Below are 138,522 nucleotides of genomic sequence, written 5' to 3' on the forward strand. Positions count from 1 at the left end.
ACCCGTCTGACTTGCTAAACTAAAACACCTTCCCTGGCTGCTTCTCTTTTATATGTGTGGTCTCCCCAGACTACAATATAAGCTTCTTAAGGGCAGGAGCTGTCATGTTTTCATTATTTATATGCAAAGGGCTTAAATATGGTTTCTTGCTGATTGTATGAGTTTATTATGTGCTTTTCATTTATTCATTTAGCATTCCTGGCATTTACAGGATCATGTGAAATAGATGCTATTAGGATTATTGTGTCCATTTTACCAGAAGGGAAACTGTCCATCTTATAGGGGGAAATAAGGCTCTGTTTGGAGTGAGATGACCTGAATTTGAGTCCTGTCAGTTACTTCTTTTTTGACCACGGGCAAGTAATAATAACAATGATAATGGTGATGCTAATAATAATAATTAGTATTATCATACTTTAGTAGAAAGAAGACAAGATTTGTAGACAAGGCAACCTGGGTTTGAATCCTGGATTTGCCACTTATTTCCTGTGTGACCATGGATAAGTTATCATAATAATAACAATAGCTAGTGTGCATTAGTACTTTAAGATTTGTTAGGAGGTGCTGTAGTTATCCCTATTTAACAGATCAGGAGTTGAGTCTTAACAGAGGCTAAGAGATTTGCCTAAGATCACATAGCTAGTGTCTGAGACTGGATTTGAACTCAGTACTTCCTAACTCCTGAGCCAATTCTCAATCTATTCTACAACCAAGCTGCCCCTCTAGATCTTCATTTCTTCATCTATAAAATGAAGGATTTAAAGTCATAGGCTTATTTTTTTAATAGCTTTCAAACATTTATTTTTGTAGGACTTTGTGTTTCAAATTTTTCTCCCTCCCTTCCTTACCTCCCCTCTTCCCAAGACAGCAAGCAATCTGATATAGGTTAAATATGTACAATTCTTTTAAACATATTTCTACATTTGTCATGCTATGCAAGAAAGATCAGACCAAAAGGGAAAAAACCATGAGAAAGAAAAAAACAAACAAAAAGTGAAAATACTATGTTTCTATTCTCATTCAATCTCCATAGTTCTGTCTCTGTATGTGGGTGGCATTTTCCATTCCAAATCTATTGCAATTGCCTTGAATCACCTCATTGTTGAAAAGAGCCAAGTCTATCACAATTGACCATCACATAATTTTGTTATTATTGTATATAATGTTTTCCTGATTCTGCTCACTTCAATCAGCATCAGCTCCTGGAAGTCTTTCCAGGCTTTTCTAAAATCAGGCTGCTCATGTTATAGAACAACAATATTTCATTACCTTCATATACCATAACATATTCAGCCATTCCCCAACTGAGGGGCATCTACTCAATTTCCAGTTCTTTGCTACCACAAAAAGGGTTGCTACAAACATTTTTGCAATATGGGCCCTTTTCCCTCTTTTATGATCTCTTTGGATAGAGACCCAGTGGTGACATTGTTGGATCAGAGGGTATGCACAGTTTGATAGCCCTTTAGGCATAGCTCCAAATTGCTCTCCAGAATGCTTGGATCATTTCACAACTCCATCAACAATGAAGTAATGGACTTCTAAAGGTTCTTCAAAGTCATTTACTCAAGGTTATAACTATTTGACACTTGAGGCAGGGTTGAAACTTGAAGTGTGCCTGATTCCAAATCTAGTTCTCAGCTATTCAAGTATCACTAATACTCTCTAAATTGTGGCATCCTGGTGCATAATTCTGATCACCCAACCCTGGTTATGCTTCTGCTTTCATGGACAATGATGAAAATATTATCTGCACCCTTAAGGTCTTTAACTTCTTATTCAAGATTTTGTAATCTTTAGTAATGCTTTCTAGGTTTCTTTTAGAAGTATCATGTGTGCCCACATGAATCACCATAAGTTAGTAGTAATCATTTGGTTCTACAAATCTTAGGAGTATTTCTGTCACATCCTAGATACATATTCCAGTAAGAGAGCCAATCTCTCTAAGATTGTTACCAGATTGACACTTGCCTCAGTACCACTATCACCAGACATTGACTCACAAGATAACAGAAATTCAAAATTAGAGAGTGGCAATCTAGTCCAACCCATTCACAGAAGGAATGGACACAACAATAAACTTGACAAATAGCCCTCTAACCTGTGCTTGAAGACCTCCAAAGAGTGGGAACTCCCTAGCTATGTAGCCAACTTCACTTTTGGACAACTGTAATTCTTTTGTGTGTGTGTGTGTGTGTGTGTGTGTGTGTGTATTCCACTTAATTTTGCTTCTTTATAGCCTCTATCCATTGTTCTGGTTCTGTCATCTGAGGTCAAACAGAACATGTCTGATTTCCTTCTCCACACGGCACTCTTCAAATATCTGAAAAAAGTTGTAGACTAGATATCTCCTAGTCTTCTTTTCTCCGATTTAAATATCCCCAGTTCCTCAGACTGATTATATTATGACACAAACTCAAACCTTTTCAACTACCCAATTTTCCCTGATCTGGATACTTGTCAGTTTATATGTGTTCTTCTTAAACTATGAAACTATGAAACTGAAAATAATAACTCCAGATGAGGTCTGAGGGGGGCAGGGAAAAGTGAGATCATCACCTCATCTTTTCCTAGAAGCTATGCCTCTTTTGGTACAGCCCAAAATTGAATCAGTTTTGGTTTTTTTGCGGTTTTTTTGGCTGCTACATCTTGTTGCTGACTCTTAAACTATGATGCATGTTTAACTGAATGTAATACTCCAGATGAAGTCAGAGGGGGCCAGGGAAAAGTGAGATCATTACCTCCTTTTTCCTTAGAAGCTATGCCTCTTTTAATGCAGCTGAAAACTGAATCAGTTTTTTTTTTTGGGGGGGGGGGCTGCTATATTATGTTGCTGATTCATTTTGAGCTTGGAGTCCACTAAGCCCTACAGATCTTTTTTAGAACAATTAATGTCCTAGCACACTCTCCAGTTTTATACTTCTGAAGGGTCTATCTATGTGTGTGTGCCCAAGTATAATACTTTACATTTATCCCAGCTGAATTTAATCTTGTTAGATTCAGGCGAATACTCTGGCCTGTCAATATTCTTGGGGATCCTGACTCCAATAATATACTCCAGTATGTTAGCTACTCACTAGATTGGGAGTTTCTGGAGGGCAAGGGCTGTTGTCCTTTTTGTATCCTCAGCATTTATCACTGTTTCTGGCACATAGCAGACACTTGATAAGTAATTATTGACTATCTGACTAACTAGTCCTTTCAACTTTGTGTCATCTGCAGATCTGAGAAGGAAGCCAGATATACCTTTATTCAAATCATTAAGAAGAGGATTTTTCTCCTTTCCTTAGTCCTTATTGGAAGACCCCTCACTTAATAATACCTAGGGAGCAGAGGAAGCGCTCTTATTTTGTTTTCTTTTTTTTAAGCTGCTGGCTATGAACTTTTAAATTTTCATTTATTTACTTAATTTATGGAATAAAACAAGCATGTTCATAATATAGTCTAATAAAAAAGATGATTGCACACGAAACTGGAAATCTGTTATATATAACTTTCTATTTTTTTTAGGAAAAGCCATAGATAGCCTTTCCATGCCTCTGTGATCATTGGAAAATTTAACCCCTGAAATTTAAATTCACATCCTTCCTGCTACAGTTAGGAACTGAGAAGGAAATTTGCAAGGTCGGTGATTAAAATTCAATAAAGGTTTATTAAGTGTCTGCTATGAACAGGGAATTGTGGTACAAACTGGGCATGCAATGACAAAAAATGAAAACAGTCCTTGTCCTTGACCTTATAGCCTCTCCCTTTTTTTAGAGAATTCAATTGTTTTTATTCTGCACTTAACAAATAATAAATAAAACAAGATTTTCCATATACCTAATAGAGCAGAAAGAGAGGACAATACATGAAACTGCAAGCCTTTATTATGTAGTTTGATTTCTTTTAAAATATATAATATATTCAACATGTGTCTTTCTTTTTTTTTATCTTTTTAATAGCTTTTTATTTACAAGTTATATGCATGGTTAATTTTACAGCATTGATAATTGCCAAACCTTTTGTTCCAATTTTTCTCCTCCTTCCCCTCACCCCCTCCCCTAGATGGCAGGATGACCAATACATGTTAAATACATTAAAGTATAAATGAAATACAAAATAAGTATACATGACCAAACCGTTATTTTGCTGTACAAAAAGAATCGGACTCTGAAATATTGTACAATTAGCTTGCGAAGGAAATCCAAAATGCAGGCAGGCAAAAACATAGGGATTGGGAATTCAATGTAATGTGAACCAAACAATCTTTACAATTTTCCAGAAGTTCCCAAGCAATTCTTTGATTTATAATTTTTTTGATTATAATCTTCAAATTCTCAGAGTAGTCATATATAAATGAGCTGATGGACAACAATGTCCCATAGCTCTGCCTTCAAATAGGTTTGCACAGTTGATATATCTGACTGTTTCTGGTCCTCAGAACAGTTGATGTCTCTCCCCAATCTTAATCTGAGGGATGTATTTCTGCTCAAGGTGATTTTTTAAAGTCAGTATTTTTTATACAAATAATTTTTTCTGCATATTTTGTAAAGCAAATATCAACATAAGAGGGAGTACCTTCCACATATAATTTGGAAATACAAGGTAGTAACTAAATTGGCCTATTTGTTTTCTTTTTTTTTTTTATTATAGTAACTTTTTATTGACAGAATCCATGCCAGGGTAATTTTTTTTTTTTTTACAACATTATCCCTTGCACTCACTTCTGTTCCGATTTTTCCCTCCCACCCTCCACCCCCTCCCCTAGATGGCAAGCAGTCCTATATATGTTGAATATGTCCTAGTATATCCTAGATACAATGTATGTGTGCAGATCCAAACAGTTTTCTTGTTGCACAGGGAGAATTGGATTCAGAAGGTAGAAATAACCCGGGAAGAAAAACAAAAATGCAAACAGTTTACATTCATTTCCCAGTGTTTTTTTCTTTGGGTGTAGCTGCTTCTGTCCATCATTGATCAATTGAAACTGAAATAGATCTCTTTGTCAAAGAAATCCCCTTTCATCAGAATGCATCTTTATACAGTATCGTTGTTGACGTATATAATGATCTCTTGGTTCTGCTCATTTCACTTAGCATGAGTTCATGTAATTCTCTCCAAGCTTCTCTGTATTCATTTTGCTGGTCATTTCTTACAGAACAATAATATTCCATAACATTCATATACCACAATTTACCCAACCATTCTCCAATTGATGGGCATCCACTCAGTTTCCAGTTTCTAGCCACTACAAATAGGGCTGCCACAAACATTCTGGCACATACTGGTTCCTTTCCCTTCTTTAGTATCTCCTTGGGGTATAAGCCCAGTAGAAACACTGCTGGATCAAAGGGTATGCAAAGTTTCATAACTTTTTGGGCATAATTCCAGATTGCTCTCCAGAATGGTTGGATTCGTTCACAGCTCCACCAACAATGCATCAGTGTCCCAGTTTTCCCGCATCCCCTCCAACATTCATCATTATTTTTTCCTGTCATCTTAGCCAATCTGACAGTATGTAGTGGTATCTTAGAGTTGTCTTAATTTGCATTTCTCTGATTAATAATGATTTGGAACACTCTTTCATATGAGTGGTAATGATTTCAATTTCATCATCTGAAAATTGTCTGTTCATATCCTTTGACCATTTATCAATTGGAGAATGGCTTGGTTTCTTATAAATTAGAGTCAGCTCTCTATATATTTTGGAAATGAGGCCTTTATCAGAACCTTTAACTGTGAAGATGTTTTCCCAGTTTGTTGCTTCCCTTCTAATCTTGTTTACATTAGTTTTGTTTGTACAGAAGCTTTTTAATTTGATGTAATCAAAATTTTCTATTTTTCAACATGTGTCTTTCAAAGCTATCCAGCTTTTCTGCTTTTCTTTTGATCCTTTCTTCTACTCTCTTCTGTGCATTAAAATGAATCAATAATCCTTTCTTTCTTTCTTTTTTTTTGGCCACTTATCTCTAGCACCCTCTTCTCATTCTCTGCCTAAATTGAAAGAACAAAACTCAGTCCTTGTAACAATACATATAAACAACAAAGGCAAATTCCTACATTGGCTGTTTTGGAAAATGTAGAACTTATTTTGCATCTTGAATCTATCACTTCTCTGTCTAGTGGTGGGGTAGCATGATTCATTATGAGTCTTTTGGAAGCATAGTTGGTCATTGCATTGACCAGTCTTAAGAAGGATCTTAGATTCTATTTCAAAGGATAATATTTAGGACTACTTAGTCCTAAATATATTAGGACTATTTAGACCAAGTGGTCCATTCAATTCCCTTATTCTATAGATGAGAAAAATGAAGTCTAAAAGGGTTAACTTGTGACTTCCTCAAGCTCATACAGGTAGCAGATAGCAGAACTAGTTTGTGAAGGTAGCTCTACATGCCTAGACTCATTGTTTTTGTTTTATTTTTTCCTACCCCATATTGCCTATTCCCAGAAGTCCTTTCTCTCAAAATTCAGAACTGGATATATACATACTTTTTAGATAATACTGGAAAAAAAATTTTTCCCCTATACACTTGCTCTATTCCTACTTTGTTTCTTTGTTCTTCTCAGGAACAGGGTCTTGAGTGTGGATCAGGAGAGACTGGCTATGATCCTCCAGGCCTTGTTCCTCCCAAGGAAGGCATCTTGGAAACACCAGCAGACCTGCAGGAAGTTTTATCCTTTGCTATGCTGAATATGGAAGAAGCCTTTGTAGAATCATAGGAACTGAATGTCTTGGCTCAGCCCCTTCATCCAGATTCCAAATATTCCGTCTAATGAGTTCCAGCTGTGTGTACAGCCCTGGCAGGCACTTCCCATACTGCTTCTAGGAAACTCGTGACTAATTAAATGGGGAGGGGGTATTTGCCTCTCAAAAAAATAGAGGTTTCTAGGGCAACAGAGATGGCTAGCAGCCATACTCAGAAAAGGAAAGCCCCTTCCAAGCTCTATTCGGTCAAAGTTCTGAGAATATTAAAGAAAAGAATTATTTCTCTCACACACATCCAGAGATACCCCCTAAGCTGGCTCTGACTTAATGAAAGCCTGGTGTCTCATTTCCTGTGTCCTGTATTAGGTCTTGTCCTTTCTGTAGTCAGAGATGTACAGTTTTTTGGGGGGTTGAGCCACTTTTTCCTCTGCCTCCATTGATGACCAAGACTTTCTCAACCTACTGCTAATTTTTTTTTAGGCAAGGAGGGTGTGTCAAAGATAAAGAAAGGGGGATAAGCCAGAGAAAAGGTTTTAGTTTCTTCTTAGCTGAGAAATCTCTGAGGAAGACACGGACTTCACTTTGTTCCCAATGTTCTTTAGAGTTTACAAAGTTCTTTCTATCCATTATATTTTACTCTCTATATGGTCCTGTGAGGTTGGCGCAACTAGCATTTTGTTTCCATTTTACAGATGTGGAAATTAAAATTCGAGATCTTACTCATGGTCACTTAACTAGCAAATGTGGGAGGAATGTTTTGAACTTGCATTTCTATTGATGTAGAGAACTTTTCATGTCACCATCCTGCTTCTCATGTCTTTCTAATTATTGAAAAGTACTCTGGGAGAGTCTGAATCTTTTTGTACAGCAAAATAACGTTTTGGTCATGTATACTTATTGTGTATCTAATTTATATTTTAATGTACTTAACATCTACTGGTCATCCTGCCATCTGGGGGAGGGGGTGGGGGGTAAGAGGTGAAAAATTGGAACAAGAAGTTTGGCAATTGTTAATGCTGTAAAGTTACCCATGCATATATCCTGTAAATAAAAGGCTATTAAAAAAAAAAAAAAGAAAGAAAAGTACTCTGGGAAATATAACCTTTTCCTTCTTCCCCTCCTCTTGCTATCTGGGGGCAGAGAAGGAAAGTGGCATCACTGAGGGAATCAGGCCTTATGGAATTGTGTTGGTGGGATTTCCCAACACCCTATGATCACATCCTCCATTCTTTGTCCTGACCCTAACCTCAATTCCTAGTCCAGATGTCAATTTTTTGAAGGAATAAACCTGTGTCTTGTTGGCCATGGGAGACTGAGAACCAGTATAGTATGTGGTCATAGAGAAGTGAGTCACTATGTATCCTTTAAAGGCATTTATTATTCAGTCTTTGCTGATTTCCAAACTTGAGGCAACAAGGGATCCAAATAATCAAAAAGCACATCATGTTTGACTATTGGTAGGGGTCCTTTAATCATATGTCTCTGGTCCTTCATTGTGGTTCTCCCCTGCAGAGCCATCTGAGGGAGTCAGTACCCCATCTTGCCCTCCTGTAAGTCCCAGTCATCCTAGTCATACCCTTTATATAATCAGTGCTTCGATGGACAGATCATTTTCAACTCATTTATATTTCCTTAGTATGGTTTGTCTATCTAGTCCCTATCTTCTTTCACTGTTCCCATCTAGTTCTCCTTGAGGGTTAAGGTTAGGGCTCAAAGACTGCCGGGTAATACTTCTAGATCAGATTACAGGGAAGGATATTTAGGAAGTCAGAATGCAACTGGTTCCTTCTCTTCCACCTTGTTCCCTCCTCATATTGGACAGGTTATCTTTGGGGAATGGGATAGTATGATTTGGGATTATGAGTCTCTCTTAAGGATCTGTCATTTGTTCTCTGTACTTTATTTTGACCACCGCTGGGATGTGTATATTTGTGACTCAGAACATTTGTTTCTCAATTGGGTGCTGGATGCTGGGTGAGTCAAGAATACAACGATATATGCAGAGGCAAATGAATCAGGAGCTTCCCTTCTTCCCATTACAGGGTTCCTATTTTATGTATTTATATATCAGAACTGAGAAGAAAGGTCAGAACTAGTTACTGGTGAAAACTTTAACAAAATAACCCAATCCCTATTCCTAAGGTTTAAGATGTCTCTAGGAGGTCCCCTATTGAAACAGAGAAGTTTCGGGTAGAAAGATCAGGATCAGAAGGAGGGCTTTATCTGGCTCTACGTATGCTTTGGACAAATCACTTAATTACTCTGAGTCTCAGTTCCCTTTATAGAATTGAGTTATATAAATGTTTTATCTACCTCATTAAGCTATTTAGGAGGATCAGATGAGATTATGTGAAAATAAATGTTTTAAAGTAGTCACAATGCATCAAATTTATATAGCATCTTACTGTTGTTAATAAAAATAACAAATTTAATCAAGGTATGCTATCATAATCATCATCATCATCATTATTTGATAAATTTATTAGCCTAACATTTAATGTCTTTCTTTAGTCTTCTCTTCACCTTCCTTACCAGACAGATCTCCACTCTTTCCTTACAAAAGCTGCCTCTTTGCTTCACTTACACTGATGTACTCACTCCTCCTTCTCCCTCCCAAATGTTTTGTACTTTATTAATTTCAAGCTGTTGTTGAGATAATGTTTTTCACATCAGAAATTTCTTACTCTTTCCTCTCCTGCTCCACATCTCCAGGCCAATTCAATGAACATCTTCTTTCCATGAAACCTTCCCTAAACACCTCCACCCGAAGGGCTCTCCTTTCTCTTCTCTGAACTCACCATAGTTTTTGTTTATTCCAACCACTTGACACTTAGAACATATTTCTTTATAAGCTTCCCAAATGTCTTCCCTTATTTCCAGTTTATCTTACATCTTTCTTGTCAGTAGTTGTTTGTATGCTATCTCCCCCATTAGGCTGTGAATTTCTTGAGGTCAAAGACCACCTTTTGATTCTGTTTATATCTTCAGCATTTAACAATTTAGCACAATGTCTGGCACATATTAGACACTTAAATGTTTATCTGATTAACTATTCATGTATGTATATCATATTCTTCCTAGTATCTTTTATTTATCCTTCATCTCTCACTTCCACCATTTGTAGTGATTTTAAGGTTTATAAAGCACTCAGTGTATGTGGTCTCATGTAATGCTTAAACTGTTCAAAAGAGGTATTGTCACTTCTCTTTTAAAGATTCACACTCTAAAGCATAGGGAGTATAAGTAATTTGCCCATAGTCTTATAGCAGATAGGCATCAATCTCTAGATCCAAACCCATTTTTTCCCTGGCTCCAAGTTCAGGGACATTTTTGCTACACTAACCTTTATTTGGTCCAGTGAATTAGCAGGAGTTATAACACTGAGGAATGAGGAAGTGACTCTTCCAGACATTACAAATTACCCCAAATCAAGCACTTCAGTTACACTGTGCCTCTTAGTTATATTTCTCCTTTTACTGAACAGTTAACAGGGAGAACTAGACAGTTCCATTAATGCTAAAAGATTAAATAATCTTCATGAAGATGTCCACAAGACAGGTTGGGGTTTGGGTTAGATGGGGGTCTAAGAATGACTCAACTCCAGGCAAGCCTAACCTTTTCCCTAGAGTTACCTAACCCTGATGACCAATTCAGATACTTCCCAGATTACCACCATCAGAGCAATCTTCTTTGATCAGCTTAGATTCAGACATTTGGCTTCCTCTTTCTGAATATAGATGCAAGAGATCCTCAGAAAAGGGCTTTTCCTTCCCAGTAGGGCAAGAGTTAAAAGGAATAGTTGCAACATATCTCTTTTCTAGACTGAGTCACCTCCCTGTTCTGCCCCCTTCCCCCTCCATAGTCCCAGCTAAAATATTATAAAGAGGGACTACAAGCAAAGGCGGGGGACTGAAAGTCCTGGGAGATCTCTCAGTCCCAAATTTAGCCTGTTTTTCAGGGATTTCAGCTGCAGTAGACAAGACACTCTCCCTGGATTTGGTGTTCCCTGTCTGTGATAGGATCATGAAGTGGGAGCTGCTGTGGCTGGAATGTCTCCTTCCCATAATGGTGGCAGGAAAGTCTGTGAACCTAGTGGATGAGGAGGAGGCTCTGGTGAGTGTCAATTAATGGTAAGGGGAAGACCCTGGGTTTTGCAGAGAAGATAGTTAGCAGGATGGGGTAGCTCTTGCCCCAAACTTTCCATTTATTCCCTACTTCTCACCTCCTTTCTAATCTTCCCTCTCTCCACTGTTCCGTCTTCTTGTTAATCTTGATTTGCTCTTCTCTTCTTTCTTTCCTCTCCCCCTCTGCAATATAGTTTTCTCCATCCTTTCTTCTTGTTTCCCTATGGATTTTGTTTAATCAGTCAGACGCCTGAGTTCTGACTCCATAAACTGAAGGAGATAGAAAGATTTTCCTTAACTAGGAGTTCCCTTTACCAATAAAATTGCAGATCCATTCCTTATTGCTGTCCTTCCTAGGATTACCTAGTAAAGTATGGATACCTTCAGAAGCCTCTGGAAAGAATGACAGATGGTTTTGAGCCAGAAGAGGTGACAGAAGCGGTAAGGTAAGAGATCAAGAATGGAAATGTTGGCAAAGTAGCACACTATGATCCTCAGCTATAAAGCACTGAGGAAGAATATTGGTGTTAAATATATGGGCAAATTATCTATTTATCTATATGTAGTGTATGTATATATGTATACCCTACATACATATGTATAGATAAATAAATGATAGATAAATACATAGTGAAGAAGGAGATGGGAATAAGTATTTATTAAGAATAAATGTGCCAGGCATTGTTCTAAGCACTTTATAGATGCTGCCTTATTTGATTTTCACAACAACTTTGTGATGTAGATGTGATTATTATCCCCATTTTACAGTTGAGGTAACTGAGGCAGACAAAAATTAAGCGACTCATATTAATAAAAATTAAGATAGTAAGTGTCTGAGGCCAGATTTGCGCTCTGATCTTCCTGACTCTAGGCCCAGTGCCCTATCCATGGCATGCCCCCTAACTGCCAAAAGAGAGAGAGATACAAAGAGAGAAACACACACACACACACACAGAGAGAAATGGAGAAAGATGGAAAGACAGAGAGAGACACAGAGAGAGAGTCAGAGACAGAGACAGGGTGGGGGGAGAGAGACAGAGAGACAGAGAGAGAGGGGAAGAGGGGGAAGAGGAGGGTGAAGAGAGGGGAAGAGAGAGAGAGAGAGAGATGGGAAGGATGGAGGGAAGGAGGGAGAAAGTGGAAAGGAGGGAGGGAGAGGAGAGAGAGATACAGGTTCCTTAATGCAGCATAGCCCCATTTTTTCCTTTGATTACATTCTGGGTTTAACAGTGCCTGAGTTCATCCACTTTCACCCAGTCCAGGCCAAGACCATTGACTAATCCATAGAATTAAAGATTAGTGGGGGGAAAAAAACAACTTTAGAGGGGATGGAGTTCAATTCAGAACTTTAACAAGTATTCCAGAGTATCAAAATCACAGCCTTTCAGAGTTCAAAAGGATCTTAAGGATTATCCAGTTCAACCTCCTTCTTCATTTTTAAAAATGAAGATATCCAGAATTGAAGGGTAGAGAACATGCTCTAAGGTTATCTCTGAAAGCAGCATGGTCAAGATTGGAATCCATTTTCTCTGCCTCACATCTTTTTAAAAAAAAATCTCTCTGTGCTGATTCTTCAATGACCTTCAGCTATCCAGTTTCTCATCTTCTCCCCAGTTCCAGTTAGACTTTGGTATGAATTCAGTTCTGGAAGTAAGGTAGGAAGAGGAGGAAAAGGAATACAGCTCTGAAGAGGAAGAGCATGATCCAGAAGAGAATGTTGTATGGCTGGCAATTCTCATAAGAGAATCTTTAGAGTAGAGTTAATCTAGATGAAGGGACAAAGTAAAGAGTCTATGGCTTTAAATAAAATTGCTTAGACATAAAAGGGAATTTTATTAAAGTCAGAGCTGGAAATGGAGTCTATGATAGGAGACTGAACATTTCCTTTTTTTAAAGGACATAGAAAAGAATCTCTTCCTCAACCCTCAACTATATGGACTAGAGGCAAAAAACAAAACAAAACAAAAATGCAATGATCCTCAGACTTTCTGTATTGGAAAACAATGTCTCAAGCAGCAAGTAGCATAATACTGTCAACCATATCATCCTTCTTACCCAAATGGGTTTCCTCTCTCTCTCTCTTTTTTTTTTTTCCAGGTCCTTCCAGGAAGCTTCAGGGCTTCCAGTCTCTGGGGAGTTGGATTGGGTAACAACGACACGAATGAGGCAGCCTCGCTGTGGCCTGGAGGATCCTTTCAACCAGAAGACCCAAAAATATTTGCTTTTAGGTGAGAGTTGAAGTTCAGAAGGGAATGTGGAAGGTAGAGTGAGGAACATTGTAAGTTATGGGAGAGATGAACTGACCACTAAGCTTAAAATGGTTCTGAGTTGACTCTGAGAGGACACAGGGGCTTGAGTTTCTTTCTCTCCATCCCTGTCTGGATTGGTAAGAACATTTGATTTCTGATTCATATCCAACTTCCCCAGGTCGTTGGAGGAAGAGGCATCTAACATTCCGTATTTTGAATTGGCCATCTACCCTCCCAGTCCACATTGCCAAGACAGCCCTGCATACTGCCTTCAGATACTGGAGCAGGGTGGCCTCCCTGAGCTTTCGAGAGGTTCAGGCAGGCTGGGCAGATATCCGTCTCTCCTTCCATGGCCAACACAGCCCCCATTGCTCAAAAGGTTTTGATGGACCTGGTAAGTCCCTGTGCCTTTGATCTTGTCCCCTCTCATCAGCAGATTGTGAACTTGATCATCATTCTCCCTCTTCTTTGTATTCTTCAACTTTTTCCTATTAGTTCTTTCCGTCTTCCACCATGCCCAAACTATCCTAGCCTTAAAAAAAAAAAAAAAAAAAAAAACCTTCACAAGGCCCTACCATACCATCTAAACTATTATCCTATATCTCTCCTCTTCTTTCAGTCAAACTCATAAAGAAAGCTTTCTATATTTATTGCCTCTACTTTCTTTCCTCTCACTCCCCAAGCTTTTGCATTCATCAGAAACTATTTCTCTATAGTTACCAATATTATTTACCAAACCTGATGGTTTTCTTTTCTTTTCTTTTTTAAAGTCCTCATTCTTCTCATTTTGTCTGCTCCATTAGACACTGTGGACCATCCTCTTTTCTCTGGGTTTTCTGTCTGTCTGTCTGCCTCTTCCTGTCTCTGTCTCTCTCTGTGTCTCTGACTCTCTTATTCTTGCTCTCTTGCTCTGTTTCTCTTTGCCTCCTTCTGTGTGTGTCCCTCTCCCTTCCAATCTTTCTATCTCTTTGTCTCTGTCTCCCTCTCTTTTTTAAAAGCTTTTTATTTTCAAACACATACATAATTTTCAATTCACCCTTCATAATTCATAATTCATAATTCATAATTCACCCTTGAAAAATCTTGTGTTCCAAATTTTTTCTCCCTCTCTTCCTCCAAGTAATTCAATATATGTTAACCGTGTATAATTCTTTTATTCATATTTCCATAATTATCATGCTAAGCAGGAAAAATCATATCAAAAAAAAAAAAGAGAAAAAACAAAAAGCAAACAAACAACAAAAAGAGTGAAAATGCTATATATTGTGATCCACACTCAGTCCCCAGAGTCCTCTATCTGGTGCAGATGGCTCTCTCTCCCTCTCTTTCCTCCAGTCTCTCTTTCCATCTCTCTGTCTCTTTGTGTCTTTCTCCGTGTCTTTCTCTCCCTTCCATTTCTCTCTTTGTCTCTCTCTCCCTTCTTCCCTGCTCTCCTTCCCTCCCTTTCTCTCTCTCTCTCTCTCTCTCTCTCTCTCTCTCTCTCTCTTCTGTCTTTGTCTCTGTCTCTCTGTTCCCCTCTAGTCTCGTCCTTATCTGGCTCTCCTCCTATGTCTGTTTTTTTCTCAGTCTCCTTGGCAGGACCTAAGTCACACAACCCCTAACTGGGAGTATTCTAGGTTCTGTCCTAGGCTCCCTTCTTTTCTCTCTCTATTCTTAGTTGGTTATCTTATCAATTTCCATGAGTTTAAGATTTCTAGATCAATATATTCAGTTTTAATCTTTTTGATTAAAATCATAAAAAAATCATCTTTTTGAACTTCAGTCCCATATTACCAATTATCTATAAGACATTTCAAATTAAACATGCCCCCCAAAAACCTCATCTTTCCTTTCAAACATACCCCTCTTCCAAATTTCCAGTTTTTGCCAAATGTGCTATAATAATAACAGCTAGAATTTATTCATGTAACAAATATTACCTAATTTTATCCTCATAACAACTCTGGGAGATAGCTGTTAATATTATATCCAGTTTATAGGAGATGAAAGAGGAACACAAAGGTTAAAAGGCTTGCCTGGGGTCAGGTCCTTCTCCTACTCAGTAAACTATTTTAAATGCCTTGTTATTGCCTCTAATATAAAATATAAACTCCTTCCTTCAGGGCCTTTTAAGGGCAATTACAATCTGGCCCTATCTTTCCATATTCATTGGATACTTCTTCCTGTCACAGTCTCTGTGATACAGCCAAATGGTCTTTATTCTGTTTCTCATACGTCATGACCTTCCCTTTTCCATTCCTTTGGATTAGCTAATCCTCCCATGTCTGGAATGCCCTCTTTTTTCACTTCTGTCTTCTAGAGATGTAAATATAGATGTAGAGACTTTTTCATGAAGTCCTTCTTGATTCTCAACTACTTGTGTCCTCCTTGTCACTTTGTATTTATTCCTCTTTATTCTGTACATACGTATATACATTATGTCTATATTTCTATTTCTTCCCTTGTTGTGTGCTGTTTTAGAATATAAGCTGTTTGCTAGTAGGGATTGTGGTATTTATTTTATTTATAGCTCAAATAACTGATTTTATTAAGTACCAATTTAGTCTATGAACTCCTTACTACATTTGTGTGCATTGCTCCCCTCCCCGATGATCTCTCCCCCATTTTGACAGCTTCCTAAAGCTCCCTTATTAGAACTTGGGCTCCTTTTCTACATTCCCATTGAGTTTTCTTGTCTGCAAGCTCCTTGAAGGACTGTATCTTGCCTCTGTTTTGTATTCTTGCCACTTAGCACAGTGCCCGACACATAGTAGGAACTTAATGGAGATTGAATGATTGATTCATCCTTTCTTTTCTAGACACAGGATAGCATTATGGAAAGATTCCTAGATTTGGAGTTAGAAGGGTTGGGTTGGACTCTTGGCTCCCCCATGTACCACCTGTTGAGGCCTCTGGGTGGTCTTTGCCTTGAGTCAGGAAGCCGGGAGGACAAATCAGGCCTCAGATAATGGTGGTGAGAGTGAACTTCTCTTTGCCTCACTTCCATCATCTGTAAAATGAGGGTAGTAATAACACTTACCTTCTAGGGTTGTTGTGACGATCTAATGAGATAATTTGAGCGCACTTAATACAGTATCTGGCAAATAGTAGTTATATAAATACCCTGCTACCTGAGTCCACTTGGACCTTTGGTTTCTTTTTCTCTAAAATGAAGAGACTGATTTGAGCTCTAGACTCCAGCTCCACATCCTTTGATTCATGTCTTCCCCCCAGAAGACACTTTTGAGGTTTAGGATGGGGATGGAGAGCATAAACAAGATTTGGGGGACTAACTAGAAGATCTTGAAGGGAAAGAGAAATGAGAATAAAGTGACTGGAGGGCAATTATATATTTAAACGCAACAGTTACTAAATTCCCCTTTCTCAATGCTCTATGCCCAGGAAAAGTCTTAGCCCATGCTGACATCCCTGAGTCGGGCAGTGTGCACTTTGATGAATCAGAGAAATGGACAGAAGGGACCAAAATGGGGGTGAATCTTCGCATCATTGCAGCCCATGAGCTTGGCCATGCACTAGGACTGGGCCATTCCCGATACCCACAGGCTCTCATGGCACCTGTTTATTCTGGCTTCCGACCTCACTTTCAGCTTCATCCCGATGATGTGGCAGGGATTCAGGCCCTCTATGGTAAGTCTCTCCTCTTCATCTCCAAGTGTTTGCTTCTCCAAGTGTCCTACTTCAGTGAATATTCTCTTTCCTCAACCCCCCAAAATATCACTTTCTTTTATAATGAGATGTTTCTAGGAATGACATACCTTGGCTCCCTCTTATCCAACATTGGGATCCCCTTTCCTTTGGCTTTAACTTTGTGTCTGCAGTCTTAAGCCCAGTGCCCTCAGTTTCCTTATTGGGAATAGAGAGTATTTTATTACTTTAGTTATTTTACTTTTTCCCACTTCCTGGCACCCAAAAGCCATCAGACTTTCCTTGTTTTTTTTTTTTTTTCTATTGGAAGTCAAAATGGACTTTTTATCCTTTCTCAAGATCTCTAAGCAAATGATAAGCAAATGAGAGGATCCTGGGAACCTTTTTCTCACATGTGGTATCTTAAATGCCTTTCCTCCAGCCCTGATGTGTATTTAATTTGCAGGCAAGAGGATCCCTCCCAGTGGAGAGGAGGAGGAGGAAGAGGAAGGGAATGAAGTTTCCATTGTAACCCCAGGGCCCACAGTGCCCGGAACTATGCCTGACCCCTGCAGTGGAGAGCTGGATGCCATGATGCTGGGTAAGCCCCTCCCCCCTTGAGGGTAGAGTTCAGTAAAATGGCTCAGACATTTATCCCTAAGAACTGGAAAAATGGGAATGATTCAGGGCTGCCTTGGAAGGTAGAACTCCATGCCTCTAGAATGAACACATGTGGAAGGGGTGGGGGAGGGAGTGTTCTGACTTGTGATTTCATCTGTGTATGGGATTTCTAGTGTGAAAATTCCCTTTACTGCTACGGATCTGTTCAAATGTAACTTATTGTCCCAGAGAGACCTGGACATTGATAAGTGAAATGATTTGCAGAGTATGTGTCCAAGCATTGCTGAATGTGGTCTTGCCAGGCTCCAGGGTTTCCTGGCTCTGAGGCTGGCAGCCTTTTCATTATCTACAGACTGTCTCTCACTTGTTTTTAAATAAACTTTGAACTTCAGATAGGGTGTGAGGGTGTGTGTGTGTGTGTGTGTGTGTGTGTGTGTATGTGTGGCCTGGACCTGGCTTTGCTTTTTCACTTTCCCTCATCATCCCTTCTTCAGGCCCTTATGGAAAAACATATGCCTTCAAAGGAGACTATGTATGGACGGTGACTGGTTCCAGACTGGGGCCCCTTTTCCATGTGGCGACTTTATGGAAGGGACTCCCAGGGAACCTGGATGCTGCTGTCTACTCTCCCCGTACAAAATGGATCCACTTCTTTAAGGGTGAGGAAGGAATAAGGTGTTTTTAAAAAAGGGAACAAAGTCTGTTTTAAGAGGATAAAGATTTGGCATTTGGGCTTTTCTGGGGGGAAAGGGGGAAGTCCAGATCTATGGTTTTCTTGGTATAGGGAACTCCCAGTATGGAAAACTCCTTTCATTGTTGTAGACTAGTATCTTTTCTGTAACTTTTAGCTAGTCTTAAAGAGTTACCAGGAGGCCCTGAGAGGTTTAGTGCCTTAAGATCATAATGCTAGTTTTTTTTTCAGGGGTAGTACTTGAACCCAGGTCTTTCTGATCTATTAGATCCTTTCTCTGAGTCCCTGGAAAATAAAGAAAAATTGTGAAAGGAAGGGATAAAGATATACTGAAGGCCTTTTCCTTTCTCCCCCTAATCTCTTTAGGCAATATGATCTGGCGCTATATGGGTTTCAAACTGGTTCCTGGCTTCCCTAAGCGGCTAAGAGATGTGGGACCCAACTTGGATGCAGCTCTGTACTGGCCCCTCAACCAGAAAATTTTCCTCTTCAAGGTACAAAATCTTTAACTTTGTAAAAGTGTAAGTGCCTTAACGGGAGGGACTGTTTTTCCTTTAGGGCTTTGCTTTGCCAATAAAGGGAATTGGCATTCTCTTTAGGAATGGTGATGGTGGTTGAGAAAGTCCTTTCCCAGTGGAAATATAGCATTCTTAAAAATATTTTAAGGGGGAGGGGCTGCTGCCCTGGAAAGAAAAACTACAAAGGTGCTGCAGGAAATTCTTGACACTTTTTGTTCTTTTATTCTCAGGGCTCTGGATATTGGCAATGGGATGAATTGGCAGTGAATGATTTCAGCCGTTACCCCAAGCCGATAGGAAAGCTGTTCACTGGGGTGCCGGACAAGCCCTCCGCAGCCTTGAGCTGGCAGGATGGCAAAGTCTACTTCTTTAAGGGTAAAAAGTACTGGCGCCTAAACCAGCAGCTCCGAGTGGAGAAAGGCTTTCCCAAGGACACTTCTCAGAACTGGATGCACTGTTTCCCCCCAACCACAGATATCTCAACCTCAACCACCACCATCTCCATCCCAACAACTGCGCACTGAGCCACAAATAGGACTACATCTCTCTCAGCCCCAGATAATGCCTCTTCATTTCTTACTACCACCTTTGCTCAGGAGTAGGAATTGACCCTACTTTTGTACCCTGTGAAGGACAGGACCATCAGTGATGGACAACCTACCTCTTGTCCAGGCAGTAGCACTTTGCCTCTGGGTTAAAGACTTGCCTTGACCTAGTGCATCTACCCCTCCTGGATGGCCACTACACTTTCCCCACCTTGGCAGGGGTTACTTTTTCTTTTCTATCTAACATTAACCACTCCCTGGCCAGGCACAACTTCTCCCTTATCTAGGATACCATCAGTTAACTCCTTGTCTAAGGGCAGCTCTGGATGTCAGGGGCCATCTCTCATTTCAACTGTTCACTATACATAAGAGATGTCTTTAGGATTAGGAGTAGAGGGAAAGGGAGGTTTGCCAACTGGGACAAAAAATGTTTCTAGAGCTTGGTGTGGTTAAGTTTTCTTTGTAATTCTTGCTGTAATTAATGCATAGCCTTGAAGAGCTCAAATGAGATATTCCTGAAAAATATCTCAAAGATATTGAGACAAAATATGTCACTTTTTAAAGTGAAGTTAATATGAGTTAGTGATCAAATGATAAAACAACTCTCCCTGGAAGTTGTGATCTCTCTTTCACCACAGATGTGTTTCTTTTATGCACTGATCATACACTAATTTATAAAAATTATTGTTGTAAATGTCTTATTATTCTTGTTAGATTGTAAACCCCTGGAGGGCAAGGACTAAGTTTTATTTAAGTTTTTATCCACCTAAGCACCTAGCAGTGTGCTTTTCAAAATAGATGCTTAGTATGTTTGTTGAACTAATGAAAGAAAGAAATCAGATCATGCATTTATTAAACTCTAAGCACTGGAGTAAGGAAGAAAAGAATGTAAGAATAGGCTATTAATATAAGTGATGAGACTTTTAAAACTAGATGCCAATTTTAAGTGTAAGGAAGCTAGGATCTACTCCCTTGGGTACCAGAAGACTCAAAATAAGTTGGGTAACAGAGTGGTCTGCAGGAGGATCAAATTTGTCAGTATGCCTCTGATTCTAATGATTGGTTCCAGACATTTAGAAGGAAATATGGAGAAGTAGAGATAGAAGAGAGCAATTTATCAGGCTAGCTTACCTTGATGAAAGTGTCCTTTAAAAGCATTAATTCTTTGCAATGTTTCTATGTTCATCGTGCAAACTTTTGATCTCTATAATTCGGTTTTCAGATGAGAATGCCTGTGGTTGGTATTGGTTATTTAGTTGGATATATTTATTTTTGCCATTGAATGAACTGGCATCCATAATTGGGATTACTTGTGATTTCTGCTCAAAATTCCTCAGATATTTTTTAACCAACAATATTATTACTAAATATTTTAAAGATATTGAGCATGTTTTCAAATTTTGTTTTAAGGAGGTTTTTTCCTTAAGAATTTTATAGAGGTTAAGTGGGGAAGGGAATTTTAAAAAAAGGTGGATACATCCTGTAAGCAAAAATCTGAAAGTTCTCTCAGAAAAAATTATGAAAAAATGAAAAAATTCTAAAACAGAATTCATGAGTTTGTAGAGCTGAGAATCTGAACATAATATCTAAACTTTCCTACAAGGTTTCAGAGGCATATTGGTGTAGTAGAAGCCTAGCATTGGCCCAGAATCCTGCCTGGTCTTACCTTAGACACATACAAGCAGTGGTAACTAGGGGATTTCATTTGATCCATGAATCGCCCAGGGGATTCTTGACTTTCAATAGGTGGGCTGCTTATCTGCATTAGTAGAAGGAATTCCTTACACAAATAAAACCTCATATTTCTAAGTAGCAATTGTTTTTCCTTTAGAGCAGTGCCTTGTACCTAACTGACATTTAGTAAATCTTTGTTGAATTAGATTGAAATAATTCCATCTAAGAAAAAAAAGAGGAAATAGGGAAAGTCTGGAGCACCTGGTTCAATCTTCAATGTCATTTTATTTACATACCATCAATATCTCTCCCCTCCCTCTGCCCTGGTATCCATTTGTGTTCCTTTACATCATGGGGGGAAGTTTATGGACACTAGAACAGACTGAAAATGTTAGGACAGGGTTAGTGGCTGGAGTGGAGGTGCAGTTAGCATGTTAGTGTCCTACAGGGCTGAGAGGCTGCTGGCATCTGTCAGTCTCCCATTTTGCCACTCTTATACTTCCTGCAGCTCTCCCCAGAGTTGCCTCCTTCTCTTCACTGAAAGGAGCCAGCAAGGGGCAGAGTCTAAAGTGGACTCTGACCCAGCATATACAAGCAGGAGAGGAGGCAAAGGAGGAAGCACCAGGGAGGACAGAGCCCCCAAATGAGGTAGGAATGGGGCTCAGGCACTGGAAGTGTGGGGGAGAAAAGAATATTGAGTGTTATAACCCACTTCCTTCATTAGCCTGAGATTTGAGGAGTCAAGGAGAGCCAAAAGGGATCCTTCCCTTCCCTTTCTTCTCAGAAAGGAGTTATATTTGTCTTTAGAGATTCCCTGATTTTTCATAGGATCTTCAAAAACTTTTACCCCATATTCCCATTTTGAGGCACAGAATTTGGGTGGTACAAAAGGAAGTTATGTTGTAGAAGGGAGAAAGGTCCTTCCAGGGTTGGGGTCATGGTTGGCTGGGCAGTAATATTGAGTTTTAGGGGGGACAGAGAATTCCAGGAATTCCAGGACCATCTCTATAGTTTGAGCAGAGGTGAAAATTTGGTTCTTCCACCCCCTTTCTCCTTCAATCTCCCTTCAGCTGTCCCCAGCTCCACCCTGGCACATTCTCCTTCAGGGTTGGGCCAGACTACATTTCATGTCCTCTCCCTCCACCCCCAGAGGAAATATGCATTTCCATATATGTTTATCATTGGAAAACTCTACCTCTTTTGCCCAAGCATTGACCACCTGGTGCTCTGAACCTTCTCTCTAAGGCACAAGTGTAGGGTGAATGTGTGTGTGTGTGCGTGTGTATATATACAGGCTCAGGTTTGGTTGGAGCGAGTGGGTATGGTGAGGGGCACGGTGGAACCACAGTCAGAGTCTATGTCCAGGATGGCATGATGGGGAGTACCCACAGTGCTTGGCCCCAGCTGTCGATCCCGGAGACTCTGAAGATAGCTCTGTAGGGTAAGTAACACCAGGAAGAAGTGGGGAAGGGAGAGAAGGGCCAAGGTCAGAGGACCTGGCTCTTCCTATTTTCTCCTCCCACCTTCTCTGCCACTTACGGGTGCCAGGCTGTCAGCTGGGCTCCGGGCTCGGTGTGGGACCTGTCGACGGTAGCTGCCCTCACTGGCTGTTGCCCCAGAATTCTGCTGCCACTTGGCCTCCTGCTGGCGGATCCTAAGAAGCTGGAGGCCCTTTAGTCGATGACTCAATACTGCTTTGGAAGAAATAGGGACTAAGTTGGGACCTTTTCAAAATCCATTCCAAAGCCAATCTCCAGCACTTCAGGGAGATTCTCATTTTACTTAGGTTAAATATCCATTTAACCTACATACTTCAGTTAGTCCCAGGATGAACTACCCGTCAACTTTCCTCAGAGATTTCTTTCCTTTTAGATTTCTCCTTCTGTTCTTTCTTTAATCTTCCTTTACTTCCTATAAAATCTTTTCATATAGGATAATCCCCTAATAATGATAACTTTCCCTATTCCTCTTTTCTAAAGTCCTAACTAACCCTTAGGACTTCTATCCTAGCAAATTCTACACTCTTACTCTCACTGCTATGCGGCAGTAATACTCTTCATTTTGTCCCCTGATGACCTTTGGAAGCTACCTTCATCAGGTCAGATAGTCCCATGCATCCTTCCCAAATGTATGTATTTATTTCCTCCCTCTCCCCAAACTAGGCATTTGAGGTCAGGAATAGGGAAGCAGAAAAGAATGGGGAAAGAGATAGTGTCAGTATCAAGAGTCTAACTTACCATCATCATGGCCTCTGTGTTCCTCGGCTGTGAGTCTCCACTGAGCAAGGGCCCCAAGTGCCCCCAGGGCAGGCCAGGCACCCAGCAGGGCCCAACTGTACCAGCAGAGGGGGGGCAGGGCAGGCAACGCCTGAAGCCGCTGACCCAGACGCCCACCTAGTGCCAGCCCTTCCAGGAAGTAGTCAGCACAGCCCACCAGTACAGCCGCTCCCAGGAGGGCTGTGCCTAACACGGTGAAAGGTCGGGGCCAGCGGAGGGTAAGCAGGGCACCTAGAAGTGCCAGTCCCACCAGGCCCCCTGTTGGCACCCAAGCTGAGGGTGGTTGGTAGATGGGCTCAGTGCCCAGGAGGGCACCTGCCCCTAGGGTCAGGCCCAGCAGGAGGCCTGTCAGGAAAAGCCCCACGCTTCGGACCAGCATGGTGACCAGCCCACAGAGGAGGCCAATGCCCAGCGCGATGCCCGCGCTCACCTCCAGGCTCAATTGTGTCTCCAGCACTCGCTCCTTGTGGCACAACAAGAAGATTACCAAGGCTCCAGAGAGCAGCCCGGACAGGAACATCACTGCCTTGAAGCATCGGTAGCCTGGGGGGACACCAGATATAAGGGCGGGAGCCAAGGGGTTGGGCACTAGGAGCTTGAGCCAAGGCAGGGAGAAGCCAGAGAAGGATAACATCAGGAAGGAATGGGAAGTACGGCAGGGACAGGTGCTGCAAGCAGGAGGCAATGTGCAAAACTTGGAGGCATGGGGTGGGAGGCAGAAGAGAGTATTGACAGACTCAGGAACTAGGTAGAAAAGGCAAATAATGGGATGGAAGCCTTGCTGAGGGGAGTGGGCATAAAGGGTGAATAAAGAGGGCACTCTTCCTTAGAAGACAGAGAATTCAGTTTAGTGGGGAACAGTGATAAGCAAAGAGAGGATGCTGTGCAGATGGACAACAGCCAGAAGGACGGGAAATATTGGGAAAGGCAGAAGAAAGCTGTTAGTGAAGCAGAAAAGTGGAGAAGAGAAGATGTTATGAGTTGTGATTACTATATTAGTGTCATACATTAGTGTGGTACTGAAAGAGAAAGATATCAATGTTGAGAGGCCAGCAGATTGTGGCAGCTCCCGCCCAGGATGTAGCTTTGTCTTTGTCTCTATTTTCCTCACCAAAGCAGCAGTAGATGACTCCAAAGAAACAGCAGAGAGCACAGGCCAGCGCAGGACCCAGCTCGGGGTTGTCTTGAGGCTCTAAGACACATTGTGGTTCTGGAGGCTCTGGGAGTTGCTGATTAAAGAGTCTGGGGTCTGAAGTCACAGTCAAGGAGGGTGGAGCTTGATCCATGGCCAAGGTGATCAGCTCTTCTCTTTATTCACAAAAGTTTGAGGGGGTTGGGCAACCTGTAAGGAGAAGCAGGATCTGCTCAGAGAAACCCTTGAGTGGCCTTCTTGGCAACTCAGAGGGCCCTGAGGGATGTCTCGATAGTTTAACTCTTCAACCCAGTTATCTGGAATGGGGATGCCCATCTTTGCTGGGATGGAGACGCCTAAATCTGCTGGGAATATTCTAATGAATAGAGTGAAAAATATCATGAGTAGGCAGTGTGGTATAAATTAGCATTAGATTTGGAATCGGAGATTCTGGATTTGAATTGTTTTGCAACAGTGAAACAAAATCCTGTGGTAACCTTGATCACAACTTCTGTGAGATTTAGTAAACTCATATGTAAATTGATGGGAATGAACTGGATCTTATGGTCCTATTAAGCAAGCTCTGGATAATTTGGGAGGGATTGATGGATGTTGGGATAAAATTGGACTTCAGGTCTTTCTTGGGGATGGGGTGGGATGGAAACAGGAATTCAAGGGTCAGGAATGCTGGTTGTAGAGGAGTTTTTTTTTTTTTTTTGTTTTTTGTTTTTTTTTAATTAGCTTTGATTAGGGCTTCCAGAAGCAAGTTCTGGAAGAAAGATCCAATCTGTGCTAAACCCCTAACTCTGCACAGTATAAAAAGGTTGGAGGTTAATGGAGGAAGAGTAAAGAAAAATGATTCATGGTGGTGATGGGGGGAGGTCCTAAGCATCTCCACAGCAGCTGAATAAAGAGAAAAAAGTTAATAAAGGAAAAAAAGTGATGACAGAGAGGGGGAGAGAGAGGGGGGTGGGGAGGAGGGAGGGAGGAAGGGAGAGAGGGAGGAGAGGGAGAGGGAGAGAGAGGAGGGACACACACACACACACACACACACACACACACACACTCTGGAGACCCAGAGAAAGAAACAAGGACATAGAAAGTCTGACTGCAGGAGAACTACAGACCTTACAGCTTTTTGGAGCCTTGTCTAGGATCAGATCCTGGGAGAGAGTTGTTGGAGAGAACAGTGCCGTTGCTCTAAGATCCCTCTTCCTTCTTGTTCCTGTCTGAATGGGCACTCTGCCCACTGGCACTCCATGTCTTAGCATAAATCCCCTTTGACCAACTCAGGATGGCATTCTTCCCGTTCTCCCCCCTTTGCCAGTACATTGTACAAGTTGATAGAACTAACGAGTGCCTTGAATAGGGAGAGTTTAGAACGGGTTTGCATCTGGGGGCGCTGGGTCTGGGAAGAATGTATTCCTTCCTTGCATTTGGTTGTCCAAGTTCTCAGCCAGCTGCAGAAATCGGAGCCTCCATCTCCTGACTTCCCACCCCATCCCCCTTCTGATGTCTGGGGCTTCCATCCTAGGACAGGATGGGAAGTGGGGCAGCAATTACTCACCACCCTGCTTGGACCTGGGGACACTTTCCTAGACTCCCAGTGGCATCTCGGCTCGGGGGACGACCATGGGTGGTGGACGGTGGGGGAAGGAGTTCCTTTGGTAGCATTCAAAACTCTTGCTAACAGTGCAGTCCAAGCCCAGGGAACTCAATGCAACCAGCTGGGGGGAGGGGGGAGGGAGGAAGGAAACTGGGAACTGCGGTGGGGGAGGGGGATGGAGTGCGTGTAAGGGGGGGTGACATCACGGGGCGGGCCCAGCCAACCCCACCTCCGGGGGGGGGGGCGTAAAACAGGGAGCTCGCTCCGCTAGCTGGCGTCTGGAGACCCGAAAACTTGTGCGGGAAGTATTTGGAGAGGAGGGCAAGTCGACGCTCTTGGGCAAGGGACTCCACACACTCTGAGGGCTACTCCTTTGCTTCCGCACCCCCCGAACTCTCCACCGGGGTCCCAGCGCCCCCCAACTCCGGTTTGGTTCCTTCCACTTCCCAGAGAATTGGAGTATTGTCTCCTGGAGAAAAGGGGTCGGCCTCCTGGACCCCGGGCAGTAGTCAAGGGTTCGGGGCGCCGACAGGGAGTGAGGCGGAGACTGGGGTATCTGGAAGCTCTTGGGAGAAAGACTCAGACTGGGGAAGGAAATTTCGTTAGGGGGAGAAGGGCGGGAGGTCTTCCTTTCCGCGGGGTCCAGAGGGTCTCAGCCTCCGGGTCAGACTCGCACTTATGCAAACCAGATGCAAAGCCGGGCTTCCCAGCCTCCGGGGTCCCCAGCCTCCGGGGTCCCCAGCCTCCGGGGTCCCCAGCCTCCGGGGTCCCCAGCCTCCGGGGTCCCCAGCCTCCAGGCTTCCCAGCCTCCGGGGTCCCCAGCCTCCGGGGTCCCCAGCCTCCGGGCTCGCGCGCTGACCTCCCGCAGCCGCTCCGCGCGTCCTCTGGCCTTCCGACCCCTGCCTTCTCGTCGGGAGGGAACCGGGGCGGACGGTGGCGGCCAGAGCCGGAGCGGGAGCCGGGGCCACGCTGGGCAGCCCAGCTCGACTCGCAGCTCTCCCCCGCCCCATCACACCGGCCCGGCCTGGGCAGGCGCTGGGGAGAGCTGCGGGGGAGGGAGGCCGGCAGAGGGTGGGCCGGGGGTAGCCTCCTCTCCGCCCGGTCTCCGTGGGACACAAAGAAGCCAGCTTCTCCCAGGCTGCGGCCTGGGGGCGGGGAATGGGAGAAAATGAGCAGGGCGGGATTCCCCTCCTCCTGATCCCGAGGGGAAACTGAGGCAGGGGGGCGGGGCTCTGGCTGAGCCTTTCAGTCTCTTCGGAGATTCGGAAATCGCAGCTCTCCCGTTCCACAGTTGCCTGTAGCGCCCGCCCCCTTCCCCCCCTACCTTCCAGGGCCGTACTGCGCTCTAAATTCCAGATTGCAGCTCGGGCGGACACGGGCCCTTTAAGGGGTGGGGCTTCTTGCCGGCACGAACTGCCTCTCGCTGGATCGGACTCGCGCGTGCCCCAGACCAACCGCTGTTGCTCCTCCCTTCCCTGCCGACCCCGGAAGTGAAAGTCTGCGGAGGTCGGCAGCAGCGGGGACGGAAGGCGGAAGCGGAGCGTGAGCGGGAGGCCGAGCCGGGGGAGCGGCTCTCGTAGCTCCCCCGGGCTCCGGACCTCGCAGGAAGGAGGGCGTTACCGCCGCTGCCTGGTTTGTCTCTCTTCGCTTTAACCCCCGCGTCAGACCCAGCCTCGGGTCCGGGGGCGCCTTCCTCCAACCCCTCGGGCCCCGCCCCACCCCTCCCTTCTCTTCCCGCGGCTCCCCTGTCTCCTCTCCCTCTCCCGTTAGGAGCGCTTCCCCTTGGCGGATTTCTCTCCTTCCGCGCGGTGTGAGGCTCTGCTCCCCCGGTTTGCCGGAGGGCTTCGTGATGGGGGACGGAGGAGACGCTCGCGGCTCCTGCTCTTTGAGCCGGGAGCAGGGAGAAGCTTCCCAATTTGACGCCTCCCTTTTGTTGCAGGCACCTGAAGTCATCATGATGGCTGTGACCTAAATTCCTTCAGGAAGCCCCGGGGTCATGGCCCAGCAGCACCCCGGGGAAAGGAAGTTATACAGGGCACCCCACAGTGGCTCTTCAGTTTGGACTTCAGGGCCCACTGTGGGCCCCGACAAACTTTCATTCTCAGGATTTGGGGGCTCGGTGGAGGCTGCACCCAATGGTACCTATTGCCTTACAAGACATCCTCGTGACACAAATTCGCCCCCCGAGAGCCCCACCCGCCAATCGGATCCAAGCCAAGGCACTCCAGGGGACCCAGGACCCCCTGGGGAGGGAGAAGACCTTGATCAGACTGAAGCGTCTTCAGAAGAGGAAACGGGAGTGGACAAGGAGCTTTCAAGGGACAATGGGGCTGGGGATCTGGAGGACAGGGACTCTTCCATCCCACCTGTACCATCGGTCTGTAATTGTCAGGGAGCTCCCAGTGTCCCTGAGGGGCCTTTCTCTGAGGGAGGAGATGGTTCATTTAGTAACTTTTGCACCTGCTGTACCCCCCCAGCCCTGGGAGAAGATGAAGATGAGGAGGAAGGGTCCTCCCGAGTTCCCAGTGACCCTTCTCCTGCGTCCAGTGGGAAAAAGCCTCCACCCAGGAGAAAGCGGCATCGTATGCCAACCAAAGAGGAGCCTAGGGAGAGTGGTCGAAGAGACCCCCGGGCCTCTGGTCGACACCGGCCTGGCCGGAAACGGAGCCAGGCAGACCGGCGTCGGTATTTGGTGGTGTGGGGGTCAGAGGAACTGTACCGACTGGGGCAGAGAGGGTTCTGGTGGCTAATTGAATTGTTGGTGTTGGTGGGGGAGTATGTGGAAACTGGTGGGCACCTTATCTATTCTTGTGGACAGTTGAGAGGCAGTGATCTAGATCTGCTTCGAGTATGGGTGGGAAGCTGGGTGGGGCAGTTGGGGAGCTGGGCTCAGTTGGGGTTCCTGTGTCTGTGCCGGGGACTTTGCTGTGGGGCAGGGCTTTTTTCCCACCTGCTCCGTCTCCTGTGTGCTGTGCTACTATTGGTTCTGGCCTTGCTGTTGGGCTGTCTTCAGCTGAGCTGGCGAGTCTTAGTGTGTATGGGAGATCGATTGGGTTGGCGGGCTCAGGCCACCTGGCTTATCTCCAGGCTGGATTCACCTGCTGTGCACCGATGTTGGACTTACCTCAAAGAAAGCAGGACATGGCAACAGTTGGTGGGGCTGGTGCAGAGGGGTTGGCTGGAGATTCCTTGGGTCAAGCAGAGGATCAACAGGCAAGGGGATGGGCCAGCATCTAGTGGGCGATACTGCCAACCTGGAGAGGAGGTGTCTCGGCTCTTGGCTATGGCTGGGATCCCAGAAGATGAACTAAACCCCTTCCAGGTTCTAGGGGTAGAAGCCACAGCATCAGATATGGAACTGAAGAAGGCATATAGGCAGCTGGCAGTGATGGTAAGTAATTCTCTTGTTCCCTGCCCCATTTTAGTCGTTTTCTCCTGGGTAGAGAAAATGGGATGAGTATATGTAATTTCAAGGCAGAAAGTTGAGGGGGGAGCGCAGTTTAATTCTTGGTAACTCGTCATTATTGCTCCAGTGGGTGGTTTGGTTTCTTGTCTTGTTTTACTAGTTTTTATGGAGTCATTCAGCCACATTGCCAGTGACCTGGGTGATCAAGCAAGGGAGACTTCAGTACTTGGAAATTTAGTCTATTGGTATTTCATTTTCATTGAGATGTGAAATTAATTTGGAATAACAATCAATGGGAAAACTTTGAGAAAAGGGGAAGTGCAAAAAGGATTGAGCTTAAAGAAGAGGAAGTTGAAGAATAGGTAAATAGGAATTTTGTAAAGGAGGTGTGAAACGGAGGAAGATGGTCAATATTTTGCTTGTTCTATAGGGAGGGAATGAAAAATTAGTCAAAGAGAGTTTAGGAAGCAGATCTAGGCATGAGTATTCTCCATTCATCTTGAGTTATGAGAGAGGATTAGATAGACGAACTAGAGTTGTCACATCTTTGGGAAGTGTTTTAGTATATGTGGTTTTCCCAACTTTAGTCATGGAATCATTTTGGCTTTGAAACAGGAATTTGATTTTTCACCCTTTTACTTTGTAGGTTCATCCTGACAAGAACCACCACCCCAGGGCTGAGGAGGCCTTCAAAGTGTTGAGGGCTGCCTGGGATATTGTCAGTAATCCTGAGAGACGGAAAGAATATGAGATGTGAGAAATGGGAAAAAAAAAAAAAAAAAAATTTGCTATATGAGGGTGGAATGTGTCAGAGGCAGAGAGGGCCCTGTGACTGAGGAGAGTAGGCTGTTCCTTGACTTCTGTTGCTGGTTAAAGAGAAGTATGGTACATCTAGTCCTGGAAGGGATCCCAGAGGCCATCTAGTTTAATCTCTTTATTTTAAAGTTGGATTACTGAGATCAAAAGATGATTTAGGGATTTTCTTGTTTTTTTCTGGGAGTGCCCTAAGGCTGTACCATACCTCTTTTTTTACCCCAGGAAGCGAATGGCAGAGAGTGAGCTGAGCAGGTCAGTGAATGAATTTCTGTCCAAGCTACAGGATGAACTCAAAGAGGCCATGAATACTATGATGTGCAGCCAGTGTCAAGGAAAGCACAGGTGAGAAACGTGAATGGGGGAAATGTCAGAGATAGAAGGGCAGTATAGCTTAGAGATAGGACAGTGTTGAGGCTTTCCCTTTAAAGCTTTTTATGGCTTTTTGTAAGGATTTGGAGTTTGGTTGTGAACCAAAGAATAAAAAAGACCTTGGGGTTGAGGGATGTGATTTGACTTAAGTAAAGGAAGAAGAGTAAATTATTAATTAGAAAGGAATGTGGCTCCTGGATATGTCTAATGATTGGTATCATTGTAACAAGTAAATTGTTAAAGTCAAAATATGCCTTGGCTACACTCAGGGTTAACGTGGGGGTTTTTGTGTTGGATGACAGGAGGTTTGAAATGGATCGAGAGTCTCAGAATGCTCGATACTGTGCTGAGTGCAATAAAATGCATTCTGCTGAGGAAGGTGACTTCTGGGCAGAGTCAAGCATGTTGGGTCTCAAAATCACTTATTTTGCCATGATGGATGGAAAAGTATATGACATCACAGGTATACTTCAACTTTACTTCAGGGGATAGAATATGAGTAACAGAAAGATCAGAATGTTTAGTTGTCTACATTAACATAGTATACAGTACTATCGTAGATAACATGGAAACTAGTCTTGGGAGGGCAGTTGGAGAGGGGTGCAGTAGGTATAGAGTGTCACCTGGGGCAAGTTACTTAATCCTACTTGCCTTAGTTTCTTCATCTGTAAAATGAGCTGAAAAAGGAAATGGCAGACTATTATAGTACTCTGCCAAGAAAACTTACAATGGAATCATGAAGAGTTGGACATGCCTGATCATTTGACTAGACAACTGTCTTGGGAAGGGCTTGGACATATGCTTACATAGGATGGAGCTAGGATTTTGATTTGGGTTGTTTTAAGTCCTCCCATTTGATCTGATTCCCTCCCATGTTTGCAGAATGGGCTGGGTGCCAGCGAGTGGGGATCTCTCCAGATACCCACAGAGTCCCCTATCACATCTCATTTGGGTCCCGGATTCCTGGTCCTGGTGGGCGACAGAGGTGAGTAGTGTTTTTTCCCCTGTCTGTTGTTTCAGAGAACTGACTTTACAGAATTGTTTAATATCGTAGTGCATCAAGATACACTGATTTAATACCTTTTCTTAATAAGTAAAATATCCATGTATTTTTAAGAGTGTTCATCTCACCACAATATTTAATTTTCCTGTAGAGCCACTCCAGATGCCCCTCCTGCTTCAGTTGCTGACCTTCAGGATTTCTTCAGTCGAATCTTTCAGGTTCCCCCAGGCCAAATGCCCAATGGAAATTTCTTTGCAGCTTCCCAACGTGGCCCTGGGGCTACTCCATCATCAAGGCCAGACAACTCCACAGCACCCAAAAGTTCAGAAGCCAAACCGAAGCGTCGGAAAAAAGTCAGGAGGCCCTTCCAGCGCTGATGCCCTGTCTCTTCCTTTTCTCCACCTTACCCAGCCTTAGTGTCAGGGAGTCATAAGGGCTGTGTACAGCATAGGATGGAATTTGTTTTGTTTTGTTTTTTAAAATTTTGAATATTTAAAAAGTTCCAAGCATTAACTGTTCACTCAGTGACTTGTGGGAAGCCACTGAATCACCACTCTGGGAACTAAGAACTGAATCTTGTTTGATGACAATACCAAAGAAATAGTGGGGTGGTTGGCAGGAAGGGCCCTTGCCTAGACTATGGCTAAGATTGAGGTTGATGAATAATTTGTGGGGGACAGAGCTCTCTAGGATTTGGAGGGCTTTTACATTGTCCCTCTTTCTAAAGGCCGGGGTGATAATTCATTTCGTATCGGTTTGGACCCTCTCCTCTACCATCCACATTGGGAGATAAAGCAGAGGAGGCAATTAGCCCTCACTTTCAGGGGTGGGTAAAAAGCTCAGGACCATTCAGGGAATGGGAATGCTGCCTCTTTCTATTCTGTGGTTCCTACCTAACCTCAGGGTTGTTTCTGCAAGTATGGCTGATTTGACAATTAAAAAAGAAAAGAAAAAAGCAGACTCAAGTCCCCATGCCCTTGGGTGGATCTAGGAGGCAGAACAAGCAAGTTTGGCGGTGGTGGTAGTGGGGTTTTCCCCAGCTATCCTTATGTAATCAAAGATTTTTTTTTTAAAGTTCATATTTATATGTACATATCTATTTAAAGCCAGGGGATTTACCTTTCTATAAATACAACTGGCAAGCTATGCCTACCTCTTTTGTGTGCCCACTTCCCTGATCCTGTTCTCGTTGTGATGAGGCTTACTAATCTGATACTATCTCTTTGTTGAGTGGGGACAAAAAAATTTTCAAAGAGCCATGGGATATGATAACACAATAAGAAAAGATTTTATTTTAAATTTGAGATTAAGAAGAATGCAGTTTTTTTCTCCCTCCCTTGCCTCCCACAAAGTATTGCTGACTACCCTAAATTTAACATCTGAAAAATAGCTTGTTATAAAGAAATATATAGCAATGATATAAAGATCTGGAAAAGAAAAACTGTAGTACCAGGCAGGAGTGTGGGCCCAGCCCCTATCCATCTTACTTGATTTTAAGGAACCTGCCCTTATAGGGGAGTTGTCCTTCCACTGCCCCCAAATGTATCTTCCTGGGGTTGACAAAAAAGGTCAGTTGATCCTCAGGTATTGATGGTCTTTTGTCCTTCCTTAGCCTGCATCTAAGTGGTCATTGTCAAATCTTAGTACTTATTGATTCCAAAGAGACGGACACCATGAAACTGGGGTAACTTAGGTAGTAGTACGCTGAGTAGTGAAGCAGTATTGATGATAAAGTGAGCAGCATCATATTTGGTGTAGAAGCTTGCCAGGAGATAGCTAGGGAGAGAGAAAACATGATACTTAAAAAAAAAGACTGGCCTCAGCTGCCCTGACCTCTTGTTATGCCTAAAGTTGCCCCCCAAGTCGGTGACTTTTTGTTCTTTCATTAAAATGACCACTCTACCTCAGCTAATCCTAACTCCTAAACTGTTGTCACACGAACATTTCTCTTGATTAGAGAAGCTTACAGACTGAACAAAATGTATGATCAATGGAAAAATGAAGGGTCAAAGCTATAATACTGCAAATGTCCCTTTGTCTCTGATTGTTAACCCCCCTTCCTTTTACATCAGTTACACCTTCATTTGTTGTACACTTTAAAGAGTCTTGCATCACTGAATTAAGGGTTTGGACTTTGCTCAAATCTTCCTATCCCTATTGCCACCACAGGGAGGCAGCAAGCCTATTTATAGCTTTCAGTATTGAACTGAATACCACCTACCCTCCCAGCATGGTTAGATCATGAGTTTATAGAAATTTTATCCCATGTAGTTAGTGGTGCCTTCCATTTAACCTGTCCCCTTGGGGGCTTGTTTGATGACAACACCAAAGTATATAGGCCACCCCCTACCCTACTTAGCTTCTCCCTCACCCTTTTGGAACTCACAGCACAATGGGAGAAATACTGAGGAACTTTCTGGAGGAGGTGAACTGGAGCCCATAGTCCATCTGCTCCCAATGTGTAAGGAGCCGGGCCTTGCCTTGGTCGGGGGTCTCAAAAGGTGTCCCCTTCACAGTGTGCAGAAAGACATACATAACCTGGGAGGGATGAGAAGGTAGAGGACAAACTTTTCAACTATGAATTTGAGGCAGGTGGGTAAATCCCCAAGAAGTAAAAGTCTTGAGAGAAAATGGATTTAGGTTGGAGGCTCACCAGGTTATGGATGACATTGGTCAAGGTCCAGACTACGGGGATGCTGAAGAAGGGGATGCTGAGTAGAACTACATGCAGGAGGCCTACAAGGATGATGTAGGCTAGCCAGATGCCTCGGCTGTTCATCACCCTTGTGTTGGGGTTCACCTCGCTGTGGGCCACCCCCACATTCATCCTGTCACAATAGTGAGTGAGGAACTCAACTAAACTTGTTTCTCTTTGGTCGGCCTCCTTCAGTTACCGGTTTGGTGACTGCAATGAACCTTGAACTTAAGGGAAGGAGGCGGAAAAGCCGCCTCTCTGGGACACCGAAACCTGAAAGATATAAACATTTCCTGGGATGAGAGGAATTAGTTAACTTCTTTAGCCCTAAGGGAACGACTTTGCCCAAGGAAAGCAGCCCCACAGGGTCCGGCAGGGGAGGGGGCGGCATGAAGACGAAGCGAAAGGGGTTGAGGTGCACGCCTGTTCTAGGGCATTCTCCAGTCCTCCGGGTTGGACCAGAGAATCGGAAGAGGCTCGTCCGAGGGGAGGTGCGAGCAGGAGTGCTCGAGAACGAGCCTTCTATCCTCCTATTCTTCGTCCGGGGCTGCCACGGACGACAACCTCAGCGTGGCTGCCTTCCGTTCGCTTCAGCATTTCCGCAAATCTCTGTAAGTTAGGAATGTTTTGGGCCGTCCGTCAGCGAGGGCAGCCAGCGCTCCGGAGGCGCTCCCCGGAAGGGGCATTCAGACTCCTTCCCGCAGGCCAGCCGGCAGCCCACGCCCGATCCCAGTCGAGTCCCGAGTTCCAGAAATTCTCCGGCGGTAGCCCGGGGCCCCATCCTTGCCCCTCAGAATTCTCCCTCACGATCGTCCTCCTCCCCCTCGGATCTGTTCCCTCTCTCGCAACTCCCCTCACCTGGCAGCTCCAAGGGCCACTCCCGCCAGCTTCAAGTTTGGCTACTTTTCCTTCACCTGTTTTCTGGAAGCAGCAGGGCCCTCGAACTGTTCCCTCATTGGTCCTCTAGACCTGGCGCTGCCGTGGTCCATTGGCCGCTTGTTTTGGTGTTCAGCGTTACGATTAGCCAGCGGTCCCGTCACTCTGACTGAAGTGAACCAATTCTTCTCCAATCCCCTTAGCAGGCAAACCCTCGCGCAGGGGGAGGAGCCATGCTGGCGATCGACGAATGAATAAAGCTGATGGTGCAGAGTGGGAGTATAAACAACGACTATTGGGCGGTGGTGATCCTCTGAGTCTCGGCGGGAGCTCCGGAAGGCGGAGGCAGGAGGAGGGGGCCAAACTGGGGGCGGAGGGGGTGACAAGATGGCGGCGGAGACGGTGGAGCTTCACAAGCTGAAGGTACCGTGAGGGGCAGAGGCCCGGGCATGGCTGGGGGCCGAGCTCTACGAGGTGACCGGTGCCTCCCTCTCCTCATTTCTTCTTCCAGGGCTTCCCTCGCTGTTGTCCTGCTCCTTTTCCTTGTTAGACTGCTCTTCTCCGGGGCCTTCCTCCTCCCCCCTCATGCTGGTCTCCCTCTCGTTCGTTCCCCCTGCCATCTTTCCTCTCCGTTCGGGGTGCCCCTCACCTTACGGTTCCTCCCTTTCTGTTTTCTGCCGCCCCGGCTTTCTCCTGCTCCTTGTCAAGAGTGTACGAGTCCCTCTCCTTGCGGGGACGTGGGAGAAGATAGCACGTCAGCACCCTCCTTGCTTCTTGTTTCCTACCTCTCTGCCCCGACCTCCCTTGCATTTTCCCCCCCCCCCCCCCCTTTCCCCGAGTCTTTCTCTTTGCCGAGTCCTGGAATCCTCAGCAAACTTGGGTTAGTGGCATCTACGTATGTTTGGGTGTCTGGGCGGTTTGCAAGGACGACTCAAGGATGCCTCCAACGACTTGGGCGATGTTATGGTACCTGAGTCCATCCTAGAACGTGGAAGAGCCTTGGCATAAGGGACCCCCAGCATCCCCTCGTCTCACCTTAGGGACTTGATGGCCTTGGGTGAAGCTGCACACCTTCAGTGCCTTAAGAAAGCACTGGCACCTCTCCAGAGTACAGAGAGGTTTTCCTTCCTAAAGAAATTTTTCTTGTTTTGTTTTGTTTTGCAAGTGTTATCCTCTGGGTAGTGTGGACTGCTTGACTCAGATTTAATATTTTTCTTGGAAGAAAGAAGTAAACCTCTTTTAGGTAAAAGAGATATTGGTTGCTTTTAGGTATTCATTTAGAATTTGGTACACAATTCCCCTGTCAGATAGTGGTCAATCACTTTACTTTGGGAAACTTGAAATTGCTAACCAGGCTGCTTAACTTAAGCTAAAATACTGAGTTTATTTTATAATATTCTAAGTTCTCTACAAGATTTGCAAAAGCTACATCACCTGGCTCCTTATCGAATGATGCTGATAGTCTAAACATACCTTATTGGGGGAAAAAATGTCTGTTTTCCTCGATATACTCTGAAATAGCTTTACATTTCCATACCATATCATTTTTACTTCCCCTTCACCTTTGGACTGATTTCAGGCATTGATGTCTACTTTAAAAGCACAGGGATAAGGAGCAGGAGAGGAGCTTGCTTCTGTGCCATAGGAATTCTTAACTTTGACTGTCATCAACACCATTAGCAGTTTGGCCGAAGCCTGTAATTCAGTTTTTAAAGTAATGTATTCAAATGCATAAGATGTAACCAATTATATTGAAAAACAGCTATCTGAAAAACTTTTAAAAACAAGTTCACAGACCAGATTAACAGCTAGAAACAGCTATCTTTTTAATTTTTGAAATATTCTCTCACCTCTCAAAACATCTGAAGGAGTTTGGCTTCATTACTTATCTTGAGATAGTCCTGCCTTTATTTGCTATTTAGGGGGGCTTCTTAATCAAGGGGTGGGGTATGTAGGTAGATTTTAGAGGGCTCATACATTTGGTTGAGGGGGAAAATTTCCTCTTTTCACCAATCTTTCATTGAAAGTTAGCATTTCCTTCGCTTATATAAAACATTTTGAGGAGTCCATAAGCTTCACTAGACTGCTGAAGTGTCTGTGACAGGGGAAAAAAAAAAAAGGTTAAGAAGTCCTGGTTTGGAGCTCAACATTTTAATTTTTCTATCTTTATAGTAAAGATTTATTCTTTATTATATAAAGTTTATAATATTATATAATATATAATATTATATTGTGTTATATTATTTATATATAATATATCTTGTATATAATATATATAATATACCATTATATAATATATAATATAATACAAAATATATAATATAATATAATATATAATATACAAAGTTTATAATAAACTTTGGAATTTATGTGTGTCAATATAGTTTTCTTTAGGGATAAGATGTTGAGATTGGGTGGGAAAAGTGACTAGCCTACTTGAATTGATTTTAGGAGATAATTGAAAAAGAATGATCTAAAGACCCTTTTATTTCGTTTTCATTTTTAAAAAAGATACTGTTTCAATGGGCATGCAGATTTCATATTAATATTCAGATTTCCCCTTTGGCCTGTGATTGGGAAGTCCTGAAATGAAGACCTTTGGGGATTTAGAGGCCTTCTGTATCTGTAAAGATTTAGTAGCCCTGGGCCTTCTGGGTAAGATACACACTCTCCCTGGGCCTCAGTTTCTTCCTCTGTAAAATGAGGGAGCTAGACTTGATGGGCTTCTGAGGGGGCTTCTGGTTCTAGAGCTGTGGTCTCTTGATTATTTACTATTCTTTCTTGCAATGATTGTTTATTTTGACAACATCCCTATTGACTCTAAACTTATGAAAAAATATAGAGAAATGCAACCTCCACAGATAAACTGACAAAAGAGAAAGCTGAGTAGTAGAGAGAAATGATTATTGAAATACAGGGATGGGGACTGGATCTGTGATTTCATTGTCATAGTGGTTTTCCATTAATTCTAGCAGCTTCTTGGCTTGTCTTTCATAACGTCTTGACTACATTCCCAGCTCCTGGATGAGGAAACTCCCTCTTCTAATGCAGGTTGGCATCTCCTCTGCAACTTAGAATTGCTTAGAGCACTAGGAAGTTAAGTGACTTGCCTAGGGTCACACAGCCGCTATGTTTCAGAAACAGGACTTGACCTTAGGTTTTTCTGGGATGAGCTTGTGTCAGAGGCCACACAGATTACTATAGGAATAAAGCCAAATTATATCGTGGGAATTCGTTTAAACCACCCGATGTTTAGAGTAGCATTGACTGTGGAGTCAGACTTGGGTTCTTAACCTACCTTTGATGCTTTTAACCTGTGTCACTTTAGGCATGAATCACTTAATCTCTCTGGGTTTCAGTTTCCTCACCTGTAAAATGAGAGGGTTATACTTAGATCGCTCTGAAGACTATGTCTTTGGCATTTAAATTCCTTACTTGGTTTCTGCCCTTTTTCAGAGATTTATATTTTAAGAGCTACTTTTGACAATTATTTAAGCAATTATGAATTGCTCCTTATGTAGGAACACTGTAGATGTTATGGAAGAAAAAAAGAATTTATAAATCAAGGTAAAGTACATGTCTTTGAAATGTAATATAGTTGATGGAAACAAATGTTCACATGTGAACTTATTTGAAAAAAATTTTTTTCTTTTCAGGATGCTGCATTTTAAAAGGATATGGACAATTGTTAGCTTATGTCTATATAATACTTCCTGGTTTATGTCCTCAACATTATATTGAGATAGCTAGTGTTAACTATTATTATTTCCATTTTATTGATGAAGAAATTGAAGTGTGTGTTATTGGATTTGGTTGTGGTTGTACAACTAGTAAATATCCGATCCAGTATATGAATTCTGTTCTGACTTCATGTCAAATGTTTTCTCCTTATTCCATATCACCTCTCAAATTAGAACATGTCTGTAGTTAGATTAGCTAAATTGATGAAAGGTCTGGAATCCTTGTCATGTAATGATTGCTTGAAGGAACTAGGTATGTTTAATCCAGAGAAGGGAAAAAACTTGCATATGCGATAACTATTGTCAGTTTTTTTTTTTTTTAATTTTGAAAGCTTTTTTCCCCTTTTTTTGTATTTTATATCATAATCATTACCTCAGGTCTCTTTATTATCTCTCCATTCCACTCGCCAGTCAATCCCTGTAACAAAAAACAGAAGCAAGTAATAACAGTTTCAGTGTATATTGTATTCCACATCAATAGTTCCCATCATTGTTTATTAGTTTTCTAAGACAGTTCATTATAATTCATAATTAAGCTACTTTTTTACTCTTATTTTCCTTTACATTAATATTCATTCTTTATATAATCTTGTAGTTATGTTTTCTTCACTTTGAATCAGGTCTTTTTTTTTTTTAAATTATTATAACAACTTTTTATTGACAGATGAATCAGGTCTTACAAGTTGTTTTGATTTCTTGAAATTTTCCTATCATTTCTTACTGCAATTTTCCCATTATGTTCATATACCACAATGTGTGATGGTTTCCATTTTCTTGTTAGTAATAATAGCTGGGCATCTATGTAATGTTTTAAGATTTGCCAAGTATTTGATATATATATATATATATATATATATGATATTTGAGGCTTACAGCAGCTCTGTGGGGTAGGTGCTATTACAGTCCCATGTCATGTAGCCAATAAATACCCAAGTCAGTATTCCAGCTCCAGTCTTCATGTAAGTCTGTCTACAAGACCACTTAGCTGCTTCCCTATACTGCCACTTATACTTAAATTCTTTTTCTCACTGATTCCCTTGGTGGTATTTGTCTGATAGCAGCGTAGTATATGAACACATTGGTATATATTTTGATATTTAGGATGGTTAGACTACTTCACAGTACCACCAACAGTGTGCTAGTCTTTCCAAAGCTGTTTACTGTTTCTGTAGATGTAAGGTGAAACTTTAGAGTTTTAATTTGTATTTTTCTCATATACTGATTGACTTAGAGCAGTTTTTCATCTTGGTTGATCATTTGCTTTTCTTCTGAAACATGTTTGTAGCCTTTGTGTGGGTATACTCATAGTCATTTATCTTTTGAGTAGTGGCCCTTTAAATATTAAAGGGGTTCTTAAGGTGTTTGTTTTTTTAATCGCTCTTAAACAATATATTTTTTTTTAATTGTTTTGGTTTTATGTCAAGGACCCTATGTGGATTCCTCAGAATAATATTTTTAAATGCATAAATTGAAATATGTAAAATAAAGGAAAATCAATTAACTTAAGTTCAGACTATTTCCTTCCCACTCAATTCTCTTGCTCCGGTGGCTAGATCTAGGATCAGGGAGAAGTTTCATGACAGCAGGTTTCTGTTTAGCATAAATAAAAACTTAATTAAAGCTGTTTAAAAATATTTTGTAACCTACTAAACTCCTTATCCACTTAAGGTTTTTAAACAGAGATTGAAATGGATCGTTTTTCAGACTTGCACAGAACATTCCTATATTGGGTGTAAGGTTGAACTAGTTAATCTCCAAGATTTATCTCAACTATGAACTAATGATTTAATTAATTTTGAACACCAACCTAAATGTTAACAAGTGCAAGATTATTCTGTAAATTAGCATACCCAGTCATAACATTAGTAAATATTTTTGAGTACCTACTATATATTATAATGTAGCACATAGAAGACTTCAACATCTAGTTGGAGAGAGAATAATGAAAACACACGAAAAGCTTAATAACAATTCACTATTATAATAAGATGTTCCTGATTAACATCCTTTCCTGTAGTTATGCAGAAATTTGGTGAAAGAGGTCAATTAAGGCACAAATCACTTAGGATGAAGGAGGGGTGGGGTGGGGATTTGAACTTCATCTAGACTGCTAGGTAGGATATATGGAAAGGGTATTGTAATCAGATCTTAGCAGAAATAGAGGTAGAAAATTGTATTAAGGATTGGGAAGTGATGAAGGAAATGATCATTGTAGAAGAACTAAGTTTTTTGATTCTGGCAGATTTTTTTGGTTGTTGTTTGCTTGGTTTACTTTTTGAAGGGGCTGAATTGACCTACCTTCTCTCATGGTTCTGGTCCTAATTTCTTCCCATATTTATCAGAATTTCTATATGCTTACTTTACTTTCTATGCATCTATCTTGACTGACTTCTTATTCCTGTCAGCCACAGCACTAGAAACTTTTGGAGAGTAATATTACCTGTATGGGATTACTGCAGGGCATAATTTTTATCCTAGGATAAAATCACTATTTACTTTGTTAATTTAATGCTTATTGGTGCCCTGACAGCCAGTGTCTTAAAATCAATAAACTGAAATGAAGGATGTACCTGTTTTCGAGTGCGCCCACACTCGCACACTTATTCATAGAAGTCTATTATGTGTGCTTAGATAAGGAATGAAATTTCTGTTTATTAATTCCAAGAGACCAAAAGAATTAAGCAAGAGATTTCAATTAATGGACTCTTAAACATAATTGAAGAGTGAGGTTCATGTCTTCTAGGGCCTGAGGTTACATATATCTTTCCCCAGGGAAACTATATAGTTAGTACACTGTAATTTGCTCAGTTATTTATTTTTTTAAATCAAGGATGAGGAGAATGGCTCCAAATAATCCAGAACAATAGAGATAATGCAGAAACAGATTTTTTTGTTTGCTTTACATTTTTAAAATGTATGAAGTTTTTAAATTAAGAAATTTATTTTTGCTTTATGATTATTTTCATACACTTGCCAGCACAAGTACTACTTCTAGAAAAACTTGACTTTTTTTTTGGGGGGGGGGGCAAAAATTTAAGGGAAGAAACTAGAGATTTATGATACCACACAGGGATATGTGTATGTAACTTTATATATATGTATGTAACTTTATTGAGGTCATTTTAATGTTTTGAATCTATCCCTTTAAATAATCCTACCACAGGGCATAATAACCCAAGGAGATCAAAGACTGAAATAGTTCCAATATAATAGGAAGTTATCATAGCGGCATTTTTTGTGGTAGCAAAGAACTGGAAACAAGATGTCCATTATTTGGGGAATGACTGAACAGATTCTGGTAATAATATAATATTATATGACAAGAGTTGAGGAATATGAAGATGTAAGATAAAACTTAGGAAGAATTGTTTAAAATAGGCAGAATCAGAAGAATAAGAGACACAATGATGATGATAATTTAAATGAAAACCTCACTAAAGAGCTTAGGAATGGTTCTAGAGAATAGATAATGAAACATATGCCATTGTCTGGCTAGAGATATACCAGAGCAGAGTGTTTTACATATTGTCAGATGTGATTATATATTTTTTTTTGTGAGGATAGTTCATTTCTGGAAATGGATGAGATGGTATTTCTAGAAGTAACTATAAGAATAAAACATATTAATAGAATTTAGTTTTATTTTAAAAAGTGTTTTTGAAGATATTAGGAAGATGGATTAGCTTTGAAAGACAACAGTTAGAAGTTGGACTATCTTTCATTTTTTTGTACACTTTATCCTGGGGTGGCCACCTCATCCCCTAGATAAAGAAATGATTTTGTGTGTGTGTGTGTGTGTGTGTGTGTGTGTATGTATAAATGTAAAACTATATAAATGATACAATTAGTTTTTTATACCTACATTTCTCACAGTATCCCTCTCAGAGAGTTATCCCTTACAATCAGCTTTTTTTTTTTTTTTATAATAATAGCTTTTTGTTTTCAAAATATATGCCAAGATATGCAAAACCTTGTGTTCCAAAATTTTCTCCCTCTCTCCCTTCCCCTCACCCTTCCCCTAGATAGCAAGTAATCTAGTACATGTTAAGCATGTATAATTCTACTACACATATTTCCATACTTATACTACACAAGAAAAATCAGATCAAAAAGGAAAAAAATGAGAGAGGGGGAAAAAAGCAAGCAAACAACAACAAAAATAGTGAAAATACTATGTTGTGTTCCACATTCAGTCCCCACAGTCTTCTTTCTGGATGCAGATGGTTCTGTATCGCAAGTCATCTCAAGTAATGAATCTTAAAAAGGAAAAAAATAAATGTTCAGTGAAACTAACTGATATAAGAAAAGTCTGACATTTTATGCAGCGTTCCAAAAAAGCATAAGATACATTTTCCTTACTATTTCTTTGTGACTAAGTTTTTTTCACAGCATTTCATTTCTATATTTTTACTGCTTTTTTTCTTTATATTTCTGTTGTCATTGTATACATTATTTTCCTGGTTCTGCTTGCTTCTCTTTATATCACTTCACATAAGTCTAACTGTGCTTCTCTATTTTCATCATTTCTAATTGTACAATCATATTTTATTACATACATGTGCTGTGGTTTGTTTAACTATTCCTCAATTGATTCGTATCTACTTTATCTCCATTTATTTGCTATTACAGAAATGCTGTAGATGGGGGACGGGGAAACTTGCTTTTTATCATTAATCTCCGTTTGGTTATATGGCCAGTAATAGAATCTTGGATAATTCCAAATTGCTTTCCAGAATCATTGAACTAACTTAATTTCTTCAACTCTGCATTAATGGATTAGCTCTCTTTTTATCGACTTGGTGCATCTCTGGGACTAAGAAATTTCTTATATTTTCCTAGCTTGCTGAGCTGAAGCAGGAATGTCTTGCAAGGGGCCTGGAGACCAAAGGAATTAAACAAGATCTCATCAATAGACTCCAGGCTTATCTTGAAGAGCATGGTAAGTGTTTTCTGGGACTTAAAAGTAACTTAAATATGCTTTCCCCCAAGAAAACTATAGGTATTTGCTATATTTTTATCAGTTATTTTTGCCAAGGAAGAGGAGATAATCCAAAACTAGAGATAATTGCAAAAATGATTTTTTAAAAAATTTGTTTTACAATGCATTGATTTCTGTTTCAGGAGATCTTTATCATTCATACTGATTTTTGCTTAGGCTAATACTCAAATTTTATTTTTCTCTCTAAATATATAAAGATTAAGCTTGCATTACTCTCTATTAATATATGCATTTTCATTTTCTGTAGCTGAAGAGGAAGCCAATGAAGAAGATGTTCTGGGAGATGAAACAGAGGTAAATTGGAAAAGTTTGATATTCTTTAGTGACCAGTTAGTGCCATGTCATAGTTCCATGATTTTCCTATTAGTCTGTTTTGGAATAATCTTTACTTGTTGGAAGGGCTGTTGCTTTTCCTGAAAATACTCTCAGAGCTGGAAGGCACATAAGAGATGACTTGGTGTCCAATTATGAGAGAGAATATGGTAAGGGGAAAAAGTTCCAGGGGTACTCACTGTGGCATTCTGAAAATTTTTTTGTTGATGAATGTTTCAAATTTACTTTGTGCTGATTTCAGGAAGAAGAACCAAAGCCAGTAGAAATACCTGTCAAAGAGGAAGAGCCTCCAGAGAAAACTGCTGATGTGTAACTATCTATCGCTTGCTCAACTCTCTTTAAAAATTAGACTATGGAATTAAGGCAATTTTGATTAGATTGAGTTTGATGGCTCTTTGGATTTCTCCAGAAAAGCATGTTTAGAATATATGAAGAATGGCCACTAAATTATTTCTTTCTGGTAATGCTTTGCACTCCTGAATGGACTCCATGTTTTCATTCCAAATTCATGGTTATAGAAAAGTAAAACAATTTGTTCTTAGGTCACAGAGTAGATATTCATTATTCAGGTGACTAATATCTAGGCCTGTAATGATGCCTTTAAGCTCTGCTTTTCTGTTAGAGGAACAACAGTAGGTGAACACAAATATTTTCTGTTAGGATATGTAGAGTAAGGGAAGATGGTTTTGAGGAGAAAAGGGGATCTATATCTTTTTTTTTTTTTTTTTTTTTAATTTGTCGGGGAGGTCAGGGCACTAGAGTAAAAATTGGATCTCAGTTTACCTAAATTTTATTAGCAAACTTATTACTTTTTTTAAGGGGTAGGGTGTCTTATTTTCCAAATACCCTTTGGAGACTTCATCATATTTAGAGCATCTTTAATATCTTTTAATTTCAATTGAATCTCCTTCTTATAGCTGTATTATCTCTGTTATTCCTGTTAGTCTAAGTTAATTGAAGACTTTAGTAGCTAGAAATGATGTTTGAGAACTGCAGTGTCTATCCTTTATCCTCTGGAACAAACAGAATGGTTTTTGTCATTTTTTGATTAGATGATTTTAATTTCTAGAATTTATGAGGTTAGGGCAAGGGAAATTTGGAGACCTATTTTCAGATTATATGTGTTTGCTTGAAGCTCTTTTGGACTTAGCTACCTGGACTAATCTGGTGCAAAGAGTATTATACCTGTATATTGTATATAGCTTTATTTATGAATATGGAAAGAAGAGATTTTCTTATCGGAACAGTTTAATGGACAACATTATGATGTCTTTTTACTGCTTGAATTTAATTGAGTAGAGGCGAGTTGGAGCAGAGAGGAAGGAAGTTCCCTCTCTAGGGTTCCCTTTCTACCATGAAGTACTGAAGTGATTTGTACATCAAGATTGGAATGTTGAGGAAGTTGTTAGCTGGGGGAGGAGGGAGTTGGAGGTAGTGGTGGTGATGGTGGTATGTGTGTGGAGGGGGATGGAAATGAGGGAGGGGATGCTGTTTTTTTAATGACGTTGGACTTCAAGTAAGACATTAAACTCCTGAGCTCTATGTGCCTAAACTGGAGGAAGTGGGGGGAGGGAGGGAGAGACAGAGATACAGAGTGAGAGTGAGAGAGAGAGTGTGTGTGTGTGTGTGTGAAGATCTCCAAATTTATAAGAGGATGATTGATACCATGTAAGAACGGTTTAAAGGAGCTCCCTTTATCTTAACTTTGGTCTAGGATTCTCCCCAGATGCCCTTCAGTTTCTAGTTTGATTAACTGGGCACAATTAAATAGGGCAGAGCTAAGTTATAGTCAGCAGGGGGCACCTCTTGCCTAACTCAAGAGTATAGGGTGTTCTGACAAAAGGGTGGAGGGGGGGAACGAGTTCCTGTTCCAGAATTGCTTCCTCTGAAAATGTCATTAAACCATTACTACCTTTCAGGGCATCAAATGGGAAAACTGTCCAGGAGACTGGAACAAAAGCCGCCCATGCCTCTAAATAAGGGACCTTAATGAGGCTGGTTATGACCCACAGTTTTATGGGAGTTGTTTGGTGGAGCGTTAATGCCCTTCCATTTATCCTGGGTACTTCCGAACTTTGTCTCCCGCCCCCCTGGTCCCCCCGCTTTTGTTTTCTCTCTTAAACCTTTTGACCAGAGACTCAGCCATGTTTTCCTAAGACAAACTGACCTCCGCCTCCTTCCTCCTAACTCCCTTTGGCATTGTCATTTGTCCCACTTCCAGGGTTCCAGCTGTAGTTTTAAGCCTCTGAGAAGTGGGGGAAACAGACCCTATGGAGTGTACATATGAGCAGTGATGTCAAAAACAATTATTAGTATTGAGAGAATAGTTATTAGATCAAAAAGGAATGGAAAGGTTCTTAGAACAAGGGTAATGATCTCTGGTGTGTTGCTATATATGTTTCTTTTCAGATTCCTGAAAAAAGGATCTTTTCTGATTTTAAATGATTATATTTTAGTTATAGTCGGCCATGTCATTTTGTCTTTTCAGTGGGTGGCAGCCCCCCAAATCCATATTGGAAGTGTCAATTATGGTGTCTAGTTATAGATTATCAGGATTTTAAAGTTTGTTCTTTCTTCTTTTCCTTCCCCTCCAGGGCAGCAGAGAAGAAGGTAGTGAAAATCACATCTGAAATACCACAGACTGAGGTAGACATTTTTCTCTGTTGCTCCTTGTTTCTCTTTTTGGGAAGCAGTCTTTGTGTCTGTTGCTCTTTTATTTTATATTCCCTCATTCCATTTGTGTTTTCTTTCATTCTTTATTTTTAGGTTGAGAAATGGTATAGTTTCTTTATATCTTCCTAGCCTCTCAATTTCTCTTGTACATTTCTTGTTTAATAGCTTATGGGAAAATATTTGGATTTTTCTGTAGGACTGCTAGTCTTCTGTTTTTTAACATTATGGTTTCAATGGCAACCACATAAGATCTAAGCAATCCACAGGAGTGATCTGTGTGTGTGCACATTTAGCGAGTTCCTGCTATCGTGTGCTTGCTAGCATGTGTGTATTTGTGTATGCTTGTACGCATGCACAAGGTAATTGGGGTTAAACGACTTTTCCAGGATCATACAGCTATTAAGTGTCATGTATCTGAGGCCAGATTTGAACTCAGGTTCTCCTGCCTCCAGAGCTGGTCCCCTATTAACTGTGTCACCCAGCTGTCTCATTATATGATCTTTTGGGCAGATGTAGCCCATCTTACTTTGGGATGTAATTTGCCTGAGATTTTCTGTAAAAAATATTGGTCTGATAAAATTAGCACATGTGAACTAGTAGGCCAATAGAAACTCTGATACTGCTGTTGTATAACTGTTGGTTTGCCTAGTGTCAAAGTAGCAAGTTTGAATCAGTAATTGTATTTGTAAAAAATGCACAAAACCTGTACATACATTTTTGATCTTTTGTCTGACTAAAAAAAAACAAAAAAAAACCCGTGTCCCCTAACCCAGGGTACTAGAGGCCAAGAGCTAGGGGACTGAATTCATGAGAAGTGGTTGGTAACAAATTAGTCAGTTGACTCCAAGGGGATTTCTTTAAAAATAAATTTTTACATTATTTATATTTTCTGTTGTATTCCTCCCCCTCCCAGAAAGCCAAGCCTTATAACAGGTTTCTAAGTAAGTAAAAAATTCAGCAAAACTTTTATATTGAAAAAAATCTGTCATTATATACAATATTCTACATCCATGATTCTTCCATGTCTGAAAAGAAGCAGAGGGAAGTGCTTTTCCATATTTCTTTAAACTTGCTTTTCATATATATTGTTGTATTTAAGTATGTTGTTTTCCTGGTTTTCCTCGATTCATTTTGTATCATTTCATATAAGTCTTCCCATATTTCTCTATAGCCATCATTTTTTACAGCACACTAATATATTCCATTACTTTCATGGACTACAGTTTATTTAACTATTACTTCAAACAATGAGCATCTTTTTGTTTGCAGTTTAAGAGATTCTTTAAAAGTTCATTACTAGTATCTGTGAAGTCTTATTGTATATTCATCTCAAGTTTTGAGGCCAGATATCACTAGGAACTTTTTTCTTTGTACTCATAGAATACTGAGTTAATAAACCCTTTTGGGATAACACAGAGTGTACTGTTCATTCTTAAAGTTAAAGGTACCCAGCTTGAAAGGAAATTTTCCATTCTTGGTTTTGGACCCAAGTCATATTTTTGGTTCCTTTAGAGAGTCACCCAGAAGTAGCTTTTATCTTTGGCTTTATTCTTTTTTCTGCACTGAATCAAATTAGTCAGGAAGCATTTATTAAGTTATAGGTAGTGAACAAAAATGAAACTGTTCTTCCTCTCAAAGAGTTTACATTCCGTTGGAGAGAGATTAAATTCAGCATGCTTTTCTCCCCCGCCCCCAGCTCCTCAATTTTGTTTTCAAGGTTGTGGTGAATTCATTGTGATTTCCATATATATTTTTTTTTTTTTTCTGAAAAAAAATTCTGGAATCCAATCTTTGCTCTTGAATACAGCCTGAGTAATTTTCCTGGAGTTGGCATTGTTATTAATCTTGTTATAAGGAGTTCTCAATATTCTAAAGAGCTAATAATCTGGACGTCTTTTTCAAAAGAAGCCATGTTGAAAGCTCAGTGGATTTTCTTCTCTTACTCATCTTTCAGAGAATGCAGAAACGAGCTGAGCGATTCAATGTACCTGTGAGTTTGGAGAGCAAGAAAGCTGCCCGTGCAGCTCGGTGAGTGTTTTTTAATTATGAAAATTTAAAGAGCATCTATAAGGATGGCTACAGGAATGGCCATATCTTTGGGGTATGACTGTATTCCACAAAATGCGGAGCATTTTCTAAGCATTTCTGCGGATTCAAACCTATCATCAACAGGTATGACCTCATTGCTCAATAAATAATATTGTTGAATGGTAGTTCTAATTCTTATAAAGGATTTCTGTTAGCTTATCTTTGTGGGCAACTTTTTTTTCTTCAGCATGAGAGGGAAGAAGCTAAATCTCTTTCATGGGGTTGTTAGAATTAGCTAATGATTGCAGAGCTGGAGATCACAAGCAAAAAGGGCCATATGTAAGCTTGACAAGAAACAAGAGAGAGCCTCGAGTGTGAACAGCTTCTTAATTCAGCTTTGTTTCTCTTTCTATAGATTTGGCATTTCTTCAGTTTCAGCAAAAGGTAAGAAAACAGAGGGGATACTGTCAGAGTTTTCTCTTATTTTTCTCAAGAGTTTTTTTGGTTTTTGATTTGTTTGGAGTCTCAGGCTGGGTTTCCCCAAATTAAAAGAATAGCTTTTGGACAGAAGACCTTGAGAAATCATCTCATTTATCTTCTTAGATTATGCTTATAATTACCATCCTTGGGAGTAGCCAAAATGATATTATGGGGGGAATAAACCCTACAAAATAATGAGAGTACTCTGGAGAGTATTTGGAAAAAAACAAACAAAAAAAATCTATATAAAAACCATGGAATGTCTACTCTAGGAATGATGTATGCAGTTTTGTTTATTTGTCTCAGAGATGAAACTAAAAAATACCAAAGAAAGGAAACTAAAATGAGGGTAATGAAATTCTGCTTGGATGGACTAAAAATTAGGATACTTTTCAAAGAAAAACCTAATATAGGAGATGAATAAAATTAAAGTAAACACAGACTTTTTAAGCTTTGGGGTTCTAGAATGAGAGACAGTCTTTTGAAACAAATTAATTAAAAATTTTTTAAAGGTAATTTTTTTCATATATGTGATAAACTTTTTTTTTTTTTTAAATCAGGCCTGTTTCATAGTATGGAGAGTTCTCAGTGAGTGAGTTCTCTTTGCCAATGCATATTGGCACTTTTTCTGTAGCTTATGGTCTTAAAATTACCTGGGATATTGAGAAGCTTTCTAAATCCAATGCCAAGTCTCATTTACTATTTCTGTATATGATACATGTCCCTTTTACTAAGCTCTAAGGGAAATTTATGGTAACTCAAGACCTCAATATATAGCAAAAACTTTAAAAGCAGCAAAAAGTGTTAAAATTGATTTGGATAAATTCATGGGTGGTAGCTACATAATTAGGTATTAAGGGAAGTTAGCCTTTGAGGTCGATATCAAGAATTGATAAATATACTATCCTCCTTTTCAGCATTTTAAGAGAGAATAATTCTAGTTAAATTGACAATGAGTCTGCTCTATGAAAGTGATACTGACTTTTTTTGGTCTAAATTGATTTCATTTTGCACTTTGATCACTAGTTCCTCCTTGTCTTAGTGAGAGTAAAGAATAAATGTCTTTTTATGTTATATGTTGGCTATTTCCTCTTGAGGACTATGTAAAACTCTTTTCAAATAGTAAATTGGATTTGTTTTTGCTTTCTCAGGTTTATCATCAGATACGAAACCTATGGTAAGAAATCTTCTCCCCTTTCCCCCCAGTAGAATCAGATTTTTTTCCCCTTTAGAAAATAAGATTTTAAAAGTTAGGAGCAATTGATAGACTATAGCAACATTAAGGCTTATATTCTGGAGGTTTATTCTGTTTCTTAAAAAGGAACAGAACCTATATATATATATATATATATTTTTTTTTTTTTATTTAATAGCCTTTTATTTACAGGATATATGCATGGGTAACTTTACAGCATTAACAATTGCCAAACCTCTTGTTCCAATTTTTCACCTCTTACCCCCCCACCCCCTCCCCTAGATGGCAGGATGACCAGTAGATGTCAAATATATTAAAATATAAATTAGATACACAATAAGTATACATGACCAAAACGTTATTTTGCTGTACAAAAAGAATCAGACTCTGAAATATTGTACAATTAGCTTGTGAAGGAAATCAAAAATGCAGGTGTGCATAAATATAGGGATTGGGAATTCAATGTAATGGTTTTTAGTCATCTCCCAGAGTTCTTTTTCTGGGCATAGCTGGTTCAGTTCATTACTGCTCCATTAGAAATGATTTGGTTGATCTCGTTGCTGAGGATGGCCTGGTCCATCAGAACTGGTCATCATATAGTATTGTTGTTGAAGTATATAATGATCTCCTGGTCCTGCTCATTTCACTCAGCATCAGTTCGTGTATGTCTCTCCAGGCCTTTCTGAAATTATCCTGTTGGTCATTTCTTACAGAACAGTAATATTCCATAATATTCATATACCACAATTTACAGAACCTATATTTTAACTCTACATATTTATTTTTTAGATCTAGGGACTTTTAAACTTTTTCTTCATATTCTTTTTGAGCTCAGAAAATCCTGATGTCAGAAGAAGTGGGTAGTCAGTTGGAGAAACTTAGTCTCTCTCTGTACTGCTTGTCTCCATTTCATCAGGAGCAGAGAATTAGCACATTTTTTCTGAGTCACATTTATATTTTATTCATTTTCTTCTGCGTGCAAAGATTAATTACCTGAAGAGCCAGTGAAGAACATACTTATCTCTTAACTCTGGTGCTATAGCTTTAGACCTTGTTGATATCTAACTTAATTCCTACCTCCAAAAATCTCTTTATTAACTCTGCTTATGGCTATAGCTTTTCATTATGAAGAAAAATTAAAAACAATAAAATTAGGGTTGGAAAGTAATGAAAATTGGAATAAGATGTCCTGTAGCACAATGTGGCCAGTCAGATGCTTTTGGGCTAACATAAGCAATGGGAAGCAATTATGGAGGGGAGCTCCCTTACACCTGACCTTAAGAACTCTTCCTTTTGGAGATGCTGTTCAATGATGTGATTAGAATGGGTTGAGTCCTTAACTAACCAGAGACTTTTGTAATGCTGGATTCTTACTACCAGAACTTCAAGGAAAGAGGAGATAAAATAAATTAATATCAATAATCTGTGGATTTACCTTTTGAAAAAAAGAATGAGAGCAGCATTGTTTCTACTTTGGCCAAGAGGAGATGGAAACTGAATTTTCTATATCTACATGCAGATATTGTATTTTGAGTCAGACATTTTGAATTAGAAATGATGAATATTGTAAGTGGCCAGGGGGATGGGGAGGTAGAATGGGGTGGGTTGGGGGATAAATTTTTTAAGCTGCCATTTTCAGTATATCTTTGGGAAAGCCTGATAGTGAGTCCCACTTAAAGTTATTACCTTAGACCATTTTGCAAAAGATAAACCCAAAACTTCAACATGTTTTCAGACACATTTCAGTGATCAGTGGAGTAAATTGGTGCCATTGTTTCCTTGATAAAATTCATCACAGGGTTCTTGAGACATAGAAATATCAAATTGATGGACTAATAATATCTTCAATGTTTTGTGTAGGTTTTTTCACGGCACTCTGCTTTCTTTTAGTATTTTCTTCTTTGAATTTTGAAAAATCTACTTATCTGTTTCCCTTGTTTTTGTAGGTAAACATGGATAAATTAAAGGAAAGGGCTCAAAGATTTGGTTTGAATGTCTCCTCGGTCTCCAAGAAGGTAAGATGTTTTGGCCCTAAGAACTATTTCTGTACTTTTAGAGCAGCTTTATGGATAAGAATTGATGCCTTTCTAAAAAAATAATTTAACTACTCTTTACTTCTGGTGAATGCTTTTGAATTCCTCCTCTGTCATTTTGTTACGTTGTCAAAAAGAGTTATCAGGTTTTAGTTTTCATAACTCCCATCTTTGTTTTGTTGATTGTCAGAACTTGTTATTTCTGCCAGGTATAGCTGGCCTTTCCCCATTAGGTTGCTGTTTTTCTTTTAGATTTTTAAATAGAATTAAGTAATTGTATCATTCTACTTTCCATGAAAATTACATTAAAGAGAGACAGCCTTACTTTAGGTAGAAGGTACCTCCAAATGTGGGGTTCCTTATAATAAAAGCAAGATGGTTATTATGTGTTCTCCCATTCTTTTGATATTTCTAGTGTCACTTAATTTGCCAAACAAGAAACTTTAGAATAATTGTAATGTTTTAAAAAAACTTTCTTGCTTGGTGAATAAAAGAAAATTTGATTATTGGAATAATTTGTAAGGTGATGAGTTTCTCGGTTCATAACTGATACTGGACACTTGGATAAGAAATGTAAGGAGATCTATAGCAGATGGTCTTTTAATCTCTGATTAGTTTTCCTCTAGGAGGAAGAGGACTAAATACTTCCTGGGCTTGATGATATTTGGGGAAGAAGTTCACATGGTGCAATATTTCAGACAAGTCAAACACTATCTTTGGCTCCACTGTCTAAGTGTCAGATGTGTTGTTAATAGGTTTGACTCGAGAAGGATTGCAACCAGTAATGGATATGATTTTGCTTGATGAAAAATGCCTGTACTGGTAGAAAGATTGAATACCTAACCTGTACTTATTTGACTTATGTGCATATTCCCTAAAACTAAATTTGTGGTGTTTAATATAGATGGGCTACCATTATAATGTATCTGCAGCACATTACTAGACAAAGGTACTCATTAAACTTTTATTTTTTGATTGAAGAATAGGGAAGGGTATAAAGTATTAGATTTTTCTTGAGTGGTATAAAAGGTCATAGACATGTAAATTGAATGAAGTTTACTTGGGACTGGGAAAATTATTAACCAAGAGAGCAAGGTGTTTCTAGGGCCATTAATATTTTGTTGGACAGACAAGATTAAAGGGATTAATGGGTATAAAACCTAGACTCTCTTCTGTTTCCTTTCTATCATCAAACATCAGGTTGGTGGGGAATTTGGAGGACCAGAGGCTCATCATTGTTAGATAGTTCCTCAATAAATACTTAAATAACTGAATTCTGGTGGAAATATAGTTTTTGTGTTCTTTCACAAAATCCAAAGCTCACATATTTGAGTTTTTTTCTCATCATAATTCATTGTCAGAGAATGAAGCTTTTAAAAGTGACCACAAAGGGCAGCTAGGTGGCGCAGTGGATAGAGCACCAGCCCTGAATTCAGGAGGACCTGAGTTCAAATCTAGCCTCAGACACATAACACTTCCTAGCTGTGTGACCCTGGGTAAGTCACTTAACCCCAAGTGCCCCAGCCAAAACAAATAAATAAATAAATAAAATAGAAATAAAAGTAACCACAAAGTTGGCAAAGTTCCTGCTCTATATCTAACTATCCAAGTTGTTTAATAAGGAATTGATAACACTTAACACAATGTCTGACACACAGAAGACACTTGATAAATTCATAGTAGCTTGGAACTTGGTATTGCTGTAATACATTATCAGGCCACATATTTCCTTCCATTTATGTGGTATGTAAGGAGGCTAAAGTTAGTGGTTTGGTGAAGTTTGTGTGTTATCTAACAAGCAGATGAATATTAGGAAACAATCAGTTAATCAACACTTGAACCCAGAATCCTAGATTTCTGCCCATTGGAATCTTGAGTTCAAGCATATAAAATTGGGTCATGTTTTGCCCTTTAACATCTGCATGGGCATCATTCTCCTATAGGACTACAGTAATGGGGCAGTCTAAGATCTTTTTGCTTCTTAATATAATTTGTTGATGAATTTGAGTAGAGACTTATTCCATGCCTCCACCCATTGCATGGTTTTTGACATAGTTTTTTCATAGTCTTTGAGTTAATTGATCCCACTTGAGGCCTTAGTTCCCTGGATAAAACACAGTTCTCAGTGGGTTCTGTTGGACCATGGTTGGACTGAGGGGAGCTAGCATTTATGAGTAAACTTTTAATTGTTGAAATGTGTTTTCAGTGTCCTTGGAGTAGATAATGAATAAACAGCAAATTTGAACTAACCCAATTATTGTTTTATTGTGGACCAGCTCTTCCATGGTGGACCTGCTTATTTCTCCTTCAGTTCCTTGAGCATACTATATATGTCATGTATTTCATAGGCATGGAGAAATCTGATATTTCTTCTCTCCTCATTTTCTCCCCTCTTTTACCCCTAAAGAAAGACCCATTAGTCCATGTTTCTAGCCTAAGTCTTTATGAATGTAATCCTTGTTGGTTTAGGATAATAGAAAGTAACAAGGCAAATAATGACATTGGCTTTTATAGGGTGGTTGTTGTTTTTTTGCTGAGGCATTTAGGGCTAAGTGACTTGCCCAGGATCACACAGCCAAGAAGTGTTAAGTGTTTGAGGTTAGATTTGAACTCAGGTCCTTCTGACTTCAAGGCTGGTGCTCTATCCACTGTGCCACCTAGCTGCCCCTTTTATAGGCATTTTTACATGAGGGGATTATAATATATTTCCTTCTAACTCGTTGGATTATTTGTGAATGAAATTAACTGCTTTTCTTAAATCACATGATAATTAAAGGGCCAAGAACTGGAGATAAAGATTCTGGAATTGGCCTTTCTAATATGATTCTTCCCACTGGGCTTCTCCACCTGCCTCTGCCTTTCCCTCTCCCCCACAAATCCTGAGAAACAGTGAAATGCTATCTTTGATATAATAGCTATGTGAACATTAACAAATCATTGACTCAAGAGGTTTTCTGGAATTTCAAGGGAAGTGTGTGTGTTTTTTCATGCTCAGGAAATGACCCTTCACAGCACTGATTCCATCATTTTAATACCTAGTGTAGCATATTGGAGACTGTCATTTCTGAGAGCAGTGAGAGGTGGGTAAAGGGAATAAGAATATGGGATGTGGCTTAGGAGATGTGATGGTCATAGTGTGAAAACTGAATCTGGGCTTAGAGTTACAGAGTTACTGAGACAGCGAAAATGAACTGATTGTGTTGGTTTATTCTTTCAAACTCAGGCACACCTTGAAAGGTGAAACTTGATGCTTGAGCTGCTTATAAGAAATCCAGTTCAGGCATTGAAAAACCAAGTTCAGGCAGCTTGGGGGAAAGGGTCTGTTTGTTATTATTCTCCTTAGGGGTTCCCATCATCATTATCCTCATTTCTTAACTGAGAAATCTGAGGAATGTAATCAGGTACACCAACCACAGGAGTATCTCATCCCTAGCAGGAGATTTTCCTTGGTTCCTTAATAATCTTGACCAAGTATTTCATACTTTCAACCTCACCAAATGAGTTTTTGGATAGGATCCTCTGAAGCCAAAAGTTGTTTTTCCTAAGTTCAAAATTCTTCTATCCTTTTGTGTCTGAATAGAGATAGATAAGAAACTGTCTATAGACTTTTTCCCTATTTAAAATAATACTAGCCCTCCCAAAAATAGTAGTTTCACATTTATCAAGTACTAGACTGTTTCAAAGTGCATTTACTTGTGTATTTTATCTCATGTGAGCCTCACAAAATCCTATGATATGATTGACATCTTATCCCTTATAAGATCAAATATAAAATCTTTCTTTGGTGTTAAAAGTCCTTTATAGGCTAGCCTTTTCCTTTTTGTTCTTTTGTAATTCAGTAACACTGGTCTTCTTCCTTTTCCTCCAGTAAGACACTCTCCTATGTCTACCAACTTTAAAAGGCAATTACACTGGTTCTTCCTCCATACCTGGAATTCTTTCCCCCCTCATCTCTACCTCTTGGCTTTCCTAAGTCCCAGCTAAAATTCTATCTTCTACCAAAGGCCTGCTTGATTTTTTTTTTTTTTTTGGTGCAGAGGCAATTGAGATTAAGTGACTTGCCCAGGTTCACACAGCTAGGAAGTGTTAGGTATCTGAGGCTAGATTTTGAACTCCGGTCCTCCTGACTTCAGGGCTGCTGCTCTATCCACTGTGCCACCTAGCTGCCCCTTGATTTTTCTTAATGCTAGTACCTTCCTTCTTTGACTATTCCCAATTTATCATGTGTATCCTCTTTATAGTTGTTTGCTTCATGTCTTTTCCCATTAGACTGTTAGACTGTGAGCTCTTAAGAACAGGAGCTGGTAGATTGTCTTTTTCTTTGTTGTTCGGTTTTGTTTTGGTTTTTTTCCCTTTGTGTCCCTAGCACTTATTAGATGCTTATTGACCGACTAGGCTCAGAGTTGGAAGAGAAAGGAAATCAACTTTCCCACTCTCCATTTTACAGTTGAGGAATTGAGGCTAAGAGAGCTTAAGTAACTTATCTAAAATTAGGTAGTAAATGTCGGAACTAAGAATTGGATTTTATTTTTTTTTTTAAACATATCTATTATAGTTTCCACTGCTCTAGGCTATTTCCCTTTGGCATGGTTAGTATTTCTGTTTTCTAGTTGAGAGATTGGGCTAATAAGGTGAAGTGTAATTGCAAAATCATTTGACTCAAATATAGTGCTTATTTCCAATGCAGGACCTACATTTTTAAGTGATATCATTGTTGTGAGGTTAGTCAGAAGGTCTTTTGGTGGATGAGGAATAGCTACTGGAGGCCATGGTGGTTTCATGTACCTTTAAGGAAACTTTAAGTCTTAAGTTATTGCTAGTTTGTAAAAGATACTTTTAGATCAATAAAGATGTTGTACCCTATCCTGCTGTTTTGGAGTTTGAAAGAACTAGAGAGGAATCTGGCTTTCCCGTAGGGTCACTTCTGAGCACAAGAGGGCACCAGTGTAACCATGCATACATGTCCATTGTGGCCTGTTGTTGGTATGTTGGTATGTTGGTTTCCATTCAGCCTTAAAGGGCTGGTCATCTCTTCTACTCTTTTTTAGAGTGGGCTTTGTTAGGTGTGGGGTCATTGAGATATAAGAAGAAATGGGGAATTGGACAATTAAATTTAAAATTTGTAATGTTCTGCACATGAAAGATTCAATAAGTATTTGATCCCTAATATTATTTTTAATTCAACAATTCAGTCCAGTACCTCAAAGATTCCTCTTGGGACTTTCTATTGAATCAGAGTTGTGAAGGAACTCACAAATCATTATGTTTAATGTTCTCAGTTTATAGTTGACAAAACTGAGGCCCAAAAAGGCTAAATGACATATCTAAGCACCCACAGGTAGTAAATTATGGTCTTTTTGTGGTGCCACACTGTAATACACCTTGGTCAAGACCATTTGTCCCCATCTTCAAAATAAGCTTCGTAAATTAGTACTTAGCTAATACTTAGGATATAATTAACAAGAGCCTTGTAAGAATTTGAAGACTTTTACTTTAATTTAATTTTTAATTTAATTTGAAGTTATAACCTTAATTTTTTAAGTAAATAAAATAGGGATTAAATAAATTAGAGGTCAATCTCCTTGACTACATGCAAAAAGATCATCTACAGAAGCAGAGCTAAATTGGAAAATTAGCTATTTATTGGGTCTGAGGTTTTTTTTAAAATAAAAACATTGTTTGAATGTCTTTCTGTATTCTCTGTGAGATATTTGTGGGATGAGCAACAACAGAAAAAAAGAACTAGAGTATCTTGAATAATGTCTAGTTCTTGAGATTCTATGGGAGGTATATAGCCTCCCAAATAATCTCCTCCTAATATATTCTGTCCCCTCAAATACTTTAGTTTTCTCCTCAAAAAACTCTTGAAACTTAAGGGAGTTTAGAGGGCAAGGGATTTCTGGAAGTGTATAAATTGGGGTCAGGGAAATGATGTTTTGGGGAGTGGTAATGCTTTCAGGACAAAGCTAAGATGTCACCCTAGATTTGTCGGGTCTTTCTCAGTGGAGGTTTGGCATCTTGGAAAAAGAAATCAATCAATATGTGAATCATTTCTAATCTTTTCCTAATACTTGATATTCTGAAAATGAATGATGATAATTGCTGGGATGGGGACAGGTAGGGAGAAGACTTGGTGATGTTTATCTCTTTCTGAACAAATGTTTAAGTAGTGATGAAGCTTCTTAAAGAGGAAACAATAGGGGAAACTCTCTGACCTCAGTTTATCCCGTCATCTGGTTCTTCATTTGTCCCTGCTGAGGAACAGAACTTGTCTTTTGTCTGTAACACAAATACATCTTCACCTCCCTCTCTCCCTCCCTACTCTCCCCCTTTACCCACCCCACCCGCTCCACTCACTCTTTTCTATTATGGTTCCAATCAATGATGTCATTATGTGTGCCATTCAACTGCTGTTGAACCACTTGGCTGTAGGAATTTGGAAGAGCAAAGGGCAGAATGGAATTTTTCTCTCCTGCTTAGGGCTCTTGAAAATGTATTCTAATTTTAACCAAAAAATGGGAGTCAGTTTTTTTTTTCCCCCTCTGCTCACCCACCTAGGACACTGGGGGGTGCTTATAAACTTTATTCTGTCTAAGCCTCTGTTAGGGGGGAGAAATTACAACAAGAAGAGCTTAGGAACATATAATGTAGTCGGGGCAGTGTAAGAGGAGACAAAAGAAAGAATTGGAGAAAGAAGGTGAAATTTTTTTTTCTTTCTTACCACATAATTGGAGCTCTGTCTATCCAGCTGACCACAAACTGGATACTTGGCAAGTTTCTGATGAGAAATCATGCTCCTTGTTTCCCCTCGGTGCCGTGGTAATAATTGCTAAGACTTTCCTAAACTGTTGGACAGGATCATTAAGATCGTGTGGCTTTGTCCTTAATTTTCTTTTTTCTCTAACTTGAAGAAATGGAGATTGGAAAATTGGTAGGAAGGAGACTTCCCCCTCCCCCATACACATAGCTCTGCATTCCTTCTTGGAGTGTGTCAGAGCTGATGACTTTGATAAAAAACAAGTTTTACTCCTCTCTGTGGTCCCCCTGTGGTCCCTGCCCCAGAGTAAACACAGCCTGGGAAGGGAGTCGGGTGGCTGGAATCTGTTGAGTCTATTTTGCTTTTTAAACACCTTCAACCATATTGCCAGGCAAGTTTCTGGGTTGGGGTACTTACCTAAGTGGCGTCAGAAGAAATTGGTGGCAGTCTGAGTACTTAGAAGAAAAATTTTAAACCTGCCTGTTGAAGAGATTGGATCTGGGAAGATTGCTAGGAGTCTTATATGTGGGTGGCCTGGGACTGTGCTAACTTTTTTTGTCTTTATTTAAAAAAAAATATTTACCTTGTCTAATGCTCAAGTAATGTTTGGTATTTTTATTAACAGTCACCAAAAAAAACCTTAACTAATTTTATGCCAAAATGGTTTTTGTTAAAACCAATATTCCCATTTTTTAAAGATAGGGAAAATCAAAAGCTGAAATTATACTTGGAGGACTTGTTGGGAAGTCAGATTTTGGCCTGGTGATATACACCTCCCAAAATTTCAAATGAAATCATTCCCTTTGGGAATCTCATTGTTAGGATCTAGAAGCTGTTAATGCCTCTTGATTTCCTTTTCCTCTACCTCTAAGCCCCATATTCCTTTCATGGTGGTTAACTGGGTTTCATTTTCCTATTCCCAGATTGGAGACCAAGTAATAGCAGTGAGGATGTTTTTGTAATGGACACCAAGTTGGAATTAACAAGGTTTATTGAATCATGAAGGCAGTGAAGTTTGAACTATGAAAGGTCAATACAGGGGTTGTTTTAAAAGATGGATGATGCCTGGGTTTTAGAATCGTTCATAGAAATTCTTTCTTTTTTGTTTCCTTCATAACACATTAGCTGGAATATTTGTATATGTTCTGGAAACACTGTTATTTTAAAAATAGCCATTACCTTTGACATGCTGTACTTTATGTTTTAGTATAATGCAAAAAAAAAAAAAAAAAAAAAAGAGCAAGCTTAAATGAAAAACCTAAGGAGAAAGGATGACAGATTTACAGGTTATACTTCTTATCACTCCCTTTTCCCTCTGCCCAGTGTTGTACGCTTAACTAAAAAATATGGAAAATTGCTTTTAATCCCCACTCTCTTGTCCTCCCACATTTTTTCTACCAAAATTTCAGAAAAATATTCATTATGTGCAATTTGAATCTAGGTAGTTGATCATGCCTTTCTCTCTATATGCCCTGATTTTTTCTTAGTCTCTGGTCTCTATTCTTTGATGATTTCCTCACCTAACTACTCTGGTGAAGTGTTCTCCAGCTCTGTTTAAGCTCCAGCACAGGTGTGCTCTTCATAGCCAGCTGTGATCCTTTTCCTGTCTGTTCATCCACATCCCTGCAGGGGAGATCCTGTTTGTAGGAAGTGTAAAGTTTAATGGGAGGCCTGGGTATAACTTACATAGCTCCCACCAGGGCTTTTGTAGGAAAATCTGTGGTGTCTGTGTGAGTTTCCCAGGACATGGCCTGTTGAGCCAGAAAGTAACCATGCAAAAGATTGGTAAGCCAGAGAGTAGCCCTCTTTGTTCTATGCTGGAATTTAGTGTTGATCTGCAACTTGTTTAAGCCTTTTAGAGAACATTTGATCCCAGGAACTAATGAATAAATACTCAAGTATCCTTAATCTCATAATTTAAGCTGAACTTTTTGTTATCTCTTCTTTAATTTTAGTATATTTTAGGTGAAGCATTATATTCCTTGTAGTTAGTTCTGTTGGCTTCTTTGACAGTTTTGTTCTCTGACTTAACTTACATTTAAAGATAACAACTCCCTAGCTGGAGTTAAGAAGGGATGTGGATATCTTTAGTAAGAAGTGCCTCAAGTTTGAAGCCTTCTTTTTTTTACCTACTTTGTATTGTCCCTTCAGTCGTGGAAATTACTTTTTTGGACAGAATAGAGATGGAAGGTGATGGAGACAATATTGGGTTCTGGGTTGCCTGTATTCTTGAGCTTCATATCCCGGTAAGATGAGTCATTCATTCCCTGGTGGTCCTGAATTCTGGTTGATATTCACTCTCACCTTCTTAATTCCAAAAAGTTGATTCTGATCTCTCAGATGAAGAAGATGGCTGTGTTTGAGTGAGAATGTTAGAAGAGAGTGTCTAATAATGAAGTTGGGAAAAAATCCATTGCTTTTCTGGATTTCACCCTTTTTTTTATTGGCTCTGGTGTGGTGGTTTATGGTCTGCCCCCCATATACTTTGTTCTGACTAGGGAAGAGACTAAGGGATAAGCACATGTAGATGAATTTCAGAGACTGGGGGATGGGGATGACAGCCTTGTGTTTAAGCATTGGAGTGTTTCAGAGAGCAAAACCGTCAGTTGATGTCATTTATTCTGAGAGTATGAAATTGGAAGCCCAGTTACCCTGGAGTGTTTCTTAACCTTTACCTCTGGGAAGTCAAGGCCATGTCATCATTAATCTCCTGTCACCTAACAGCCCCTGGGCTCTGCTTTTCATCTCATCATCCTTCATGAGGTAGTGATGTACAGGAAAGTGAATACAAAACTTGCTCTTTCCCCTTTTCCCTACATTCTCCTGGAAAAATCCAGTATGCCCTGGAATCTGCAGATATGTAAATATTCCTTGACACAGTGGAGTCAGTGTGTATTCAGGGTAGGTCATCTCTGATTACAATTTTTATCATTCCTTTTAGACCAGTTGCAGCCTCAGAGGACAGACTGATGGTGAAGCATCCCTTCCATTTCCCATCAGCAGAGAGTATACTGTAGATGTAGAGAGCCATATATTTTCAGACATTGCTCATGTGTTGATTTGTTTTTGCTTAAATGTACTTAGTTATAAAAGAGGCTTCTTGGTAGAGTGGGAGTGGTAAGGTAAACCCTTGTGAAATGAGTTATAAAAAACCATCAATAAACATAAGTTTTGAAGGTCCTAGAAAAAAATATAGTGACATTGCTCAAGATTCCAGTGAGTTTTCTGATAGACCAAGAATAGTTTCACTAGAGATGGATCCTTATATTAGGATCTCTAGTTATGTATCTTCCTTACATAAAAAGTGAGGGTGTATTGACTTAACTGGGCTTCTTGTACTAATTTGGGAGCAGTGGGTGGTTTACTTCAAATTGAAAGTGTTAAAATGAGTGTTCTTCTAATTTGAAACACAACAAGTAGTCTCTCCTTTATATTCTTAGGAAATTCTGAGTCCATATTCTCATCTCTTGGGTTTTGTCTAGTTTACTATGTGTTTTTCATACAATGACCTGGATCTTCCTAGATTTTTATTCCACTTATAAGTTGTATTTGGCTTTTAGGAGCAAGGTGGGAGAAGAATCCAGCATGATCTTGGAAAAGTCATTTTATTTTTCTGGGCTTGAGTTTCTTTATCCTTAAAATTGAGGATGGTATGACTATGTAATCCCATAAGATCCCTGCCATTCTAAAATGTAATTCTATGACTACCAGTGAGAACCACCGCTGACTTCTTTTGACAGGGTAAATGTAATTGAATCTAAAATGATATTTCTTGTTGTCATTAGGTTAGAGGACAAAAGGCTAGAAAAATATCTTCCTTGAGATTGAAATTCAGAAACAATTGAGATTCAGTTAGGGATAGGTTCCAGAAGGAATGGCCAAGACTGGAACCCAGGCCCCAGCTAGAGACAGTTTTTTAATACTTCTGTCCAGAAAAGGAACAGCTACAGTTATGTTGGACTAGAGGAGCAATGGTACCCAGCTGCCATTGTTGCAGCCAACTATTGTTCAGCTTTTAAAAAGAAGCAGCCAGCTGCGGCCCTTAAGTTAGAATCTAATTCTGATTTCCCAGATGAGACTAATGCCAGACCACTCTGTGCACCATGGAAACCATTGCCAGAGCCCTCAATTTAACTTTTGTAGCCATGAAATGAGTTCCCCTGGTCCCTAGGACTGGGTAATGAGGAATTTTTAAATGATTCCCTTTCTGTTTGGAAAATGTTAGAGGAAAGCCAGAAGCAACTACATAACTTTTCAAGGGGATTTTGCATCCCATCTACTAGCTTTTCCCCTCAGAATTTGGATGCCATTTTTCACTATATATTTGCTTTATCATCTCTTACCTGTTATTAATCGGAATCTTAATAATAAATAACATCTCATGTTCAGTAATACTTTGCTATTTACAAAATGCTTCCCCTCTTCCCCCCAACCCTTTGAGGTAGTACAAAAATTATTGTCCCAATTTTGAGAACACTGAAGCTTAGTGAGATTTCAACTTGGGAAAAGTCATATAAGTAGTAAGTGTTAGAGATGGAACTGTTACCTGGGTCTTCTAACTCCCAATTCAATGTTCTTTTCATCCACTCTTTAAATTTATTCCTTTTGTTTGTACATCACTCACTTCCCTGTTAAGGACTATTTTAAACAATGTTAGTACTCTATTATCAAAGTTAAATGACAGTTTTCCCTTCTATAATAGTTGTTTTTTAAAAAGTGGTCAGTGACATTAACTCAGCTACAATCATATTATTAAATGGTTTTACTTAATTAAGTTCTGGAGAGTATACTTTGTCTGGAAGTATTTCATGTTAAAAAAGTGTTAATACATTATTAAGACAAATAAAATGGGGACTTTAGGATTATATCCATAGATATAAATTGATGAAGTCTTTTTGAATTTCCCTCTTTATAGCTGTCATTCTAGATTATCTAGTTCAGTAGTTCCAGTTCATAACCATTTAGTAAGTATTTACTGGGTATTATCAATAAGGCATTTGCTAGTGTTAAAAATCCAGCATAAGTAGCTTTTGCCTTCAAAAAAAAACTAAGGCATACAACATATAACATAAACCATTAACCAATAGAGAGATCAGGAAGGGGTTTTGTGAGAGGTGGTCCATGAAAGAGGTGGTCCACAGATTCTAAGAAATTTTTGATAAAGAAGCAGTACATTCTAAACATGGGCTTCATCCTATGTAAAGGAATGGAAGCAGGAAATGCTAATGCTGAATTTGGGAAATAGGAAGTAGGTCACTCTGGATATAACATAAGAATCCATGAAGGGGAATGGACTGGAAAGATATGCAAAAATCGAATTCTAAAGGGAAAAGAACCACACATGTGCAAAATATTTGTAGCAACTCTTTTATAGTGGCAAGGAACTGGAAACTGAGTGAATGCCCATCAGTTGGGGAATAGCTAAATAAGTTATGATATATGAATGTAATGGAATATTATTGTTCTATAAGAAACAATCAGAAGGATGATTTCAGAAAGGCCTGCAGAGACTTACATGAACTGATGCTAAATGATGTGAGTAGAACCAAGAGAACATTGTACAAAGCAACAACAAGATTATGTGATGATCAGTAGTTATGTACTTGGCTCTTTTAAACAATTAGATGATTCAGGCCAGTTCCATTAGATTTGTGATGAAGAGAGCCATCTGCATCCAAAAAGAGGGTTATGGGGATAGAATGTTGATCACAACAAAGTATTTTCACTTTGTGTTGTTGTTGTTGGCTTTTTTTTTTTTCTTTCTTTCTCACTTTTCTCCTTTTTGATCTGATTTTTCTTGTTTTAGCATGATAAATCTAGAAATATGTTTAGAAGAATTGCACATGTTTAAGATCTTGGATTACTTGCAGTCTAAGGGAAGGGGATGAGGCAGTGGAAGAGAGAAAAATTTGGAACACAATTTTGCAAGGATGAATGTTGAAAGCTATCTTTGCATGTATTTTGAACATAAAAGGCACATTTTAAAGATTCTTAATTGCCTACTTGAGAATCTTTTATTTCGTACTAGAAACAGTAGGGAGGCCACTAAAAGTTTTTGGGAATGATATGATTAGGTTTATGTTTTAGTAATATTATTTTGGCAGGATGGGAAAGATGAATTGTAGTTTGAAAGAAACTGGAAAAGAAGAGCATTAAGCTGGGAGATGATTAGGGCCTGAATTAGCTATGATTCCCAGTATAAGTATTCATTGAGAAAATGCATGATGACCAAAAACTATTCTGAATTCAGTCATGCTTTTCAGTGAATTTGAATGGGTTATTAGTCAAAGAAGTATCTGTATTTTAAGAATAGTAACATGTTTATTTGGAAAAAGTCTTTAGAAGATATGTTTGCCTGAATTGTATTTTATATTTTTTTGGAGTGAAATAAAGTTTAAAATGACAGTACTTACTGTCTACTTGATGACCCTTGCAATAACTCTGAAATTTGAGACCCATGGGTTGGGAAGTTGTAATCTAGTTTAGTCCCCTAATTTTTCAGATGAAGTTAGCCCAGATAGTTCGAGTTGCCCAGGGTCATACAATTTAGCAGTGAACAGAAAAACCACATGTCAAAATCAAGTGTTTTGACTTTTTCCATTGTGTTACAGCATTTATTAATTTATTGGCGACTTTCATATGCAGAAGGAAAGCAGCCCAGATTTTTAAGGACCTGGAAAGAGAAAGTGGATGGTATATATTTTTGTTGGTTGGTAGAAAGAACTCAATTTTTGCTGCATTCCTAAATTCTTGTTTTCTTTTTTGACCACTCCTTCAATTTTGTCCTTTGAGACAGATCATTCTTCTTATATTTATTTCGCTATTTGCTATAGAAAATGGTTATGGTTGAATTCTTATGTAACATAGAAATAGTTTATGCTAATTGTAGTCTGATTTTTGACTTTGTGATTTTTATAGAGTTATTGTATTGAATTTTTTACGTCATATCAGTAACCAGAGTCTGAGATTTGAATCATGAAGGGAAGGTTATAGATCTTTCATTTGGTTTTCTACTCAGCCTCTGCCATATGCTTTATCCTAGATGAATATTAAAGTCATAGAGGAGACCAAGGTTGAGGTGAATGCTGAAGAGTGGAATGCCCTTCTTAACTGAAATCAAAAAGATTTTGATCTTGAATATCTCTTTGCTAAAGATGGATTATGATTTCACTTTTTGCTCCTTGCCAAGTCAGCTCTACTAACTATACCAGCTTGTTTTATACTTGGATGAGTGAAAGAAAAGACCACAGAAAAAGCCAGAAGACTCCTACTTTCTTTGGCTTCCAAAATTGTTTATTCATATTATTAATATCTGTGGTCTTGTTCTTGAAACTCATAAAGTGGCCCGAGGAAGACAAGTAGTAGATAGAAGATGACTTGGGTGCTCTCTCTCTATTGCTTGTAGAAGAGAATTATCCTTCCTGATAACCTCAGAGGCAGTGTGTGTTTATTGGAGGGGAATGAGTTTTTGATTGGAAATAAAGTTGATTGTAACCTAGACTCAGCTACTTCTCCACACACATCTCTCCTCTTACTCCCCATAGGAACGCTCATAGAAAGAAGAGATCTGTTGTCAGTACTAGAACGGCTTTTGATGGTGGGGGTGGGGTATTGGGAATGCAGAATGGGTAAGGGAAAGATTTGTAAATGGGTATGACACTAAGCCAGAGGGGTCAGTGCTGCCCACAGATGCACAACCCCATTTGTGCACTTGAGCATGGCCTGAGGGAGCAGTGGGCCTGATGAATGTAGAGAGAGCTGCGTTTTGATCGAGGTAATTTCCCTCAGATGGGTCCTGCCATCCCATGAATCAAAACCTGTCAGCAAGGAGCTAAAGATGGAGTGAAGTTTATTGTATGTCTGTCTCCATGCGACACCATCACGCTAGAAGGGTCAAGTGAGAAAGATCATTAGAACTGCGTTGATTTAGTGGGCTTGTTGTGCACTTTCCCTTTGGGGCAAGATGGAAAGAGGTTTTAGCCCGGGAACAGGGGATGCTGGAGGGGTAGGAATGGGAGGGCAGGAAAGCACAAAATAAATAAAACCCTCAGCATCCCTGGGGGTGAGAAACTGGGCAGGAAACCATTTTCAAGGCAAAGTAGGCTCTGTGGTAGTAGTGGGGATGTGTATGGAAGATTGAGGGATCGGGGGAGGGGTGGGTCTTATATTGTTCTCTCTGGAACCCCTGGTGAATTTGGAGCAGATGCTTTGCCTGGGTCCCTAGTAGAGGCACCAAAGATCCAATTAAAAGGGAAGCTCATTGGAGGAGAGGGATTCCCTGAGAATTTATCTCCCTAGAGGGTAGACATAATAATAGTAATAACAAAATAATTAGTAGTAATAGTAGAAGAGGATGAGTAATGGTTGAAGGAGTAACCTTCTGTGTGCTCTGCTTGCTTTACTTTTTCAACTTTGATTGAAAAGGGCAATATCAGTAAACATCATCCATCATTAAAATGGTTATTTCAGAAGACAATAAAGTGAACATTTTGTTGAGGTGGGTGGCAGAGCCTAAGGAATGGGAGTTTGCCCACACAGTATTGGCTTTGCCCACAGAAGTAGAAATCAAGATATATATGAAATGAGTGAGCTCTTGAGTTTCAGTTAGGGGTTAGAGGAGAGTATTTGCTTCTTTTCATTTTAAATGTCTGCTATTTTAATTCATAGGTTTGAAAGTAGTGGCTCTGTACACATGACAGAGACTGAGCTATTATAATCAGTAATAGTGAATTGATTTCTTCAGTGGTATTTCAGTAAGGTGTTGATATTGTCCCATGCCTCCTGCCATTCACTAAAAAGGTATGGTATTTACCTATTTTGATTTCTTGTCCTTTTTGGAGGATTGTGACTTAAACATTCAGCCTGCTTTCTTCTAGACTGAGAGACTTGAAGGTTTGGCAAAGCTACATTTAAGAAGAAGATTAAATTTTCAGTCATGAGATTTTTTTTTTTTTCCTTCATTCCCATTCTTAGATGTTATGGGGCAGGCAGGGTGAGTAATATAGTTTAAACTTTCCCCAGTAACTTGGATGATAAGGAATTTAATGGAATAAGGAATAATTCCTAAGTAAGAATTTTAATTGATAGAATAAGTGGAAATGAATCGCAAGAAGGTAGATATAGGGAATTCTTTGGTTTAAGCCAAAAGAGAAGGGAAGAAACCATTGCTAACTACTTGTTGTAGGAGGATACTAGAGGAAAATATGCTTAATATAGTGTTTTACACAGAATGTATAATGGTAATAGTTTATGTTGATAGGATCATAGATATAGAGTGGAAGAGGATCCCAGAGGTCATCTTGGCCAACCCATCAATTTATAAAGTGTCCAGAGGTGAAAATTGTTGGCCAAGGTTACACAATAAATAGTAGAGCTGGGATTAAGTGATCTCTAATTCCAAATCAAAGGTACTTTTTCACTGACACATATATGAAATTACTTTCTAAGATATAGATGGATTAAGTCTTCATGCTGAATATTCCCCCTTTCATCATTGACTTCCTGCTTTAAATTAGCCTGACCTTTCTACTCCTACCCCATACAATCAAATTCCTATCTTCTAATTTACTGATGACATTTGGTTGCCTTAGATCAGTCAGTCAGTAAACTTTTATTAAGTGCCTATGATGTAACAGGCACCATGGAAAGCATGGTGGATACAAAAAAAAGCCTCAAGGGAACTCACAATCTAGTGGGGAAAATAACAAACAAATGTGTACAAACAAGCTATCTACAGGAAAAATAGGAAATAGTTAAAAGAAGGCACTAGAATTAAAAGGGGTTGAGAGACTTCCTGTAGAAGATGGGGTTTTAGTTGGAATTTGAGGCAAGGGAAGTCAGTATGGAGAGATGAGGAAGAATATTCCAGAAATGGAGTAGAGTCAGAGAAAATGCTTGGACTTGAGAGATATGGAGTATTTTGTTCAAGAACATGTTATGGGACATAACAAGAACAGTATGAGGCCAATATCAGTGGGTTGAAGAGTACATTGGCAAGGAGTAAGGTATATAAGAAGGCTGAAAAGATTGGGGGTTGGAGGAGTAGGTCATATAGAATTTTGAAGGCCAAATAGATGAATTTGTATTTGTTCCTGAAGTTGAATAGGAAGGATGACCTGTGCTTTAGGAATATCACTTTAGTAGTTGAAGGGGGGATGGAATGGAGTGGGGAAAGAATTAAGGCAAATGGACTCACCAGTAGGCTGTTGTAGTAATCGTCAAGAAGTGATGAGGGCTGAACCAAGGTGGTAGCAGTATCAGAGGAGAAAAGATGGTCTATTCAAGAGATAGTACAAAGGTGAAATTTACAGGCCTTGGCAACTAATTGGTCATGGGGAGAAGGATAAGAAATAATGAGTAATTGAAGATGAAACCCAGATTTCAAGCCTGAAGGGCTGAGAGGATGGTGTTGTCCTTGACAACATGCTATTCAAGGATCCGTGACTATCTGTGTCCTTCTATAAGTGTACGCTGAAGTCCCCAGTATGGTTTAGATGGTATTTAAAATTTGCTGTGGCCAAAAATTTCAACATCTTGTCTACCTGCTGATCCAAAAGCTTAGGCTTTTTTCCAGAAATAAATTCTGTTGCTTGGCTTCTAACCAAAATCTTTTCAGTATGATAGGACGTGGCATAGCCTGTGATTTCATATAGTGCTTTATAGTTCACAAAGCACACTACAAAAAAAAAAATACCTAATTTAATCTATAAACAGACCTTTTGAAATAGGTATCCTCATTTTACAGATGAGGAAATTGAGGCTCAGAGAGGTTAAGTGAATGCTTGATGATGATGATGATGATGATGATGATGATGATTATGAAAATAAAGCAAGAAAACTATGCATGAAATGGAGTCTGCCCAATTAAAATGTTCTGATTATGAGTCGAGAGGTACGTATGAGTAGGAATTTCTTCAGACTTTTATAACTTTGGAAAGCAAGTTGTAGTAGAGTAGAAATTGACAAACTGTTCAGACCCTAGGAATTCAGGAGACTTGATGCCTAAAATCATATTCAGGAAGCTTGATTCCGTTTTAAATAGTTGAGTAGTTGAGCATGTCAGCTGCCCTCTTTAAATCAGAGGAGGTTCCTAGAAATGTGGGAGCAAAAAGTGGTTCCTTAAAACCTTAAAAAAAACTTCCCATATCTCTCTGAATCACTCACATGACTCTGCTCTAATTTTTAGACATCTCGAGCTAGTGCAGGCCGACTGTGGGAGATACCTTCCTAGAGCTATAGCCTACCTGTGGCCAGGCTTCATGAGGAGAATTAGCAATGCTTTCAAGAAATATAAACTCCTGGGGGCTGTAAAAAGATCCAGCTCAGAAGCACTAAGCAGGAGCTCATTAAATAGTTTGCTTGAGTTCTTTCAGCCTGGCCTGGTGTTGGTTATCTTTATTACTGGTTGTAAATAAAGCCAAAGAAGTTGTCCTGTCCCATAGGGGCCTCCAAGTTGGTGTGAAGCAAAGGCAGTGGGGGCAGACCTCTGTCTTGATGTGCCAAGGACCAGAACATCTTTTCTTGGAAAAATTAAAATTGTGTTCAGATATCTCTAATTTTAGATATTTATTGTTCTGAGACTGATCTTTATAGGCTTTGACAGCTTCCATTCTTCCTTACATTAAACATATAAATACACTGAATTTTGAAGTCATAGAGGGAAAATTCATAAGACTTTTCTAGCTCCAATCTTGAAAGTTGTTGGAAGTGAACAACTTCAATCATTAAATTAATAACAGTAGAAGTGTGCTCGGCTCCAGCCAATGGCATCCAAAACATCCTTAGTTTGCAAGGCATACAACTAAAAATGGGTTCTTTGGCTGCTTAGATAGCCTAAGAGACTCTAGTTGTAGCCTCAACTTTTTTTTTTTTTTTCTTTCTCCATAGGCCTTTAGATATCCTCTTCACATTGGCTTGTTAGTTGGGCCCGTTGACCATCTTGGCCTCCCCATTTAGATAATCTTTTATCCTTTGCAGGTGTGACTGTTCTCTGCCCTGAACTGCCTGAGAAATTTGAGTCAAATATTTTGAGTTAAAAGATTTGACTTTTGATTATTATTATCATTGTTGCTGCTTGACTCCATCTCTTTCATGAGTGAAAAGTTCCAACTCCAATTTAATTTTTGCTGGTTCTGAGGACCATCCATGCAGATGGCTCCACATGCTATAGCCTGCAGTTTTGTCACATGGCCCCCTACTTGGTGCCTGCTTTGCTAATTCTATGTGATAATACCATTCTAACCCTTAACTAACACTAACCTCGAAAGAGGTAGGGGCATAAATAGTAACTAACCAATTATCATTTTACTCCCCATTTTTCCCCGTTCACCCAGGGTTCTTGTTGTCAAGAACCATATTGTTTCACCCCTTCACTTGTTGTCCCCAAACAGAGTGAGGATGATGAAAAGCTGAAAAAGAGGAAGGAGCGATTTGGGATTGTCACAAGTTCAGCTGGAACTGGAACCACAGAGGACACAGAGGTAAGAATATGACACGGATAAGTCTTTAGAAGGAAGAAGGGTAACTTCCTCAGAAACCTTGTGGTGTTTTTTTGAATAAAAATTTTCTGTTGCTTCACATTTCATTTTGGGGTGATTATATATATTAATCTTGATAAGTAACCTTCCAGATAACTTTGAGTCATTACAAAGTGCCCCACCCAGCAGAGAGATGGACCCAAATAAATGAAGTCTTCACCCTTATCACTTTCTTTACATAATCTTGATATGGAAAAATGGCTGTATGGATGAAATATCATTCCTGCTGTTTCCCTAATGCTGATATCTTAGACCTAATTCTTGCTTCTGGGAACTGATATTTTGACTGGTAATATTCATAAGAAGACTAATTCAGTGTATAAACTTAAAAATTTAGAAAAGTACAGAATAATCTTTAATATAGTGCACCCTTAGGATAATTGATACCACTTTAGGAATCAGTAGATTGAGTGTTAAAGAAATGAATATTCTACACCTCAATTATATTTAGTCTTCTTTCCATCTGGCTTAAGAAATGACTTCCTTTTCAGTATTTAAAAAAAAAAAAAGTCCCTGTGAGGCAACTTAATAAAGTCATCTTTGGTAAAACTGAAGTTTTTAGTTGTTTATAATCTACTTCAGTCAGAAGATTTTAGGATTCTAGAAGTAACTTCATAAAAAAGGATTGAGTCCTTCACTCACATCTTTCCTATATCCTACCTTTTCTAAATGTGTGCATATTTGGGGATGGGGTGGGGGAAATGGGGTCTTCATTATTAGCTGTTTGTAAGTACTGAAGTGTTATATGTTGTTGGTAAGTGGCTACTGCAAGAATTTTTGGAAGTAGATTTTTTATTTTCTTTATTTTGGCTTAAAGTTTTGTTTAAGGCTTAATTAGTTCATCTAGTTTGTCCAGGAAAAAATATTAAGTTAGGCTTGATCATTTGGAACTTGGTGTCAAAATTCCCAAACTGATTAGACTGTGAAGATGAAAAATTGTTATTTAGAAGTCAAGGAAGGAAGAGTTGCCTTTGAAAAAGAGAGGGGAAGATTGTGTATGGGAAATAATTCTTGAGGCAGATTTGAGTTCACATGAATAAGAGGATGTTTTTGTTTGGTGCCTAAGACTTGGGTCAGTGGTCCAGGTGGTAAAAGGGCAAGGCCTGTATGCACTCAGTTTTTTGGATGGAGTCTAAATTTTACCTCTATGTGAATAGCATGGCATCCTCCCCCAATCCCTTACTCCCTTCATTGAAGGTGGGGGAAGAACCTCCCTATTTGCTGGGGAAGGGAGATGGCAGGGTGAGGATGAAGAATTCTGCTATTTTGTGAGGTCATTCCCAGAACAAAAAGATCTTTTTGCAGGTTTTGTGCTCTTTCCAGTCTCCCTCCCTTGAGAGATCCATGATTGGGGCTTCTGTTTCCCCTCCCTCTAGCTATTTATTCTGTTAGAAATGAAGATTTATATGCCTCTCTTTTGGATAGGCTTGGAGGCCTATCAAGGAGCTGCTGCTAGGGCTTGAATGCCTGGGAGGGCATCCCCCCTCACCTTCCCCTTGAATAGCACAGGGTTAACCCTTTGCCCTTTGAAATCCCCCACCTCCCCATGCCTCGAAGGCTTTTCCAGGCATTTCAAGAGGCCATTGTTTCCAGACCTACAGTAAGATACTACCAAAGCTACTATGACCCTCCTTCCCACAGGAATCTTACTATTTTCCACCCCCTTGATTATTCCCCTCTGTTTTGACCTGGGACTTGGGGAATCAAAGACTTGACTTGGCTGCCAAGTCCAAGCCTGGGCTATCACTTGGGCTTGGACCTTGTGACAATTCATGTGAGTTTAAAGTTAAGGAAGCCAGGAGCTTAAGCTACTCTTCTCCATCCCCTAAACCCTCTGATTTTTCTCTTCTAATTTTTTTTTTCCCCACAGGCAAAGAAGAGGAAAAGAGCAGAGCGATTTGGTATTGCCTGATGAGAAGTTTTTGCTTCCTTCTGCTGTTGATGATTCCGATCTCTGATTCTTCTTGGTCATTTACATACCCACTTGTACACAGACAGGCACCTTCCTGGGCCTTGTCCCTTGATGATGAGGGACATGCATCCCAGACAGATACATAAGCCCTCAGCAGCAGTTTTAGCTTTTTTGCAATTACAACTTCAAGGTGTTTTATTTTTCCCTGTTGTTTTTGTTTTGTTTTGTTTTTTAAATTCTGGTTGTTAATTAAAAAAAAATTTAGAAAAGAAATTGTGTTTGATTGAATGGTTAGCATTTAGAGATGATCTGATGAGGAAGGAGCGGAGCTAATGTCCATGAGATATGATCTGAAAACCACTTTCACCCCGAGTCACTCTCTTATGTACTATATGAAGGCTTAGATGGCTACTTGGTTCTTGACCTGAAGTTTGGGGGGTTAGTAAGAGAGGTGAACAGTTGGAGGCATTGGATTCCAAGGAGATGATGCATAGTGGTATTTTTTAGTCTCTTTACTGAAGCCCTGGAGGAAGAAGAAGGACTACCTACAGGGAACTGGGCACAGATTACAGTTGGGGTGGGCACAGAGTCTTCAATAGTAATAGAATTCAAGGGTGAAAAGATGGGGTAGGTGCTTTAGGAATCTTGAGGCAAGTGAAGGGGCATAAGGAATCAGAAAACAAACTAGAAACTTAAGCTCTGTGCGAAGATTTCTAAAATAATGGGACTGTAACTCAACCCCAACTTACCTGACCCTTAAGTCTAGTACTGCCTCTCTAGGTTGAGTTCATTTATGACAGAATGATATCATTGGAATTTTTCAGGGAAGATGTTCTTCTTACTGGAAACATTCCAATCTGTTGTGGGAGAAGTATAGTTTTTGTCCTCTCCCCTACTTACCACCCTCAAAGAACTTTCAGCTAGGAGTTTGAGCCTGTGGCTTCACAGATGTCTGACACATCTGTTATATTCCTGTATGCTTTCCTTATGGATACTTGAACCTCCCATCCTAGATTTTCCTTCCCTAATTCTTAGGAGGTTTTAGAAGCTTCCTAAGAGTAACCTATTCCTCTGTCTTTTAGATATCATACTTAGAAATTATCATTGGGACAAGATGACAACTTTGAAGAAAGGAAGAACATAGGCTTGATTATTTTTAGAATGGAGATGGAATAAGTCTTGGGCTTATGCTTGAGCTCCTCTGTAACCTACACTTTTAAATTCCTCTAAAATTCAGGAGCAAAATTGTTTTAGCTTTTCCAGTCCTTAGGCCTTAAGGGTGGAGGAACTGGAGGTCTTGCCAAATGTGAGACTATCTCAGTATGTATAATTCTCTTTTTCAGTCATGGTAAAAAGTAAGGGATAGTGAGCTGCTAATGTCTAGTTGTGGATAGAATTGTTTTTGGCCTGGATTTGTGCCTAAATAATGAGGCTTAGATGAATTGCCTTTGGTGACTTTTTAATTCATGTCTAGATACCAAATCTTAAATTTCCTAATAAAGTTGCTATGTAAAGTTGATGCCTATATCTAGTTAAGATTGGCTATTGGGTTGGTTTTGACACAGTGGATTTCGGTAGTGAGAGCTAATCTGAGACTAAAAATGTGATGGACTTACTGCCTTCTGATGGCCAGGGCTCCCCTCTTGGAGTAGGGTTGTTATGGCCAAGGGAGCAGAGAGAAGGCGTGTCCCTGTTCTGTGAATGGCACCTAATTGATTTTTCCTCTCTGAGCCAGGGGCTGGTCGTGACTAATTTGAACTGAATAGCTGCAAGAGAGAAAACTGCAGGGAGCACAGTTGAGTGTGGGAAAAGCAGAGAAGGAGAAGAGGGTCAGGGTGAATGGAGGAGATTTGGGCCCATTTAGTCCTCCTTAGCCAAGTCCTCCCTTGAAGGAGAAAGAACTAAACAGGTATTGGCCTGGGTGAGTAAGTGAGGCTTTGGTATTACCAGAAGAATAATGGACAAAAAAGAGAAGAAGGAATTTAAGGATTTAAAAAGGGAAAAGTATCTTTTTGGTGGTGCTACACAGAACAAAGTACTAACAAGCAAATTATCTCCTGACCCTTTTTATACTTCTGTCAAAGGCCTTTTGCCCCACAAAACAGCTAATATCTCAGGCTTAAGATGAGAAATAGGTAGAAAGAGAAATCACTAAATTGGGTTTCTTATTTAAATTTTCCTTGCTTCATCCACTTTTGGCTTTAAAAACAATTTCCTTTTTAGATTTCCCTTCTTCCCTGTCTTGAGGCCTTCAAAGGACTCTTCTGAAGAAGAGCTTAAGTCATTCTAGTTCCCTCCCTCCATATAGATTGGACCCTTTATCAGCATTCATGTCAGGACTTCAAGGAAGCTGATACTCCAATTTTCATGACTTATTCTTCTGTAAGTCTACCTTGAAGCTTAACCCATTCCTTTTTGCTGTTATCTTTTTTGTTTCTGTATCTAAATTTAGAATAGACAAGCAGGATCCTGCCCCTCCAAGGACCGTTTGAAGACAAAGTAATTCTACCTGTGAAGTTCAATAAGCCATTGAAATTGTAGGAAAAAAGTATTTCTTTTAAGTTTTATGTTCAGTAATAGAAGTGGAATCCTATGAAAATTCTTCTTACCTTCCCCTCACTACCATTTGGTCTTTTACTCCCCCACTCCTCTCTCAAACTGGGGAAGGGTTCTTGGGGTCAGAAGGACTGGACAGGACTTGACTGTCCTGTCCAGTGAGATGTATAGACTCTTAGGGGATGGGAATCAGTGTGATCTCCTTTGATCCTATTTCCCCTAACCCAGTTCAGTAGAAAGGTGGAGGACCATTCTTCTATCTCCATGAAGAAAACTATCCTGACACCGAAAATATTTCTTTTCCTAAATCTCTAGTTTTTGCACATGGACAGGAAGTTAGGTTTGGGCTCTGAAAGAAAGCAGAACCTGGACTGTGGTTTTGTGGTGGTCTGACAACTCTGGGTTTTGTCCATTTGTTAAGGATTGTACCTCTAACCTAAAACCCTGGATTAGATAATTGAGGGGTAGTGGGTATGTGGAGCTTGGGGGCCCCAGGGCTGTGAAGGGAATAAAGGGAAGAAAGTCAGTTAAACTTTTGACACTTCTCCAACTAAACAAACAAAACTTTACAATTGGAATGACCTTCCCCCTCTTTGTCCTCCCTCCCTCTTCCTCTCTACCTCCTTTCTTCCTAAGTACTGATAGTGAATATCAACTTTCCCTAGCTCTTCACTTCTTGGAAATAGTCCACAAAATCAAAAATTTTGGGTTTTTTTTTTGAATTGCTTTCTGAAATGCGGAAGGATAAGTTGGAGTTGAGTAAAGGTTGACTAAAACTTAGAAATGGTTTTAAGAGGAGTTTCAAAGCCTGAGAATAATTATACAAGAAGGTAGGGCAGGAAGCTTTGGAAAAGAAGAGGTTGACATTGGGGAAAATCTTAGTCTGGTAGAGTTTGTAAGGACTATCCCATCCCTTCCCTAGTTACTGAGTCCCAACCACAATGACCTATTCGATCTTTTTCACACTTTATCTTGAGGCCCAATTATACTTTCCCCCTGCCAACTCTCATTTTCCAGCAATTTTCAGATTCATTTTGTTGGTTTTCATCTTAGTTCAGCAGTTACTTTTATCGTTGGTCAAGGACTTTGTGATTCCATGGACATCTTTTTTTCTTAACTCACTTATTCTATCTATTCTCTAAGTTACTAGGCCTCATTTGCTAAAAGCCTTGGAAGGCACTAGATTCCCCAATCCCTCACACTGCTCAATGAACTCAAGATTTGAGTCCAATTCAACTCCATTCTTCCTGATGAACCAGGATTCAGATGGAAGCAGCTGGCCCAAACCCTCTTGACCTGTCTCCGAACCTGATAGGTTATTTAGTAGTTATTAATGAAGGAGCCTTTAAAAACTGAAGGGAATTGGTTTCCTAGCTGTAAAGCTATAATTTTTGTGATTCAGATAACATGGTGAAGGACAGAAGTTTTTTGGGGTATGTTGAGTTCAAGGACTACCTGGGAAAAGGAATCAACAAGGGCAGAACTTCTTTGATTTTGAACAAAGCTTATTTGCCCTTGTTTGGAGCTCTAACTTGAGACATGGAAGAGCTGAAAGGAAAAGACTTTGACTACTATAGAAAAAAGTAATTTTCCTCTTTCTAAGTTTCCAGTTAAAGAGAACTTGTGATGGTCAAAGTCATCTGCTCCATTTGTCACAGAGTCAATCCCTTTGAAGATCTAGCCTCTATTCCTCCTTTAGTTCAGTTGTTTCATCTGTACTCCTTGGGAATGCTTCTATCCCAGTCCTATGGAGATTCTTGGTAGAGAGCCCTTGAATCTAAGGCTCAGTCCCTTGGTTATGATTTTTGTCTTCAAATCCCCTGAATTGTGCTCATAGTAGACATTTGTTGATATTGATTGATTTCCTTGCCTCACAGAAGTTGCAGAACTCACTTAGGAGCAGTGGTGGAGATTATTAACATGGAAATTAGGCCAGTAATGCATAGTTTGCTTCCTAAACTGAGCAGATCCCAGCGAGGTTTGTAAGGCCAAAATACTGGGGTGAAGCAAAAGAGAAGTAGCTAATTCCTCATCACTTTCTTCAGTGTCATGGCTTGGGCACTGACTGCCCCTATGGGAAGCTATAAATGCTTTAACCAACTGGCCTGCTTAGCTTCCCTACTCCTTCACAAGGCTTTAGGAAATTAGCTTTTTTGTCCCCATACAAGGATTAGACATTAGGAATGGAGAAGCATAAACTGGATGGAAAGTATTTAGTGGAAATAGGGCCTGGATATTATATCCCACTTTAGAAATTGCTGGTTTGTGTTATGAGGGTTCTTTTCCCCCAATTCCATATAGAATAAACTACGTGAGAAGTGATAGAATATTTTTAGCTCAGGCTGAGTTTTTGGAGTCATTTATGTTTATGTGGGAGTGAGGGGGTGTGGGGAGTGGTATAACTTGTTCTTTCTGCCCTTGTACCCCATATCTCTACCCTCAGATATTCTTGGGTTTCAATTATGATGGCAGTTAGATCCAGGACAAAGCTAGACAACTCTGTCCTAACTGGCATAATGGGTATTGACTGGCTTTGCAGTATCTTCTAAAAATAGGGTTATAAATGTCTTTAATGACAGTATCAATATTTTTCCATAACCATGAGGACTTAAAAGGCTTGGCATGTGCATTTAACTTCTGGTGTGAAGTTCTTTCAAAGTTAAAATCCTTTTAAAGTTTATATCTATGATCCTTTGATCTTTCTGGGTGCTTCTCTTGTATCATCTTGAGATAGAGAAGGCATAGCAAATCAAATTTTTGCACTTGGAGTCAAGATGACCTGAGTTTGAATGTGATCTCGGGTACCTAACTAGCTATGTGAACATGGACAGATTACTTATTGTCAGCCTATTGTTTTATTGTCTGTAAAATGGGGATAATAGCACCTACCTGACAGGGTTCTTGTGGGATTCAATTGAGATAATATGTATTTTACAAGTCTTAAAACACTATAAATGATGGCTATTTTTTGTAAAATGATGGGTTGGACTTAATGATCTCCAGGATCCCTTAGAACTTTAAATGTTCTGTGTGTAAGAAGAGGCTCTTGAGTCATACATATTTCCATCCCCTATCCCATCCTGACAAACCCTAGAATCCAGCTTGAAGATTTTATAGTCCTAAAATGGGTAAATTTCTGTTTTTGAACTCACAGACCACCTTAGGGCAAATGGTTTGGTTGCCTAGCAACCAACAAATTGACCAAATGGCCACATTGGTTTCATTTATGACTTTGGCAAGGCAAAAGTAAAAAAGCTTTAGGGAAAAGGGAGGCAGAGAAAGTCTATGGCTGAAATCATAGAATTTTAGAGCTGGAAAAGGACCTTTGAGATGATCTAAATTCCACTTCTTAAGAGAATTCTGATCCTCCTAGGGTTATCTTTTCCCCCAGGCACATAGAAGATTGTTTTCATCTAAGTTGTCCCCATTACTTTGTATCCTCTTTAACGTCCCTTTCTTTCCTGGAGAATTAATTTATTTGCCTTGTATGTGCTTTAAAAATTTTTTTTTTTTTGAGGCAGTGAGAGATTGTGTCTTCCATAGGACTCTCTTGTAAACCTTAACTCAGAGCTCCTTCCTGATGCTTTTCCTGGTTTCCACAGTATTAAGCCAGTTGAGAGGGCTCCCTTGTAACAACTGTGAATATTGAACACTAAAGGCATCTGATATCTGAATGTTACTGCTACTGCTGCTTACTAATGTGTGACCACAATATGTATACAAGTCACATTTAATTTCCAGGAGCCTTTTCCTTTCTATAAAATCAAGCAACTAGATCATCTTTAAGGTCCCTTCTAGTTCGAAATCCTGTGAGTTTGGCTATAGGAGGAGAGCTTAGTGCTAAACTCTTTGACTTTATTATTTTTCTTTCAGGTTCAAGTGCTAGATTCTGGGTCATGTGACCATCCCCAAACTCCCCCCCCCCAAAAAAAAAAAAAAAACAAACATTTAAAAAAACCCAAAAAGGGCCAATGGCTATCTCTGTCCTATGTCACTTAATTCAGAAACTGCCCCATGTCTTCATTTCCGTGCATCTTTTGGGAGACTGTCTTGTAAAGAACTCCTCTGTAATTCTCTTAAGGCCTCCTTGTACCCCCTGATATCCCTTCTCCCTCATTATTCCCAACCTTCTCAGATGACCAATACAGAAACAAAGTTGTTCACATACACAGTGTGACATATACACAAAAGTAAATTATAATATGTTCAAAGGGGGCACTAGTTTGATCCACATACTTGAAGCAGGGGAACATTCCCTAGCTCCTGTGTCTGAGCCCTGTCTTTAATAACCTCTTTGGGGGACAGGAAATTGAGACTCAAATAAGTTCATGTCCAAAAGAAAAAGAGCCTTAGATTCCCCCCATGGTCTTTATTTGGTAGGAATGGGGGTGTCTTCTAAGTATCCCCCCCCAAGTTCAAGGCTCTAGTTTCCCTTAGAACCTGTATTGGGAGGTCAAATGATGCCCCTGCTCCTTGCCTGGCCCCTTGGCCTGAGATCAAGTGTTTAATTTTGGAGGAGTCATCTTCTGATCTTGAGCCTCTCTGGTTCTCCCCTCCCTTCCCACCATGATGGTGATGCGTAGTTTTTCTTGGATTGGGAACAGGACCGGAGAGGAAAGACTGGAGAACTTGCAAGATTTGGAGTAGGGTGAAAAGGAAACATCACCTCTTCCCCCAAAAGTCCTTTTTCTCCTCCAGGGAATGGGGAAAAGGTTACCAAGGCTCCCATAGTCCCTTCCCCAAGGAAAGATAATCAAGTTCCTTTGGCTAGCCAGGCTCCTGCACCCTTCCCAGGGCAGGCTAGAACTTGGGCCTTCAGAATAAGCTTCCCAACAAAAGTAAATCTGGTGCCTTTGACTTTGGCCCAGGTCTTGTCCCCAGCAAGGCCCTTGGTCATCTACAGGACTAAAGAGGGCCCTAAGAATCCTAAGTGAGAAATGAACCAGTGGAGGCAGTCATATATATAGAATTTCCTCATCTTGTCATTGTCAAGGGACCTGTTTTGTGACCTACTACAATCCATCAGACCTTAAAAACTCCCTGCAGCCCTCAATATCGCTCCATCATCTGGCCTGGCCCCTCCCTTGCTCCCCCAAATATTGAGAGGTATTTCATGTCCGTAAAGTGCCCATGGTAAGTGCTCAGGATTCATCTCTTTGCTTTAGCTGCTTGCTGCTTGCTGCTTCTGTTCCACCAAGAAGGGTGAACTGAGGCATGGCGGGAGGGGGGGAGGGGGGGAAGGGAAGGGAAAAAAAGGATAGGTGGGATGGGAATGCAGAGTTAGGAATTGGGAATTGGGAGAGGGGTCAGAATGACTTGTTCTTGGAACCCATCTCCCCCTACTCTGCTTTAAAACTAGCCAGTCATGCTCCATCCCCACCACATAACTTTCTGATGTGTCCACTCCTTTGCTACCAGGTATTACTTATTATTGGCTTCCAAAAAAAAAGAAAAATTCCTAATTAGAGTTAACAGACACGTCTTTCATGTCTTCCCCTTCCCTGCTTGCCCTGAGCTTCTCTCTCCATAATTTCTCCTTCCCTTGGTCTTTTAACCCTTCCAATTCCTAGCCCAGGGCAGTCATTTTTATTTAAATTCTTTAGAACCTTCAATGAGAACCACCACTGTCTCCTCCTTGCTTCCCAGTTCCCAGTTCCTCAACTAGTATAGATCCTGTTTTCTCTCCCTCAAGAACCCTGGGAACTCAAGGGGCTCTAGTTTCAAGCTATGGCCCTTTTACAAACCTGAAAATGGCAAGGGAAAGAGGGATACCATAGGCTCTTTGGTGTTTCTTAGCTAGGGGGGGCATTTGTGAACTTTGGCCAGTCACTGCCTTCCAGTTATATCAATAAACGGGAAAAGTGTAAATCTTGGAGTCATTTTTTGTCATAACTGAACTTGTATATTTTGGGGCTTTGCTTGTTCCCCCCTCCTTTCATTACCTACTATGTTCCCTTTCTGGGCCTTCCTTGCCTAGCACCACTGGCTCTATAATTAAACTTGAAGGTGAGCTGTGTGGGGAATTCAGACTCCCTCTGCCCTAATTTCCCAACCCTGGATGTTTTTTATACAAGTGCTTGGGTGGGTGGGTATTGGGGTATATAGCAGGGTTCCATGGTTCAAGGAGTAAAATAGGGCACAATGGAAGAAGGGGAGGGAGAATTTCAGAATCTCTATGTAAAGCCAAACACCAGAAATGAAAAGAAAAATCACAATAAATAAATAAATAAAATGTCAAAATCCTTCCCACTCTTTGCCATCCCCAACTCCTACCTCCTTTTCCCCTGTCCACTAAGGGAGGAACGGAGAATCTGGGCCTGGGTTTAATACCCCTTTTCTCCTCTATAGGCCATGGTGCATGCATAGGCATGTTTCACATTACATCAAACCAAACCAAACTAGGCCCAAAGAAAAAAAAGAGTTGGTATGAGGCTCACTCTCTATCCCCATTATCTCTCCCTGGGTTTCATCTTTGCCTAGTCTCTCTTCTGCCTCTTTTATCCCTTTGTCCTGCTTACACTCTTCTATCCTTGTCCTTCTGCCTGTCTCTATCTCTGTCTCTACTTCGCTCTCTCCCTCTATTTCTTCTTTCCACACACCCTCACCTGCAAATCCCAAACACTCCCCAACTTGCCCATTGCCTTTCCCCCCCACAGATCCCTCACCCCTCTTGTCTCTATTCCCCTACCTTCCTCTGCTGTATTGCACACTGCTTGGGGTGGGATGGGGAATAGGACATTTTGTTTAAGAGGGGTTGGGGAGGAGCTCTAGGGCCTGGGTTGGGGGGAGGGCCAGGGCTAGGGATCCAGGGAGGGGTTTGTGGGGGAGAGGGTCCTCTCATCCTCCACCTTAAGAGCAGCCACAGCGATCCACCACCATGCCGGGGATCTTGCCGTAGATAATCTGCTGCTTATCATTAAAATAGAGCATGTTGATGGGGGACATCTTGGTGGGAGTACAACAAGGCCCAGCTGAACCTCGGGGATTAGCCTGCTGTACCAGGTGGGTATGTGGATACTTCTGCATGAACATATACTCGCATTGGCCAGAACAGTAGTTGGCCTTGTAGCGTTTGGGTGCGATGATCCAGTCCCAGCCGAAGGCCTCAAAGTCCACGGTGAGTGGGTATCGGCAGCACCGGGACTCACTCGAATGCTCATCACAGTCGAGGCCCAGATTCCTCCTGGACCGTTTTGTGTTTTCCAGCACATGAAGCTCCATAAATGGGTGCTGAGAAAGCCAAGAAAAATAATGTCACAATGGGGGACTTCCTAGGGCAGTTCCTGCCTTCTAACCTCTTCAATTTCTATTTTGCCATCAATTCTCAGTGAAATATTGCACCCCTATCCTGGACACCTGAAGGATGAATATGTGCTTACAGGTACCACACCCTCCAGTCTTTTCTCTTAGTCCCTAAATAACCATCCTTAACCCCTACTAATAGGGATTAGCAACCCCCCATTAACTAAACCGGTTTTGTTCCTGGCTATCCCTGGCTCCTTCCCTAATTTACCAGTCAAGTCTTGGACCTAAACTACTCCAACAGAAATATCAAATCACAGAATATAAAGTAGAACAAGGGAGATCTGAGAGATTGTCTTAGTTCAATCACTCTCATTTTACAGATGATGGAACTGAAGCCAAAAATAAGGTAAATTTGCCTAAAGATTGGAGTGTAAAACTGGATCTTAATGACCCCAAACTAGGTAACTTTATCCACAAATTTCTTCTTTAATTTGTGCTCAAACCTAAATTCTCTCTATAGCAGCCACTGTGATCCTAAATTTGAAACCCTTCTCCACTAATCATATATGGTTCCTCCCAAAAATTTCTTCTCTAAGTGTTAATATTTTATTTTCTCTTCCCTCATTAACTTTAGCCCCAAAATACATCTTTCCTAGTGGTTCTCTTTTGTGAATTGCTTTTTTTCACTTTTTTTCCCCCAGCAACTCCCCCCCCCCTCCCCCCATTCTACTCTATTACCCCCTCAAAGCAGGATTTTCCTATACAGCCAAACCTTCATTCCCTCCCCCTTCCCCCCACTTGCAGTGCTCACCAGCCCTTCAGCCCCTGGCCCCAGGGAGGTAACAGCCAGGTCAGTGCCACTGGGATCGAAAGCGTTGATCTCAATGCCCCAGTTACTTTGTGGCTGGCGAAACCAACTGTGTAGCACCTGCTTGAAGTCGATGCTCTGCCAGTGGCCTGATCTTGAGTGCAACTCGATCTTGAGGGATCGGATCCGGATGTGGCGCCGCCCCCCACCCCCACTTCCTGCAGTTCCTTCCCCACTAAGGGGCTTGAGGCGAAGGATTTGCAGGTATACAGTGGCAGGGCGGGGTACTGGCCTCAAGTACACCCACAGCTGGGCCTTCAGCACCTTTGTGAACATCACTTTGGGGCTGAAGTGGAAGTGGCAACAATGGGGGCTGCCATCTGTCTGCACGGCAGGGTCCGCTGAAGGGGGAGGAGAGTACAGAAGCAGTCAGGGATGAGGGGGAGGGAGAGCTTTGGAGCAAGACAAGGGGGTCAGGGGCCTGAAGCAGAGCTCCTGGCCATCACCCTCCCCCCTCCCTCTTCCCTCCCTCCTCCTCTTAGAGATCATGGGCATTTTGATTCTGGCTGAACTCTTATAGCCTTCCTAATTCTTCTTAATCACCGGATCCCTGGAGTGGTCTCTACCTATTCCCTTAACCTTCAAGCAGAATAGCTTCTTTTCTCAGCTGGGGCTCTCACCTCACTTCCATTCTGGAAGCTTTATTTCTTTTTCACTCTTTGACCACTGCTCTCTAACGTGCCCTATATCCTAAAGATCTCTCTTGCTCTTGTAACAACTTGAGGTCATCCCTTTCATTCTGTTCTCATGGGAAATGGAAAACAGGGGCAGTCAAACATTTGTCAAAGCAACTGAGGCTGTGTTTGAGCATTGTGCTAGAGACATACAAAGGTAAGTTCTTTACACAGTAGGATGGGGAGGAATTTTTTTTTTTTTTTTTTTGGTGGAGTAGGGGGAGAAGACCTCAGCTTCTCATCCTGTTTAGTGTGTGTGTGTGTGTTTCTAATATCCCTTCAGGTTCATTGTAAGGCTTGAAGTCCTTTCTAAAGGGAAGGAGGACTGAGCCCCGTGTGAATAAGCCATTATTAGTAGCACATTAAGATTTTACAAAGCACTTTACAAGACACACCCATATATCTATAGATTTCGTTTGATCTATAAAACATCTTGGAATTCAAACTTTTTGCCATTTGCCAAAAATCTCCTGTCCTTATATGCCAAGACTAGTTTCTTGTCTCTATCCCTTGTTTCATTGTTTGGAAATGGGGCAGAGCAGATCATCTTCATCTTTCCTTCCTTGCCCACTTAGCAACACCAACATTCATTTTAGGGATTAGGTTCTTAAATAGTTTTCACATCTTTTGCTTACAGAAAAGGCAACCCTTAAAACCAGTTCAGTGCCAGATACTATAATTCCAGACCATTTCCCTCTGGTATCCAATGGAGATAGGGAACAATTAATCCTATCAGAAGATTAGATCATAATGGATCTATCATTTCATTGGGTTTTGAAAAGAGTTCCAAGAATAAGAGTGAAGCATCTCTCCTTTGCCGTTTTCTAATCCCTAGATTGCCTCCAGATCATATAGAATCACCAATCCAGAGAGACAGATAAGGAAATAAGACATAAAAAAAGATCCAGGAGGGTGAAGAATGTTTTTATGTGCATATATATATATGTATGTATATATACACACCTATATACATATATACCATATATATATATACACACCATATATACATATATGGAGAGAGAGAGAGAGAGAGAGAGAGAGAGAGAGACAGGAACAATTAAACCTCTTCCATCACTTTTGTTGAGTGACTTACTCTTCCTGGTGGAAGTGAGGGGTGTCACGAGAATGGAAAAGAGGTGCATAACTGTTATGCCTTTTGTTACAAATCTCAAGAGTTTTCTGCCTCAGCAACTAAAATTTGCCTATGTGTCTTCCTTAGTAACCAAGACAACATGCTTAACATGATATAAATTCCCCAGAGTGGGGAAATTGGAAATTGGAGGGGGTTACTAGACTAGAACAAACTTCCTTATGCCTCCATAACTTTTCAAGTTAAGCAACTCAAATCTTAAATCAGAAAAGTCTTTGTCAGTGGAAGGAGGGAAAAAAGAGAGGGCACCTGAGCTTAATGGGGGAAAAGGGAAAAGTGACCTTTGATGTACCACCTTGTTAGTCCCCTCCTTAAAGCTGCCAGCAAAGGACACCCAGGTATCTTTCCATAAAAGCACTCTCTTCAAATGTAGCAGCTCTGCTTGGGTCCCCTTGTCCCATGTAACTACTGAGCTGTCCAACAGCCAGTGAGAGCTGGGAGCCAGGACCAGGTTTCATTTCTCCATGCTTCTGATTCCTTTCATTAAGCAGTCTAGGATAGAACTCCTGACTGCTTGTAGCATTTCCCCTCACCCCTTAATATGTAAGCCTCCCTTCTTCAAGGTGTGCAATTATGGGACTGCAGAACACAGCTCTGGGGAAATAGGGAGGGGAAGAGGGGAGAGAAGAAATGTATAAGGAGAGCTATGAGTGTGAGACAGTGATGATATTGGGGAGACAGCGAAAGGGAGAGGTAGGAGAGAGAGCAAGAGAGCTCTAGACTCAGAAATTTTGGCAAAAAGAGCCGAGGTTAAGGTAGAATAAGAAAATCGGAGGAGAAAGAGGCAGTGGTGATAGAAAATGGGAAACAAGAAGGGAAAAGTGGGGAAAGGGGAGAGAGGGGCAACCTGAGCTTAATTGGGGAAAGAAAAAAGGGGGAGATAAGGGACAAAGCACAACACATGGGGGGCCGATTGGGGAGCAGCCGGGAATCCCCGACACACTTACAGCCCCAGGCAGTGGGGAGGGGGCAACATCTGTGTTGCATTGAGCTGTTTGGTAACAGGCGGCAGCGGGTCAGGTTTAGTAGGCGGCGCTGGGGTTGGAAGGGGGGCGCGGTCGGCAGCGAGGTCACCGCACTATTTTCAGCTAGAGCCCATCCCCCTTCCTCGCCCCCCCACCCAATGCACACTGGACAGGGGCCCAGAGGGCCTGGGGGCAGAGGGGGCAGGTTAGAGGTTTGAGGTGGGGGAGGTGAGATCTCACTCTGTTCCTTACTTGAGAGAATTGACTGGAGGGGCTGAAGCTGGGGGTTGAGGTTATAGTGGGGCTCTAAGGTCGGGCACAGGAGGTTGGGAGAGGTGGGGGCTGGGGTCCAGGGTTGAGTGCCCGGCTGGGGTTGGGGGAGGGGAAGGAAGGGGGGGGGAGGGGAGGTTCTCTGCTGACAAACACCTCCCCTGATTAGCGGAGCACAAGTCTCTTATTAAAGCCGGTCCCTGGGGATTAGACTATAAAAGTCTCTTTTTCCTTTTCCCCTCTCTCTTCCCTCCCTTCTCCACACTCCCCCTCCCTTCTCAAGATCCCTGGCTCGCTCTTAAAGGGGACGTACTATACCCCCCGGTCCACCTCTGTGCCCCTAAGTTCTGTTTTAGGGTGGGATGGGGTTTGCAGGGGCTGAGGGTTGGGGGGAAATGCTTGTTTCATCCTCCCTCTCCCCTTCAAAACTGCCGCCTTCCTTTCTCCGGGATCCAGTAATTTCTGATCCCCAGTGCCAGGTACCTTAAAACTCCTTTAGTAGGGGATGCCTAAAGAAGTTTTAAACTTCTCCAAAACCAATAACTATACATTCTGAGACCCCTAATTCAGCTGCGAAGGTCGAATTCCTCTGCCAATGCCACAAGGAACAAGGTTTCTAAATTCCTCTGGCTAAATTGCTCTCCTCCTACCCCCCACCCCCTTTCCTGCCTGGGTCCTCTAACTATCCCTACGGTTTTTTATTCTGGACCCCATTATTCTTATTCCCACTTGAAGCCCCCCTAAAGTCTTGACTCAAGAGGATACTGGGTCATTCTGGGAAGTATAGAAAAACTACTATGCCATAGAGGGAAAGGTAAAACTTAGTAAGGTGAGGCCCTTGGATCATTTAACACTCAGTGCCACCGATTTAATAGGGGGCATTTTTCTATATGCCAGACCCTCCCTCACCCCCAACCCTTTTACAACCATCTGCCTATAAACCAGTCCCCCCTTCTGTTCAGAGGTCATAAAACCAAATAGTCTTGGGGGGGGGATGGGGAGCCAACTCCCAGGGAACAGGAGGGGGCTGGGCCCCCTGGAGTTTGGGGGGAGACCTGACTGGGGGAGGGGCAGCAGGGATCACATGACCCCCTAGGGATGGGAGGTGGGGGAAGCATTGGCCTGGATTTTCCAGGTCATAAAATTTCAAAGCCACAAGTCTATTAACATGTTCACCTTCCGCTCCCCCAGGCAGCCAAGAACTAGGATGCTGGGTGCTCCCCCACTCCCAATCTCTTGCCATCTTTTCCATCCCTTTTCTGAGTTTTTTGAGTCCCTCACTAAGTTTCTATATTCTCATGCTCTCTGGAAAGTGGGAAGGAGAACACCTTCAGAAGTTTGACCAGGGAGATAGACTGGAGGTTCCTTCCTAACTCAGCCAACAGTGGATGGAACCTCCGCATTTTCTCACAGTGCCTGAGGAATTGGCAGGTCAAATCGGATTCAATCCTCACACTAACATTGGGGGTTGATAGTGAAGAAATCAGGGGAGAGATTCTAGAACTTGGGTGTCCGCGGTGGGAGAGAAGCAGATGCCATGTGGGTTCTAGAAGATTTTCAAAGGCTTGACTCAGGTGGGCATGCCTAAGTTGAAAACTTGGAGGCACTCTAGGGTCATGATAATATTATGCAGGCAGGAGCTGTATTTGGGGCGCCTACCCTAGGAATTCTATTTGAAATTAGAACACATTTGAATTTTGAATCCTCACTCTGTTTAACACCTGGTCTACAAAATAATACAAATAACTTCAAATTAATGTCTCTACTTCACAGTCGCTTGTAAAATTGGGGGGGGGGAAGAGGAGAGGAATCATAACTCTTTCCTTTCTAACTCTAAACTTTCCAACTCTAAACTGATTTTTTGAATGTTAGAATGATCTCCTCCACTACCCCCAGCTCCCCACTACAGGAGAGGTTGGGTTTAAGGCCAGAGTTTTAAAAAAGGGCTTTGATGAGACCCCTTTGCTAGAAAACTTGCTTAAAACGCTCCATCGTTATATAGTCTCTTTTCAGCTCTCCCGGTGTGTGTGTGTGTGTGTGTGTGTGTGTGTAGGGGTGGGCGGGCGGGGAGCGGTACACAAAAAGCACGCTGCTGGGAGCATCCCCATCACTCCCCCACAAACTTGGCCCCAAACTTTCAGGTGCTCCCTCTGTAATCGGTGTGGGTCGGAATAGGAGAAAAGGAAGGGAAGTCTAGGGAGCCAGGGGTCCCAGCCAGAGCGGGCTGGGAGGGATGGCGTCCCTCGCTGACCCTACCCCTGCTGCGTCTGAGGGCTTGAGTTGAGGACGGCTTTTGAACCATCTGGAAGGCAGATTTGGGACCCACGGTTCAAGTTGCTGCCTCCCTCGGTCGGGGACCCAGGTGTCAGGTCGGAGGGACTTCCCGTCCGGGCAGCGGCGTAACTCCTGCCCTCGGTCCTCCCCCCGGTCCTCCCCCCCGCCTCCCATCCCGCGCTCCGTTCTCCTTTGCGAAAATCTCCCGGCACGGAGCCCCGGGGCGCCCGGGCCGAGGTCACTTACTTTCCTGGGCCATGCTGATGACGGTCTCGGTGGTGGCGTGGTACTCGTCCTCCTCCAGGAAGTCCTCGGGCTGCAGCGCGTCGCCTTGGAAGTCGTGTAGGTCCAGGATCTCCTGCAGGGGGGGCGCCTTGGGCAGGAGCTGCTTCACCACCTCGCGGCTGATGTTGGGCGCTTCCTTCAGCCTCAGTTTGCTCAGGATCTGCGACTTGATGCTCTCCAGCCTCAGCTCCTTGCTGTGCTGGCGCCACACGCACACCGGGCAGCCCTCCGGCTCCTCGGACGCCTGGGTCCCGCGCTCCCCGCCGGCCGCCGGGCCCTCGGCCGCCTCCCCCCGGGGCCGCAGCTCCAGGGCGAGGAGCAGGAGGCAGAAGAGCACTGGGGCCGCGGGCACCATGCTTGGAGGGGAGGGGAGGGAGGGCTGGGGGGGGCGGGGACGCCTGAGTCCCGTGGGGGGAGGGAGGGAGGGAGGAGGGGGGTCGGGGCTGCGCGGGACTGGGGGGCTGCCCGGGCCGGGGGGGCCGGGGGGTGGGGGGGGCCCGGGGGCGGCGGGCGCGGCGGGCGGGGCGGGCGGGCGGCAGGGGCGGGAGGCTGGGGGGGCCCGAGCCCGGGCCTGGCCCTTTATAGCCCCGGCCCCCGTGTCGTCAGCGGCCGCGATTGGCTGCGGAGCCAACAAAAGAGGCAGCGCTGTCATCCTAGGCTGGAGAGGGAGCCCGGAGAGACTTAGATAGAGACGGTAGAGACAGGGGAGAGGCAGAGACAGTTGCAAGAGCCGGGGACCGAGAGAGCCGAGCGAGAACGGGGAAACCCCCCGAGCGGGAGCCGCAGGCCAGAGGCGGGAGAGACACCTGTGGGGGAGAGTGCGGAGAGAGAGAGAGAGAGAGAGAGAGAGCCTCCGAGCCGCAGGCGCAGGGACCGGGAGGACCGACTCGCGAGGAAGGCGCAGACATGGTGGGAGACCCATGCGAGGGGGCCAGAGACCGCCAAGCGGGACAGGTCCAGAGGCCGGGGCAGGCGGCTCAGGAGAGCCCGAGAGGGCTCCGGCTTTCTTACAAGTCCAGAGAGGGAGGGGAAGATGGGGGAGAGACAAAGGCAGAGACAGACCCGGAGACTCGAGGAGCGGCGCCAGCGGGCGGGCGGCAGGCAGCCTGGGAGAAAGCTCCCACTCGGGGACGGGGACCCAGGAACCCGAGCAGGGAACCGAAGGGGAGAGAGGACCAGGAAAGCACCGGGCAAGGGGGGCTAGCCAGGAAGAGAGGGGCAAAGACGGAGAGCCTTTGGAAGCAGGAGGGGGCAGAATCTGAAGTGGACGGGGACAGGACCGAGTGACACACTTGCACGAGGTTTGGGGGTGATGGTGGAGAGAGGCGCAGGGAAAGCGGGGAGCAGTGGGATAGAGGGCTAAAACAAGTGTATGGGGCACGCAGAGGCAGGGGACTTTTGTCAGGACACTCCGACTACTTGGGAGGAGAAGATCGGGGTCTTGGCAGAAGTTGTGACACTGAAGGGGAGGGGTGGAGATTCCCATTAAGTGGAAAGGGAGGGAGAGAGATTGGAGAAAGAGAAGTAAGGACTACTAGTGACTGGGTCCAGAGGCGGAATCAGTGCGGTGGGGGAAAAGGCTGGTTCTAGAATCTGAGCACCCTGGTTCGAATTCCCATCCTAACACTACCACGTGTGAACTTGGGCAAGGAACTCCACTTCTCTGGGTCTCAGTTTCTTTATCTGTAAAATGAAGGGGTTTGATTGAACTTCAAAGGTCCATTTCAAAACAGAGCTTGTGAGCTCAGAAGTATGTATTTATTGAGATGGTTACAACAAAGTGGTAGTATATTGAAGTGTGTCTCCAGTCTGGAGAAGTGCTAAATGTTAAGATTCTGGTTCCTAATGCCATCTCTACTTTGAGGTTTCAGTGGCCCCTTTTTCTAGGATACCAGTTTTCTCCAGATTCTTTATTTCATAATCTCTGAAGCTCTGGTGCATTCCCTCTGAAGTCCTTAGTTTTTAATTGTAAAGTCTTTGCCAAAGTGGTTGTATTGTTCCCTCTCTAGGATCAAAGTTGAACAAAGTTGTGATTTGGATGATTCCCTCAAAGACCAGCTTGGGAGTGGGTGGGGTGGGTGCAGAGGTGAGATATACTTAAAAAAAAAAAAGTGTCCAAGAAGAGTGAAAAAGATGAAGTGGGAAGTAGAAATTCAATTTGAAAAACATTAAGAACCTACTCTATGCAGGGCTTTGGGATACACATACACAATACACATATATTCGTACATAGGAGATGTCTATATATAGATAGAGGTGTGAATATATACATTATATGTACATATTTGTGTGCATATAGGTGTGTGTATACATATATAAGTGTGTATCTTTCTTTTTTTTTTTTTTAACCAGACTTATGCTTTCACTGGTTTAAAGATTCCACTGAGAATCTAAAAAAAAATCCTTTGAGTTGTAAAGATTAAAAAAAAAAAGATATAATTCTTTACTCAAGGAATTTATAATCTATATTTGATGTATTCTTAGTATTATTGAAGAAGAGCTGCAAGGATGAGAATCGTTTTGGTAGGAGGAAGGGGATTGGGCATTGGGTTACAGAAACTTTGAAGGGGGTGAACAGGGAAGAGAGGGAGCAGTCCTGGAAGAGAAGGGCCCATCACTGGCTCCCTCTTCCACTTTAGACCAATCAGAACATGGGAGGGAAATAGTAGATTCTCATAAAGCAGTATTCCAGCTGCTTCCAGTTAAAACTAGAGATCAAGTTAAACTAGCCTTTGTGGCTAATTTGAGTACGTGAATGTGGGGTCCAGGGCTATGGAGAGAACAGTAAGAAAGCATGGGAACTATCTGCTTCTTAGAGGCTCCAGTTTTTACCACCTGGAGTACTCTTCTCTCCCTCCCCCTACCCCACTCCATCCCCCCACCCCCATTTTCTCCCCCCACTTTGACTAGATGCATGATCGTTTTAACCTCTAGCTCCAGCCCAATCATCAGACAATCCTACCCTCTGGTGGACAGATCCAAAACTGCATCTTTTGGGAGGAGTAATAAGGAAGCCAAATATGCTCATATGTGGGTTAGAAATCCCAGTGGAAGAATGGGAAGGATAAGCAATGGCAAGGCCATGGTAAAGATAAAGGAGGCAACACAGCTAATTGAACTCTCATATTTTACAAAATGGGAAACTGAGGCTCGGAGAGGTCAAGGGACATACCTGAGATCATTACATAGCCATTGTGTCAGTGTCAAGGCTAAGTTCCTAGGGCAGCTCTTTCCATTTGAACAACTTCTTGTTTCTTTTCCTGTCACTTAGCTTTTACTCTTATGTTCAATAGTTCTGAGCTACAGACCCCTTTTTTTTTTTTCTCATATCCTTTCCCTGCTTTTCATTCAAACTCTGTGGTGTCCAGGTAGAGTGGCTAACCTGCTGAGATCTCCACTCAGACACTTTTAGGGTCATCTGGTGCTTAGCCACATAATGACCCCAAACCTGGAGAAGAGCGACATCACCTGGAGATTAGGAGGCAAAGGATGAGAGAGTGCAGAACACCTGGATTCCTCTTTTCCCCACTAGGAAATACTCCTCCACAGATTTGAGACTCCGCCCCCTGTATTGGTTTCCTAGGCAATTTTCCTCTAGCCAGGAGCACCCCCGTGATGTTATAACGTTACCTAGGCAACGTTCAAGCCCATCCCTTCAAGGTCCTGACTGGTCCCTAGCAAAAAGTCCTAGGAGAATCCGTTGGGATTCTGGAAGGTCTGGAAGGATGTGAGGGGCAGTATCCCAGGTTTTATCTGGGCAGAAACAGGTATAGATTGGTAGCATAAAAACGTGTGAGAAATGCACGTACTTGTGTATGTGTATATGTGCAGTTTGTACATGTTCATCTCCATACTCTCCATAATCATAATCACATGTGTACATATAGAAATCTCCATAATCATAATCATAGATGTACATATAGAAATGGGAGGAGAATGCTGTTCTTGACCATTAGCAAAGGACTCCGGGATCAGACCTACAGGAAAAGGAGCTGCAGTCATCTGGGAGTCCAGTAATCCATATCCAGGGCCTGAGAGAACCAGAATCTATAGCTGGAGATCATTTTTTCCCCTAACTCAGAAACAGCATCCACATAAGAAGGGTGGGTGACCACAGGGAGTTCAAGGTTTCCCATCTTTCTTCCTTTAGTTAAAAATCAGAACCTCATAGCCAACAGGCAAGGACTTAATAAGGGAGTGGGAGACTAAGACTCCCAAGATACCTGGAGGAGTTTTATTTTGATCGGTAGCCTCAACTATCTTCTCTGTCTTGCCTCCAAAGCTCTCTTGAGACATCCTACTCTATCTCAGTTTTGAGGTCCAAATGTCTAAGAAAGTAGATTGACATATCCCCTTTTGCTCATATCTCCTAAGCAAGAAAGGAGGGATGAGGGAGCCTAGGTCCTAAGTGGGAAGGAAGGAAGATGATAAGGAAGAAGCTTCTCTAGAAGGTCTATCTCCCTCCTCCAGCATCCTGTAGAAATGTGGCACTGGGAAGCTATTCTGGGTTGGATGGTGATATGTGGGAGGAATGGAAAACATACATTTCTCAAATCTGTAACCAAAAACCATGGAACCCCAAGAGAGTATCCCACCCAGTAATTAACACCCCCTTCTAAGCTCTGTATAATTACCTGGGATGGACTACCTCCTCATTTGGTTAACTCTTTCTTCTCTCCCCAGTGAAGTTGGAGGTTGTATGGAGAAGGGAATGTGTGCAAAGAAGCTGGCTAGAACATCTACCTCTGAAAAAAGTTCATTTCTTTCCCTGTACCCAAGTTCTTAGCAATGCTCCAACTCTTCCTTGGGCTTTGGTCTTCATAAAATTCTTGTGATTTCACAAGCCTTCCTGCTCTTCCAATAATTTCTGTGTCTTTCCTGCTTCCCTATTCAAAGTCCTGACTTCATGGTAACATTCCTTGACCTTTGGACTCTCAAGGCCTGATGGACTTTTCCTTTGAATGATGTCTTCCTCTCCTCCCCCTTCCCCCCCTACTCCTAGCAATGACTTTCCTCTGAAATTCTATGAATTTCCTATGAAATTGCCTCTAACTGTTCTTCCTGTGATTTCTTCAATAGCCCATCTAACATGTTTTCTCTGTAACTTTTTCAGACCTCATAGGATAATAAATTTTAGACATTAGAAATCATTAAGTACAAAGCCTTCATTTTACAGATTGCGCATCATTTTACAGATGAAGAATTTGAATCCAATTTCTAAAGGAAAAGAGAGAAAGGCAAGCTAACTACCTCACATCAGGTCCCAGTAGAGACAGCCCAGGACTCTTCACCCAAGAGCTCTGGGAATATCCCAGCCTCCTAGACCATGGTTTCAGGCTTGATTGCCTGGGTAATCAGGAGAGGTGACTTGTAAAGAAGGAACCTGTCAAGTGATGACAAACAACTGAAGAAGCTAAAGAGCATCCTGTCATTTCTCCTCTCCTGTTCCCCCCAGTACTGTTTCTGGCTCAGCCTTCGCAAGCATCATCTAAGATCCAGCTTCTTTTTTTAAAAATAGTATTTTATTTTTCCAAATACATACAGAGATATTTTCAATATTCACCTTTGCAAAACCTTTGTGTTCCAAATTTTTCTCCCTCTCTCCATCTTCCCCAAGATATCAAGTAATCTGATATAGGTTAAACAAGTGCAATTCTTCTAAATATATTTCCATATTTGTCATGCTGTTCAAGAAAAATCAGTTAAAAATAAATAAAAAAAAAAAAAAACAGGAGAAAGAAGAAAAAACCCCAAGCAAATAACAACAAAAGTAAAAATACCACGCTTTGGTCAACATTCAGTTTCCATAATTATCTCTCTGAATGCTGATGTCATTTTCTATCTCAAGTCTATTGGAATTGCCTTGAATCACCAATTGTTGAGAAGAGCCAAGTCCATCACAGTTGATCATCACAATCTTCTTGTTATTGTGTATAATGTTCTCTTGGTTCTGCTCACTTTTTTTTTTTTTTTTAGCATCAGTTTATGTAAGTCTGAAATCAGCTTGCTCATTGCTTCTTATAGAATAATCTTCCATTACATTCATATACCATAACTTATTTAGCCATTCTCCAACTGATAGGCATCCACTCAATTTGCAGTGCTTTGCCACTACAAAAAGAGATGATACAAACATTTTTGCACTCGTGTAGGACCCATCTTCTTAAACTGTGGATTACAACCCTATATAGGATCTTGTGACTGAATGTAGAGGTCATCAAATTATGAGTTATCATCAATAAATGTTTGATTTGTATACCAATTTTACATACTTATATAACTGGGATCATGTTAAAAAAAAAAAAAAAGGATCACAAAAAAAAAAAAAAAAAAAAAAGCTCTGCATTGGGAGAACAATCTTTGTGAAACTGCGTCTGTAGATCCTGTGGTTCTTTCTGTTCGCCCCTCTCACTTTGGCACCCACAGTTACTGATAACCAAGAAAAGGAAATTCTTACCACCAAAGTCCTACGCTGCCTCAAAGAAGTCAACATCAGAAATAGATGAGTTTTATTGATGGATATTAAACTAAAGAGGGTTTATTGCCATCTGTTTTGCCTTGTTACCCAAAGGATCTCAAAGACCTTTCTATCTGACTTGCCGTTGAAACTTCCCATGTGTTGTTTCCTCCTTTTTAAAAGATTCTTAATTCTGAAGTCGGTGAATTTAAAAATATTTTTGATGACTATTTCAATTTAATTGTTTTCCTTTTAATTCTACATATGTCCACAACATAGCATTTTCATTCTTTTTGTTGATATTTGCTTGCATTTTGTTTTCTTTCTCAGGTTTTTTTCCTTCTTGATCCGATTTTTCTTGTGCAGCAAGATAACTGTATAAATATGTATGCATATATTGGATTTAACTATATTTTAACATATTTTATATGTATTGGACTACCTGCCATCTAGGGAAGGGGGTGGGGGTAAGAAGGAGAAAATTTGGAACAGAAGGTTTTGCAAGGATCAGTGTTGAAAAATTACCGATGTATATATTTTGTAAATAAAAAGCTATAATAAAAAATATATTTTAAAAATTCTATATATGTGTTTGTATTTAAGGCCATTATATGAAAAGGGATCATAGGCTTCACCAAACTGCCAAAGGGGTCCAGCACACAGAAAGGGTTAAGAACCAATGCCTCAGAACATTTATCATGAAAGTGCAAGGTTAGGGGCCTTTGACTTCTGTTTTTCTATTCCCATTGACCTCTTTTTGACCAGAATTGACTATGGCAGGCTCTTCATATCCTTCTTGGAAGTTATATCCATAGCAGTCTGCATTGCTCAGCCTTTCCAGCAGGAGGCACCACTATTCCACCTGTTCATTGAAGAGAAGGTAGGCTAGGTGCATTTCACCTATGACCTTAAAACACTAGCTGATACGCAGATTAAGGAAGTTCAAATCCTTGCTCCTTTATTTTCTGTTTTGTTACCATAGGGAACATTTAACCTACTTAAGTTTTTGTTTCCTTATTCTGTAAAATGGGGCTATAAATGAGCACTTCTTATGTTGTCTTACCTTTCTCCCCAGGATCTGGGCTTTTACTGTGAGCAAAATCGAACAGGATAGTGGTAAAGAGAGAGAGAGAGAGTGCCGGCTATAAGTTTCTTTGTGTGGCGTTTGGCCTAGCAGATGTCTTCTCTAAGGTCATGAATTTTGCCTAGAATTTCTACAATTCAAACCCTTTGTTCAGGTACTAGGCTGGGGTGTGGTGGAGTTGGCAGACAGCCTGCCAAAGTATCAGGATGGGCATAAGTTTCTGCCTCAGGTTAGTTAACCCCAATTACTTCAAGGAGCCTAAAATTCTGGATCCAAATAAGTGGTTTAGTGTCATACTTGGGCGGTAATCACTTGGAGTTATTCCTGAAGGCTCTGATTGGTGGCTTATCAAATTCATTAATTTGACTAGGGGATGATTGGATCTTCCCCCAAAAGTACCTGTTCTGTTCTTTTTTTTGCTCCTCTTTTTGATTCAACATACTTATTTTGTTCATTGCCTGGGGATCCAGGACTCTAGGCATTGAAAATAACCCCTTAACTTAATAAGGCTTATTAAATTAATTCTTATTCAACCTATTGTTAATAACTTATTAGCTTGTTTGAAAATGAACTAGTTAATTGAATAAAGTTTTTGTCTTTGCCGTTAGTTTTGATTGTCCTTCCCACATTCCTCTTCATTTTTTATTTGCTTTATTTACTTCATCTTTAGCTATCTCCCTAGCTTGGAGCTCTGGTCCCCAATATTATCTTTTTGGGGGGGTGTCTTTTTTAAATAATAGCCTTTTATTTCCAAAATATATGCAAAAAAATTTTTCAGTATTCATCCTTGCAAAACTAGATAGCAAATAATCCAATATATATTAAACATGTGCAATTCTTGAATACATATTTACATACTTATGCTGCACAAGAAAAATTAGATCAAAAAGGGGAAAAATGAGAAAGAATACAAAAACCAAGCAAAACACCAACAAAAAAGGTGAAGATATTATGTTGTAATCTACATTCAGTCCTCACAATCCTCTTTCTGGGTGCAGATGGCTCTCTCCATCACAAGTCTACCCAATATTATTTTAAACTACAACTTCAACTTTCCCTTTCCTGCCCTCTCAAAATAATTTCCTCTAGACTAGAAGTTCTTACTCTGGAGTCTGTGAATTTGGTTTTTTAAATATTTAAAATCTTAATATTTTAAAATATTCTGATAACTATTTCAACAAAGTTGGTTAAACTTGGTTTTTAAAATACTTAAAATCTTTATTTTAAAATATTTTGATAACCATTTCAACATAATTGATTTCCTTTGTTTCGTGCATTTAAATACCATACAAAATATATAAGCTTCATTAGAGAGTCTTGTGATGCAAAAAAGTTAATAACCTCTCTCCTAGACATTCCCTTAGGCCTATTCTCAGTTTAAAAGAGAGACAGAGGCAGGATTGGTTGGTTCCTTTGTGTGGGATGGGAAACCCCGGCTTCATGGTTTCCAGCCCAGTCCTCTCTCCTGTTTTCTATGTTTCCTTTCTGTCTTATCACCTTCTTACCTGGACCTGACAAGAGTATAATGTAGATAGAAGGGCTCTCTTGCTGCTACTGGCTTATTCCAAATGCTCTTCTATTAAAGGATGGGGAATTTATAGGGTGATGGTGCAATCTGAACTTAATCCAGAACACTGGATTTGGAGTCAGAAGAAATGAATTTGTGTCCTGTCTCATCACTTGCTACCGGTTACTTAACTTGTCACAAGTCACAACTTTTCTGAATTTCATTTTCTCCAAATCAGGGGGCTTGGACTAGGTGACGCCTCTGGTCTTTTCTATTTCAAATCTATAATCCTATGATCCCCCTCTCTCAACCTATGAGTCTGGTTTAGAGGTTGGAATAACAAGGTATACACTTTCCATCCTCCCCAAGAGGGGGGCTCAGGGATACAGTCCCTCTTGCCCCTCTCTTCCCCCCAACTCCTTACCCCTAGAATTCGTGTATAAGTATAAGCCTATTGTGTAGAAAACACTGTGCTGATCCTACTGATTAAAAAAACAAAAACAAAAACAAAAAAACAACCAAGAAGTTAGTCTCGGTTTCAAGGAGATTATGTCCTACAGTAATTATCAATACTCTCCAAATGGATTCCTAACCTTAGAGAAATGGTACAACAAACTGGAAAAGTTAGTACTCTGCTTCTGTGACCCTTTCTCTGGTCTCTATCTTCTTAAATCGCTATTCTGTGGTTAGGTGGTAAATCCTTTCCAGGACGCTGAAGCCCAACTGTATGTAACTTTTCAATTGGCTTGGGGTGTATTCCCTTTAAAAGAAGCAAGAACTCTGGTATAGAGAGCCCGGTCTCTTGTGACATTGCAGCTTGCTTCTTCTCAATTCCTAGCGGTGAGTTGTCCCTCAGATCTATAAAATTATGGAGAGTTTTACTCAATTTTTATCCTTTCCCCTCAGAATCAGAGAGGTAAAGAGGAGATTCCAGCTCTCTGGAATACTGCTTTTCCTCCCCGGTAAATAGAACGAGGTGCAAGGGGTCTGAGAGACCAGCTAGTCTATAATTTAGAATTGGATAAACCGAGGCCCAGAGCGGGTCTTGTTAGAAGCGAGTCTTGTTAAAAGCGAGTATAAGAGCTGGGACCAAGACATAGCCTCCACTCTTGCTGTAGGACCAGAGCAAGAAGAGGGACCACCTTGAAGTTTTGGGGCTAGAGACACCCCGGGAACTAACGGAAGTGGAGCAAGAAGAAATGACCAGAAGGGGCTCTCCTCTTGCGAGCCGGGGTGACTCAGGCTCCAGCTGCTCCCGCGTCACATGAGGCGGGCAGACTCCCAGCGGGGGAGGGGGCAGCCGTGGCTGGAGCCGGGGCGGGGCTGCGGCAGGCGGGGCCAGAGCTGGGGTCGGAGGAGCGAGCTAGCGAGCCAGAGAGACCAGGAGCAGCTGCGGGGGACGATCTCTGAGCCTCGGGGACACCAGGTGAGATTTGTGGGCTGGAGGCCGGGAGGAGGCCGTTGAGGACCTCCCAGTCATGGAGAAGAGTGGAGACTCAATTTCCTGGGTCTGTGCCCTACTCCGCCACCGCATTTCCCACTCCCCCCCGCCTCCCTTCTCCCACTCTCCCTGGTTTTTCAGCTCTGTGCTCCCATCTTTTAAAAACTTTATTCCGAACTTTGAAGCAGTGGGGCGGGGTGGCCGGGTGGGGTGGGGCAAGGGGAGCAGGAATAGGGGGAAGGGACGAAGTGGGAATAGGTGGGTGTCTGAGGCTGGGAGAGGGGAATACCGAAGAAACAAACTGGCACTGGGGCGTGAGTTGAGGTTGAAACTTCTCTGTCCAGCCCGTTGTCTGCGGGTCCGGCCGGAGCCTGCTTTTCTCTCGGATGCTCCCTTCGAGTCAGAGGAGGCGGGGGCTGCGGGGGCGAGGCCAGCTGGAGATGGGGTTCCGAGCTTCCCTGCCCGTCAGACCCCAGGCTCGAGGGGAGGGGGCTGGGAGACGTGGAGCTGACCGACTGTTTCCGGGTGGGAGGGGCCGGGAATGGGGGGGGACTTGTTGGGAAGTCCCTGTGGGCTGGGAGCCCGGAAGCTGGGGTCCCTCCCCCAGCAGCCGCTGCTGATCTCTCTCCTCTATTTGCCTCACTCCCCCAGGCCAGCAGCCATGGCAGTAGAAGGAGGAATGAAATGTGTCAAGTTTCTGCTCTATATCTTAGTGTTGGCCTTTTGGGTAAGTAGGAGGTGGGAGTATGTGTGTATGTGAGGGGGTATATTGTGGAAGGGGGTAAGTCGATGACCCCGTGGGAAGGTGTACCCTGAATCTCTGGGGAAAAGGAGCGGTGCCCAGGAACTTCTAGGGTAAATCCTAAAAGGTAACTAATGTGGTTTTGAGGATAGGAGGGACCTTCCTGGTGGGGAAGGTTGGAATGGAGTCAATAATAGGTTGGAGAACTAAGCGTGAGGTCAGCTGGAAAACAAACATAAAACAGCTCTTAAGAATCCCTAAGACTTTATGTACTCTATCCATTTTGGTTTATCTCAAACCCCCAGTGTCGTTCACTTTCTTCCCCTTTGCCCTCAGTCTTTGGGCCCTTCCTGTCTGGTGACCCAATTAACTGTAGTAATGGGCAGTGGGGCAACTAGACAACTGTCAGATACTATCTTCTGCAAGCTCCCTTCCCAGCATTCTCAGGAGGTAACTTCTTTCAGACTCTGAGTTGGAAAGATGGATTCTGTGTGAATTCTGATCTAGGGAGGCTGAAAGCCTCTTGTTTACTTGTGTCTCCATTCTCTGTGCCCCTAACCCTACTTTCTCCTGAGTGAAGGGAAAAATGTGTTTGCCTTGGAAGAGATAATGCCCTAAAGCCTCTTGTTTACTTGTGTCCCCATTCTCTGTGCCCCTAACCCTACTTTCTCCTGAGTGAAGGGAAAAATGTGTTTGCCTTGGAAGAGATAATGACCTAACTCCCCTTTACAACCTGATCTACAACTGATCTCAATCAGGAATTACTCATTGCAAGCCAAAGGAAAGGTATTTCCCTAATGATGAGTCAAATAGCTGAGAGTTAAGTGGAGGGATCAGAAAAGGAAGGAATTTGGGGGGGGGGGGATGGAGAGCGGTAGCATTGTGAGTAATGCCCAGCCTCTTGAAGGGGAAGGTGGGGTGCTCAGGGACCAAAGTGATACTGTTGGGAGTTTGACATGGGATAGAATATCAATTTCATCACTCAATGAAGTTAGAAATGTATGCCTTGAGGTTAAGCTTGTATTTCTATTATTTCTAGTTGGGCAATTAGGTCCAAGAGGAGAACTCAGATGAATTTCATTCAATTCAGTAAATATTTTAATTACCTACTATGTGTCAGGCACTAGGGATCCAATGACCTCCCTCCTCCCAAAAAAAGAAAAGTTTCTGCCTAAGGAGTTTACAGTAATTACTGAAGGGAACTAACATGTACACAGATAAGTAAATACAAAGTAGATACAAAATGATACAAAGTAATTTGAAAAGGAATAGAAAATGATGAATATAGCTTGGGGTTATGAGAGAATCTGGCAGGATCTTGTGGAGGAGTCACCTGAGCTTGTTTTTGAGGGATGCTTGAAGGGATTCCTAGAGTGAGGGAGTTTGGGGGGAAGTGGGGATTCTTGGGGGATAGGGGAGAGTGAATCTAGGTCAGGGACTTATCTCTTCCCCTTTCTTTGAAACTCCTCCCCCAATTGCTTTTGGTTAAGAATGGGCAATTCCATTCTTTAATGGGGGAAGTAAATGGATAAATCTAAATTCCCCAAGTATATGTGAATGGATGTATATTTGTGTGTGTGGATACATATGCATGTGTGTAGATCTGTGCATATATGTGACCCTGGGCAAGTCATTCAACCTATTTGCTTTAATCTACTGGAGAATAAAATGGCAAACCACTCCAATATCTTTGCCAGGAAAACTTCATGACCATACCATCTGTGGAGTCACAAAGAGTTCTGTACAACTAAACAACAATATACACACATAAGGTTATGTTATTGTTTGGTCATTTTCTGTTGGGGTTTTCTTGGCACAGATATTAGGGTAGTTTGCCCTTTTCTTCTCCAACTCATTTTAGATGAGGAAACTAAGGCAAACAGGATTAAGTGACATACCATGATCATACAACTAGTCTGTGCCTTGATTTGAATTTAGGAAGATGATTCCTGATTTTTCTTGATTCCTGATTCCAAACCCAGTGCTTCATGAACAATGGCATCTCCTAACTGTCCTATTCTAGGGTCAGGAAACACACACACACATTCATATCCATATATATGCACGCATATTTTGTTTTTAAGTCATGTCTGACTCTTCAAGACTCCATGGACCATATTATCTGTGGGGTTTTCTTGCAAAAAATTCTGATGTGTTTTGCCATTTCCTTTTCTAGTTTTATGCAGGCAGAGGTTAAATGATTTGCCCAAAGTCACAAAGCTAGTAAATTTCTTAACAATGGTCCTTCTGACTCCAGTGCTCTATCTACTTTGATACCTAGTTGTGCACTTATGTGCTTACACACAATTATAGAGTACTTTCGTTGATAAAATCACTTTCCTTGAAATTTCTCATGAGTTGGGTAGGAAAAAATTATTATCTTCATTTTATAGATTAAGAAACTAAGATACAGCAAAGTTAAGTGACATCTTCATACATATATGTATATATATGTACACACACACACACACACACACATCTTTTCTAAACATTTCCTGATCTTACCTCCCCTTTCTATTGTGTCTGTTTTTGAAAAAAAGAAAAGTATCTAAGCAAAGTTGACTGAGCATTCCCATCTGATGGCACATCCAGCCTTCAGAACCTGTAGGATGCATAAGTGCTTCATGTCTTGTTCTCTGTAAGCAAAGTTGTTCATTGAAATGGAAGTTTCGGGGCAGCTAGATGGTGCAGCCCTGAAGTCAGGAAGACCTGAGTTCAAATTTGACCTCACTTAACACTTCCTAGCTGTGTGACCCTCAGCAAATCACTCAACTCCAATTGCTTCAGGAAAAAAAAAAGGAAATGGAGGTTTCTATTCCCTTGTAGCTCCATTTATGTTGTTCCAGTAATGGGATATGTTGCTCTTTTGGCTTGGTTTTCTCTGCCCTGTATCACTTCATACAAGTCTTCTCTTACCCTCCGAGTTCTCTGTGTTTACAATTCTCATAATGAAATAATGTTTTATCACATCCCCATAGCACAATTTGTTTAGCTACTCCCCAGTCAATGGGTACTCCTTCATTAGGTTTGATAATTTGGTCAAAAAGTTGATAAGTATCAGAGCCATGTCTTGAACTCAGGGTTGTCTTAAGGAGGAGTATAACTTGTGTTTGTGTTGAGTGAGGCAAGCTGGTCAATGCTTTAGGCTTTATCCTAACTGTCCTGTTGTCTCTGTTCCTGAAGGCCTGCTCGGTGGGGCTGATTGCAGTGGGAGTGACAGTCCAATTCACCATAAACCGATACATACCCATTGGGGCCACTACTGGCTCTGTGGTGCCTGTTGTCATCATAGCTGTGGGTAGCTTCCTCTTCCTTGTGGCCTTCTTGGGCTTTTGTGCTACCTGTAAGGAGAATTACTGTCTTATGACTACGGTAAGAAGGGGCATCGAGGCTGAGGGATGCCTTTGGGGAGTGGGTGACAGTGGATTAGGAGTAATGGGGGAGACCTAGGGGAAGAAAAGACGCAGGAGTCTCTGATTACAAAGGAAGAAAGTAAGGGATGGGGATCACTTGGGAAGATGATGTGGACAGTACTGACTCCTAACCTGATCTGGGATTCCATTTTCTCTCTCCTTCTATTTCTTCCCTTTTTCAGTTTGCCATCCTTCTCTCCCTTATCGTCCTAGTAGAGATAGCTGCAGCTATTGCTGGATATATCTTCAGGGAAAAGGTAAGTAGATGTGATGAAGGGAATAGAGTTTGGCCCAGGAAGGTGGGATGTGATTATGGTTCCCATAGCTCACTGTGATCAGGTTGACAATAGGGCTTCCCTCAGTACTTCTCTTTCCCTGTCTCCCAGGTGAAGTCAGAATTTGAAAAAGGCTTCCGGGAAGAAATGAAGGAATATGAGAAAAGTAATATCACAGCAGAATTCTTGGATACATTGCAAAAAGAAGTGAGTTAGGGGAGAGGTGATGGGAGAGGGGGATATATCCAGAAATGATTGATGATAACAAAGCTAAAAAGGCATCAATAAAATTTTTTAAATGTGAGTTTTGGGGGTAATTGTAATTCCCTAGAAATAATAGAACACTACATTGGAATAGTTGGGGGATGGGATGACCCTGAAATCACAAACACAGCATCTACCAATCCAGTGTTTTCCAGCCTTACTGCTGGGTTCTTTTTCTTCACCTTGCTTCCAATCCCCCAATACCTGGTTGTCTTGTAGACTCACACTGTGGGTACTTTAGCTGGGCCATGAGCCTTAGGCCTATAATAAGTCCTCCTTATTTTGCCAGTCTTTCATCAATCTTTCTCTCCACTCTAGTTTACATGCTGTGGGGCAGCGAACTACACAGACTGGGAGCAAGTACCCCAAATGGCCAAAAATAGGGTTCCTGACTCTTGTTGCAAAAATGTCACCCAAGGCTGTGGAATTAACTTCAAACCTATGGATCTTAATGAGAAAGTATGTGGGGTGGGTGGTGATTAAGAAGTTAGACATAGCTAAAAGATTGGAAAGAAAAGAATTGGAGGTTAGCGGGACTGGAGGAGTTGGAAATCTCTAGGAAAGTCTTAAGAGCCTGATGATTTGGTCAAAAAGTTGATAAGTATCAGAGCCATGTCTTGAAGTTGGGGTTGTCTTAAGACCATTGACTGCTCATTCTTTTGGAGCGATCCTAGGAATGGGGGCAGGCAGGTCTGGGAGGTTGGGAAAGGCCAGGGAACTGGCGATTTGGAGAAAGTAAATGTTGGGTTAGTTACAGGGTTGAAGAGAGCCAAGAGGGAGGGGAGAGTAAAAATTAGAACAAACTTGGCACTGGTGGGGCTTAGGGAAGCCAGCTCTGGGGATAGGGTATAAATGAGCAACGTGAGTTGGTGAAAACCTCTTGCATCTTCCCAGGGCTGTGTGGAGACGATCGGAAATTGGCTGAAGCAGAAAGCTTTGGTGCTGGCAGGTGCAGCACTGGGCATCACATTTGTAGAGGTGAGGGGCTCCTCTGGGGGTTGGGGCGGACCAGAGCCCACTGTTTCTTGGGGAATAGGGCACTAACTATCCTGCCATTCCTAGGGCCAGTCTGTCTGGGCTTGGCCTCCTTCTCCTAAAGTGTACTTTTCTGCTCATGTCAGATTCCTTGTGACGCCTGCCCCACCCTCTTACTCATATGTCTTTCCTCCTAGATTCTGGGAGTTATCTTTGCTTGTTGCCTCATGAAGAATATCAGAAGTGGTTATGAAGTGATGTAGGGGCCCTCATGAAGAATATCAGAAGTGGTTATGAGGTGATGTAGGGGCCCTCGGTACCCCTCACCACCTTCTCCTGGAAACAAGGGTGTGTGTGTCCTGGGTTTTTCAATTAATAAATGGAACTTTTTTTTCACTCCGAAGAGAAGCAGTGTGTCAGTTTGTCCTTCAGATCCATGCCTCTTGGCCTTTTTGTTCCTCAAGTCCTAGACTTGCCTCTTTGCCCTCTTTCCCAAACACTCCTAGAATCATACAATTATTCAGTTTTGGGAGGAAATTTAGAAGTATTTGAATCTAAGGTGCAGTTTGGGGAAGTGACTTGTCCACAATCACACATCTGCTAAGGGTAGAGAACTCTACTTGAACGTGGGTCCTTTATTTCCAAATGTAGCAGTTTTTCCCTTAGCTCATGGCGTCTTCCTTTTCAGCTCCACATCTATTCCCATGACCCTTTTCCTGTGTCCATGTCTGGAATTTTTTCTCTCTGCACATTCCCATGCTTCATTTCCCTGCACCCCCATAGTCCTCCAGACCTTTTGCCCTCTTGGTAGCTATGGGAAAGCATTGGGAGAGGGAGTTGTTTTGGAGAAGGCAGAAATTTAGCTAGGGGATTAGCAGGGTGAATCACGAGCAGCTGGGAATGGAAGAGATACCATGGGAGTGTAGGGCCCAGTACCAATGATGCCCAGCTTCTTTCCTCTTAAGCCTGTGGCACTCTGATCAGGCTATATACCTGTGCTGAGACACTGATGAAATGATTTGCAAAAATTCTGGATATTCCCTCATCATGCATTTGATGGGTGTCTAGCTTCAACCAGAGGATGGACACCAGTGGACAATACTTGGGGAGATTGCCTTTTACTTGCCCAGGGAAGGCTAAGACTGGGACCCAAGAAGCAATAAAGGGTGACATCCAGTGATGCTCTTGTGAAGTGCATCCTTACTGAGTCTAGAATAAAAGGCTTCCAGCCCTGGCTCTCCCCCTGGTGGTTGTTTGTTTTGTGGCAGTCTTTTAAAAAAAAGCATCTAGGTCCTCAGAAATAGGAGCGAAGGTCAGGATGGGGCAGCTCAGCTTGGGTGGTGATCGGCAGTAGTATGTAATGTTTCCATTCTGTGCCTCGGTTTCTTCCTGGCTAATGGGTTCAGCAGACCGTCTGGGCAGGTTTAGGAAGAACAAAAGTGAGTATAGCATCTACCAGGCTGGCAGGTAGATAGGAGGCAGGCAGCCAGAGTAACTTGGCATCCCATCCGGGGCTGTATCTTGTGCGGGGGTAGCGGGCAGTCAGCGCGTGCTCCAGGCAGCCGCTCACCTTGCCCAAGTCCCCATCACAGATCAGGTTTATGATGAGCCGTTGTGCCTGCAGGTCTGGGGAAGGAAGGGGAAATCAGACCTTCTTCCACCCAGTCTCCCCTAACTAGGGAGCATTTTTTTCACCACTATGGTTTGCTCCAGGACATTCCAGGGTTATTGGGTGGGGGGGGGGCACATTAGCATTATTATCCCTGTTAGAACTGAGGGCTCCGGTTCTCCCAAGGGCCTCTCCTTTACCTTTCCTGTCCATCAGGAGTCAGGAACCCCTTCAATCCTCCACTTTATTTGGATAGGGGATACTGTGTCCCCTGGACAGACTTTGCCATTCAGAATGTGTTTTTGCATTTTTAGCTCTAGCTACTCACACTTGGAGAGGAAGTTTTCCCCATAGGTGGCACGGGTGGCAGGGGATAATCGGTTCCAGGAGGCCTGAAGTATCCCCTCCACACTCTCCAAGTCAGTCGCTGCTGTGCGGAAGAAGCCTGGTTCCACGATAGAGACCCGGACTCCAAAGTGGGCTATGTCCCGTCTGGAGTATGGAATATCAGAGATATTTTTCCTCCCTGAATTTTTGCCCCCAGGAGGGGGGGGGGGCAAAAGCTACAGGTGATGGATAGGATGGGAGATATAATTGAAGGGCTCTCCCCCACCTAAGAACTAGAGGAGGAAGCCAGGGGAGGTCTAAGCTACTTGAATTCTGTGAATCCAGCACCATTGAAGATAGGGTTAGAGACCTTTGGGGCTCATTTGCCCCCTCCTAGACTGCACCCTGTTCTGGACCTTGGGCTGAGTAGGAAAAAAGACACATGGTTTTTCCTGTCTGGACACTACTGGTATGATGGAGGAGACAAGGTCCATATATAGGGCACGGGCACAGGGATAACTACAATGATCTAGGCAAGTAAATGATGCAGCCTGGATCGGGTGGTAAAAGGAGAATTGGAATAAGGGACTGATCACTGTTGGGGTGACATGTTCAAGAGTCCTGGAGCAGCCCCTTGGGATGGCTGCATCTTAGGGTATTCTGTAGAGTCCCCCTCCCTCTCACCGTAGGCTATCAGAAAAGGCCTCCACACCATATTTGGAGACACAGTAGCCGCCCCCATTGGCGGCCAGACGGCCCAGGACGCTGCTGATGTTGATGATTCGGCCCCGTGACTGTCGTAGCAAGGGTAGGAGGGCGAGGGTAACTCCGATGGGACCTAGTGTATTCACTTCCAGCACCTTCCGGTAATCCTCCAGATTCAGCCACGGGGTAGGACCGATGATCCCAGTGATACCTGCGTTATTCACCAGCCCAAAGAGCCCTGTTGGAATTGGTAGTGGTTGGGTAAAGAATAAAATAGGCCCCATCGACCACCTGAGAACTGGAAGCACCCTGATCCAACTAGATAAATATTAAATGCCTGCATTTGAAGCATCAGATGGTACTGGGGGAAACTAGAAAGTTTTATTAAGATATGCTTCCTGCCTTTAAAGGGGAGTCTAGTTAGGAGTATAAAACATAATAAGTGCTCATGATATATGTAAGGTATAAAGAAGAGATGTGCAAGTGCATAGGACAGATGGGAAAAATGATCATGAAATAAACCAGTGATTATTACTGGAATGGGGGAATGGGGGAAAATTTAATAGAAATGGTGGCATGAGAATTCTGTTACTCCCAGTGAGAATCTGAGCAGATGCCCAGGCTGGAGGAGTGGAGCAGGGAGGTAGTGGTGTGAGGGGATTTGCAGGGACTGGGAACACTCACCTTCCTGTGTCATGGCGTCTTTAATGATGGTCCCCTCCCTCTCCCCACTCACCTCTCTCTCCCACGAGTGTCCCCACCCATTCAGCCACCTGCTGGATGTTCTGAGGGTCAGTGACATCCAGGAGTGTGGTGCAGAGTCGAGGAGAAGCAGCCTGCTTCAAATTCTCTGCCCCTGTGGGCGTCAGGCAAGCGGCCAAAACTCGGAAGCCTCGCCTGTCCAGCCGCAGTGCCAGGTGCCGGCCGAAGCCCGAGTCACAGCCGGTGATGAACACGAAGGCATCGCTGGGGGGAAGCACCAGTCGGTCTCGGAGGAACCACAGTACTCCCCAAAGCAGGGTACCAAGAAGCAGGAGTAGCCACATTGTAGGACGGAAAGCCCAATGCCTCTGAATTGAGGATTTAATTGCAAAAGTTGGTTTAGAGGGGTTGTCTCCTTGGAGTCCCTACACTTCTTTCACATTTTGGAATCTGCTTTTCTTTCCCTAGATTCTGCCACCCTCTTTGGCGTGAACCTGGGCAGACCTGAGCAGTATCTCAGGTGAATTCAGAGATGAGGAAGAGGGTAAGCAAAGAGAAAGACAGATCTTACAGATCTACCCAGAGAGAGTTCGCCACTAGGCGGCATTTATTGTGTTCCTATGTTAGCGGGACAGGGTAGAAATCTCTCCCTTAGCACCACTGTGTAACAGAAATAGGATAGGCTCTCCTCCCTCCCTCCCCAGCCCAAACAAGTTTGCCATATTCTCTACATTTAACTAGGGTTTTTAGTTTGAGGGGTCAGGGCTAGGATTCAGGAGACCTAAGATCTAGTCCCCGCTGTTGCTATATGACTTCTGGCAAGTATTTAAACTCCCCAGCCTCAGTTTCCCTTTCTGTAGAATAGGCTAACCTTGCCCTTTATGATGGTTTAAGAAAAAATGAGCTGATTTATACAGAAGCACTTTGAGAAGTTAAAAGTTACATATTAACACAATACCATTTGTTACTATTTGTACCTACTTGTCACCCAAACCCTGCTCAGTGATCCCTGACTGGAAGTACCCCCCACCTGCCCCAGCTTACCTCAGGGAGCAAGTTTCACAGCACACTGCCCTAGCTTTCTCTGCTGCCGTGTCCCAGAAATTCTGATCCTCTACCCCTTGTCCTGCCTGGCTCCTGTAGGCACTGCAGTGCAAAGTCCAGAGTAGGTGGAGACTCCAGGCAGCTGAGGCCTTAAGGACTGGGTAAACTTCAGCTTGATGGGCTGAACCTAATCCTTGACAGGGCTAGGGTTGCCTGGACTTTTCTGGGATGTTTTCTCTACCTTCTACCTCAAAGTTCTTTTCCTACATCAGGAAGAGATGAGTGACCTCCCATCGAGTGTGAATGAACTTGCCCGACATGCCTCTGCCCTAGATGCTTTACCTACCCCATTCCCCATTTCCACTCTTTACTCCCTACTGCTTAGTTCAGTGCCTTACCTACCTTCTGCCCTGGTCTGCCCCAGGATTATGACTGCTCTGTGCCAGCTTTAGTAGGGAATATTTGTGTGCATGGGGGTAGAAGACAACGAGAGTCTGGGGTGGGGGTCCTAAGCTGGCCGTCTCACTGTCCCCTGTGCTATAGGACTAGGGTCCGCTCTAAATCAGGCTGGGTAGCCAAGCAATATTCCAAGAAGGGATTAGTGAAACTTTCTCCCTTCCTTTTTGTGCTCATTAAGGCACTGGGAGCAAGCTAGTTCTAGGGCCCCCATCCCCAATTCCCTAAACCACTGTGCTTGCAGCTGGCTGCCCATTCAAACACACACTACATTTGACCAGATACTCTTGCTTTATTGAGGATCTTGCTGACCTCCTCCCCTTCCTCTAGTTAGCTGAAAATAAGTGAGACAGAAGAGATCCCAGAATTCAGTGATTGAGCTGCTAATTGAGTAGATGCTGAGAAGCAAGAAAGAAGCTAGGAGGGGGCAGGCTGCAGCTGCCCCTTGTAGACATATTCCAGAGCTGTGGCAATTGTCCTCATGTCCAGTTCAATGCTCCGAGCCCAATTCTCTACATCCCCGATTTCCTGAAGAGGAGACAGAGAAAAAAGAGAGGGAAGAGTTAGGAAGTGCAGCAAAGTCCTAGAATCTTCCCATCATCCACCTTCTAAGAAGAGACTCCTTTGCCCTCCCGCTTCTGACCATACTGATGACTCTTCTACTCCGATCTGCACAACGAATAGGCCTTTGTAACTCTGAAACCAGGGGTTCTTAAGCCTGTTTGTATCTTTGGAAAGCTGGTGAAATCTAGGGACCCTTCTTGGGAAAAGTGTTTCTAAATACGCAAAATAAAATACATAGAATCACAAAGGTCACCAATTATATGAAAACTTTGCTGTTGTTAATAATTTAAAATATTGTGTGACTCTCTCTTTCCCTAAATGGGTTTTTCTTGGCAAAGATAATGTTGTGGTTTGTCATATCCTTCTCTAGCTCATTTTACAGATAAATATACTAAACTATAGCTACCAAAATATCAAAATAAAGTTATTAAAAAAAACAAAGATGTTCACAGACCCCAGGTTAAAAATCTGGGCTCTAAATTAAACTAAGTAATTTCCAAAGCTTACTTAGTTTCATTTTTAGGAACTGAGTAAGGGACTTAGCTGACTGCTAATCATAATATAATTAGCTGAGTGATTTTGCCTTGACTTACTTGTTTCAGTTTTATCATTTATAAAACAAGCCAACAATCATTCTGCCTGTGTCATACAGTGATGTGAAAGCACTTTGAAAAGTTAAAAGCTCCAGACAAATGTAATGTCTTGCTACTTAGCCAGCCTAGAGAGAAGAAAGTGGAGAGGAAGAGAGAGGGCTCCGGTTTGGTTTCTTCTAGCTCCCCACCCCTCTTCCTGGAGCCTGAAAGTCCCCCTCAGGATCAGTGAGAAATGTAACAGAAGGGACCACAAAAGGAGTGGAACAAAGCGGGGAGAAGCCTGCTAGGACCTACCTTGAGTGCCTGGTTGAAGTTTTCCACCATCCCAATCCACTGGCCTGTCTGCTTGGCAAACTGTGCAGCCTGGACCTGAAGAGTTTTTACCTCATGGTCCAGCTTCCTCTGATTGACATAAGCCTGGGCCACACTGGAGGATGATGGGATAAAAGGGGAAGGGGTCAGAAGGGGACTCTTTAGCCCAGTCCAGTCTAACTTCCTCAAGTAGGGAAGAAAGGTAGAAGATAGAACTAAAGAGAGAAATTTTTGTACTTTTGGATGGTCAATTAATACCATGCAAATAAAATATAAACATACACAAAGGGAAAATAAAAAAGAGCTCTTTTCTCCCTAGCATGTTCCAATTTGAGGCTGGCTTTCAACAGCATACCTCACCCATTTCCTCCCTATCTTGGTGAGTTTTTGTGCAACTGGGAAGTATGGTATGGGGGAAGGGTGGGTTAATTGAGGGTAGGAAGAGGGAGTGGGGTGAGGGGATGCTGGGAAAATTTAGCAGTAAGAAAACATCTGGCAGTGATTGAGAGCCCTGGGGATCAGAGAAAGAAGCTGAGTTGGGCCTGATGGAGATGGAAAGCCCAACCCCTCCCTGAATTGGGGGTGGGATGGGGGAGCACCCCCCACCCCAGGAACGCTGGGTCAAGAGGAGGCACCCTGAGGGACTCATTTCCTCCTCCCCCTTTCCCCATCCTGTATGTGAGGACACACAGCTTTTCTCTTCCCCTGTGAAGCACCCATCCCAAAAGAGGTAGTGTGCAGAGGGGCAGGGAATCTGCCTCCTGCTGGGCTAACTTGGGCTGCTTCTTCTCTCTACCCCAGGGTAGTAAGGACTGCAGACCGCACATCGAGTTCCCACTTCCTCACTGCCAGCACCCTTCTGGGCCTCCAAGGGTGGAATCTGCGGGGGCTGAAGGAGTCAGGGGATCAGGGAGGATGGGAGAGTGGGCAGGACACCTGACCAGGGCTAGGACAGACTGCGTCTTTGTTCTCTCTTCCGGGGAGTGAGAGGGGCTGTGGGCAGCCACACAAAACCCTTTCAAATCCAGCTCTAGTTAAACTGCCCTGTGCATAGGGAAGTGGGGCAGCTGCCTCCCTCCCCACCCGTGGTGAGGGGGGGATGGCAGAGGGGGGAAAGCTAGTTGAGTCTTACAGTCTATGGGTACTAGCAGCCCAGAAGGCGCCAATGTAGGAGGAAAAAAAAATTGGGGCAGACAGCTCCTGCTCTTTGGGAGACAGCTGAGCCACAGCTGGGGTGGGGGAGGCTGGAGTGGCAGAAAGACAGGTCAAGAAGCAAGGAGTGCTCCCCCTCACTTCCTTCCAAAGCAGAGCCTCCAGATTTAGGATTCAAACTGGGAGAAACTTCTGATTCCCCCCCATTCCCAATCTGTTTCAACCCCCCCCAACTAAGTGCCACTTACTTGTCTTTTCCCAGAGAGGCCTTCCCATCCCCCAATCAATGCTCTCTCCACTTAAGGGAAATGAGCTAATTTGAGCTAAGTGACCCCAGAGCACAAATGGCTGACATTTGAGTGACTCAGGCCTCACAACCATATCCAAGCTGTTCTAAGCCCCTGCCTTAGGGTAGAAGAGATCACAGTATTCTCTGCTCTACCCAGGGAGAGTCCTGGCTTTCTGCTTTAGTCAAAAAGGACTGAAAGTCTGGCCCTGCTCCACACTAGCCAGGCTCCGCGTGCCACCCTTTGCCCTCTCTCTGCCCCTCCAACTGGCCATTTCAGAGGAGCATGGAGAGTTAAGGCCCTGGGAGAGAGAAAGGAAAGCAGCAGCCTGGCTCCGTGCCACCCCCTGGCACAGGCCGGCTATGTGCTCAGCTGTGCCTGTCATGCTCGCTGCACTCCCAGCCCGCCAAAAGGTTGGGGAGGGGGGTTGTGGTAAGCAGAAAAGATGTTGCCTTCCCACTGAAAAGACAGCTGGGCAGGGGAAGGGGAAACAGAAGGTAGGCCAGTGCCTCACTGATGCTAGGCCAGGGAGACAAGGGCAATCTGGTCCTCAGACTCATAATGAGCTCTTGGCTTGGGAGGAAGAGGCAAATGGGAGGGGGCCCGGAGGAGGAGCATACCCAACATTGAGGTGGTCCACCAAGGCTTCGGTCAGGCAGGTGGCTGCGGCGATGGCTTCTCGCCTCCTTTTCTCTGGGAATTGGGAGAGCAGATACTCAGACCCGGGACTCCCCAGACCTCCAATTCTCTCCACTATTACATTATTTTGGATGAGGGAATACGGAGGTACGGAGATATAGTATGTGACTTCTCTGGGGGCACCCGGCCAGGAAGTGGCAGAGGTGTGGCATCAAACCCGGCCCCCAACATTCCCAACCCAAGTGCTGGCCCCAGAGGAAGAGCTTTGGGAGAGGACCTTCTGGTTAGGGTGGTTTGAGGGTCCGACGACCACGACCCCGGCCGACTCTCATGTGTACGGTGTTTTAAGACAGGAAAGTGAATTTACATGTTGTCTTACTGGATTCTCAAAACTACCCGGGGACGTTCCCCGAGGTTTCATTAGCATAGGAAGTTCTGCTGAGGAGCTGCTTTACCAAGGAGGATGTGAAATTCTGTCCTAGTAACCCTGACAATAGTTAACATTTCTATTGAATTTAGCGCGGCCCGGGCCCCGAGCACGGCCCAGACTCCGAGCGCGGCCCAGGCCCCGAGCGCGGCGCGTTATCTTTATCAGCGCTTTGGGTCCTCACGCTAACCCTGGGAGGCGGGGCTATCACTCCGCCCGCTTTCCTCGGCCTGGCTCAGGGTGACATCGGAGCTCGGGTTTTCCTGAGCCCAGGCCTCGCGGCCCCGGTCATGGGCCGTCCCCGCGCCCCGGTCATGGGCTGCCCCCGGCTGAGAAGGTGGTCTAGCTCAGGGTCACGTGGCCACCAAACGTCGGGGGTGACATCGGAGCTCGGGTTTTCCTGAGCCCAGGCCTCGCGGCCCCGGTCATGGGCCGCCCCCGCGGCCTGGTCATGGGCCGCCCCCGGCTGAGAGCGGGCTACACGGAGCAACCAGAGAGTGACCAGCGCGGGGAAGGAGCGGGCTCGAACCCGCTCTTTCCGCCTCCAAACCCTTCGCGCATCTGCTGAGCGCCCGGCACAGCGCCAGGAGCAGGGGATTCAATTACAAGCGAGCTCCTTCCGCTCCCCGGGGTCGGGGAATCCTGGGCACGGTCTCCGAGAGCGATTTCCTCCCCCGCAGTTCCCGAGCCCCTCGCCCAAGCCCCTCCCTCCCCGGGGACGCCTTCGCCCAGGGCCAATGGCAGGCGCTCTCCTCCACCGAGGGCGGGGCCAGGGTGGGAGGCGGGAGTAGGGGAGGACGTCGCCAAGGGGACCGGAGCGGGGGCTGCGAGCCCCGAGCGTCCAGCCCCCCCCCGGGGCCTCAGTGGCCCGGCCGCAGGCCTCCGGAGGGAGCGGCGCGTGGGGCGGGCCTCGGGCTCACCCTGCAGCTCCTTGCGCTCGTTCTGCTTGGCTTGGTGCTCCTTTAGCAGGCGGGACAGCATGGCCAGGCCGGGGTCGGGGCTCGCCGAGGTCTCTCCGGCTTCGGCGGCGACGGCCTCGGCCTCTGCGGCATCCGCGGCATCCGCGTCACGTGCGCTAACGTCACGCGGAGGCTCTGGGCCCGCCCCCCCCTCCTGGAAGGGCGGGGTTGGGTTATTGGGGTGGAGAGAAAGAGGCGGGGCGAGGGACGGCGGAGCGTGGAGGTGACTGGGGAGCGGGACTTGCAAGAGCAACTTTAATGGTGCCCTTCTACTTGGCTAGACATCTCCAGGGGAATGCCCCGGGCTCTGGGCCTTTCCCCCATCTTATCTCAGCTCATGTCCCACCTTCTGCTAGAAGCCTTTGCGGTCCTCCTTAGTGTCAGTGCCTTGCCTCCGAGATGATCTCCAGTTTATCCCGTCTGTGGCTGTGTGTACCTAGTTTGCATGACATCTCCTCCACGAGACTGCACAGTCTGTTTTCTCCCTTTCTTTACCCTAGGGGTCGGTGCATGCAGAGTAGGCCCTTATCAAATACTTATTGATGGAAAACTTGGCTTTTTATCCTTAAAATATGTAACTCCTTTTCCACCTTCTGCTGTCTAGCCAAAACGACCTTCTAAATTGCTGTGGTGAAACCTCCAGGCTCTGTGCTCTCTGTCCCAAATCCTGGATCACATTCTCCCATTATCATTGCTTCTTAGAATCTTTGGTTAAGAAATCAAGGCAAGAAAGTTAAGAAATCGGAATAATCTAGGAAGGCGTTGACATTAAAGAGGACCTCAGAGGCTTCTTGCAGAAAGTGGGACATTAGCTGAGACTTGAAGGAAGCCAGGAAGCCGAGAGGGATGGATAAGGAGAGTTAGAAATCCAGGCCCAAAGGAGACAGACAGAAAAGGTACAGAAAGGGGGGAACTGCAATGTCCTTTATGTGCTAGGAATATGGAGGAAGCCGGTGTCATTAGTTCAAAGAGACTGAAGAGAGGGAAGTGTGTGAAGATAAAAATGGGTGAGTTAGGAATGATTTTATGTCAAATAGGATTTTACATTTGATCCTAAAGGTAATAGGGAGTCATTAGTGTTTCCTTCAAAGCTCAAATCTACTTTTTCCCCTAAAAAATTACTGTGTATATATTTTGTGTATGCATCTATGTGTGTGTGTGTGTATGTGTATATATTCCTTCAAATCTCAGTTAATGTCCCACTTTCTGCAAGAAGCCTTTGAAGTCCTCCTTAATGTCAGTGCCTTCCCAGATTATTTCTGATTTATCCTGTCTATAGCTTGTTTGCATATAGTCATTTGTTTGTCATTTCCCATTAGATTGTAAACCCCTTGCGGGCTCCTTTTATCTTATACGCACATATACTTTGAGCAGCTAAGAGAACACCGGGCCTGGAGTCAGGAAAACCTGAGTTTGAATTTGAATTCAATCACTAGCTATGGAAAAGTCATTTAACCTCTGCCTGCCTCAGTTTCCTTATCTTTAAAAAGTGGATAATAACACAACCCCCCAGGGTTGTTGTGAGGATCAAATGAGGTAATAATTGTAAAGTATTTAGCACAGTGGCAGGCACATGGTAAGTGATATGTAATAATAATAATATTTATTATTTTATTTATTGTTTCTTAGAGTTAATTCCAGTGAACACAGGAAACTATTTCCTTATATCCCTAGCTTGACACACAGCAGGCACTTAATAAGTATTGATTGATTAATTCTCAGTGGCATGAATAAAGGCTAGGATGACAAGCTCATCATCAAATTTGCAGATGATTCTTGGAGGGAGAACTAACACATTGGGTAATAGGATTCAAAAAATGTTTTGACAAGCTGTATCATTTGACTGAAACTAATAAAATTTTTCAATAGAGATAAATGAAAAACGAACTCCACAAGTATAGGATGATGAAAGACATGACTTGAGAGCAATTTGTATAAAAAAATATGGAAGTCTTAATGGGCGGCATTCATTTTAGTCAGCAGTATGATCAGGTCACGTCTAAAATATTGAGCTCAGTTCCAGATGCCACAATTTAAGAAGGATATTGATAAGCTGGAGAGAGTACAGAAGAGAGGAGCCAGAATGAAAGGCCTTCCTTCCATGTTATATGAGGCTGGCTTGAAGGAACTGGGAATTGTCATACTAGATTAGAAAATAACTCATGAAGAATGTAAGAGGCACAAAAAGGATTTTCAAGAATTTTGAAGGGCTCTTATGAGAAAAAGCAATTAGATCGTTTCTGTTTGGCTCCAGTTAGAGAGGCAGAAACAGTGGGTAAAAGTTTTAAAGAGGATCAACTTTAGGCGTGATGTCAGAAAAAACTCAACAGTTTGAGTTGTCCAAGAATGAAATGGATGACCTCTGGAGAGAGTGAGTTTCTTCTCTTTGGAAGTCTTCCAGCAGAGACTGGATGACTTTTCATTAAAAATCTTATATTAAAATTATTTTGGGATATTGGTTAGACTAGATGACTGATAAAAGGAGAAGAGGAGGACATTAGGGGTATTTTGGGAAAGGAGGAGTGGTGAGATGTGATGTTCTTTTTGTAAAATATATGATGGTTCTCTGGGAGCAGGTTTCTTGGGGAGGTTTTCTGGAGGCAGTGTTAGTTTCTGTTCAAATCAATAATCATCTCAAATACAGCCAGCTGATAAAATCCAAAAGTTTATTTTCTCCTTCCAAGTCTTGTCTCTTTCCTTGGGTCCGGTTAGCTTTCTTAGTTTCCTTGTTTCCAAGAGCTCTTGCAGCTTGTCCTTTGTCGCCTCCACTCACTCCTGGCTCTCAATCTCCCAGAGTGCTCTTTGGCCCTGAGAGCTTCTTGCTTACATGCTGTACACTGAGTACACACCAATCATTATATTACTGGGAAACCATTATTTGTTGTAGGATTAAATCAAAGCTAAACTAGATTTAACCATTGTCTCCTCAAGTTCCACTTAGTGCCTTGTTTCAAGTTCTGGCCCATAACATCTCCTTGTAGGATCAGATTAATCATACTGAACCATGCTAAATTAGATAATTATTGTCTCTATCAATTCTAATGACTTAACACTTTGTAAGGATGTCAATACCTCCTGCTTTCTTTTGATTTAGAACATAAGGTAGTCATGACCTCCCTGACTTCTCAAGGAGGTGAGAACCCCAAAAAAGAAGGTGATCACGCCTTCCCTGACTGCTCAAAAAAGAGTGAAAACACCATAAAAAGAAAGTGGTCACACCCTCCCTGACATCTCAGGAAGGGAGATGAAAATACCAAAGGAAATGGGAAATCAAATCAGATTAGCGGGTTTCTAAAGGGGCTAACTTGAAACAGGTATACATAAATCCATCAATATGGGAGGCATTACACATAATTACATAAGCACATGGCAATATAACACAGGCTAGAAGTGATGTAACAAATAACATGAATCAACATGAGAATTTATACATGTCCATAAGTCCTAGAAATAGTCCAAAATGAATCCATTGTCCATTAGATCATGTGCCAGCAATAATTCCTGCAAGCTTTGAAGTAGTGCAATAGTCTCATCAACAATTTTTCATCTCAGGGAATCCAATGATTCCTGCTGGTTTTCAAGTCCTTGAAACAGTCTCATCTTGTGTTAGGGAATCCAATGATTCCTGAATATTTTAAAGTTCTTTTAACAGTCTCATTGTCAGTCATGCTCTTTCAGTGTCAGATGTTTCTTAAATCTTCTTTGTTTTGAGGTTTTTTCCTTTTTCTGTTTCTCTCTGATGGACAAGGCAAATACGGCTCGTTGGCACCTATCTGAATCCTCCATCTGTAGAAATAGAAGCAAACCCTCTCTCTCAGGCAGTTAACCTATCTAATTCCCTTCTATTTACCACCTTTGGAGCTGTTTGCATTGGACTTTGCCCTGTTGGTTTAAAAAGCCTGTATTCTCCTCAGCTGTAATCTCTTTCTGTCAAGTAATTACTTTTAGGCTGATTGATCACATCAGAGTCCTGACCTTCTAAAGACTCTCTGGGTGTGACCTCAGCTGCTATCATGCCCTACCAGTCTTTTGATTGATATCTTGGACCTGGGCTCCGCCTCTCATTTCCCTGGGTCAATCTATAGTGTGAGGCCCAGGGGAAACCTCGGTTGCATTTTGGACATGGGGTTTTGGGTTTTCTCTCACCCTATCTTCTCACTCTATCTCCATATCTACACTGAGCTCTAAGATGGCCAACTTTTCCACACAAAAAGCATTTACAAGTTTCTCTAGAAGTCCCTTGCCAAGAGGGACCCTGTCTTTCCATGTTAATCATAGTTTGGGTATAAGCATTTGTTCCCACTGTGGTACAGCGTCTTATGATCTCCTCTAAAGGAGCATCTTTGTCTAGTACCCATATAATTCTTTTGCAAACCTCATTGGCATTTTCCTTAGCCAGATGTCTGGTCATTATTTCTGTCACTGCATTATATCTAATGGTTCTTAGTGACAGCTGTTTGCAAGTGTCCCACAAAATCTGCAAAGGGTTCATTGGGACCTTGCTCTATTTTTGTGAAGGCTTTACCTTTATCTTTCTGTCTGGGGAGAGAACCCCAAGCTTTTATTTCAGCCTTAGAAATTTGCTCATACACTGGTATGGGCTAAGAAATCTGTTCTGAATTCTCTCCATACTGACCTTTACCTGCTAGTTGGTCAAAAGCTATTTGTACATTAGTTCCTGTTTGCCTATTGCACTGGGCTTGAATCCTACATAATACATGAAACTCCAAAAGCCACAACAAATATTGTCCAGGTTCTAAGCATGTCCTAGCTATGGGTTTCCAATCATTCGGGGTTAAGATTTCATAAGACAAATTATCTAGTAACATTTTAACATAAGAGGATGTAGCCCCAAAAAGAATGCATCCCTTTTTCAAATCCTAAATTTTTTCCAAATTAAAAGGAGTGTATCTTCTCCTTTTTTGACCTGAAGAGTCAAGCTCTTTGATCATAGGGTATGCATTTATAAAATCAGATATATCTTCTTCATTTTTTGCCTTAATCAATGCCTTTTCTAATCTTGTCATATTCTGCTTCACAGGAGATGCTGATTGTGCTTCTACCTCTCCCCCTCCTCCTTCCTCCACCCATGAAGGGTTAATTGAGGGGGGAGGGTCATGAGATGTGGAATGATCTAATTTTTCCTGCTATGAAGTATCACACTCAAAATTGTACTTAACTCCATTCTTATCTGATTCTTCTTCCTTTTCACCTAGTTTAGTTGGCACTTCCCCCTCCTGCTCTTTTTTATTTTTCCTTATTCTAACACTTATGTAATTTCCTAAAACCAGTTGTATTAAACTGTATGTATTAAGTGTGTCTTTGGAAATTGAGTCAGGTCCATTTTTATTGCAGAATTGACAAAGATCCTCTCCTACTAATTTCCATTGAGTTTGGATTAGAATTGTAGTATTCACCTAGTTGCTCTCCTACTAATTTCCACTCATTTGGATCCAATTCTTTTTCTGTAGAGAACCAAGGAAATGTGTACAATTTTTAAAAGATCAATGATATGCTCCCAGATTATAATAAGTCTGGAAATAGTCTCTAAACATTTTCCTTGAAGAGAAACAGAAGGTTGTTTTCTAAACATTTGCCCCATCTTAACTGAAATTCTACTTTAACTCTTTTAACAAAATTTTCTTTGTTGTACTCACCCTAATTTCTGGGTTGATGAGACTTTTTCACTGGATCAGGATCAGAGGCTTTTCCACTGAAATCAGGGTCCTGTCAGCCCCACGTTGGGTGCCAAAATGTGGTATTCTCTTCTTTTTTATAATATAAAATGGTTCTCTCTGGGAGCAGGTTTCTCAGGGGAGGCTCTCTGGAGGCAGCCTTAGTTTTGGTTCAAAGTAATAATCACCCCAAATATAGCCAGGAGTTAAAATCCAGTCCTTTATTGTGTCCTTCAAAGTCTTGAGCTTCAGCCTCTAGCTCCTTCCGAATGTCTCCAGCCAGCACAAAGGTGGAATATGGAATGTCTCTGCCTCCGAGAGTCGGCTTCTGTGTCTGGACCTGAGAGCTTCTTGCTTATATGCTGTACACTGAGTATACACCAATCATTATATCACTGAGAAACCATTATTTGTTGTAGGATTAAATTAATGCTAAACTAGATTTAACCATTGTCTCCTCAATTCCACTTAGTACCTTGTTTCAAGTTCTGGCCTATAACAACTCCTTGTAGGATCAGATCAATCATACTGAACCATGCTAAATTAGATAATTATTGTCTCCACCAATTCTAATGACTTAACACTTTGTAAGGATTCCAACAGTGAGATAATGAGGGAGGGAAGGGAAGTTGATGGGAACATTGAGGAAAATGTAAAAGTCTAGAGGGGAAAAAGGGAATAGAGGAAAGATGGAGATATTACAAGTATTTTGGGAGACGTGAAGAGAATGACGGTTGTATTAGAGGTAATAGAGCCGGGGAATAGTGTTTGTGAATATAATCAACTTATTTGGAGATAGATTTTTTGGAAAATATTGAAAGGAGACTCACTTCCCTTTATAATCTGACTCCCCATCCCTATCCCCCAACTACCTTTCTCATCTTCTTGATTCAGAGACATTGTTGTTCCTTGAACAAGACATTCCATCTCCCCACTCTGGGCAAGGTCAGTGGCTGTCCCCCATTACTGGAATGCTTTACCTCCTTATTTCTATCTCCTGACTTCCCTGGCTTTCTTCTTGTTCCAGCCAAAATTCTTACTTTCCACAGGAAGCCTTTTCCAATCCCTCTTAATTCTAGTGCCTTAACTGTGCTGATTACTTCCAATTTATCCAGGATGGAGCTTTTTTGCATCTTGTTTGCCTAGTGTTTCCTCCATTAGACTGAGAACTCTGAGAGTAGGGTCTGTTTTTTTGCTTTTTTTTTTTTTTTTTTTTTTTTTTTTTTTTGGTATTCCCAGGGCTTAATACAGAGTTGGCACATAATAGGTACTTAATAAATGTCTATTAATTGACTAACTTCTCTTCCTGCAAACCTCTGAAGGTTTAGTTTTTCTTCGAGTCTGAGGCTCTTGAGACCATTGAGGTCATTAGACTATCCAATGATAACCCCTCTTTCTGGGACATTTGGGGGATTAGATGTGCCCTAGTCTCATTGAAATTCTTCCCAACCCTTTCCTTCCCTTCTTAGCTGCTGGCATTTTCCCAGATTGATTCCTGGCTTTGCACTCTCCCTCTGTGTTCTATAAACAACCTCATAATGTTAGGAACTTTTTCCTTTCTTGCTCTACTTCCTTTTAATTCATCTCCTTGCTCTTGATAACACAGTTAATTAACTGACCTCTTGATTATCTAGAGGTGGTCTGTTAATCTGATAAACTATGTATAGAAACTAAAGTTCTGGACTTCCCCTCCTCCTCCTCCTAGATATATTGGTGCTCAGGGAATGCAAACTCATTTCAGTCTTAGCAGAAGCAAAATATAAATAACTGATGCCAAAAAGATGGTGTGTCTAAACTAAAGAGAGATTTTTTTTTCATTGTCCTCTATTTATTTCATTATTAGCTATATTGGATAACACATGTTACTGCTTTCCTCTCCCCAGCATAGATGATTGAAAATTGACTCTATTATACATACAGAACAAAGGAGACATGAACTAATTGCAATAGATAGATAGATTAGATTTGGGGAAAGAGGGAGAGAAGAGAGAGAGAAAGAGAGAGAGAGAGACTGGAAGAGACAAAGATACACACACACACATATACACACACACACACACACAGAGAGAGAGAGAGAGAGAGAGAGAGAGAGGAGAGAGAGAGAGAGAGAGAAGGAGGGAGGGAGGAAGGGAGAAAATTTCTGAGTATGCATTGTGCAATATTGAAAGATATTTTTACAAACTATATTTTAATTTTTGTTATATTTTGTCTTTTTTTCATTACTTAATTTCCAAGGATCTCCTTCCTTCTTGCCAATAGAGCCATCCCTTATAACAAAAATTATAAAAACAGAAAACAATAACTCTTAAAAGTTATGAGAAGACAACTATTATTCTTCTCTTCTCTAGGCTAAACATCTCTACTCTCTTCTGTTTATCTGGATAGTATGAATAGAATATAGTATGGAATTGAATCCCCTTAACATCTTGGTCACCCTATGGCTTATTTATATCCTTCTTAGGATATAAATGGCTTCCCCCACATTTTACACATAAAGAAAACCCATCATCACAGAGTGAATAAAGTAAGATGTCAGAGACAGGATTTGAAAATCCAGTTATTCTGACTCTGAGATACAAGGCATTTTGACTAGCCTAAACTGACTTGTCTACATGGAAAAGTTGGGTTAAAAATGTAAGGCATTATATCACATAAGTGTCAGCTGAAATGATAGAGTAAGTACGAAAGTGTTTTTGTGTGTTAAAGCTGTGGACTCTCCCATCCTGAAGGGCTGTGACCACAGGAGAAGCTTCCCCAGACTGAGATGCTTAAGGAGTCTGGGGGAGGGCAGCTGTGAAGTTTTGTGTTTCTGCCACTCATGACTTTACCCCTTAACTTGTTGGACAGCAGCCACAGGGAGATCCTGGCAGAAGAGCAGCAGTTGGGAAAAGGATCGGTCTGGTGCTGATTCCAGAGAGGGAATGATCAATAGAAGTGGGAAGTGTGAGAGCATCACAGAGATGACTATTTTACTGCAGCCTTACTCAGCCTTCCCTCTTACACTCTCAGCCCTTCCCCCAAGCCCTCATCTACAATGAGCCAGCAAAATGCTGGGTAGGATGGGTAGTGCCAGGTGCTCCACCAACAAGGGTGAGAGTGGGGATGGGGGGAGGGCTGGAGAGAGGGAGGCAGAGGGTAGGGAGAAGGGTAATATTTTCACATAGGTTGCTGTGCTTTTAGAGGATGGGGTCTAGTGGCACATGGCAGGGAGAAATGCCAGGCTCATTTTTTATTTTAACCTCCTTCTCCCTACTTGGCAAGATTTTGTCAGTTTCACAATTGAGTGAGCAAACTGCTGTGAGTCTGAGAACCATATCAGCTCTATTTTTCATTCTTATACACAGTCTCTCTTCTGGTTGAGAGAAAGGTAGAGAAGGTGGGGGTACTTTTGGTCTCCATGTTCTCCCCCAGGTCATCTTACATAATAATTATACCTTTCTTTTAAGACTTGATTTTCCATTTTGTCTAAATTCCTACTGCTGTAGCCAAAGCCCAATTTCTTTTGTTCAGTCCTTGGATGAGATGGAAATAAGCCTGTTATCACTTTTGGTAAAATTATATTTCTAGCCTATTATTAATAATTTTCACCCCTCCTTATTCTACCTCTCCCCAACCTTTCTTTTTTAAAGATAAATGAATGGTCCTGACTCTTCTTTTCATTCATTTCTTTTTTTTCCCTACCTCTCCTCAAATGTGCAGAGTACAGAGTGCAAAACTGGATTATTTAGTTCCACTTGGAGCCAGGTGGAAAACCGTTTTGCTTGTAAGGATGGGGAGATCAGGAAGACATGAAGTATTAGGAACGAAGGCAGAGCAGAGAATCAGAGAGAAGGACCTTACAAATTGGGAGGCCGACGTGTAGGGAGATAGCCTAGTATTTGCCAGAGAAGGTTGTGTGGAATAGGCTAGTTAAGTTCAAGATGAGGACCAGAAATGAAAAAGAAGTGAAACTTGAGATTTAACCTCTCTCTTGAAGTAAAAAATGGCCTTCTAAGCCTTCTCTTCAAAGTTTAAAATTTTTTTCAATTCTCCAGACACCATAATGATCACTTTTATTGTCTATCATCTCCAGTCTTGGCTTGGGCCTTACTTTTGATTAGGAGTCAAAGGGAGAGGAATTTCAATTCTGGAAAAGTATATAAGGTGAGAATGGATTTTATATGTTGGAGACTTAAAAGGAAGAGATGGCCTTTAGAGCAGACTCCAAGATTGTCTCACAGGTGAATCTTAATTTAAGATGCTTTGAGGCAGAATGAGATTATTTGGAAGAAAATAATAGGGAATCCAAAAATTTTTAAAGGGATATATAGGCTGAAAGGACAGGAGGTAGATTCCCATTTGCCCTCTTTCCCTTTTCCTCTTTTAGAAGGCCAAAGTCTCTATATGGAACTAGTTGGGTCAGCACTAGCTTATTGTTTTACAAAGTCCCATGCTCTTTGCTTAACCATAAGAAATTTGATGGCACCTTATGGATAGGTCGTTTGTCCAAATGAACTACTGTTTCCAGCTTCCCTTCATTCTCTTTTCTCCTTTTACTGCTTCTCTATTGATTCCCCCCAGCCCACGTTCAAGGGCCCTTGCTTCCCTTCAGAGGCACAGATTTGTGGGTCTAATTTTATATCCAGCTTGGTCCAATGCCATTGTTTTGCCCCCTCCTCCCATTCTCTCCTCCACCCCTTGCTTTTCCCTGCTCTGACTGTCTGAAGAATATTTATAGTCAGGCTAATTCTGGGAGGCTTCTCACTTCTCTCTGTCTTTGTCCTACTGTTCTGGATGAGGTGATTTCCCAAAATATTTGGACTTGGGAAGTCAGGAGAAGATTCTTGGCATCTGCTTGAACCCTGGGATTTGGTGAAACCAGCAGGGTGGAGTGCGGATGAGAGTAAATAGAAGTATGAAGGTGCTGATCAGGGGAGTGGCTGGTGCTGCAGGAAAGATTGGAAAGTGGTTGCATGCTCTATGAGCTAGAGGTCTGGCTTAAGATTCAGGAGACCTGGAAATTTCAATTAATTTATTCTCTTGGTTTCAAGGATGAAGAAGTTAAAAACATAATCTCTGGGGACCATCCAGAAAATCCAAAGGAGACACTGAAGGGGGTTGTAATTAGAGTTAGAGAAGATACAGAATAGGAGTCATACCTGAGGAAAAGAGGCAAAGATAGACAAGAAAAGAGAAGGAAGAAAGTCTTAGAATGAGAGACAAAGAAATGGATTATGGAAATGAAGAAAACACAACAAGAAAGATCACAGCAGTCACAAAGGAAGAGAAAGAGGAGATATAGAAATGACCAGAAAGATGAAGTAAAGGGAAAAAAATAGCTTGACACAAGGAAACACATCAGATGAGAGAGGGAACCCCAAAAGAGGAGGGGGAAACTTTGGGGCCTTCTAAATGGTTTCTATCTCTTATTCTGGCCCTGCTGCTTAGCTAGAGTTATAAATAGCAGGGAAGTTGGAAAATGTTCCCTGCTCTCTCTTCCCCACCCCTTTTCTTCCCCTGGCTTTTTTCAGGAGTGTGTGCCTGGGCCTTTGTCCCAATAGTGTGAAAGTGTGTGGAAGGACAGACATGCTGGTCCCCTTAGAAACCCCTAGTCAGCCCCATCTAAGAGTCTGCCTGGACTTAACCTAACACTCTCCACCTTTCCTCTCTCTGCCCTTGAATCCAAATGGATAGAGTCAGACATTGAAGAGGAAATAAAGAATGAAGGGCACAAACCCTAGTCTTCTCCTTTCTTAACCTTCTGCCTCCTTCTATGCTCATTCTCTCCACACTCTTAGCACTCTGTTAAAAAAAAAAAAAAAAACCCAAAACTTCCTTCTTTCACCCAGTGACTTTTTCTCCTTCTATCTGTTCAGCTTTTCTCCCCTTCTTTCTCCACATTTCCTTTTCCTTTCTAATTATTTTTCCTTCTCTCTTTCAGCCCGCCCATGTCCTTATCTCTTAATTTTCCTTTTTCTTCTCCAACTCCCTGGAAACTTAGAAGGCAGAAGTTGTAGCCAATACCGCCATTGCCCCATGTTGGGTTCGTGTTGGGTAGGGGTAGTATACGTGAGGGGGAGGGACAGAGGGCACTAGTTTCTAGGGAATCTTTTACAAGCATAGGAATTAGCCCAAATCCTGCTCAGGGTATAGAGATTCCTCATCTTGTCTTATTCAGTGTTCAGATATCGAGGTTCCTCATCCTGTCTCACCCCGTGTTCAGGAACAGAGGCTCCTGTTACTCCGTATCTATCTTCTTTATGGTTTTTCTGGGAGTTTAACTTCTCTTCTCTCCTCCTCTTCCCCAACCCCCCCTTCCTTTCATTCTTTTTTCCTCTCTGTTCCCCCCCACCCCCACCCCCCTACCCCGTCCCCGCCGCAATTGCTTAGCCCACTCTCGGCGCGCCGCCTCCAGTCCAGGCCGGCAGCCACGGCACAGCTCTCACCCAGGGGAGGACAGCTAGAAGACCCGGGACGCCGAAGCTTTGTGTGGGGGTGGGATGGGGTGGGGTGGGGAAGGCGCGGCTGAGTCTTGTGAGGGGGAATGAAGAGAGTACCCCCTGACCCTGACTCCTTACCGGCTTCTTCCACCTGCTAGGACTGAAGGAGGAGCCAGGGGAGGGGCCAGGGGCGGTGCCCCCCGGGGTATAGGACAGGAGTGGGAGCGGGAGCCTGAGCTCATCAGGTCATCAACAGTCCGGGCTGGGGACGGAGAGCTGTGGTAGAAGGAGCCGGTATCCGAAGGAATGAGGGATAGAATGTGAGAGGAGTATTTGAGCATAGGAGGGTGCGATCAGACAGAGCTCTGAAGATCAGAAGAGAATTCAGGGACGATCCGGGAAACCCAAGGGAAGAGCGCGGATCTGGATTTTTGGAAAGGGGGTTGGCGGTCCACATTTCCCATGGCCGGAGCTCGCCTATCGCTCTGCTGCCTCTTGGGCTCCCTGTTCTTGGGGTGTCTGCTTTCCGGGGCGAGTGCCTTCAACTTAGATGTGATGAGTGCTCTGCGCAAGGAGGGCGAGCCTGGCAGCCTGTTTGGCTTCTCTGTGGCCCTGCATCAGCAGCTTCGGCCCCGTCCCCAGAGCTGGTGAGTCGCTCAGTTCTACTGGTCCTAGGTTGTCCCCAGCCCTAAACCCATCTTTATCCCCCTACTTTTATTTCCCCCATCTGCTCTTGATCTTCCCCTCAAATCTTAGCTCTTGCATTCTAAGTCGAGCCCCACCCTCCTTTCCTATATCCCTAAAATACCCAACTTCTACCTATCTCAGGACTGGGAATCTGGAATCAGTCTTCCTATGACGTGCTAATTAGCCCCGGGAATTGGTTCCCAATCTGCCTCTCTCAGCTCCGAGATTGGGTGTTATTCTGGTAGCAACGTTAATAGCATTAAGACGTGCTATTTGGGTTGACTCAGTTACTGAGAGTACCCAGTCCCAACCGAAAAGGTTCCATAGAGGGAGGAGACATACCATTCTCGGGCTGTTCAGAGGAGGGGGAAGGGGCTGAGACTACAGTGAAAAGCTTGGAGGTTAGACACCAGAAATAACTTCCCAGCTGCCAGAGTGTCGTGAGATGGGCTGTCTAGAGGGGAGCAAGATAAATGTAGTCTCCTTTCCAGGAGGTTTTATTTTTAATTTAAATGAAAAAAAAAAAAGAGAGAGATAGAGACCTGGCACCTCTGTTGGCTAGGGTAGGGCTGGCAGAGCAATGGAATGGGCTTTGGGAGCTATGATTCACTGTTCTGGCTGGGGATGGGCAATGGGCCAGGCAAACAGGGTCTCAAAAGAAGGACCTATAAAAAAAGGATCCAAGTAATTTGAGCCTCAGCTTCCCTTTAGACCCCAGGAAGGATGCTATGTTGCTGTGCCTCCCTCCTCTCACTCTAAACTCTTAGCATCATGGGATCTTATCTGTGGGAAGATTGGGGGTGGGAAAAGGCTTAGTTTTGGATCCCTTAGGACCACTTAGAGGGCCTTCATTGGGTGCAGGGTGGATTCCTGTGTAATTTGTGTGTATTATGGACATTTCTTTAGTTACTTGTGTGAGTGGGGGTTGTTTCATGAGGGATAAAAATAAGAAAAGAAAAAAAAAATCTACCTACTTCAGGATCCTCCCTCCTTTGTCTTTCCTAATGCTTGCTATCCTTATTATCCCAGGGCTGGGGTCTTAGATTACCCCAACTCACCACTCCAGGGGCTCCCCCAAGTCATATTGAGTCCATTATTAGGATCAGTGCCAGCCTTCTGGGACCTCCTTTCCCATGTCAATCAATCTCTCTGGAAAGGGCTGAGGCGATAATATCAGAAGGTGCTGCCCTCTCATTTCCCCTCCCCTTTTTTTTTCTTCTTAGCGAGAGGGCTGACTACTATCATTGTTTTTGCCTGTTACCTGAAAGGTTATGGGACCAGGAATCCCTAAAACTTTTGTTAGGGTATGTATGGCTGTTCTCTTTTGGAGTCCCTCACAGTTCCCCTATGGAGCCCTCTGTCTGCCAGATTCTCAAGTCTTCCAGCCTAAGAGGCCTTTTTAGGACACGATGAGCACTGTTATTTCTAGGGAAATTCTAAGTTATTTTTATCGCTTAATTCCCCCCAGTCCCACACCAGCTTTCCTAGCCCCTTCCCCTCTTGCCATTTTAAGGACTGATTTCGAAGGTAAAGCTTGATGCTTTCTCTTTCCTAGGGTGTACTGGGCCTGGGTATGGGACATTTGGTGAATGAGCAGACACTGCCAGGGTCATCTTTGCTTTTCTTCTGATTAAGCTGCAGGACCTCTTCTCATTATAGAATGACAAAGAAATCTTTTCAGGAGAAGTTTCTAGACACCTATTTTTGGTGGCAAAAAAATTGAAATTCTTTCTGCTGTAGTTTCAGCATTGCTATTCTTTTCTCCGCACCTCAATTATTCTCACAGGAGAGACCTCATAAAGGAAAGTCCCCCAGACAAAGAGAATTCTAAAACTGAAACAATCTATGGAGAAGATCCCACAGAGGGAAGCTGCCCAGACCCTTAGATTGAGAGAGACCCAGCAAAGGAACACTCCCAGATTGATGGAACCTTGGGAGACAGCAGAGATTTCACGGAAGAAACCTCTTATACTGAGAAAACTCATAGAGGAGGGTTTCCTAGATTGAAAGAACCTCTGGACTGAGAGGAGACCCCCCAAGAAAGAAGTCCTCATCATCCTGAGAGATCTCATGGTGTCTCTTCCAGCAGAATCCACAGAGGAGGTCCTGTCAATTCAGGCCCCTCTGTGCTGGTGTCCTGGACAAGTGGAGGGTGACATGGATGAGTGTCCCTAAGTTCTGCCACCCCCATGACTTTCCTATCCCTCCCAAATTGCTAAGAATATTTCTTTCTTTTTTTTCTCTTGACCATGGTTGCCACTGCAGCTACTATCCAATCCAGAGGCTGGAGGGAGCCAGGGATTGGGCAATTTGTGAGTTAGAAGCTGAGAAGAGCTCAGAAATCCTCAATCAAGATTGGGGTGAGGGATGGAGGGTTGCCAAGAAGGTGAGAGAATGTTGAGGCTCAAGTTTGCATGTATCTATGCCTGTGTCCTTGAATTACTTCATTACTCAGACCCCTCCCTTTTCCCCCATTCTCCCATGGAGTTGGGCCCATCTGTACATTTAGTTTTTCTGTCCCCAGAGGAGCCTAAGGGACAGACTTTTTTCAGCCCCCTCCACATAACCCTGGCCTTGTGCAAATCCAGGATTTAGTTCCAGCATGCAGGCTCTCAGGTGTTTGCTCTGAATATTTGTACACTATCCTGAGGCTGCTGAGTCCTTAATCTATATTGACTTGACCACATGTCTGTTCCCATCTATCCATCCATTCCACAGACGTTTACTGAGCACTTACAATGTATGAAGGTAATTTAAAATTGAACCTTATATTTAAAGTATTTCATAAGTCATAAAACACTATTAAATGCTAATTGTCATTATCATTATGCCAGTGTCCTAAAAGCTGGAGAGGCTTTCCGCTTTGGTGTGCATGTTTACTGGAGTGGATTTGTACCCACTGACAATGAGCCACATTGTCCTTCAGGATTATTCCTAGGTCCCTCTTGAGGGGACCAGCTTTTCTTGATTCTCAGTTCCCTTAAAAGATTTACTGCCCTCTCCAGGGGTCTTAAAAGTTGAAAGGTTGACTGCTCTTGAATTATCTAGCTCTTCCTCCTGCTCCCCTAAAGTGACAATTTCTTCACTGTGGCAGCTCACCATTGCCACAGGTCTTGCTCTTGAAAAGAGGGAGTGAGTGGGTGGGAAATAATTGCTTTTGGTATGAGAGGTTTAGCAAGGAGTCAGAAGATCCTGCGATGGTCTAACATCGAAACTTCCCTTTACTTCCTTGTAATGAGCCTTGGAAGGTTTATGTGACCAAATGGGCCACATGTTTATTCTTCCCTCTCAATTTCCTCCTAGCTCCCAAGCTCACCCTCATACTCCCAGTCTTGGCCTCTTTGCTACTTTGCCCCAGGGGGCTCAGTCATCCTCCATTCCCAGCATAACTCACCCTTGGGGCCAGAGCCTTGGCTGTGACTATGGAAAATTGTGACGCCAAAAAAATTGTAGCTGGGAAAGCAGGAGTGGTGGTGGTGGAGAGTTGGAGGGTAGAAGGAGGGAGGGCAAATGTGGAGATGAGGAAAGGGGACAGAGAAAGAATGGTGGAAGGGGATAAGGAAAAATGGGGAGATTATAGAGGGATGTGGAGAATAGTATTAGAATGGGGGAAGGTGGAAGCAGAAGAGGAGAATGAGAGAAGGGAAGGGGCTTGAAGAGGGAGAGTGAAGGCTGGAGAATTCTGCCTCTTTCCTCAGCATAACTCTAAACCTTAGAGATGCCTGGTAAAATCTTGGGCAATTGGGGGATGGTGGTGATTGTTTTAATGCTCAACAGGGAGCTTAGCAGGACAGACTGAATCTCCTGCAATGGGACATCCGGACTGCCTCCAAATGCCAGCTGTGGTCACCTGTTGCCTTCACCCCCAGCATTCTTGGCATCTGGCAGGGAACAAATTAGGTCAGAGAGAGGGGGCAAACTTGGCAAAGGAACTCTCGGCTGTGGAGAGGTTAGGACATATAGGAACAGGTGCTGGAAGCGGGTGCTTCTTTCAAACTGACAATACCGAGTAAGAGGGAACACACATGTTCTGTACCCTTGGAGTGGAGATATTTGTGGGTGAGGTTCCTTGTGGTAAGAATCGGGTAAGGGTGTGTGGGGCTTCTTGAAGAGACCTCTGGTGTTTTCAGGCAAACTGCATATTAGAAATGGTTAAGTAGTAAAATGAAATCCAGCCTCATACGCTTGTAACCTGGGCCAACTTCTGCTCGCTTCTAGTTCCTCACCTGTAAAATGGCATGTACAACTCGGGATTGTGGCAAGGATTCAATGTCTGTGCAAAACATTTTGCAAAATTTATAGTGCTCAATAAATGATAGTTGTTGTTATTTCATAGAAGGAAACTAAGGCACAAGCGTCTTTTCTGAGGTCACACACACAGGTAGGAGTGTCTGAGGAGGAATTTAAATCTAGATCCAGTGCTTAGCTGTGCTCAATGTCGGGTCTGGACATTCATTCCATAGAGAGATGTTGAGAGGATAAATAAGTCTTGGAAGGGACTGAGACTTTTCTAATTCCCTTCTTCCTTTCCCTCTCTCCCCCCCCCCCCATTTTGCAGGCTTTTGGCAGGTGCCCCTCAAGCAGTAGCCCTTCCAGGCCAGGCAGCTAACCGCACTGGAGGCCTTTATGCCTGCCCTCTGACCCCTGATGAGAATGATTGCTATCGAGTGAACATTGATCAAGGAGGTTTGAGGCGGGAGGGCACTTGGGCTGGAGGGAGAAGGGAGGAGAGTGGGAATGTTAAACCTGGTTTCTCTCCCCCTCACTCTCTGCTGTCCTGTCTCCAGCGGAAGTACAGAAGGAGAGCAAAGAGAACCAGTGGCTGGGTGTCAGTCTCAGGAGCCAGGGCCCTGGGGGCAAAATTGTGGTGAGTGTGCTCTGTGTGAGTTGATGCTCATTCATTCTGTAAGGGTTCTTTGAACTTTGACTTAACATTATGTTGAGTTATTTCTTATTAAAAAAAAAAAAACTCTCTTGGTCGTTAAGAAATTTATAATCTAGATGGTGGGACATTTATTAAATGTTTAGTATAAGAATTCTCCTAGCTTCTGGGGATACTAAGACAATGCACATAACCCTTTTCTGAAGGATCTTAACAAGAGATTAAACAGGAGAAACACTGGGATACTTTGCTATTTTGCTAATCAAAGCTAAGGGTTACGTTTTATATTGGGAGCTTTGCAGCAACCCTGTGAGGGAGGTGCTGAGACTAAGTGATGAGCCTAAGATAAGAAGTTAGTTACATAGTAAGGTAATATTTGAACTTTCTTTCCAGTACTCTATTCACTGTATCACTTAACCTAGTTTTTTTCCCCAAGAAAATATGATTGGATGTGGGCATTTCCTCTACTGTTCCGCTATGGACATTTTAGACAGTTGTTCTTTGTGTGTTGTGAAGGTGGGAAAAAGATTCTAACCTCCTGGTCCACTTTCTCATGGTGAGCCTTTCCAAACTTAGCTAGACTGGTCAGTTCTGTTGACAGCCAGCCTGCCCCGGGGACTGTATTGTGAATCCTTCCCCTGGGGGATCTGGCAGAAACTTTCATCTGCTGATGGCATCCAAGGATCCTATCTATGCCAGGGGGAAGCACTGAAGTTGAGTTTAAGTGGAGGAGGGGTGTGAAAAGTTAATGAACAATACCAAATTTATGTAATGGTACCAGATCATCTATTAACTCAATAAGTATTTATTGATCACCTAGTATATGTCCTGGATCCTGGGGTTCCCAGGGGATGCTGCCTTCAAGGATCCTACTTTGTTTTCTAGCAAACAGTGTTAACACTACCGGGTAAGATATGGTTAATGGAAAAGTCATGGCAGTAAATTGCTAGAGAGGGACAGGAGAGGACAGACTGGATTTGTCCCGGAAGTTTTCATGAAGGAGAAGGACCAGTATGATTTATATAAGCAGAGAAGAGGGGGTAGGGATGATATAGAGGCAAGTTTCCCTGTGTTCACTCATTGATTCTTTCCTCTATACAGTACATAAAGCACAAATCTGACTATGTCATTCTTGCTCAGAAAACTTTAGTACTCCTCTATTGCCTTTGGAATAAAGTACAAACTCTTGACATTGCTTTTTTTTTTTTTAAATCTGGTTCTATCCCATTTCAGATTGATTACATATAATCACTTCCTGTTCATTTTATGCTAATTGTTCTTTGTACAAGACATTTCTCCCCTCCATACTTTTGTATAGATTATTTGTCTGGAATCTCACCTCTGACTTTGCCTTGGAACCTTTGTCTCCTTTCAAAACTTGGTCCAAATTCTCCCTCCTTCTTTCCTAATCCACCCCCACCCCCAATCATTGTATATTTATTTTGTAAATATAAGTGTATTTATTTATCCATAAACATGTGGAATTATCTCAGTAAGATGTAAACTTCCTGGGGCAGCTAGTTGGTAAGTGAATAGAGCACCAGACCTGAAATCAGGAGGACCCGAGTTCAAATTTGGGCTCAGAAACTTAATACTTCCTAGACCCTGGGCAAGTCACTTAACCCCAATTGCTTCAGCAAAAAAGTTAAAAAAAAAAAAAAAAAGATCTAAGCATCCTAAAGGCAGGTCTCACTTCTGTATTTGGGTCTCCAGGACCCTGCCCAGCATGTTGGCAAACACTTTAAATGTTTACTGATCATTTGAACTAGTAACGTCTGATGTTCCTTCCAGCTCTGAATCTATGTTTTTTGTATGATCATGGACAGCATGAACAAATGTGGTTATTGATAAATCTACAGCTCCATGTGTGTGCACCTAGCCACTTGATAATGTGGCTTTAATTGTGCATGTGGATACCCGGGCCAGCCTGGAACTTGTCAGCCTGTGAGTGGGGGCAGCCATGCATGATGGTTGGCTCTGTGTCACAAGGCCTGTGGCCATTTTTGGTTAGCACTTCAGTGTGTTGGCAGGTCCTGTCTGTGCCCAGGCACCTTTGGCAGCCTCAACTCCCTGACTCCCCATATCTTGCAGACCTGTGCCCACTTGTATGAGGCAAGGCAGCGGGTGGCCCAGACCCTGGAGACCCGGGACGTGATCGGCCGATGCTTTGTGCTCAGTGAGGACCTGACAATTCGTGATGAGCTGGATGGAGGGGAGTGGAAATTTTGTGAGGGGCGTCCCCAGGGCCACGACCAGTTTGGGTTTTGTCAGCAGGGAACCTCAGCTGCTTTCTCCCCTGACAACCATTACCTCCTCTTTGGAGCACCCGGCACTTACAACTGGAAGGGTGAGTCTCTCCTTATGGAGGGGAGAGAGGTGGCCCATGCTGTCCCCAAACTCCCTCCTCTAACCATTTCTCCTACCCTTGGGATCTTGGAATTCCTCCCCCTCTCCCCCCCCCCTCCCCGCCTCCAGCCCACTGCTCTAGAGAAAGAGCCAAGGGCCAGTCTGTGGCCAGGCAACCCAGCATGTACACAACCATGTGTCCTGGTGGCCAGGCCACATGTGTGTGCATATGGACCCTACTAGGCCAGCACACGCATGCACATGTGATGTGCCCTCCTCCAGCCAGATAGACCCAGACCTACAAGCACACACATGAATAAATGTCCCAGCATGAGTTCCTGAATGCATGGATAGGGGCACTTATGGTCAGACACATGCACATACCAGCCTCCGAAATGCATGAACACTCCAGCCCATGCTCTCACATCCCAGCCCACACCGCTGCACGCTGCTGCTGCCTGAGCTGCCACCTGGTGAGTGCAATGCTGAGCCGGGGGGTTTCAGAAGGCTTGGGCTGAGGGGAGGGTGACAGTGGGCCGGGTGGACTGAGGGGAGCTGTTTGGGCTGCTCAGGGTTCAGACTGAGTGGTTCTTTCCCCTGGCTCTAAATGGGAATGTTGTTACAGGCACTGCCCGGGTGGAACTCTGTGCCCAGGGCTCCATGGACCTGGCCCACTTGGACGACGGGCCCTACGAGGCGGGGGGAGAAAAGGAGCAGGACCCCCGCCTCATCCCTGTCCCTGCCAACAGCTACTTTGGTATGGGGCTCCCCAGCCCAGGACTGCTCTAACCCTTTGCTTTCCTTTCTCTTCCTCCCCTCCATACTCCCCTCCCTCTGTCTCTGTACTGGTCTCTCTCTTCTGTCTTTTCCCATACTTGATTTTTTCATTTCTCTTTCTGTTACTCCTTTTCTCTCAATTTTTATCTTTCTTTACCTGGCCTATCTCTCTCCGCCTCTCTATCTCTCCATCCCTCATTCCCATATCGGTCTCCTTCCCCCCTCCTCTGGATGTTTCCTCTCCTTCTCTTCCTGGTGTTCTCCCCCTCACTCCTCCTCCCGCAGGGTTACTCTTTATGACCAACATTGATAGCTCAGATCCTGACCAGCTGGTGTATAAAACCCTGGAACCCGCTGACCGGCTCACGGGACCAGCTGGAGACTTGGCCCTCAATAGCTACTTAGGTTTGTAAGCCCCCTCACCCCATCCATCTGTTGCTCTATTGAGGCCTTCACCCATAGGATTCCCTCTTCCTCCTGGGTAACATGGGTGACCTCCTGGGTCATTTTCTCCCCATTTACCAAGATGATGTCAACTTTGGGTTCTGAGACAGAAATGAAGCTGACGGTTGGGTGGTGGGAGCAGTTGAAGACAAAGCTCAGGAGGGAAGGGAGATGGAGACTCAGGTATTCTGTAGATGTGTCTAAGAAGGATGAGCCATCATTCCCTGTCCCTGTTACCAACAGAGCAGGGGAAAGCTTAGCCATCTCTGTGGTGGTCAGGGAACTCTCTGTTAATCTGAGAGACTCCCACACATAGGGAGTATTAGAGGTCACAGGAAAGTTCCCTGATCCCCTGGGAAGGGGGCAGAGGAAGAAAGGACAAAATTATTTAGTTTAATTGCCCTGGATTTTGGTAAATTATTCTTCCTGTTTTATCCCCATCCCTCCTCCAGAGGGAAGGGAATGAGGCTTGGTAACTGTGGGACTGGGGGGAGATCTTGTCTACCATATGGACTTTCACTCTCTGGAAGACTTCCTGCTCAGGAGGATAGAAGCAAGAGTTGTGGGAGGAGTATAGGAAAGATAAAGCACTGGGTCATATTCAGGACTGTATGAATTCGGGGTGCTGTATAGAATGAAGAGAGAGGCTCTTCTTTCCCTACGCATTTACAAATTGGCATGGAACTGACTCCTCTGCCCCTCATCCTGTTTACTTTTTCTATTGCCTACTCCAGTCTTCCTTTGGAATCTAGGCTTTTTGGAACCCTGAGGTTATTATCCCTATTCCCTTCACTATGGTGTCCCCCTCCCCAGGATGCAGCTGAAGGCAGCCCGGAGTTCCAATTCTTCTTTTTAGAGTTAGGGGAGATTATCTGTGGCTGTACTATAGCAATTGGAGGAGGGAGGGAAGGTGAGGACTATCAGATGGGCCCTGCTCTCTTGAAAAGTGTGTGGAGTTAGGGGTAGTGGAGGTGCTTATTTGTCAGCTTTTCTCCTGCTTCTGATCCCTACCCCCAGGCTTTTCCATTGACTCGGGGAAAGGCCTGATGAGGGCAGATGAGCTGAGCTTTGTGGCAGGGGCCCCAAGGGCCAACCACACAGGTGCAGTAGTGATTCTTCGAAGGGACAGCGCCAGCCGTCTGGTGCCCGAGGCTGTGCTACCTGGGGATCGTTTGACATCTGGCTTTGGCTATTCTCTAGCTGTGGCTGATCTCAACAACGATGGGTAAGAAGGGACATCTTAAGGGGTGTTATTTGCCCACAACTAGCATTGGGGTTTTAGTTAGCTGGTGATGGTTTAAGGGCAGGGAGAATTTAAGGACGTAGTTGGGAAGGATTTCCAGCACAGGCCCCTACCCTGACTGCCCTTCTCTTACTTTTGATTATTATTGAATGGTAGGTAGGTAATTTCATTGCTCCCCACTCTCACAGACTGGGGAAGATTCTGGGCAAGGTTTTCCAAACTTACC

At 42.6% G+C, this 138,522-nt stretch overlaps 10 protein-coding genes across 17 annotated transcripts in view; 5 read left to right on the forward strand and 5 right to left on the reverse strand.

Annotated features, from left to right (window-relative positions):
• The first annotated feature begins 10,410 nt into the window (after nt 1–10,410).
• MMP19 (matrix metallopeptidase 19) lies at nt 10,411–20,736 on the forward strand. The gene is made up of 9 exons (XM_003772160.4): nt 10,411–10,804; nt 11,173–11,261; nt 12,913–13,043; nt 13,243–13,458; nt 16,446–16,691; nt 17,155–17,289; nt 17,804–17,968; nt 18,367–18,494; nt 18,749–20,736. Exons 1-9 carry the CDS (start codon nt 10,715–10,717, stop codon nt 19,040–19,042), a joined length of 1,494 nt encoding a protein of 497 aa, XP_003772208.1. The 5' UTR covers nt 10,411–10,714; the 3' UTR covers nt 19,043–20,736.
• Nucleotides 20,737–21,002: 266 nt separating this feature from the next.
• On the reverse strand, nt 21,003–27,142 carry LOC100921186 (transmembrane protein 198). Of its 4 annotated transcripts, none has more exons than XM_031941222.1 (5): nt 27,076–27,142; nt 24,125–24,355; nt 22,975–23,556; nt 22,277–22,431; nt 21,003–22,171 (listed from the first exon to the last, which is right to left on the reverse strand). In XM_031941222.1, the coding sequence occupies exons 2-5, from the start codon at nt 24,297–24,299 to the stop codon at nt 22,034–22,036; spliced, it is 1,050 nt and encodes a 349-aa protein (XP_031797082.1). In that variant the 5' UTR covers nt 24,300–24,355; nt 27,076–27,142; the 3' UTR covers nt 21,003–22,033. The 4 variants fall into 4 exon arrangements, with proteins under 4 accessions (XP_031797082.1, XP_012406934.1, XP_023361049.1 ...); XM_012551480.3 differs by lacking the exon at nt 27,076–27,142 and adding an exon at nt 25,713–25,924 and having other exon boundaries at nt 22,277–22,428; XM_023505281.2 differs by lacking the exon at nt 27,076–27,142 and adding an exon at nt 25,713–25,924.
• A 102-nt stretch (nt 27,143–27,244) lies between these two features.
• On the forward strand, nt 27,245–32,503 carry DNAJC14 (DnaJ heat shock protein family (Hsp40) member C14). Its single transcript, XM_003772161.4, has 7 exons — nt 27,245–27,383; nt 27,691–29,142; nt 29,804–29,910; nt 30,196–30,315; nt 30,645–30,805; nt 31,225–31,327; nt 31,497–32,503. Exons 2-7 carry the CDS (start codon nt 27,748–27,750, stop codon nt 31,720–31,722), a joined length of 2,112 nt encoding a protein of 703 aa, XP_003772209.2. The 5' UTR covers nt 27,245–27,383; nt 27,691–27,747; the 3' UTR covers nt 31,723–32,503.
• Nucleotides 32,504–32,957: 454 nt separating this feature from the next.
• ORMDL2 (ORMDL sphingolipid biosynthesis regulator 2) lies at nt 32,958–35,015 on the reverse strand. The gene is made up of 4 exons (XM_003772163.4): nt 34,899–35,015; nt 33,999–34,313; nt 33,732–33,883; nt 32,958–33,121 (listed from the first exon to the last, which is right to left on the reverse strand). Exons 2-4 carry the CDS (start codon nt 34,170–34,172, stop codon nt 32,986–32,988), a joined length of 462 nt encoding a protein of 153 aa, XP_003772211.1. The 5' UTR covers nt 34,173–34,313; nt 34,899–35,015; the 3' UTR covers nt 32,958–32,985.
• Nucleotides 35,016–35,260: 245 nt separating this feature from the next.
• Nucleotides 35,261–73,866, forward strand: SARNP (SAP domain containing ribonucleoprotein). Of its 2 annotated transcripts, none has more exons than XM_003772164.3 (11): nt 35,261–35,339; nt 43,496–43,595; nt 43,903–43,949; nt 44,230–44,297; nt 46,583–46,634; nt 48,616–48,689; nt 49,105–49,133; nt 50,321–50,346; nt 52,311–52,379; nt 71,544–71,633; nt 73,561–73,866. In XM_003772164.3, the coding sequence occupies exons 1-11, from the start codon at nt 35,304–35,306 to the stop codon at nt 73,600–73,602; spliced, it is 633 nt and encodes a 210-aa protein (XP_003772212.1). In that variant the 5' UTR covers nt 35,261–35,303; the 3' UTR covers nt 73,603–73,866. The 2 variants fall into 2 exon arrangements, with proteins under 2 accessions (XP_003772212.1, XP_031797083.1); XM_031941223.1 differs by lacking the exon at nt 35,261–35,339 and adding an exon at nt 37,889–37,967.
• A 6,133-nt stretch (nt 73,867–79,999) lies between these two features.
• On the reverse strand, nt 80,000–90,296 carry GDF11 (growth differentiation factor 11). The gene is made up of 4 exons (XM_031941221.1): nt 89,851–90,296; nt 84,215–84,612; nt 83,007–83,388; nt 80,000–81,084 (listed from the first exon to the last, which is right to left on the reverse strand). The coding sequence occupies exons 1-3, from the start codon at nt 90,242–90,244 to the stop codon at nt 83,008–83,010; spliced, it is 1,173 nt and encodes a 390-aa protein (XP_031797081.1). The 5' UTR covers nt 90,245–90,296; the 3' UTR covers nt 80,000–81,084; nt 83,007.
• Nucleotides 90,297–100,249: 9,953 nt separating this feature from the next.
• On the forward strand, nt 100,250–106,450 carry CD63 (CD63 molecule). The gene is made up of 8 exons (XM_023505276.2): nt 100,250–100,363; nt 101,030–101,105; nt 104,304–104,492; nt 104,716–104,790; nt 104,920–105,015; nt 105,391–105,531; nt 105,967–106,050; nt 106,245–106,450. The coding sequence occupies exons 2-8, from the start codon at nt 101,040–101,042 to the stop codon at nt 106,308–106,310; spliced, it is 717 nt and encodes a 238-aa protein (XP_023361044.1). The 5' UTR covers nt 100,250–100,363; nt 101,030–101,039; the 3' UTR covers nt 106,311–106,450.
• Nucleotides 106,451–106,662: 212 nt separating this feature from the next.
• Nucleotides 106,663–111,069, reverse strand: RDH5 (retinol dehydrogenase 5). The gene is made up of 5 exons (XM_023505275.2): nt 110,435–111,069; nt 109,425–109,758; nt 108,668–108,926; nt 107,985–108,148; nt 106,663–107,673 (listed from the first exon to the last, which is right to left on the reverse strand). Exons 2-5 carry the CDS (start codon nt 109,732–109,734, stop codon nt 107,450–107,452), a joined length of 957 nt encoding a protein of 318 aa, XP_023361043.1. The 5' UTR covers nt 109,735–109,758; nt 110,435–111,069; the 3' UTR covers nt 106,663–107,449.
• Nucleotides 111,070–111,162: 93 nt separating this feature from the next.
• Nucleotides 111,163–115,951, reverse strand: BLOC1S1 (biogenesis of lysosomal organelles complex 1 subunit 1). The gene is made up of 4 exons (XM_012551472.3): nt 115,785–115,951; nt 114,419–114,491; nt 112,342–112,474; nt 111,163–111,418 (listed from the first exon to the last, which is right to left on the reverse strand). The coding sequence occupies exons 1-4, from the start codon at nt 115,843–115,845 to the stop codon at nt 111,308–111,310; spliced, it is 378 nt and encodes a 125-aa protein (XP_012406926.1). The 5' UTR covers nt 115,846–115,951; the 3' UTR covers nt 111,163–111,307.
• Nucleotides 115,952–127,991: 12,040 nt separating this feature from the next.
• The window catches only part of ITGA7 (integrin subunit alpha 7), a 30,216-nt gene continuing 19,685 nt past the window's right edge, over nt 127,992–138,522 (forward strand). Inside the window, exons 1-7 of one of the 4 annotated variants that reach the window (XM_031941225.1) lie at nt 127,992–128,564; nt 133,163–133,290; nt 133,392–133,471; nt 135,578–135,833; nt 136,458–136,589; nt 136,895–137,014; nt 138,071–138,278. In XM_031941225.1, coding sequence (XP_031797085.1) covers nt 128,380–128,564; nt 133,163–133,290; nt 133,392–133,471; nt 135,578–135,833; nt 136,458–136,589; nt 136,895–137,014; nt 138,071–138,278 — 1,109 coding nt within the window. In that variant the 5' untranslated portion in view covers nt 127,992–128,379. Of the gene's footprint in view, nt 128,565–133,162; nt 133,291–133,391; nt 133,472–135,577; nt 135,834–136,157; nt 136,306–136,457; nt 136,590–136,894; nt 137,015–138,070; nt 138,279–138,522 lie in introns of those variants that run through there. The other 3 variants (XM_012551469.2, XM_012551463.2, XM_012551465.3) reach the window with 3 other exon arrangements.

This window comes from Sarcophilus harrisii, chromosome 5 (assembly GCF_902635505.1).
Source record: "Sarcophilus harrisii chromosome 5, mSarHar1.11, whole genome shotgun sequence".
NCBI lineage: Eukaryota > Metazoa > Chordata > Mammalia > Dasyuromorphia > Dasyuridae > Sarcophilus > Sarcophilus harrisii.

Coding starts and splice junctions, on each gene's coding strand:
- MMP19 (XM_003772160.4), top strand. CDS start 10,715: ATGAAGTGGGAGCTGCTGTGGCTGGAATGTCTCCTTCCCATAATGGTG. Junction 11,262..12,912: donor GAGGTGACAGAAGCGGTAAG/GTAAGAGATCAA, acceptor TTTTTTTTCCAG/GTCCTTCCAGGAAGCTTCAG. Junction 18,495..18,748: donor AGAAAATTTTCCTCTTCAAG/GTACAAAATCTT, acceptor TTTTATTCTCAG/GGCTCTGGATATTGGCAATG.
- GDF11 (XM_031941221.1), bottom strand. CDS start 90,244: ATGGTGCCCGCGGCCCCAGTGCTCTTCTGCCTCCTGCTCCTCGCCCTG. Junction 84,613..89,850: donor CATCAGCATGGCCCAGGAAA/GTAAGTGACCTC, acceptor CTCCCCCTTCAG/CGGACCCTGCCGTGCAGACA. Junction 83,389..84,214: donor GGCCAGGGGCTGAAGGGCTG/GTGAGCACTGCA, acceptor TGGCTTTCTCAG/CACCCATTTATGGAGCTTCA.
- BLOC1S1 (XM_012551472.3), bottom strand. CDS start 115,845: ATGCTGTCCCGCCTGCTAAAGGAGCACCAAGCCAAGCAGAACGAGCGC. Junction 114,492..115,784: donor CGAGCGCAAGGAGCTGCAGG/GTGAGCCCGAGG, acceptor CCCAATTCCCAG/AGAAAAGGAGGCGAGAAGCC. Junction 111,419..112,341: donor ACTTCAACCAGGCACTCAAG/GTAGGTCCTAGC, acceptor TCTCCTCTTCAG/GAAATCGGGGATGTAGAGAA.
- RDH5 (XM_023505275.2), bottom strand. CDS start 109,734: ATGTGGCTACTCCTGCTTCTTGGTACCCTGCTTTGGGGAGTACTGTGG. Junction 108,927..109,424: donor GACACTCGTGGGAGAGAGAG/GTGAGTGGGGAG, acceptor CAATTCCAACAG/GGCTCTTTGGGCTGGTGAAT. Junction 108,149..108,667: donor GCCTTTTCTGATAGCCTACG/GTGAGAGGGAGG, acceptor TCCATACTCCAG/ACGGGACATAGCCCACTTTG.
- CD63 (XM_023505276.2), top strand. CDS start 101,040: ATGGCAGTAGAAGGAGGAATGAAATGTGTCAAGTTTCTGCTCTATATC. Junction 104,493..104,715: donor ATTACTGTCTTATGACTACG/GTAAGAAGGGGC, acceptor TCCCTTTTTCAG/TTTGCCATCCTTCTCTCCCT. Junction 105,532..105,966: donor CTATGGATCTTAATGAGAAA/GTATGTGGGGTG, acceptor GCATCTTCCCAG/GGCTGTGTGGAGACGATCGG.
- ORMDL2 (XM_003772163.4), bottom strand. CDS start 34,172: ATGAATGTGGGGGTGGCCCACAGCGAGGTGAACCCCAACACAAGGGTG. Junction 33,884..33,998: donor CCAATGTCATCCATAACCTG/GTGAGCCTCCAA, acceptor CATCCCTCCCAG/GTTATGTATGTCTTTCTGCA. Junction 33,122..33,731: donor AGTATTTCTCCCATTGTGCT/GTGAGTTCCAAA, acceptor CTCTCTCCCTAG/CTATCTCCTGGCAAGCTTCT.
- SARNP (XM_003772164.3), top strand. CDS start 35,304: ATGGCGGCGGAGACGGTGGAGCTTCACAAGCTGAAG. Junction 46,635..48,615: donor CTGAAATACCACAGACTGAG/GTAGACATTTTT, acceptor CTCATCTTTCAG/AGAATGCAGAAACGAGCTGA. Junction 52,380..71,543: donor TCTCCTCGGTCTCCAAGAAG/GTAAGATGTTTT, acceptor GTCCCCAAACAG/AGTGAGGATGATGAAAAGCT.
- DNAJC14 (XM_003772161.4), top strand. CDS start 27,748: ATGGCCCAGCAGCACCCCGGGGAAAGGAAGTTATACAGGGCACCCCAC. Junction 29,911..30,195: donor AGACGGAAAGAATATGAGAT/GTGAGAAATGGG, acceptor TTTTTACCCCAG/GAAGCGAATGGCAGAGAGTG. Junction 31,328..31,496: donor GGTCCTGGTGGGCGACAGAG/GTGAGTAGTGTT, acceptor ATTTTCCTGTAG/AGCCACTCCAGATGCCCCTC.
- LOC100921186 (XM_031941222.1), bottom strand. CDS start 24,299: ATGGATCAAGCTCCACCCTCCTTGACTGTGACTTCAGACCCCAGACTC. Junction 22,432..22,974: donor ACACAGAGGCCATGATGATG/GTAAGTTAGACT, acceptor TTTCTTCCAAAG/CAGTATTGAGTCATCGACTA. Junction 22,172..22,276: donor CAGCTGACAGCCTGGCACCC/GTAAGTGGCAGA, acceptor CTTACCCTACAG/AGCTATCTTCAGAGTCTCCG.